The sequence below is a fragment of the Oxyura jamaicensis genome, chromosome 3 (genome assembly GCF_011077185.1).
Source record: "Oxyura jamaicensis isolate SHBP4307 breed ruddy duck chromosome 3, BPBGC_Ojam_1.0, whole genome shotgun sequence".
In the NCBI taxonomy this organism is placed as follows: domain Eukaryota; kingdom Metazoa; phylum Chordata; class Aves; order Anseriformes; family Anatidae; genus Oxyura; species Oxyura jamaicensis.
The window spans coordinates 24,924,397-25,068,575 of record NC_048895.1 but is presented as its reverse complement, the minus strand read 5'-3'; the positions used below and the strand labels follow the sequence as shown (position 1 = coordinate 25,068,575).

The window sequence follows — 144,179 nt, the reverse complement described above, 5'->3', positions numbered from 1 at the left end:
TTACACAAACATTTTAATAGGTGGCATCTTGGATCTGTCACTGAGAGGGGTTGAATTCAGATAAAAGACAGAGAAAGAAGGATTTAAGCTGCAGTAAGGAAGGAGGACTTGGAAGAGTATGCATACAGATAGGAGATGCAAGACATGGAATGCAGACGCTGATGGGATAAGTGGTTAGGGATGAAAAGCGGAAAAATTTTGAGTACAAGCTCTGAGTTACAGTCCCTGCATATGATTTGGAATATGGAAGGAGTAGCCTTTGAGATTCTTACTCCCTTTTCTTGATTCTGGGCATTGTATTGTTGAGATGGAGTGTGTGCATTCCCCTGGGTATCATTATCGTTCTCATGTATAACTGGGATGTCAACTGTATATTGCACATCAGGAATGTGGATGGTGTAATTTTCGTAGTAAATACTTTATGGTATTCAAAGCAAGGAGTGTCAGAAAAAGTTTGGTGCAAGTATTGGAAGTGTAATGGTGGAAAGAATGGTCAGAGCTGTGCGGTGAGGGAGTTTGGCAGTTGCAAGGCTGATCAACGTTCATGCTGCTTGTATTTGTCACTGCTGGTCTGCACGCTTGATCTTTTTATAGTTCTTGGCAGTTCCTTTACTTTCTTGTAAGAAAGTTAGCTGAAATTGGAGGACTAGGATGTTTTGGGTTGGCAGAGAAAGAAGAAGTGAAGATCTGGTATGCAACCTGTGCATTTACACGGTAATAGTAACTGCTGTTTGGGAGCCAGAATAGGAAAGGAAGAAAACACAGGACAGTGCATAGGTAGGATTTACTAGCAGTGGCACTCCAAATGCAAATGCTCTTAAAACCTGGATTTCTCAAACTTAGCCAAAAAATGCAAAGTTCAAACATGTATCACCTTAAGGGCTGTCTTTGGGTGATCTGTATGGTGGTCATATATATCCTGAACTTTCTAAATGTAAACAATTTTCTTCTCTTGCCCAGACTTTTCTTCTAAGATTTTATCATCGCTTTTCCATCTGCAGTTCCTGGAGATGGTTGTAATGTATGTGCCCAGCTTGCTGACAGTCTTGATGGCAAGCAGTTGCCTTTCAAGGCAATCGCTTCTCCAGGCAGCCCTCCAAATTCAGCGTTGAACTGGGCATGTTTCAGCCTTCAACTCAAACCTTCAGTGTTCAACTTCAGCCTTCAGCATTTGTATGAGACGTGTGCACCTTGTATATGTTGTATTTCAGCCAGACTGTCCCAGGATAATACTACACAATACAAAATGATTGCTTTTAAAAAGTCATTAGGGTGTGTTCTGATAAATGATGGGATTCAGATTAACAGAGAGATATAAAAATCAGTTTGACGTCACCTTAGAACAAGGATATACTCACAATGGATTCTAGTGCACATTTGTACCAAGTCAATTTTGTTATGCAAATTTGTGAGGGAATTCTGCTTTCTTGTTGGATTGTACAGTTCTTTCAGTCTCTTAGGATTGAGCTGAATCTGCTGCCTCTTCTCAGGGTGGACAGCCTGGGTGCAGACAACGTAGTGCACCTGCAGCTTGTTGCTGCTGTGAAAGCAATATGCAGCGCATGACTGGTTTGGCAGAACTGAAGCTGGTTCATTGTTTCCTGTTAAGCAGAATATAAATCATGTTGGTTTTAAAAAAATAATAATCAAGGCTCTCTGTCTTCAGCCAATCTCACCTTCTTCTTCTGGAACTCCGCTTAAATTGATCATTCCTGGAATTTAGTGACAAATTCTAAAAGGCGAAGCATACCTAATTAAGCATAACTTAACAGTAATGACGTTTTCTGTATTGGGTATATCTCCAAATGAAGATCCACACAGAGGCAGTTAGCTCAGGCGTTCTCTGCCGTAGTTTTTTCCAGGGCAACTTAACTCTGGTTTAGCTCTACCGACAGTAATGAACATAGAAATTCTGTTGTAGAAGCTGTTTTTACCACCACTGACATTTTTAGTATTAGGCTGTGCGTATCAGCTGAAAGCAGCATGAGACGAGGAAAAATGTTGAAAACATCACTGCTAGGAAAATCTTTGTTTACACTTGTTTTATACCTTGCTTCATGTTGTCATTAGAGCTGGAAAGGGCCAGAAATCCAGACGCTTTTATTAAGAAATTCCTGGCACTGTTTTTATGCGATGTTTGTTTAGCTGCTTCTGCTCTAACAAAGAATGGAGCACAGCAGCAAATCTGGGACTTCTTGAACTTCTGTTTTTCCACCTTCCAAAATGGTAGCTTATTAAAGGTATTTTTGAGTTGAATTTTTCCCTTTTAGATAATATAAATATAAAGCTTGTTGTTGGCAGCTGGAATGAGAAATTAAATGCACTCAGTACCTTCCCCTTTCTATAGTAACTATAGGCAACTGAGATATTTGGAAAAAATGTTCTTCTAGGCTTTTTATTTTTGGTTGATCCATGCACCCCAAGTCTCATGTGTTAAGCAAAGGGGAGTCACTTGCCTTACTGTAGCCGAAATTACAATTCCCTGATTGATGGGCTTGCACTCTTTCTTCAATTTACAGAGACGTTCACCGAGTCTCCGCTCTGAGTCTTCACTGGAACAGAGTTTGCGGATTACTGTTGGTAATGACCGGTATTGCATTGGCACACCAGAGCGAAGGAGGCTGCCTGATAGACTGGGCTCACCAATTGATAACCTGAGTGACAGGTATGGTCCTCCGCAGGTGGGGATTCAAGTGTATGATCCAGTAAGAGCGTGGGGATGGCTGTACTGGGTGAGACCAAATGCCTAATTAGCCCAGTGTATAGTAGGGACTGACAGTGAATGTGTAGGGAACATGGATAATAGGGTAAACATGTAATGAAGCTTCCTTGCAGTACTTCCCAAGCCTCCAGCAAATTGTGGTACAGGGAATTCCCAAACAGAAGTCACTGCCTGCGTTCCTAGTAACTCTAGACAGATATTTCTGCTCTGATTTTTGTCAACTGCTTCTTGAACCTGTATAAACTAAGTTGCCCAGAGTATCTTCCAGGAAGGAACTTCATTCATTTGACATTTCACAGCATCAGCTGCCTCCTGTTTCTTACAAACCTACCTAGTTTGGCTTAAAGGAAGGTTGTTTACAGATAGCACAAAGCTTCAACTTCCTAATTTAATTGGGGGGTGGCGGGGAATAACGTACTTCCCTGGCATTTGAGAATAGTCCAAAAGAGAGCCCTAGTGTAGCGTGAAGAAAGGTATTATTTTGTCTTCAAAAACCTTGCAGAGGGGAAGTGAATGAAGTCAGGCAATCACATAAATAGTAAAATAAATTTGAATTTTTAGGGTCCCTTGATTTGCCTTCAGTAGAAGAACAGGTATAATCTGGCTGCAGATTATATAAGAAAAATGAGAAGACTTTGTGCAAATAAAATGGTGTCCTTTTATCTTGAATCACAAAGTTAAAGATGGGGGTAGTTTGTGCTCTGGAGCAGCCAAATGGTAATTTCCAGTCGGGTATAAGCATCCAGAACAAAAAAAGGCTCTAACGTCCATTTTTGATGCAAATATCCCCAGCTGGTCAAAAAGTAAAAAAATAAAGAAAAAGAGGGAAGTGAGCAAAATAAGTGAATTTCCTGTCTTTCTGAAATGTAAGGGTAAGTTTCAGCAGGTGCGGAAAACCAAGAGTTTAGTTTTCAGTACTGTCACTTTTACGCCTTTACCTCAATTCTTCTGAGGTTAGTGTTCAACTTGTAAGTCCCCTGTGCAGCCTGCAGTCTTCTGAACAAGATGAGTGCATATGCCTGGGGAGAGTACAGTGGTTGGAATGAGCAGGAATGGTATGTAGGAGAACTGTCACTGTGCTGCTCTGGCAGATGAAGAACACGGTGGTGGTCGTGGGGTTGTCCCGTTGCTTCCTTTTCTCCAGTGAGGTTTTGTATATAACCTGTTTTGTGGTTATGCTTCATGGTTAGAAGTAACAGCACGTACAGCAGAGTTTATTTTAACATTAGCATGAGACGGACTGCTGCGAGGATCTTTACCTCTTTGATAAGTAAAGAACTTTTACTCTTTCACTGTTACTGGACAAAAATGGTAACAGGTAAAAAAGGCCAAAAAAAAGTTGGAATAGATCGCAGAGAAGATTGAAATGACAAATGAATTGGGATGAGAATAAGGGAAAGGGAGACAATGTAGACCTCAGTTTTTAAGTGACTTTCCATATACCTGCAAGTATGCAAGAACTCCGTGTGGTTAAGTGTACTTTTTGTTTCTTTTTGATTTTTTTTTTCTTTGTCCAATATATTTGTGTTACCTGCACCTGTCTGAGCGGTACCTGAGAAGTCTGAAGTGTCATCCCTTAGGTTTTCCTAAAACCTGTAGGTACTGCTTCTGACTTGCAAATTTCTTTACTGTTTACCATTTTGGTTGTTTTAAAAGACAGTCTATAGTTGGTTTAGTTGGTTAAGGGTATTGTTTATCATGTATTTTTTCCTTCTGAGAGGCTGCCCTGTTGCTGGAACACTTATTCTGTATCTGTCATGGGACTTTAAAGTGGTCTTTACTGTTAATCATCACTGAGGTTAATACTGGCCATGTCACATTCTTATTGGGCACATGGTACATTCTCTTTATCATTTTTTTTAAAAGGGTGCTTTTTGAAGAATCTTCAGATCTTGAAGTAATCGGAACAGACAAATCTGAATTTAGTTATTCTCAACTGTTTTTGGTAACTACTCAGAGACTTGAAGCAATCACTTTTACAAATTATTCTCTGTAATTTTCAGGATGTTGAGATGGCAGAAAGATTCATTAGCGTAGAAAGGAAATAAAACTCCAAAGGTTAGACATCAGGGTAAATTTCCCAAGGCGCGAGTCCATGTGCATGTCCATCCTGAAACATCTGTAAGAATTTGCCCCAAGTTTTTAAGGCAGCTGGCCTCCTGCACGTCTTAAGTAAGCTTGCTTAATGAAGCTGGTCTGTGACTTTGAGGTCACTTGAGCAGTTTCTGTCTTTAACAGAATAACCTTTTTTTGTCTCCAAGAGTCTCACTGTATCAAAGTGAAGAATGTATCTTATCTCCCCTCATCTTCCATCTCTATCTGTGTTTTTAAGATATTCTACTGCTATATGAGCTGGCATAAGCTATACAGAGCATCCCACCAATTCTTTCATCTGGGGTTAATGCTAAAGATTAGACCTTATCACTGCTGAGACTTAGTCTGTGTTAAGCTGTGCTCTGAAATAGCAGATTTTGGCTTAATATCAAGAGTGACAGCTGGCTTGAGTATGAACAGCTCGTCTGACTTCCTATTCAAAGACTTTTAAGGTGGAGTCTTGTTGGTGGCTGACAGCAGAATACCACTGTTTATTTCTCTTTCTGTGTATATAAATACATAAATATGCCAGAAAGCAAGTTTACCTTACACCGATTTTGCTTCTTGAAGGCATCATCTCTACATAGTCTGTGGTCTGTTTTCCTTCCCTGATTGTACAGATTCCAGTAATTCTAGATCCTGTGGTGGGGAAGGAACTGAGATGGTCAGAGTGGTACCACCTTGTATTTCTTCCACAGTTGCAATATACTTAGTGGACAATGCTGACTAAAAAGCACCCAAGCCAGATTAAAGGGACATACCTCTCTTGGACTGTATTTACAGAAAACATATTTCAAAGAGCCACAGTTTTAGTAAGGCAAGCAATTCTTTTTCTCACACCTGTATTTAATCTTTAGGTTTTAAATCTGTCTTCACTATTCATAGTGTGTTTGGAACATCCTTCTATTTGTAAGTGCAGTAGGTTTGCTGTTCCTTTCTTTCCAAAGTAGAATTTAATATTCTTTCTGCTTTGTTGCTGAAGTCAGAGTGTTTGGCAAGCATGCATGTGAACTATTTTCACAAAAATCAGCTAAAGGTGTATGGTGAATTACATCTGTGACTTGACCAGCTGTGTTCACGCAGGCTCTCATGTAAGGTGATGTGGCACTGAAGACAGACATTTGCTATTAGAACCAGACAAATACTTTCATTTTGGCTGTGAACAGCAACATTTATGTGTAAAACTTAATTACAGTTCCCTTGAAAATGTTTTGGTACTTTTGGAAAGGGTGGAGGTGTGTAGTTTGTTGGACACGAAAGAGTCTAATACCATCTAATACCACAGATACTGGTGTATGCCATGTTTGCTAACATCAGTGTTAGACCAGTACAGCAGCTAACGATATATGAAATACTTTGCAGTGATGTAGGTAAGAGAAGAAGTGAAGTTTTGTGTTAATTTTGTTCTTAAATATGCATGTGTAAACTATGACAATACTGAAGAAAAAGACCTTATCTGGTCATGTCAGTTATTTCTTACTCTAGTGACTTTAAAAACTTGGGCTATAACTTACTTGTAGTTTTTTTTTTTTTTTAAGATGTCATCTGGCTTAATTTTATTGGTCTCGTTATATCTATTAAGGGACTTTCCTTAGTAGGAGGAGATGATTTTTGAGGATTCAGGCAATCATACATAGTTCATCTCAAGTTGATGTCTTGCTCACAAAGAAATTTTTCTAGAGTTTCTGTCTCATTGATTTCACTTAACAAGCACATTTGCTACCCATTCTTGGAGGATCTTGATAGATTTTTGAATTATCTGAGAATAAAACCAGCAGTTGGTAACAAGTGTGTTTTGTTTCTGCCTGATCTAAATGACAGCACTAGCAAAGTTTTTAAGGGGTGAGGGAAAAGGGCTTGATTAAAACAGTACTCCTAATTGGAAGTGTCTGTAGGAATTGGTCCAAAAGATACACCAAGAGATACAGCTAGCTATTCCAGTGTTGTGCTAGTTGCAAATCTACTGTGTATAATGCGTGGGCTGGAACAAAGGAATGATACTAGTACATTTACTATCCCTGATTCATCGATATCTTATAAAAAACTGTGCTTGTTTGGGGGTAAAGCAGTCTATGTGATTGTGACAGTCCTGCCTACAGATCTCTAGCAACAGCAAATGTTGCCAGAATTTGTGGTCCTTTTCCACAGCTGAAGATAAAAAGAGTATCTGGTTCCATGTGCCAGTGTGAAACTGAATTACACTTTGAATAATTCATATGAAATGTGACCATGGCATCTTGCTGGGAGAGGTGAGGAAAGGGATTGTGGTCTGAAATATGATAGCAATGTTTTTTTTAGATGTGTAGTTTTTCTCCTTCACAGAAATAAATCCATCCTATCAATTTTCCAAGGCTCTCTTTCTGCAGTGTGAATTGAATTGTTTGTGTCACTGTGTTTGCAGGTGACTTCATAGGAAGGAAGCATAGTGCCATTAAAAACATCAACCGTCCCTCACCCCTGCCCCTTAAGTACATAAAATGTTGCTTCTGTTTAGTGATGGAGATGCTATTCTGAAACCGATTTGGAAATTTCTTGCTCCTGAGTAAGAGTAAGACATAGTTGATTCTGACTCAAGCCCTTACGTTTATTCTATGCTTCTCTTATACAGGGATGACATGGCTGATGGCCCTATATTCACTAGGGGTCTGTCATGCTCTCGAGGCCTTGAGAGATATCCATCGCATGAAGACCAGCCTTCAAGTCCCTTCATCATGAGACATGATGAAGACTACCGCAACCGCGATGTTTTTGTCCATCGTTCAGATTATAGTCCGCATTATGGTCGTCGAGAAGAGCTACCTCGTGGATCTGACAGAGATGGTGACAAACTCAGGAAATCCTCCTATCCGTCAAGGCCAGAAGAGAGAGGACGAGAAATAAAGCGTCCACGGTACGAAAAAGATGAGAAGATGCATGGTGTGAGTGGAGAGCATCAAGGTTCCTCATCAGGAACACGAAACTATCGCAGACGAAGCCGCAGCCGCAGTAGAAGCCCAAGCCCATCATACCTGAATGAAGAATTCCGAGAGCTTGACCGTGCCAGGAGGAAAAGAGAAGAAGAAGAACGTAGCAGAAACTTGAATCATGATGTTTCAGGCAGTGGTTATGTGATCCCAGGCTTGACTAATGCACTACAGACTTCTGAGCCTCGGCATACATACAGGCCTGAGGAAATACCATCCATGCCCAAAAAATCCATCTTGAAGAAACGAGTGGAGATGGAAGTAGAGTCTCCTGTTCAGGTTTGATCATTGTCTATCTGTCTCTACACTTCTACTTTCCAAAACAGTCACTTCCTGATAGAGAGTATTAGTTTTATTTCCAAAATAGAAAAGTCAAATTGTTATGTTTTCCTGTCTTTGAGAGGACAGGCATCTTTTTGCAGGCCTGAATGATTTAGAATTGCATTGGAAACCTTAAATGGTGAAGGCAGTTAATCAGGGATCATTTATCTATGAAATCTAAGGCAGAATGAAATGTCCTTGTTGAAATGCAGCCTGGCATGCTAAGATCTGGGCCAGCTTTATAGAAAAGCTGAGTTGTTTTGTACACAGGCAGTCAGGACATTGATCGAAGCTCTCTGCCTGTCACAGTGCCTCTTTCTGTTTCTTTATAAACCTAGAGAACCGCCTGATGGATCCTCAGTATCTCTGCCTGAAAACACCTTTGAGTTTCCTTATTTTTTCTCTTTAGGCTGTAGGCTGGTATTAACCCTATTTAATTTCTACCCAAGCTGTACCAATTGAGTCTCAAAATCAGAGCAAGAGAAAGACATGCAGTTGGGACCAAGGAGATAAATCAACCATTTTCTTTTCTCATGTTTTAGCACATCACTTTTGATCTGCTTGTTACACTGATCTGTTTCAGTTTGATGGTGACATACTTATATCAGGAGGTCCTCCAATACTGAGGATCCCATTCTATACCTGTTAATGGAAATCCTATTTAATTTGGTATTAATTACACATATCTGAAGAAGTGGTTAGGAACAAGCCCAGTACAATTACTCTTACCTGTCTTAAGGTGTTATATACTATTTGTGACAAAACTCAGAGAATAGCTGAATTTATGTCATGGTATTTCAACTTAAAAGTTTTGGTTCTGAAGCTTGCCAAAGAGTTATTAAGATGTAATTGTGATTTTTTGTGTTCTCTGAGATAAGCTTTCATTGCTGGACATGACATTCCAGAACCACTAGACAATTTGTTCTGTAATCTCTATTCTCTTTCAACTGTGTATTGTCTTTTCTAACCCTTCTCTTTAGCAGTGAACTTGAGGAGAAATTGTCATGTTCCTTTGTTCTGCAAGGTGAATAGTCCCCTCAGAGGGTGCTGTAGTAAATAATAACTTCTCTGTCTTTCAGCCTGAGGGCTTTTCTAGCAGCCCTGCTCCCAGCAAGGATCTTCCTCTTCTTTCTAGTCATTCGTCTTTGCCTCAGAGCAACAGCACAGCTCCTTTTGCCTCTGAAGTGGAGAACTTTCTCAAACGGTTTAACAAAGACTCTGTTGTGGAGTCTGCAAACAAGGAATTGCATGACGGTTTATATGAGTGGAGCCCGCTTTCTGGAGCTCCCAAAGACGCTTTCACATTTGAAGAGAAGTTTGGAAGCTTCTTAAGTCACAAGGAGAAAATAGAAGCCAAATCAGAACCTGCTGATCGCCACACAGACTTCTTGCTGCCTCATGAGAGGGCCAGTCAGGATGGCAGTGGTTTCTCCCGAATTTTGGGCATGATGGCTGATTCTGTCAGTGCTCAGGAGAAGAGGAGGCGTAGTTTTCCTGACATTGAAGATGAAGAGAAATTTCTTTATGGTGATGAGGATGAAGACACCAAAACTGAATCTCTCCCTGTTCAGAAGCCCCCAGTGAGTTGTGGCAATGAGATAATAAGCCAGAAAATGAGCCCACCTCCTACTCCTGCTCCAGCTGTCAAGCTGGATCCTTTAGAGGAGCCTAATGCTGAGTATGCAAAGATCCACGACTTACTCAAAACCATTGGACTTGATATCGGCGTTGCTGAAATCGGAAAACTGGCTGTTCGTACTCAGGAACGCCTTCATGGCAAAAAGTTGGCATCTCGTTCTCCTGATCGTCGCTCTGCAGACCTTCGCAGACTGGACCACTGGGACTTTCGTCGCAGCCGAAGTGACACTCGATCTCCAGAGTCAGGCCAGCAGCGCTCAGCATCACCTGCCATCTCTTTCCAGCAGTCTAAGGATGCATCCTCTCTTCAGAAATCAGAATATGCTAAGAACAAGCCAGTGGGACAGGACATACCTCCATGTGCACCAGAACAGCCTCTTCCTCCCGTTTCTCTCATTCCCTCAGTTCCACCAGCTCCCACTAGTTTGCCACCTACACCTACTTCTGTTTCCCAGTACCAAATTCCCAACTATTCCCAGTTCACTGCCACTCAGATGCCCCAGAACTATCCACCTCCCACAATGGCTCCTCCGGGGTATGATGCATACGGGCATTATATGGCTTATGCAGCCCCAGGGTGGACCATGTACCCCACTACCCAACAGCCTAATCCTACGCTGCCAGAGGCTCACGGGCTTCTTACTATGGCCATGTCAGCAAACCCCACGCGTCCCAACCTCCGGGTGATTGAGACAGTCTCTATGGGAAAGAACGTCCCTGATTTGAAAAGAGATAGTTCTGTGCTTGTACATGTCCCTACCACTCCTGCTCATTCCAAAGTGCCCCTTCGTCTGTCTTCACACCCTCTGAAAAGTACTACAGAAAAGATGTCAGATGAAAAAAATCGGGCAGCTCAGAAGCAGAAGGTATGTTATCCTAATATATTAAAACACGTCAGGCTGCTTGCTTACTGGGGTGAAAGCTTTTCCCCTTTAGATGCGTTTTTTTTCCTCCTGAGTACTTCCAGCTTAAAAGCAGTTGAACTAAATTTGCTTTTGTTAAAGATTTCCAGGCATTTGTCTGTTTACTCTGTAACAATTTTCAAAATAAATGCAAAATCCCCATAGTAGCACACCTATGGGTTACAGCTCTGATACACACTGGTAGCTCACCTCTGTGTCTTGGCAGAACTCCTAGGGCTCTGTCTGTGATAACAGAGTTCTTTGGCTTGGGCTTAGTCCAGTTTTTTGCTGGGGTGGCTTGGAGTATAAAAACTTGCATGCTCCTATGCTGGCAAAAGACCCCAAATGACAGAACGACCGTTTGCTGATTAAAAATAATTGTCGTCGTCATCTTGTGGCATTCAGAAGTGGCCTAACTGTGTTGGTAGAACATCTTCCCCTGGTATATACAGTGGTTACTGCAGGCACGATCTAAGGATCCTGCCAACATTTACATTGCCATAATAGTAGTGATCCTCTAGTGAAGACAAGGCCTTGGATCATTTCTCGCTTGTTCAAGAGAGGAGTCAGTTGTAAGCTTTAGGAGCATTGTGAAGGTAAAAAAAGTTGGGATTTGTCTCTTGAAAAATGATGTTGGGAAGGCAACTGAAGGAACTTTTCAGGTTTTCTTTTAGCATATTGCCTGGTTTCCTTTGGTAAGAATGGATGCAAACTGGTGAAAATGATATGTGTGAGCTCCTCCTGCTAGTCTTCACCTTACTGAGCAAGAAACAAACTTCATCCGAGTGTTTAATTTCAGACAGTTATGCCTGCAAAATACATTTGGTGTTAGAGTTAAGATCAGGTTGAAGCAGAAGCCTGAACGATAGCTAAAATTGAACAGAGTCAAAGCAGAAGGCAAGGTGAAGGGCTGTGAAGTCTTGTCAGTGATGGAATAAACGATCTGTAGAGATGCTGCATGAGTTTTGAACAGCGGTTTAACACTGGTCTTGCTGAGCCCTGTAAGAAGGTACTCAGCTGAGTGCCGTTGGAAAAACAAAAGAGCGTTGGAGAAATATGCAGGCCAAATTACCACATTTAGAAAGGAGGTGGCATAGCCTGTTAATACATTAGAATGAGAAATATTTTCTGACTTGTCAGTGGCTGAATTATGAAACTCAACTACAATTTCTGCAGTGGTTCTTGCTAGTGGCAGCAACAGTGCTATTAAGCTGGTCTGTGTGAATCAGGGCAAAAAAAAAAAACACCTTCATACACAGTTGAAGCAAGGACGTAGATATAGTTACCTACAGATGCCAATAAAGAGAACTATTTGTTGTATTAAAAACACAGGAACATTTTGAGAATAGTGAGCAGTGTTCTGTGACTGGCACACTGAGGTCTTGCTGTCATTTTTGCAAGACTGATTGACTTGTGTTGGGAAGAGAAGAAAATCCAGTCCTCTTGCAATCTGTTTAGGTGATAGAAGAGAGAGAAAAACTGAAGAATGAACGAGAAGCACGGCAAAAGAAGCTCTATTATCTCAAAACTGAATTGGACAGGCTTCGTAAACAGCAAGGTACGGCATGTCTACCCCCCAGGTTTTTCTACCAGCAGTACCTGCTGGAAGAAGCGAAGACCAAAATATATAGGCTATATTTGTAACTAATATTTTCATACTCTTGGCAGTGCAGAATTCTTGAGAAAGCACTGACCTAATTAATATGTTAAAATTAATGATGTCAAAATTTGACTGTTACACTGAAGCATGCAGTTGCTCTTGCATCTTCTTCACCAGCTTCATAGGTTAAAAGACTTGAAGTTTGTGTGTTTTAGCACTTTTTTAGAAAAAGTGAGAAGTAGCAACTGAAGACGTGTCAGCTTGTCTTTCAATTTTTTATGAATCTTATTTGGAGAAGGAAAAGTCCTCTCTGTACAGAGCTAACTTACTGATATTATTTTGAAAGGTTTGATTCCATAAATAATAATTTTCACCTCTGGAAAATGATATTTTCAAGTTATAACGTACAATTGACTTAAAAAACATGTTTGCCTTTTTGATCAAACAGGGAAATAATAATTCAATTGATTCTCTCTATTGAGGATTACGGTGCCTATGTTAGGGATGTATATAAAGACAACCCTTACAGAGCTGGATTTTGCTCATTTAGTGACACTGTACCTAAGAGTCAGTTCCACCTGCACAAAGGTCAAAATTTAACTGTAGTATTTTGTATTGGTATTTTACTTGTTGCTGAAATAGTCATACAGATCTTGAGACACTTTTCTTGTTACATTGCCAACTATTCTACTTCCTTGATCGGTTCAGGGGAGATGTTGAGGAAGAAACGTCGTGAGAAAGATGGACACAAAGACCCCTTGTTGGTTGAGGTGAACAGACTGCAAGAGAATATTATGAAGGAGATTTCAGAGCTCCATAAAGAATCTGATGCAGCTGAGAAGAAGCAGTCTGAGCTTGACAAAGTAGCACAGATCCTGGGGATTAACATATTTGAAAAACCCCGGAAACCATCTGTGGAAACCAAAGATTCATCAGAAAAGAACAGCAAGTCAGAAAATGCAAAAGGTGCGGAGAAGACATCTTCTTCCAATAAGGTAAAATCTTCTGGCTTGTATGCTAATGATTTTCCCATTAAGGGAAGAGGGCAGTGGTGAAACAGCTGCTCCCAAACATTTAATAGAAGGTTCATTTGGTATCTTTTGTTACCACATCTCATATTCTGATTTTGATTGTGTATGCAGGTGAGAGTAAATGTATCACTGTTTATAATTTCTCTCAAGAGTTTGTGCAATTCGGTACCACATACTGTTTTTGCTCTCAGTTTTGTTGAGTTGGATTGAACAGTAGTGTAAGTGTTTGCAGCTGTTAGGTCTCAACTCCATACCAGGAGGACAGGGTTGTTCTCTGCACCATTTCTGGCATGGTCTGCCAGGAAGGATTGTTTGTCCAAGCTCTCTGCAAGTTTGGAGCGTGTTAGTCTTCTCACCAGATATTAACAAATCAGGGCAAGACTTAAATATGATTGTCATCTTAACATGATTATTACATATGTGCTATAAGTTTTTCTTAAGAAATGTCAGTATGTATCATTATGGTCTCCCTGACATGGTCTCTGAGAGGTTAACAGACAAGAAAAAACTTAACATGTTCCAGAAAGTTTTTACTCTGGAAGTAGGGTATGATGTTAGTAGCATCTGAAAGGCTATGTGTGCATTCAGGAGACTAATTATGTCACTTTTCTATATATACTTAATTATGTAACTGGTATGGATGATGGGAGATGACAGATGTTTTTTGCGTAGGCCTGACCTTACTGTGTATTTTTTGTGGAGGTGAAAGTGTTGGTAGGGTAAGAGGTGACTCCTACAAGGCAACTCAGATCAGTGAACCCTGGAAACTTTTCCTTATGCTTCATCATGCTATGATTCAGGAAACTCATTAGATGCCTTTTATCTTAAGGCTTCTTTTTTGTTTTGTTTTGTTTTGTTTCTTGAAACATCACCAATGTCCAGCATCCACTTATCTTTACAAATCATTTGCATCAGATGCCGCATGGTAAAACTAAAGTAGACAAGAACACCTGTTAAATTCTACATTGTGTTAAGTTATATTGTTTTCTTTTCTTGAGATATGGCATGTGTGAATGTATCTTCCATTATTTTAACTTCCATTGTTTGTGTTGTCTGAACCCATAATGACTTGATCCTCTTTCGTAGTTCCTTATTTTATCATGGAAAATTCTCAGTTGTGATCAAGAACAAAATAATTTCAGATATCTGCAGGCACATAGGACACTGCCCTTAGTCTCTAAGATTCATCTTGTCATTCTGATTGTTAACTTTTATTTTAGTCAAAAGAAAGAAGGTGCAGGCCTTTGGACGCTGAGGTCAGTTTACTTGGCCCACCTAAGGGCAAAAACATTTATGCCTTTCTGCATCTTTGCAAGCTACCTTTTGGTCCCTTGCTGCCCAGCTTGTGTTTGTCTATTGTAGTTACAAAGTGCAAAGGTAAAACTAGCCTAGTTGTACCAAAACTACATCTCTGAGCCTTATCTCAAGTTTCTGTTGATGTGGAGGTGAGATCCGGTGAGAACCTGAAAGCTGTTTTTTTTTTGCTGAATGTGGAAGCACAAACAGGTTAGAGCTGGCTGTCACTCATCTATTTGAGAAGCACTGTTTTTAAAGTTCTGATTGAGATTTTTTCTGATAGTATTTTATAGGGTATACTGGGTGGGTGTATGTACATAAATAACAGAAAAGAAACACTTCTCAAACATCATGAACATCCTTCCATGCATTTCCTGCAGATCATAAGTTAATCTTCTCATTGTTTTAAGAAAATGTAAGCTTTACTATGTTCCTGCAGACACAATATTTGCATTGGGTCACAATATTCATTCATTTTAAGAAAATGTAAGCTTTGCTATGTTCCTGCAGACACAATATTCATTGGGTCACTTCCTACTCTGCTACCAAGAGCTAGATTGTACTGGGACGTGGATATCTCTGGGGCACATAGTGGCATGGATGTGTCTTCATTGTTTGATTTATGGTGTATGTTGCATGAAATATTATTAAAAGCAGAAAATCGAGTAAGGCAAATGTTATTTAACGATTATGAATCTGCTTAAGTAAATTTGTTTGACACTGATACTGAATAACCTGGGAATTATACAACTAATTTGGGCCTGCTAAGTTCTGGAAAAATGCTGTTCTTTCCAGACTGCTACGCAGATTAGAAATAATAACATGATGAGCTTTCAGACATTGAGAATGTCAATCAAAACTCAAAATACACCGATTACTTTCCAGTGGTATTGTAATATAAATTAGCAGGCCTCATTCATTATCTATTTCAGGGATTATTTGTTTTGCTACTCTGCAATATTATTGTACGTTGATGATTTGTTTTGCTGCTCTGCAATGTTACTGGACAGGGATTATTTGTTTTGCTATCCTGCAATGTTAGCATACATCCAGATTCTGAGCAAAATGTATTGATTTTGGCTAGAGTCCTGAAATGTTTGTGTATCACTTTATGGCGTTTTTCTGTACAAATCAATATAAGTATCATACACTTAAATCACAAGATGCTTAAATCACAAGGTAATTAACAAAACACCATCTTTTTATTATTGTTAAACAGTGAGTCTTCTGGAGAACTCAGGCGCTCTCCAATAGCCTGATAAAGCTGATTGCGTTAAATACTTTTAGTCAACTAACCCTTACTTCCTTTTGCATTCTCCTTTCATCCAAACTACTTCTACAGTAACTTCTGAGCATTTATAGGGGAATTTCTAAGTGTCTTTAGTTGTTCTGGGCACTGTTTGGCTAGTATGGTATATTGGAACTATTGAAAATTTTATGTGAAAGGCATGAAGTGGGAAGGGTGCATGCCATAGGGGATTTGTTCATTTGGTTCCTTGATTGCCTACAACCATCCAGCCATTACATCTGGGAGCCTTACTGGAAGCTCTTCACTGTGGCCTCGCAGCGTCTTAGTCGGCAATACCAGCTCTCTGACACAATGGAATAGGCCTGGGCGCTGAAAAGCAGGTGATATATACTTTTTTTTTGTGCGTGTGGCTTCTGCTGGAGGCAGGTTCTGAGTTCCAGAGCATTCTGTCTGTCCTGCCTTGTCTTAGAGAAGTGTTTCCTTTTGTTCAATTTAGGAATCAAAACCAACTAATGAAAAGTCCAGAGGTAGAAGCCCGAAGCCAGCAGAATCCTCTTCACAATCCTCCAAACATCCTTTCCAGTTGGCCAGTATTTATGAATATTATGATGCAGGGAACCACTGGTGCAAAGACTGCAATACCATCTGCGGAACCATGTTTGACTTTTTCACACACATGCATAATAAGAAACACAGACAGGTATGTGGCAGGCTTCCTTCACTAAGTGCATTTCATATTGCTATAAATATTAACACTAAAACATACATCACAGAGCTACGTTTTACAAGAGAATCTGAATTAACGAACCCAAGAAGCTGCTTATTAAATTATTTTACCCTAATGTTGGACTCGAGCAGTTTGTACAGTTACCGGTGTGTTCCGACTAATGTAAACGGGGCTTGTGTTCAGTTCACATGGAACCTAGTGTTTGATTTTTGTGCTTTGTGTTTGCCTGTCCTTTGATATCATTTACATTTTGCCCTTTTCACAGGTTATTTTCTCATAATAAATTGCAGAATGGGAGGGGAAAGAGGAAAACATAGTTCCTATAAATAGTTGCACGATGATTTTTATGTTCGGTATTCTGAAAGGATGTTAAAAAGGAAAAAGACAAGTTTAGTTGCCTTGCTAGTGTAATATATGAGCCTGTATACCTCTGTCACTGTGCAAATAGACCCTGGATCCTTACAACAGACCTTGGGCTTCGAAGACCCAGAGTGAGACCAAACAAGACTCCATAAAACGCATCGATAAGATTACTGTTCCTGCCAAAGGTATGTTATTTTTTTTTTTAAACTTGGGTTTCTTCTCCCTTAGCCCTCCAGCAGGTTCCAGTGACTCAGTGAAAGGAATTTCAAAATGTTATTTCAAAACTTTACCTAGTTACAGGAGCACATATAGGTACTGTGTTATTGGTCAACGGCAGATCATTTGATTTCCCAATTCTTCTTGTGAAAAAAGTAATGGAGCAAGAGTATAGGAAAACATAGAAGAGGTTCCTTCTTTTCTCTTTAGGATTTAGTTTTCATTTTGAATACTGGATGACTTTTTTCCAGTGTAGTTCTGAAGTGATTTTTGCTAACATTAGAATTTGTCTCAGAATGTGACTACAAAAGCTTGCTGTGTTTGGGCAGATCTTGTGGAATACTCCACACAGTCTTGTAACAGACTCTTTGATTCATTACATTGTGTGTAAAGGTGTCCCTGAAGAATTACTTTGGTGCAGTGTGAGTACAGACAATGTGAAAAAGCAGTACAGAAGGGGCTTTAAGTCATTTGTAAATTCACATAAGATTTTAAATCTGACTGAATGCAAATCAATGATCTAAACAGGCCTTCCAGTGATCAATCTCAGTTTTTTTGTTACCTTGTTTTAGTAGTGTCTGCCCAAGAGAGGATCTGCAGTGTGTTAGATAACTGCAGCAGGTTCTGTAGGCCCAGGGGTGCAGTCTTGCTGAACTTCAATTAAAATGCTTATGTTCTTGTTATAAGCCAGGTGTTCAGAATTTGAGCAGACTACACCACAAAGATGGTAAATAGATAAATACTATAGGAAGTATTAACTTATTTGAATAGAGGACAGCTTTGAAGAGCTATGAAGAACTATAGCTATAGAGGATAGCTATATGAAGAGCACTAAAATAATTTTTTGAATCAATCAAGCTTCTTCACTTTACATGATTGCTCCTGGCGGTGGTATTTACCATACTGTAAGTGTAAGGAGAGCACCATTATCTGCTTCAAAAGTGTGAACAGGAACATTGCTGGAGGTTTTGCTGTTATTCTTTGATATGTTTATTTGGCTCTGTTAAGAACTTGGCATCTTTGACATTTTGTTTCTCTGATTGTTTTCTTCGGCCTTTCCAGGCTCTGAGTTTCTGATTCCCGTCACTGGATATTATTGCCAGCTCTGTCATGAATTTTTTGGAGATCAAATCTCAGCAGAGCAGCATGTGAAAAGTCATCCCCACAATGAGAAATACAAGGTTCGTAACTGGTGTACCAGGAGCGAGTCACACCTTTTGTTAGCTTCTATTTGCTCTGTCTTCTTTTCCTGAAGAATTACCTTTGATATGATGTATATGTATTTGGTTATCTTCACTATATTGCACTGAACAAACTAAGTGGAACTTCCCACTACATAGAGACTAGTCTTTCATCCACATGAGGTTAAATTGTGTTCAAGTCCCAGTTTTGATTTTCAGTCTTAAGTAGAGTGTAGAGTGACAGCTCTGCTGCAAGCCGCCACTCAATTTGCATTAAACTACAGAACATGGAGTTTGTAGTATCTCGGTTTCTTGGTAGGAAGAAATTCTCTGCTCTCTCAGTGTTGAGGTGGCACTTATTTAACAAGGAAAAACTGTAACAGAGCTGAACTGATTTATTTTTTCTGGTACCAGTTGCTAAAATTGTGCCATTTATTTTCACAGAAATACATAGACGAAAACCCACTCTATGAAGAGAGGAGAAATCTAGACCGTCAGGCAGGATTGGCTGTAGTTCTGGAAACAGAGCGCAGGCGGCAGAGTGAGCTAAAGCGGAAACTAGTCGAGAAACAGAAAGAAGAGAAGGATGAGAAGAAACCAAAAATAATAAAGAAAGAGGAAACAAAGAACATCCCGGAGCTTGGAGAAGGGGCAAATGAAACTCAAAGCAAAATAGATTCTTCTGGACAAAAAATGGGTATCAAGCTTAAGCTGAAGAAGGAAGAGAAGGAGGAGAAAAAAGAAGAAAAGAAGGAGGAACCTAAAAAGGAATCAACAAGTCAGATGTCCTTTGGGAAATTCAGCTGGAAAAAGACTGAGAGGGAGGATAAAGGCCTAGGAGGAGCTATTCCGAAGGAGGAGGGCATGGAAGGAATCAAAGAGGAGAATAAATGTCAGTCTGGGAAACTCCATGCCAAGCCCATAGAAATCAAGCTGTCTGGGAAAACTGTTATCCCACACACTAGCCCATGGACACCAGTTGTTTCCACACCAACGCAAGCAAAAATTCTACCCAATCTACCAGTCCCCACCATGATTTTCAGGAAATCTACTACTGCAACGGTTAGTAAACCACCACCTTTGAACACCTTTTTATCCATAAAATCCTCTGGAGCTACCACCAAGCCACTGCCTGTGGTAAAAGAAACCAATACAGATCCTCTGCTGCCTCCCGATATCATCTCAAAAGCTTTTGGAGGAGAAGAGGTAATTCTAAAGGGGTCAGAGGAGGATTTAAAAGCAGCAGAGAAAAATGAGTCTTCTCAGACTTCTGATATACCACCCCCCCCTCCTCTTCTATCTGCAGTCCAGCAGGCAACTGTCATCCCTGCAGATGAAGTAGCTCCAGGTGTGTCTGAAAGTGAACAGAGAATGCTGGCAGTGCTCGTGAGGCCCCCTCCACCGCCACCACCTTCAACTGCTTTTAGTGAACAGGCTAAAAAGGTAGAGAAACGTAACTCTTGCCTCGCCACAGCCAATGCTAAAGATCTCTATGATATTTTCTACAGTAGTGGTGGAAAAAGTTCAGCTGACAGCAAGCTTGCAAGTTCTACACTTCCAAATGGAGAAAACTCTAACCTTGCAAAACCGGCAGATTTACCTGCAAACCCTAGAACAAGTAGTAGCTCATCCTCCTTTAAAGAGGATCAGAATGTGGCTGCTGAAGTTAGCCAGGTCCTCTCAGCTAAGAGAGGCTCAGAAACGGAGAACACTGTTACTCAGCAAACTTCAATACCTCATTCTGAAATGAGCACCGACATTGAAAATGGCATTCAGAAGGACCTAGGTAAAAAAATCCAGACTCTTTCAACAGATGTTCAGACTAAATTGAAAGAAGGGGATTCTTCACAGTGTAGTACTCAAGTAGCAGGCAGTTGGGTTCTTGGTGAGAATCCAGCTGAAATGAACAAGAAGACACTTCAGCCTCTGCTGTTGGAAAGGTCAGTCACAGAATTGCCAGAAACAAAAACTGTTTCTGGTGTCCAGATGCCTGCAGAAATGGGACTTGTGGATGTAGGAAGCAGAGAGCAAGCAGGCAGGCAGGAATTCTGTGATCTGCAGAAAACAGAAGTCCAAGGAAAAGTTGGACAGGATGACACAAATAAAACTGCAGTTACTAAGACAAATGTTCCTGGCACTCTAGAGAAAGATGAAGAGATGAAAGAAGTAAATGCAGTAAAGCCTGAGCTTAGCTTAGAACACCCAAAGACTTTATTACCTGCAACACGAAATGAAATTCAAACTTTGGGAAATTCCCATTTGGTAGAGGAAAAACTAAGTGATAGCGGTAGAACTGCTTCAAAAACTGATAGTCCACAGTTGCTCTGTGGTTCTCAAAACACTTCAAAAGAAAATGTTTTAGTAGCAGTAATGACAGAGCAGAATTCTACTGATACCCCCTTAAAAGATGCAAAACTGAACAGTGTAGCATTGGAAGTATCTCAGCCAGAAGTCCGTGGTGAAACTCCTCGGATTTCAGAAACCCAAAATAAGATTTCAGAATTGACAAGAAGTCCTGGTGAATGTGACACTTCCAGAACCAGTAATGGAGAAGAACAGGTCATGACAACCAGTTCTTGTTCTGAAAGTGGTTGGGAACTATCCAATACACCAAATACAGAAATGAGAAGTGATTCTAATAAAATTTGTGCTTCAGAATTGACAGAGATACATCCAGAGACATGTCTCACCAACACAGAAACTAGAAATAGCACATCAGAAGCACAAGAAAAGATAAGACCTGAACCTTCAGGCCATGCAGTGTTACATAACCAAACCCAAAGGCAGGGAGTTGCATGGTTAGTCAACGCCTGCTCAGCAAACATTGTTGAACTTAGATCCAGTGTAGAATTAGTAGTTGAAGTTGAAAAAAAATCTTTAGGACACACTGGATCTGATGTAATATTAGATGATATTTTTGCTAAGAGAGATGCAAAAGAGGTAGGGACTGCAGGATTTTCTAGGACTTGCTCTGATCTTGTCCAAGAGTCAGCAGTTGCTTTATCAGCAGATGTGCATGTGGGGCATCTTTCAGAAGAAGCTGTCCACTCCCTAGAAACAAAGCGTGAGGTTGTAAGAACCTCAGCAGCCAACAGCGACTTCCACCTGAATACTGCTCATTCAGGATTTAAAACTGAGCAATCTGAAAGTCTCTCTCCAGATGTTAGCGTGGATAACAAGAAAGATTCCTTGAGATCAGAAAATGTGAAACTCAGTGAGACTCCGTCTGAGAAGGCAGAGCTCGAGGTCAAAAGCACTGATACCGGCTTGGGAAATACTAAGGGAAAATATGAACACCTCAGTATCCTTTCAGCAGGACTTTTAAATAAGAATGTGGAAGAAGTCTCAAAACTAGAAGCTATTGCATCCATTAGGCTGGAGACCAGCAAACTTAGCAAGGTGGACATTGAAAAACCAGTGGATGAAACAGAGATTACTGATGTTGCTGCTTTGACTTCAGGTACGCGGGAAGATAAACTTTGCACCCAAGTTTCTCAAACAGCTGTGTCGCAGCATGGATTGCAATCCTCAAACAGCGACAGTATGGAAGTGGTCATGCCAGTTCTAGAAATGCAGGGCATTTCTCCTGTGTCTGAGATCCCTCAGCAAGTGAAGAAGGAGAGCAAAGGTGGTGCTGTTGAAATGCCGTCGCTGAGCTGTGATGGAGGCAGCACAGAAGGTCGGGCATCTGGGTGTGTGGAAACTTTCCTTCCTGGGCTCAGAGAAACACACGGAAAGAACGGTGGCTCAGGAGGCAAAACGGTCTGCACTATCCAGAGCACGAAGACTGAGCAAACAGAAACTGCTGACAGTAGTTTGGAAGCTACAACAAATTCAGGAATTGCTGAAAGCGTAGCAGAAAGCCCAGTGGGTTGAAGTGAACCCAGCCAGCCCCAATATTTGTGGAGCCAGAGCTGGGATTATGTATATGGTTTTTTTGTTTGTTTGTTTTGTTCCAGTTGAGGGTTTTGGGTGCATTTTGCATCCTGTGGTAGGACTTGACTAAAGTGAAACTTCAGTCACCGGAAACCAGACACATACTTTTCTGTACATAATTAATTCTGTAAAATGTTTTTTCATGTGAATTTTTTGCCAATTTCTTTTCTACACTCTGCTATTAAAATGGAATATCTCGTTTATAATGTGTGCGTCTTTGTTGTTTATTTTGGGGGCTTTTATTCTTTGATCATTCTTGGATGATTTCTAGCTCACCCTTTTTCTGTCAGTAGCATTGCGAGTAGCCCAACCTCTGGGACAAGCTCAAGAACAGCAATTTAGAACTTGAGGAAATGGAGACTTGCAGAAGAGCTAAAACTGAATATTTCTTTAAACTGTAATGCATGGTTTTGTTTACTTTTTTTTGTTTGAAATGCAAGAAATGTGATTCGAGTTAATTTTTTTGTTTGTTTATCTGTCCTTGTGATTTGTAATTACTGTTATATTACATCTGTACTTAAGCTGTTTCATTGTATTGTATAAGCACGTGTTTGGATGCCACATCAGTAAGCAAGGGGAGAAAATCTGTCCGACTGGCTTTTGGAGAAGAAAACTAATCGGTAAGGCTCTGTGGCCTGACACCTGGACCAGACATATTGAGGTCACTTACATGATTTGAAATGGGCTTTCTTTCATTGTATTGTGATCCAGTAACTATTTGTGTTAAATCATTTAGCAGCAGCTGACCAGCTCTGAAGAAGCAGAAGATCAGAACCCTGGTGTCAGGAATTGGACTCGCTTCATGTGATAGAGACACATGCATGCCTACCCTGAATGGTCCTAGTGCTATCAAAAGCTCTAGAGTGATGGTTCTCATTTGTATAGCTTGTTAAAGACTAAAGTATTAAATGTGTTTGCTTGGATAAATATAACATTTTTATCTGTAAATTGTTTAAAAAATAAACATATGGTGGTCAACAAGACTTTTTTCTTGATTTTCGTTCTTTTTTTAACTCTAGGAAAGAGTTTTATTTCAAGTAGTTTCTACCTCCTGTAGTAGCTGGTAAAATTGAGAAACTGTAGACAATGAAGATATTCAGCACTCTTGGCCGGCTCAGTAAAAGGCTGATTTATTCCCAGCTGAAATCAATGGAAGAGCTTCTGTCAACATAATCAGTGGAAGTTTGTCTGAAGTCCTGAGCCTTTTGTAAAATTGGGGGGAGGAGGGAAAACAAGCAGAGTTCATGTTTCTGTAATCACTACCAGCATGCGGACCTCCAGAGGGGGACAAATGACCTTTTCTCTTCTGTTTCCGTGACTGCGTGTAAAGATGGCTCAAAATGTTTTTCAGAGTCATTATGGTGCTTTTCGTACTAGAAATGTAAGAAGATGTAAGAATGTAAGCTGAATTTGTAAATCTAGTATAAGTGGTCAAATCACCAGAAAAGGTAACTAAGAAGGGAAGAAGGTTTTAAGAGAGGCTCTTTGACCTCTTTTTGTGATTTGAAGCAGTTACTGCATATAAAAATAAACTGAATATAAGAAGTGTTTGTTAGTATTATTGCCCTACTTTCTTCAAATAACTATTTGCTGTCAAAACCAAAGAAAACAAGGTTTGACATGCTTTTGATGCTTTTTAAAGTGGAAGCTGGGTAATGAGTAGGTTGCTTAAATCCTATTTTTATTTTTAAATGAACGCCTTTGTAGTTGTTTCTTGGTTTTCTTCTATAAATGTCTTTCTGATTATATATCTAAGCTTATTTGTTCACAGTTGACGGCTAATTTTTTTATTTTTTTATTTTTTTATCCTTGTGTTCTAATTTTTTCAGTGAAGTGCTTGGTACCTTGTAAATCTAAAGTGGAAGAGGGAAGCTGTGTTTCTTGCCTGCTTGGTATTGAAGGATAGCAGTGCAGGGAAGGCAGATGCTGAGAGAAGGCTGCTTTTTTCCACAGTTCTGCATTTAGCTGGTGCTGTTCTGGAATGCAGACCGCCTGGCTAGTTTCATTGCTCAGATTCATTTTCACGAAGGTCTCAGTGTATGCAACGATAGACAGAAACTCATTTGGACAATCATCTTCTTCAGACATCCTCACTGAATGCTGAATTACCTGTGTGGCATGTACTCTCGATTATCTGGGTGGAAAGGACACCAACACCCATCCAATATCCTTTTGATCTGCTCTCCTACAGTTGTTTCTACAAGTGGTGGTGGTCAGTGCAGAACCCAGCTGGCCATGAATGAAGAACAGCTAGCACCAAAGGAAAGCAAGAGCTTTGCAAATGACAAACTAGAAGTTGTTACCCTGTATTTGTCTCCAGCTTTCCAGAAGCTGAACCTTCTTCATGTGATACAAGTTAAATAGCACTTTTTTTCACGCCCTTTTGTCAGTTGTTCTTCTGTGCCTGAGTGGAGCAGGGTGCTCTGTTCCACCCTGGAAAAAAGATTCACGTGGTCTCTTGAGGTAGGAGTAAAAGGTACTCCTGGAACTGCTGGAACGGGCAGAAACAAAAGGGATGGTGTAGACTATGATGGGACGTGCAGGCAGATTGGTGGACAGAGGTTGTTTTGCAATTTTGTGAAATGGCATGTGTATTTTTTTATTTACGTATTCTTCCCCCCTCCCCTTTTTTTTTCCTTTTGCTATGGTTTCCAGAGGCATGCAGTAAATGATTTACCTACTGTACTGATCCCCTGTGCTGGCAGAGCTGTAGCATAGTGCACTGACTGGGAAGCCTTAAGTTCTAGGCTGGCCTTGGATTCTTGGCTCCAGATCCTCAGGAGGAGGGGTGAGTTAATGGAGGGGGATTTACTTGTGTGTTTGAATGGTGCAATACGGCATTACCTCTCCTTCCTGACTTAGTTCTCTGAAGTCTGCCTTTCTCCTGATTTTTAGAAACCTGTTGATAGGGAGTAAGTAAGCCTATTTGAATATTTCTTTCTTTACACTTCTTCAAACCAGGCAGAAATACCTGGTAAATTCAAAGGATGATGAATTAACTCTAGGCATTCATTTGATGTTGCAACCTTTAGTTTGCCATGTTGGAAGGCTGGCAGAAAGGCTTTTCTCCTGGGTGAAGTCTATGGCAGAGCAGAGCTTTATTAACAGGAAGTGGAAGAAGAGCCATGGAAAAGCTGCTGGCATTTTGTCAGTATTTATTATAAATCCTGGTGTTTATAAATATTTCTTCAGGTTTCTTTGAACACCCGTGGCTCTGTTTGGAAAGGAGAAGCAGCCTTCAAGTATTTAAAAATTGCAGAAAACTTTAAAAGTGAAAGTCATGGTTTAGACAAAATACAGTATTTTTTATTGTGGTAGAGATTTAGCTAAGCAGCAGATAGGCTTTTGGGAGGGTTGTGTGTTTGCTTTAGACCTTTTAATGGCCATGTGAGCAGGGGGGAAATGTATCAACCAGCATTCTGTTACTATTTTTTTCTTCCAAATGTATGTATTTTACTGGTAGAAATTACAAGTAGCAGATTAAGATATAAGGTCTCTGCCACTCCTTAATTCTTGCCAAGAGTGGAAATAAATGCCTAATCCTTAACTAAGGGAAGCTGCGTGAAGCTCTTAATTTTTGCCCGTAGAAATAGATAATTTGTCTTTGCCCACTTTCTTCATATTTTTTTAGGCTGGTAAACCCCAAATGTTCTCTCAGAAGTAGCAAGTGTAGTAAGTAATGATAGAAGGTCTCTTTTAAAAAAGCAACCACAAAATAAGCTACAACCGTCCACCAAACCAGTGTGTTCCAAAGCATACTAAAATTATATTTCTTCAGCGCAGTGACAGGTTTAGAGTTGATAACTCATTTCCACTGAGACAGGAACTACAGCAGTAAGAATGACTGCTTAATGTGTTGCAGAACACAGACTTCTTTTTCCCTGAGGAAGGGCAGGAGATACCACATGAGATAGGTTTTCCTATGGCACTTGATATAATATGGTGTTGGTTTATTACTCTCTCACAATGTTACAGAAGGGCAAGGGGTGCAAAATTGTCCTCTGGAATAAGATTCAGTCATCTTTTGCCCCCCTGCACAGAGTAAATTAAAGCAGCCTATATGCATTGCTGTGGGAGTACAGAGCAGCCAAGGGTTTTACTCAACTCCTCGGCCTGTATCCAGTATGAGGAGAAAGAGATGCAGGTCATGGTTGCTAGGCCATGCCTTCTGTTAACTGTTTTTAGCTAGTATGGCTATATTCTTGGCTGTAAATAACTTGAGCAAAATAAAGCAGCTCTAGACTGTCACTTTCTGTCTTAGAGCAGAAAACTGAGGCTCCAATATTTAGTGTTAATATCTTGGTTTTGTTTTGTGATCCACCTGCACCTTTTGGTGGGTTGTCCTGTTGTTTGCAGTGAGAAGACTGAGAGTATTGTAAGTTGTCAGTTGTAGGCTCTGGTAAAGCTAGTCAAGCTTCTGTAATTATTCCCAGGATGCTCCTACAGCAGCTGGAGATGCAGAGAGCAGAGCCATCAAAATTCCAAGGGAAGGTGGTGGCGAATGGTTGAGTAGCTGCAGCAAATAAGCTGCTTCATGAGACGCAGTGTTCTCTTTTACCAGTGGGCTGACTGGACAATCTGCAGTTTACAGAGAGCAAAGCATATATGTAAGGTAATGTTCTCAAGTCTTAATAAAACACATTTTTTTTTAAGGAGCTTCTTTGTGGGAGAGCTTTAGACAGAATCTAAGCTGAAGTAGTACCAATTGGTTGGGATAGCACTCTGTTCAGTTTGGCTGATGAATATAGAACTAAACATGATTGTTGAAGCAAAATAACGCTTCGGGAGCAGAGGTAGCTGTAAGGACTATGACAAGGCTAGTAACAGCAATCCAGTAAAGAAATGGTAGGGATCATCCTCACATCAGCACTTGCGTTAGGCCGTGTTCATCTCCTGTCAGATTTGAAAAAACAGAAATAAAAGGAAAATGCCAGATAATTAGATGAGAGAAGGACTCAGTAGCTATGTACCTGAGAGATAGTATCTATAAATGCTAGGTTAGCAGAACAAGAGAACAAAGTCCATTAGCAAAGGCGTATCAATCACTGCTTTTTCTCATAAGAACCAAAGGCTTAATGCAATTAAAGCCATTTAATATGTCAATTTTCAGGTCCTTTTTACAGTTCATGTCCTCTGACAGTTAGTTTCACGGATTATATTACTTTACCAAGTGTACGGGAGAGGTTCAAAACCAATATATCTTGATTGTGCCTTTAGCCATACCATCCAAGAGAGGAGTACAAAAATATCTCATGCTTGTATTTTATGCATTCAGTAGAATGGATTCAATTTGGCTGGTGGAAAAAAATAATCTCATACATATTTTGCTGCAGTACTTCATAATTCACATTTGATTATACATAGCATTTGGTAGAAGACACAGGTGTGGGCAGCCTGCTTCAAGCTGGCTACAGGGTCTACAGAGGAGTGATCATCCAAGATGCTGACTTGTATTATTCCTCTGAGGTTTAAATTTGTGTTTCATAACCCAATAAAAATCTAAGATTGTAAGATGAAACCATCTGCTTTATAAAGTTAGCATCCTATACCAAAGCATCAAATATCTAACTTCTTACAAATCTTCATGTACTCCCTGCATTCGCTGCATGTCCAATAACAGCTATTTTCATGCTGTTTTATGCTTCCTAGATTTCTTTCAGTCTGTATCAAGTGCTTTTCGTGTTGAAAACATTTGATGCAGAGGAGAAAGAATCAAAAGGTCCTCAGACTTGGGATTATAAGAGTCAAACTCAACAGATGGTCAGCAGGCGGGATTTGAGCATTCAGTTTGCTGTAACAAGCCCATTCCCTTTCCTGGCTTTTGGTTAATTTCCACAGGAGCTATGAACGTGTTACCTGGAGCTGCTGGACTTCTGGAATCCTATTCTGAAAAGGTGGGTGCACATTTGCATGCCTGGAATGGTATCTCTTTCTCTTCACTTCGGTAATTCTTTTCGTTATTATTAAAATGGTTATTCAGTGAGGATTTTCTATATTCTTAATGGTTATACATGTTTTTCATGGATATATTTGTAATGTGACTTCTGCTGGCATCCAAGAAGACTCTGTATGTGTGGATGCTTCTTTTCTCTTGATTAAACAGTATTATTTTAAAAACAAACATTAAACATTTATGAAATAATTCTGGACCCTGAGTGCTGTTTGTTTAAAAACTGTTCTCTAAAGAGGATTAAAAAGTGCAAGCTACTTCAAGATCTAATAGCAAGAGAGGGAGCTAGTTTCTGAAGCTTCTTGATTCATAGGGCCTTCATGGCCCTACAGTAACAGCTTCTTTATCTCTTGGAAGTGCTGCTCAAAGTGCTTTTTAAAACTCCTGCCTCGGGATTAACCTAGATTCTTGCAGTTCTTTTGCATCTCGGCAACCGTGTTGAACTATTATTGCAAACTTTTTTCCTCATGAGATTGCAAGAAGTCCCTTGTTAATTCTTTGCACAACTACTTCACCTAAGGGAAAATACTGCCCTGTTCCACCACCAAAAATGTCCTGACAACAGCTATGAAGCTGAAAAGAATAAAGAAAACATACAATCTGCCTTTTGCATAGATTTATTATAGCAGTTGATTGTTCTAGAAAATAATGTGTGATAAAATGTTTTACAGTATGCAGATAGGCTTCTCCTGCTTTATATATGTGATAAGAAAACACAAACTACACAAACTAGCTTGCTGCTGCTGCTCAGGAAAAGAGAGCACTTCAGAAATACTTGTATTCCCCACAGGAGCTCCATACGATGATAATGTGATTCCTAGCAACGGTGTCCTTCCTTAATCTGCTGCTGCAGAAGCTCTTTAGTAAACTAATTACCAAAGCTCTGAAATCCTCTAATAGAAGAGTAATCTGAGGATGGATTCAAACGCCCTGTCTAGAAGAGCCTGCCAGTGCTTTTATCTATTCCTTTAGTAACCAAAGCTGCAGAGTAAAAGAGATCCAGCAGCTCTAGAAAATAAGCATATATTTTTTGCTGATAAGGTAATCAGGAATGTATTGAAGTGAAGAAATATACTGCCATGCAATGGCTGCATTTTAACCTGGTTCTTTAGCAGAAGGAGAGAAGTGTTGGATGGAGTTGCTCGATCTGGTAGCCTGGCAGAGGTGAAGCTACCTGCTGCTCCATCTCACTGGGTCCTGCCACTAGCAAGGATGGGAAAACAGAGCTTGTGCAAATGGAAACATCACCACCACCGTCATCCTCTTCACCTCCCTGGCTGATGGGGATGAAGGTCCTTAGTGGAAAATACAGACATACAGTAGGGATCCCTCCAGTAATGCGCCTTAGATTAACCAATTTATCCAGGAGCTGTGCAAGGAGGCTGAGCACAACCAGGGCAAGTACCCAGGGCTCCTCTGCTGGAGCATCAGCTCACAGCCGCAGAGGGACCGGGACTATTTTTGGCTCCAGTGCGTTTGCGTTTGGCTTTCCCTGACACCGCCCGGCCTTTCCATCGCACGCTTCCTTTTTGGTGCTGTGGGGCCGCTGTGTGCACCAGCCCTTCCCACTCCCGCACCCCAGAATTAAAGCCACGCTGCTGGAGCGTAACCTCGGGGCGTTTCACCACCGGTGGGGCATCAGGCACACCCCCGCGGCCAGCCCCGCTGCTGCGCCCCCAAAATGCCCGATACCAGCCCCCAGCTTCACCCACCGGTCCCACAGACCCGCCCAGAGAGAAACGACACCCGCAGGAACAGCAATATTTTATTTTATTTTTAATATTTTATTTTATTCACGCCACAACCGCGGGACCCCTCAGCTCCCTTGGGGCTCCCTCAGGGCCCGCTCCCCTCAGCCCCCCCCGGCCTGGCAGGCGGCCTCCCTCCGCAGCCGGAAGCTGCCTACTGCAGCGGCGAAGGGGATGCTGGGAGTTGTAGTCCCCGTGGCACTCCCGCACGGGGTCCTTGCAGGCAGGACGCGCGCGCTCACGGAGGCGTTTTGGCCCTTGTGCGCCGCCGTCTCCCTCGCCCCGTGCTGCGCGGCTCGCCCCGGCGCATTCCAGCATGGGCTCCACCGCGGGGAGGGGGCCTTCCCCGGGTCTGTCCTGCGCAGCGCCTGAACAGAAACACCGCCTCCCCTCCCCTCGTCCCGCGCTCCCACCCCACAGAAGCACCGGCCCCTCGCTACCACCGTTTCCCTCCCCTTCACCAGCACAGCCTGGCTCGGCGCTTAGTCAGAAAACCCCGCAGAAAAAAATCGGGGCCGATCAGGCTCCGCGGCGGGCAGCCGGGGGACCTGCTCCTTCCCTGTCCCCCCTCCCTCCCCCTGACATGCCAACCCGGCAGCCGGCGGCGCAGCAGCAGCAGCAGCGCGTGAGACGCGGGCGGGGGGGGTTGGGGCGCGTGCCGGGGGCTCCTCACGCGGCGCGGCCGTTGGGGCCCTGAGGGGACGGGACGGGGCGGGGGGCGGCGGGTAACGGCTGTAACCGTGACGGGTAACGGCTGTAACGGCTGTAACGGCGGCGCTGAGCCAGTCCCGCTGTGTCCCGCAGGTGTCCGCCTCCGCTCCCCGCCGCACGATGGAGTTCGAGCTGCTGGAGAGCGACGTGCTGGAGTCGCTGGAGGACCTGGGGTAAGCGCCCGGGGGGGCCGGGGGTTGGGGCCGTGCATCGCTCTGTGGGGGTGTGGTGGCTCCCGAGCCGCGAAGCTGTGGTTTCCAGGGTGAGCTGCTGGTGGTCGCTCCAAAGGATGACGAGCAGGAGCCTGTTTTGGCAGGCGTTGCTGGACTAAAAGAGGGAAAAGGGCCCTGCCCTGATACGCGTACGGTATCCAGCCGCTTTTTTTTTTTTTTTTTTTTTTTTTTTTTTTTCCTGCCACGTGTTGTAAAGGATGTCAAGGACTCGAAGGAGTTGTCATTTCTCCTCCTGATCTGTGTTACTGCTGATCTGCAGTTCTCATAAAGTGAACAATGAAACCAGATTAAACAATTGGTGACATCAGCAAGGATTGGCAGCTCGGATGGAAATGGAAAAATTAGAGGGCTGAAGTCATGGGATTTCTAGTAACGAACTGAAACAGTATCAAACTGAAAAATTGCATGCAGCTCGACTTCCACCAGTTCCCCTGGGTCTGTAACAACTGGAGTGTTTAAGGCCTCAGGCTTTGATGGTAACTCTGTTATCCTTCGCACTTCAACCTATTCGTTGTAACCGAACTCTGCAGACATTTGTAACACGTCATTTTTTTTTTTTTTGTAATAGCATTGCACATCAAAGAGTTCTTTGCTCCTTTTCTGACTTGCGCTTGAGGCGCTTAAATAGCAGCCTCTTCTATTTAAGTCAGTTTGTTGAACTAGTGAAAAAGCAAACAGGCCTGGCAAAGTCACGCTCCTGACAGCGGAGCGTGGCTGTAGAGTGCCGGCAGCTGGGGTGGGGGCACGGCTGGAAGGAAAAGGCTGCTTGCAGTCATGAGTCCACAGGTTGGGTTACGGGCCAAAGGGCTGTGTGCCTGAAATCGTAGTTACCAGAGATAGTTCAGTTATGCTGTCTTATCTGTCAAAGAAGAATCCTAGAAATGTGACAAATGACTTAAATGCAGATCCTACCACAGCAAAAGAACTGCTTCAGTTCTACATGGATCTGTAACTTGATGTTTCTGTTGAGTCATATATGTTCCTGTACATGTGTGGGGCAGGGCTTAAACTTGCTCCAGTTAGCATGTTGGAATTGTCTGCCCCACTGTGGTAAGATGCTAGAGGTGTAATATATTGGATCACAACTTCTCTCAACTGCTAGTAAATGCACTCTGTGTCATTAATCCTGCCGATCTGTGAGGCGAAAGTTTTGAGTGTGGCTTCTTCATTTTGGTTGGCTGAGGTAACAAGCTGTTACAGGGAAGACAAACCCTTTGTGTGTGTTGATAAGCACAAGAACGAAGTGTGAAAATTGACTCTTTAATGTACTCTTTGAGAGATGGTTTTCTTCTGAGATTTGCCAGGAGTTGATTGAATTTACTGGGTTTCTGTGACTTTACCCTGGAAGTTCAAAAAAGCGATTTCTGTTGATTATTCTGACTCTTGGATGTTTCTGTTTTGGGTGCAGTACATCAAAAAGATTGTGCATTTTCTACTTATGTCATGGCGAGCTCTGGCTTTGTGCTTCTGCCTGGTTAATAAGGCTACCTTCTTACCCTCCTCTCTCCCCCCAGCAGGGCGTCACTCACAGATGTACTGAAAACTGCTTCTCTTCTGAAACCAGCTCTGCAGAATCGAGCTTTCTTAGGCTAGGCCTGGTTCTGTTTTCTTTTCCTTATGCAAAGAACTAGCTTCTACTTACTTTTCTTGTATCCGTTTAACGGGCAACATTTCCAAAAAAGGATATTGTTTAGCATAACTTGGACAATATTTTTATCACTGTTTGTTTTGCATGGCAACCCTTTAACACTTCATAGGAAACGACACAAAAAGATGCACCATTCTAGCAGCAATTATTCATTGTGCTGTAAAACTGTGTTCAGAAACGATACTTTGGAACTGCAGTTGCCCTGTAGAGGTATATTGTAACATCTTCAAGAGCTAAAGGCAAAGAAATTGCAGCTGTATGTGGTAAACTTCTCCAGGATGAAACATATGATGATGATATTTTGTGACAGTCTCCGTGGCATTAAGCTAATGTGCATGGATACGCTTGGCTTACTCAGATGTTTACAGCTCAGTCCAGGAATTTATCTTACCAGTTTAGGTGTTCAGCATTTCGTATGTGGTGAGGGTGTAGCTCTCAATATGCATACAGCATAAAATAAATGTGCAGCAGGACATCAGTCACTGCAACCTTTAATAAACTGTGCTTTTGTTTTACTTGTCAGTTACAAAGGTCCATTGTTAGATGACGGAGCGCTGGCTCAGGCAGTCTCTCGTGGAGCCAGTTCCCCTGAGTTCACCAAACTCTGTGCTTGGTTGGTATCTGAGTTACGGCTGTTCTGTAAACTAGAGGAAAATGTGCAGGCAACTAACAGTAAGTAGCCATAACTCTAGCACAAACGTGCACTTTATGTGTGTTCTTGAATGCCATAAAGACTTGGGCTGATAATTGCTAAATCTATTGTGCCAGTGAGTACTGTCTGCACGCTGTCAGATTGCTGGTTATTTTCCACCTCAGTCTTCAGACTTAACCTAATGAACAGCCAGTAATGGTTGAAATAATAGTGAGGATCAGTCTTCTGATACTAGCCTTTTGTTAAATTGTTCAGTCACAAACGTTTCTTAAAGTTTGTGGATGGATTTGCGGAAACGTTAGTTTTTTTTTTTTATTAGATCATGAAAAGACTTCTATGTCAAACCTTTTGTTTGTAATTTTGATGTAAGAAATACTTACTGTTCAAAGAAACATCCTTACAACTACCATGACCATATTTTCTTTTTTATTGTTGGTTACCATAACTCTGTCTTAACCATGTATTTTTCCCTCTTTATGAAATACTCTGCAGAAAAGAGCTTGAAAATGTTAGTCTGTTTTTTGGTGGAAAAAGCAAACGCTAATTTTCCAAATAATTGTGACATTGTGCAGATTAAGTTGTTAAATTAGTGTGATAACCTCTACTTCTAAATATTTAGCTTATTGACTCCAAATGTGAGTTTAATTTTCAATCTACTCAGTGCCCAAAGATTGCCGCCTTTTACCTCAACACACCTTGTTTTCCTTTTTCTTGCTGTTTTTGACATGTGCATCCTTTCTTCCGTGAGTGTATTTGACTCCCTGTCTCTAACAACATAGCTTCTTACCTTCTGTAGTCGTATGAGTCCTACTATATGTTTTGTTTATAAAAAATCATACAATGTGGCAGTATTTCAAATATTTCAAATTCTCTAAATACATGGATAGAAACATTTTATGTGTAGCATCATCGAGACCTTCCTTCATTTTGTGTGACTTGGGTTTTATAAATAACAGACAGTTTTGGGTTACAGTCCCTTTTCAAAAGAAGACTGTTACTTTATAGCTATTTTTGCATATCTTGACTTAAAGTCAGATTAGGTTCACTAGTAGCACTTCAATTGATACTTCTGTCAGAAACTAAGCTCTGGCTTAAATGACTTAATTATTTTTAATGAAATTAAGTAAGATCAATTGACAAACGAGTCAACGTGGACAGGAAGTAAAAAATATAAGCACTCATAAACTGTGTTATTCGTAATTTTAGCAGGATTATCTAACATGTTTGTAGCACAAACAGTTAGTTGATACTTAAAATACCCCTGTAAAATTTGTGTTGTGTTTAATGCCACTTATCACTGTAGAATTTGCCGGTGGCTGTCTGTTGTAGCTGCAAACAACTTTCAGTGAGAAGTAATTTGACAGTAATGAAGGGCATCGTGCCTGCAAATAGGTTATGCTGTGTCTGAGAAACCCAAAGAAGGCATTTGGCTTCCATTAAAAGCAAGATTTTCATTTTAAATAGTAACTGGAGGAAAACATTTTTTATAAGAGTAAAATTGCTTTAATCATATAATCGTAGCCAGTGGGAGAGGTACTAGCTGTAAACAAATCATTCTTTTTCTTCTAAGGTCCAAACGAAGCAGAAGAATTTCAACTCGAAATGAGTGGGTTGCTGGCTGAAATGAACTGTCCATATGCATCATTAACATCAGGAGATGTGACAAAGCGCCTTCTTAATCAAAAGAACTGTCTCTTGCTGCTTAGTAAGTAAAAAGGGTGCTTGTAAGCAATTTTGGTTTTGTGCAAAGAATTGTATTCTTATGCTTAGTGAGATACTATTGGGAGCTGTTTCCCCACAGTGTATAAAAACAGCTACCTAAAATTACTAATTATTTTTCCCTGTAACTTATAATGTCAGAAAATTATACTTTTGGGTCTCATAAATTTACCAGTCACTCTGCAGCCAGTGCATGATGGAAAATACTCTGAACGTTAACCTTTCTCACTTTAAGTTACAAAAAGCCTGTCCTACTAATTCTCAAAGGTACTCTTAAGAGGGAATCATTTGAAGATTTCTACCAGGTTTTAGTCACTGAACTTTGTTCAGAAGGATCATAAAAATGACCTCTAACATCGAACGCATCATCATTTAGGAGCCCCCATCAGGATGACTTGCAAGTTGCAATACGACTTGCATTTTCCTACGCTCCAAAAATAACTTAAACTTTTGTGAAAAAGAGAATGTTTTATTCCAGCTCCGGTTCTTTTGATCATCTCTCTTAGTAAATAGCTTCAATGTTGCTTTCTGCTGCTTCAAAAGTAATGAACAGTAGCAAGGGTGATGTCTTCTATTTACTTTTCCATCCAGCAGGTTTATTCCTGCCTGGGAAGTATAGGTGCAAAAGAAGTAGTACTTAAATTTGGAAAAAGTGTGTGATGTTGATTCATATTTAACATTTAAAAAAAATGCAAGTCAGAATTAAGAATTTTAGTGCTAATTTTAATCTGATCTTAAATTCAACACGTTTTTGTTGTTGCTTCCTCAGTTGCTGCTGATTCTTTAACTTTTCAAAACAAAAATATTCTGCCTTCAGCTGAGATGTAAGAAATGAATTAGAGAGTAGGTTCCGAAACTGGACAAAAATTAGTAGTAAGGCTTGATCTGAACTTGATTTGAAAGTATGTTCAAAAATAATCAGATGAAATGAGGTAATTATAGTATTTAAAATATTTTGTAGTTCAAGCACATCTGCCATTTAGCCTGTTTCCTGTGGGCCAAGCCATTCAATAACCATGGCTTGTCTGTGACATGGTTTATCCCAGAGGTCTGTGGTCATGTACGTTTTGGTAATATAAGGCTGTGATCAGGAGCTGGACTCTGATGTACCATCTGGCAGGAGTATTTTGTTTATTGTCAAATATGGACTTGAAATTGGCGCCAAACTCTGCGTGCGTAACGTGATAGTAATAAATGAAAACTTCTGCATAGCTTTAATTACCTATATCAATATACCTTATTAGGAATTTTTTTATATGTGAACCTTAACCATTTTTTAAAAGAAAAAAGTTGCCCTTTTTAAGTGAATGTCAATTGGAAGATTTAGCAATATTCTTACCAAAAGCAACAAATAAACGTAAGTAGGTAGGGTTGTATTGGTGAGCAGCATTGCTAGAATACAATACAAAGTGCTGGCATCTGCAAAAAGAAATTCCAGTTTTATAGGTAATAAGTTGCTATTGAATAATTATCGGTTTACATGGTCACAAGTCTTTTTTTTATTGCTATAGTTTCTTATTTTTCAATTTTTATTCTAAGAACTAATTATGTAAATTGCTGTTAAGGTCTCCTGCTATGATTCAAGGTAAAAATAAACACATTTAGCAATACTTCTAATTCAAACCTTCAAGTTGTGAAAACTGCAACTAAAGGTTGTGGGTTAAGTTTTTATCACCATAACCTACATCAAAATGCTGTAGTTACAGATGCAGACCATGTTCAGAAATTCTGTGACTTTCAATTTTTTTGTTTGATAAAGGATTTCTAACGTGATGGTGGACTCTCACAGTTGTGATGTTGAGGAGCCTTGCAGGTGTTATAGCTTCAGTTTCATCAATTACTACCTATCAATTTAAATTACTACCTTCCTGTAAACCTGAATACTCAATAGTACTTCAAAAAGTGAGGTTATTTTTCCCCTCTGCATCTTGACTGCAGAAATAGAGGAGATTCATCTAATGTATTTCTATTTAGTCATGTCCTTACTTCATTTCCCAGAACTTCAAGGAGTACTTGCTTGTCTAGCTTAAAGTGCATGTCCCAGTCCCTCATCCTGCTTATTTTCATGTTCCTAGTCTCCTGTCTTTGCTGGGCAAAGCCTGAAGGAAAAGAGCTGTGCTCTGTTGAACTCTGTGATAATACCTGTTAGAATTGCAAGGATTTTTTCCAGGCTTTAATTGGTTGCACTAAACCTTTTCCCTGTTTGTTGCGTTTCTAGCATTGGGCTCATCAATTGTTCAAAATATGAATGTTCTATGGATACCAAAATTATAGCCCTCTCTTTCTAAACTGCTCTGTTTGCACATTTGTTGGTCATAAACACTTGAATTCTCATTGGTTCTAAAATATTTAACTCAACTATATTTGATGCTGAAATCTAATTTTTCTTACCCCAGCATACCTCATCTCAGAACTGGAAGCTGCCCGAATGCTGTGTGTGAATGCCCCTCCTAAAAAAGCACAGGAAGGAGGCGGCAGCGAAGTCTTTCAGGAGCTAAAAGGCATATGTATTGCTTTAGGCATGTCCAAGCCTCCAGCCAACATAACGATGTTCCAGTTCTTCAGTGGAATTGAAAAAAAAGTAAGATCCAAAGGAACAAAGCTAGCATACTTACGATGTTACTATTTTAATGGAATGTAGTCCTGCTACCAGGAAGAGACTTGCCTCTTGTGAAATTCCAGTGTTTGAATTGTGATGGTTTACTGGGTATGCCAAAAGTCAGAATTTTGAAAATGAATGTAAAGGCTTTTTCCACGCCAAGGCATGAGGTCAGGACTGCTGCTATCATTGCCTTGAAGGGTGAGGTGTTTCTTACTCTACTGTAGGTGTTAATGTCATCACTTGTTGCAGACATGGAAAATGCTGAGCTTAGGCCTCAGAAAGAACACTAAGAAGGAAAGTATTTCAAGATATGTAACTAAGAAGAAACTTTTACAGAAACTTATTGTTTTAAAAATATTTAGATGAAAAGGTATTATAACTAAAGTCAAGTTTACACCTTTTCCCGAAGGCTTTTTATCAGTTCTTGTTTGTCCATTTATTTTTGTTTCTTTACGTGTATGTGTTCTCCAGGTTGCCATTTTTTAAAGAAGTTTTCATATGAGTGACTTTAATAAAGCAAAAACCAAAGTGGAATAGACTGTCCAATGCACAGACCAAAGGTGGGAAGTGGAGGTTTTTAAGCTACGCTGTGTATAAGTTTTTGGAGGGGAGAGCAGAGCAGCACCGAAGAGCCTTTGTGAATTTTAAAGAATGAATGTGTTTATGTAGCTCCTGAAAATAATCCTAGACAAGTTTTTTGATTAACCTTTTAGTTGTGTTATATTTTACCAAATCTAAGCAACTGAAACCAGTGCTTCATTTCTGTGAGAATAAAAAAAAAAAAACAAAACAGTTTGGTTTGACCTGTTAAAGAACGGGCTGATGCTTTTCCAGCAGAAGTCCAAAGTGTGGAATGGAAGCAGTTTGTTTTAACTTACAAAATCCAAATGAAATTTCAAGTTCTGATGTGGAAGACTTTCTCCTTTTGATTGTGAAGAGGGGTCCATCTTTAGGTCTTCTTTCATGTAGTCTTAATACAACCTTTTTATCGTAAGGGTTTTTTTCTGAATTAAACAGATGATGTATAGAATACTCTCTATATGTAAGGGGAGCTTTAGCTCATGGAAACTTTGTTTTAGTTTTAGATCTCTCTATAGACCCTTGTCTTAATTTTTAGAAAACTATAGTTGTAACTACCAGAAGTACTAAAATATAGTTGCTTTCCAAAAGAAGTGTGGTCGGTTCTCTATCCCAAAGAAAACAACTTGATGTTGGAAGCTGCTGTGTCATGCCTATGACCATTCAAGAGTCCCCTCCTGCAAATTGAATCTTGAAAAGCTAATCTTCTGGGAATACTTATATTTTTGTGTGTCTCCTAACAGCTGAAGGAAACCCTAGCAAAGGTTCCACCTAATCATGTTGGAAAACCTCTGTTGAAGAAACAGCTGGGACCAGCTCACTGGGTAAGTAGTTGCAGGTGCTAGTGCCTGTTTCCCTTGTCCAGGTATATAGAGTGGGAATCTAGATTCTGTGTGTGATGTTGCAAAATGGCTTTTTTCTCATCCCTTTCCGAATATGAGATGACAATTTCTTGCAGTGTTTTAAAACGTATGTTGATACAGTGAATGTTCAGCAGTTGCTGAAGGTCTGTTTTGGTCTCATGAATCTGTATGACCAGATGCACACAAAAGTTTTCCAAAATAAAGGAGAGAACTATTATTTACAATGGTGGGGCTCTGCTTACCTGTGTGCTTGTGCAGTAGTTTAAGCCTTCTTCTCCTGCCCCTTTTCAGTGCTGAATGATGCAGCTTTGCTGAGATGTGTAACATCCTTTCCCATAGCTTTTTTCCAGTTAACTTGTGGTTCCTCCCATCATTTTTTCCCCTCTCTGTGCTGCTAGAGTAGTTGTCTTCCTTAATAGCCTATTCTCCAAGAAGCAGGGTTTGCAGGTAGAAGCTGAGAGGGGCTGTATACCCAGGTGGCAGACAGGATCATCTCCAACTGGGATTTGGCTTTGTCACCTGCTGTTATAGAAGTGTTGCCTTGGTTAGATACTGCTGCTGAACCAGCACAAAGCTGTTTGCTACTGCAGGACTCTGAGAGTCTCTTGAGCCTCTTGCTTAAGGTTGAATATTTTCTATTCCCAACAGTCTGTTTCTTTGAATACTTGTGTTGTCTGGGCTGAATTGGGTCTCCACCACCCCCCTCCAGCCAGGCTTCAGTCAGTACATAAATATTTTCCTTAACAGTGCATAAGTCTTCTGTTGCTCTGACTAGTCCATTGTTTGCTATGGTGTGTGTTTCTAGTGATGGCTTTTACCCTTAGGGCACTCTGTTGTCTTGTCTGTATGCAGGCTGTGCTTTAATCAAGATCCTGTTACAGTTCTTTACATACTTTTAGTGCTCTATCTTTGTACTTAAGCATGCTTCTTTTTAAGAAGGCAAGGACACCCTGGTCCCTAGGATTTAAGTTATATGCTTGTATCTCCTTCAGCCTGTTTTATTTAATGTTTTCTCGTTTTTGCTTCTGTTTTCTGGTGGGTGTTGAGAAATGACTTAACAGTGTGCACAGCTTTTAAGTCCCTTATAAGCAACAGAGAGCTGTGCCTGTTAGAAAAAGTATAAGGTTGAAAGTGGAGATAACAGAGCCTTTGGGGAAAATAGTGTCAGCATTCATATCTTGCCGTGGGCTCATTTGTCAAGGTAGATGATTGCAGGCTTAAGCCCTGGTTAGTGTCCATGCATCTGATGCTCTTCCATACACATAGTTTAGTGTCTTAAATAGAAATATTCTATCTATAATACATAAGTTATATTTGCAAATTTTCATTTCAGGAAAAAATTGAAGCAATTAATCAAGCCATAGTCAACGAATATGAAGTCCGAAGAAAACTGTTAGTCAAACGTTTGGATGTTACTGTGCAGTCCTTTGGCTGGTCAGATAGAGCTAAGGTACAAATAACTTGCTTTGAAGTTTATGTTAATCCTTTCTAATAACTATCCCTGGAAAACTGCTTCATTGTTTTGCCCTTTTTGAGTAAGAAATAACCAAAAGTTGTCTGTTTTTGTTTTGAGTTTCTGAAGAAGTTTATGACAATTTAAGATGACTATGAATTTTTCTTTAAAGCTGATTTATTGTTAAAAGCACCATGTGAAATGAGAAGATATACCGTGTACAACAAACACCAAAGCCAGAACAGATAATTAGTAGGCCACTAGATAAAAACAGTAAGAGAAGATTATTGATCCAACCATTTGCAGTGAGAGTACCTCAATGTGAATCTTTAAGTGCTCTATCTGTGTGATGCTAGAAAAGCAGCTTCCTGTTGACCACTCTTTAATTTTGTGCTGTCCATAGTGATCAGATTTCCTTAGCTCAAAGGGTGTCTGCAAGCACAACTTGACAGATGCACGTGAGGGAATTCTGCTTTTAAAAATGTTGAAAAAAATTAAAAATGTTTTCCCCATTTCCTATAGTGAAAAATGAAAGAACATTTAAATTATGACAGTATTTTAAAAATTGTATGCAAAATTTATTTTCTAGGGCTAAACCAAATTGGCAGACATGAAGTTAATTATGGTGCTGCTAGCAGTGTTTGAGACTGAGGGAGGAGTTGTTAGTCATAAATTGTGGCACATGAAGTGCCACGTGTTTTTCATTCAAAAAGCAACTGTGTTTTAGTCATAATGTGGCCTCTCCCCTTTTATTCATCACCTAAACAGGACTTCTGCTGATGTCTTTCTCTTAAACCTAACATTCTTGGATTTTTTTTTAGTAGATCAGGGGGTTATCCAGTTGGTTGACTATTTTAATAGTGACTGAAAATAGGCAAAAGTATGGGCTAGGCTAAAAAACAGGTTCCTTTTGGTTGTTATAGCTTTAGTATCCAATTCCAAGATTTTGTTTTTTCTTCCCCTTGGAGAATTCTAAGATGTCTTTAAGTGTGACTAGCCATATGAAATCCTTTCAGAGAAACCACAAAGTGCATATGTGTTTATATTCGTTGAAATTCACATCTAAAGTTGTTACAACCACAACACTATGAAATTAGGCAATGTGGCTACAGTGTTCCAGACATGCAATACAGTTAGTTTTAATAGTAATTTCTAGCAATGCTTTAATATATGGTGGTCATTTTACATATTTTAAAATTAAGAAAGTATCAGAATACGGCAGTATTAACTAAATAATTATTTTTCCAGATGGTGGAAAACATCAGTAAAATTTTTATAGTCATTATTAGGGTTTTTTATTTAGGCAAAATTTGAAATTTTGAATTAAGAGAATAATATCACAAGAGCTCAATCAAACTTACTAGAAAAACAAAACAAAACATACTACTGGTAGATACTGTTGCTTCTTCTGGCTTTAGCCAATGCCAGGTAATGAAGTGCATGTTTTCCTTCATTTTGAATAAACCTTCTTAAGCTTGTAATGTAGAAGTACGAACTCTTGGTTCTAAAAACTTAACCTTGGAGTCACTTGGAAATACATACTCTAACCTCTTCTCATCTCTAGTTTTCTGTCTTTAGATGGAAAATAAGATTTTAGGATTTTAAAAGTCGCTATTAAATTCTTGCCCTATCAAGAGATTAGTTGGAAAACCAACCTTGCCCATTCCCACTGCTGTCATCTGGGGTCCGGCTGCCCCTGCAGCCTTTTTGTCTGTGTGCAGATTGCAATCTGTTTTATCTTAACTGCATCCTCCGTTGTATTCTAACTAAAGGCAGATGTAACTCGTGTATTAACTCGTGCATTAACTCTTGCACAATCTTGTTACATCTGTCAATTGGATAATTGCTATTATAGTTTTAAGGTGTTTGAAACAGCAAGTACGATTAATGCCAAAAAGTATTAGAGGAAGAGAGATTGCTTACAAGGCAAAGTTGAACTCTAAGATCTGATTTCTAGCTTGGGGTCTACAGTACACAAGACAAAGGACTGGTTTGGAACAAATTCTTGAGAGATTTAGTTCTGCCCATACCTCTTGATGGTTTGCCTTTGAAGAACCTGTCTGGAGTGAAGACTGAATGAATTAATGCAGCCTTTTTCTGCTGGTGCAGGGTTGGTGATTTGGTGATGCAAATGTAACTGGAATTGATGCAGAGCTGGGATTGGTGCAGGCACAGGAGAAGGGCTTGCGACAGGTTCCAAATGTGCTTCTCTTTTGGTACCACATTAGTGGTACTTCACAGAACTCTATGGCACACTCTTGTTCTGTGTTTGCCTGAGAAATTAGTCTGCACATATTTTCTTAATGTTAAAATTGTCAGGAAATCAGTGTCTTGTCAGTTCAGTCAGAATAGTGTTTCATGCATTACTTCAGAAATTAATTTGACAAATGCAGGATTTGTTGTGGTACTTTTTAGTTAAGTGATTCTTCATGTTTTTATATTCATTTTTGTTCTATTTGCAGTGGCATCTCGTTCTTCAGTGTTGATTCTTCTGGTGACATGTCCCATCCCTTTCCTATTTTCCCTATTACTTTAGCTGACTGGGTTTTGGTTTTCTTTTCTTCAACAGAGTCAGACAGAAAAACTGGCTAAAGTCTACCAGCCAAAACGTGCCCTCTTATCTACTAAGTGCACTATTTCCATTGCAAATCTCTTGGCAGCTCGACAGGATCTGTCAAAGATTATGAGAACAAGCAGTGGATCCATCCGAGAGAAGACTGCGTGTGCCATTAATAAGGTACTGTTGGTGACAAGTAGCTAATGTCACTTGTCCTATTAATGAGTATTCAAGTAATTTGAATGCGGTAATAAATCTTACCTTTTTTAGGATTGTAAGTGGAAGTTGGAAATAAGGGATAAGAAATATGGTGTTTCTGTACTGCATAATGTACTGATGTATAATCTAGGGAACTTCAGTTTTACCTGTTCAGGTTCAGAGTGCCCCCTTCTTATGGGAAGTAAAAAAAAAAAAAAAAAGGCACGGAAACATCTTGGATTATTTTCCATCTTGGACAGTGGGAGTTGGCCTGCTCTATCTTAACAGAATTACCGATGATATTGCACTGCTGCTACTTAATTCTGTCATGATATTTAAAGTTCATGATATTTAAACTAACACCTCTGTAGAAACTTTGTCCTATGTAAATAGAATCTGTTAAGGTCTTAAAGCGAATGTATCGCATGTTAGATTCCTCTGTATGCAAATAAGAGATCCTAGTCAAGTGTGTAGTTCTAGCAATGTCACGGAAGGAAGATAATTTAGACTAAACAATTTCCCTTGTTTCAAGAATTAAGTTTTCACAGGAGTGATGGGCTCACAAGAGCATGTGCACTGAACTTGAAGCTCAGTAACTACGTACAGAAGTATACTTGGTACTTTAAAATTTGTAGTTGTACATACACACTTTTCTCCATTTTGGGGTACCAATTGTAGTTCAGATAATATTCTAATTCCACTAGGATGGAATAGTGGTGTGCTGATTTGACCTCCCGAATAATTTTTGCACCTTTTTAGTGTACTTTGAGTGAAGAATATAAAATAGAGTGGGCGTGAAGACACGTGACACATACAGTATCATCAGACTGTATATACATTTTATTAGGAATGCAGTACTGCCCAGCTGCTGATCCATACTCTGTTAACTGCTATTCATTATCAATATTAAATGTCTTCCAAGACAGTAACGGAAATTAACAAAATAACCTGCTTCCATTGAAGCTTTTTCCAGTTGCATTGTTTCACATTTTAAAAATGATACAAGTGTCCCGTCCCATTTGTAGTCTTGCTATATTCTTAATGTCACAGCATCATTGGACAGCTGAAGACTTCTGGAGTCTTGCTCCCCTCTGGTTGGAGCTGTCTGAAACCTGTCAGTGTGTGAATTTCAGAAGTTTTGTCTATGTTCTTACTGAGAAATAAAAATCTTTGCATGTGGTTTACCAAAGATAGCATCATAGCTGGTGACTTCTACAGCAAATCAGAGCGCCAGTGAGGAGAAAACTCTGAGTATGGTGCCCTGTAGTCTGAGATGAACAGTCTGCAGTAGTAAATGGTTTAGCGAAAGAGCATATGGATGCTGCCTTTGTGAGCTTGCTGTTTGAACAAGGGACCCAAGTCTCCAGGCTTGTATTGTTAGCAGTGCTTGGTGTACTAGGTAATTCCTGTGATTCTTCTGTGAGGTGTTACAACTCCTAAAGTTCTCCCTTTCCCTTTGCAGGTGCTCATGGGCAGAGTACCTGACAGAGGAGGAAGGCCCAATGAAATTGAACCACCACCTCCTGAGATGCCGCCCTGGCAGAAAAGACCAGAGGGTGGTCCACAGCAAGGTGGAGGCAGAGGAGGAAGAGGTGGCTATGAATCCTCGTATGGAGGGCGAGGAGGCTATGACCATGGGGGTCATGACCGAGGAGGAAGGGGAGGCTATGACTCATCGTATGGAGGACGAGGAGGTCACGAACAAGGAAGTCATGATCGAGGTGGGCGAGGAGGACGTGGTGGTTACGATCATGGTGGCAGAGGAGGTGGAAGAGGAAACAAGCTCCAAGGAGGCTGGACAGATGGTGGAAGTGGTGGCTACCAGGATGGTGGCTACAGGGAGAACAACTACAGAGATGCAGGTTTTCAAACAGGTGGCTACCACGGTGGTGGTGGCGGCTACCAAGGAGGAGGCTATGGTGGTTACCAGTCATCTTCATACGCAGGAAGTGGCTACCAAGGGGGTGGTGGTTACCAGCAAGACAACAGATACCAGGATGGTGGGTCCCACAGTGACCGAGGGGCTGGGCGTGGAGGCGGGAGGGGTGGCCGCGGTGGCCGTGGTGGCCGTGGAGGTCAAGGAGGAGGCTGGGGAGGCAGAGGAGGACAGAATTTTAATCAAGGCGGGCAATTTGAGCAGCACTTCCAGCATGGAGGCTATCAATATAACCAATCTGGTTTTGGACAAGGAAGACACTATACGAGTTGAAGCTGCTAAAAGCTTTTGCTTCAGCAGAGCTCAAATAATAGAAACCTGGTTTTGTGGCCTGGCTTGATCTCTTCTAGAATTAGTACAGGTTTGTACACGTCAGGCAGAATCTCGTTGGGTGGGATGTTTTGTACTGAGCAAAGTTCAGTTTTCGGTAGCCTTCCCCTCCCACCCCAACCTGTCTGAATTAAATGCATCATAACTACTCACTGCACTTCACCTAAATATGAATAGCCATGCTTTTTAGATGTTGGACTGATGTCTTCTGCTCAAAACACATCTGTCTTGAGCAGCTACTTGCTTATGTTTGCCTTCTACTTTGGCTAGACAAATATCGAGACTTGTCTGGTCAAAATTGTATGTTGTAATACACAACAGATCTTCTGCATCTCCCCCACCCCCCAATCATCGTTCAGTTATATGATCTAAAACCAGACTATTGCTTTTGGCTTGCTGGCCTGTTGTGTGGGTAACTTTGACTAAAATATGAGAACCCACACAGCAGATTCTATCTAACAACCAGGTTTGTTGTCTGTTATATGAGCTCTACTGTAGATGCCATGTTTAGTAGCCTTATCTTCCCCTAAACAAAGTTTTTTCCCACCTGCTCAACTCTGAAGACTGACTGCCGCCAAAATCTGCAAAGACCATTTAAAACTAAGCCTAATTGTGAACTGATAGTGTGTGTAGGCCTGTAGTTAGGTGTAGCAATTCAAACTGACCTGCATCCATCCAAAACAAGTTGCTCCTCCTCCAAACCTAATTTTTACTTGAAATCAGCTACAAAAAATGACAAACTGATTTTTTTTTTTTTTTTTTTTTTTTGCAAGTTAATACCACTGGCTCAGCAAATCTAGGGCAATTTGTTTTGGGGGTTGTCTTTTTAAAGTAATGCACTACGGCCTGGGAAGATTAGTTCCTGCCTGGAGGAAGCCCTTTTATTATTGCTGCAGAAAACAAAGCCTGGCTGAGTTTGATGTTCTAACATTTTTTTTTCTTTACTGAAAGCCACATAATGCTTCTTGCTGGGTTTTTTGTGTACATAAACATTGTCAAGCTGTGAAAGAAAATGGCTGAAGGTGTGCTGTTGTATAAAAGGTGAGCAATAAAAGTATCTGTATGTTCCCTTTTGCTTTAGTTTCTTTTTCCTTCTTGGTAATGAATAAAGCGGTTGCTGCAGTACCTGGGAACTCCAGGGTTTTCTGGCTGCTTCATCTATTTTGTTTCAGTCTCTTTTATATGTTCTGATTGTCCCAGAAGTACTGTGCATTCTGCCTCCTTAAAAGCTGTCAGAACTGGAGCAGATGGGAGGAATGGGTCTTCACTGCGTTGTTTGTTCCGTTCCTCCCCTCTGATTTTGTGTAGCAGCACAGTCTCTGGGGTCTTTGTGTAAAGTTACTCTAAAGCTGCGTCAGCATCAGTCTTCCAGGTTATGCTCCTTTATGTCATGTGAATGTGATATATTTTTGGGAACTCTTCCTGATGCTGTCCCAGCCTGTGGGAAACTTAGGTTCTTGCTTTCACAGCTGTAGCAGGGACTGTACTGATGGCAGTGTCTGGGCTACATGAAGTACCTCAGGGGCTGAATTCATATTGATGCAGGTAGAAGTTCCTTGGATTACAGAAATAACATTACATTTGAGAGAATCTGTGTAACACTGGTTTTGTTGTAATTCAGACTAATCATGTAAATAAGCTGATAAAACATTTAGACTATCTCCCTGTATTTCATTATGTGATCAATCTGAAGATCTTCTGCTTAATTTATACGGGCCACTAGGTGCTGCTAGTGTTTCACAAGCTAGAAGTGAAGTGCCTTTCCATGAAAGACACTTGAGAATCTGAGATAATGACTGTTACAGTTTTCTTTTAAATGCTTCAAACAGATTTGACAAGCCTGACAAGGAAAAAGTTTTCCATGTTGAATCCGGGTCTCTGGGAGTCACCCAATTAGAGCTATCTCAGCATAATACAGTTCAAATCACAAAGCATTCATCTGGAGATGGATGTTACTGCGTCGCAAAAGTATCGATGTATTCCTGTATCAGGGTGCTCCAGGAAAGGACCTACCTTGTGAGAGGGCAACTCCTTACCTGCTTGGGTCAGTGAGTTTTAGTGGCTTTTTTTTTTAATTAAGATACTTTCAGCTGGGACAGCCCTGGACTGATAAAGGTGGATTGGCAGAGGTAAAGAGCCTTTGTCTGGGAATGTAATAGTGTCAAGCTGACAGCTTCTGCTTTTCCTCACACTGCTCCTCATGGTAAAGAGGCTGGTGTTTTCTGTCAATGCATTTTGCAGCACATTGTCAGTGCTGCAAACCCAGCCCTAATGAGAGAGAACCTAGGAGGCTGTTTAGAGAGCCTCTGGTTGAGTTGCAACAGCACCTTCGGAGATTTTTCTATGCTAGAGCTGCCAGTTTCTCTGTGAGGCTTTGACTTCTGCTGCAGTGGTTATTCTCAACTTTGCATGCTGAGGTGGCATGGTAAAATGCTAATGGTGGGGCTGGGGGGTAACAGATTCCCCTTGTTTTAGCTAGCTTCTCCTCAAAATATGCAGCTTCTCCTCCCTCTTCCAGTACTTAGGGTATACTGACCCCCATTTTATTGCTGTTTGAGGGTGGCCTTTTTAAAGGAGAAAAGAAGTCAAAACAGGAGGCTTTACAGGAAAGAAAACACTTTGCTTCTGCCAGCTGTTGTTGTTTTCCTTACTCTGTTTCCTCCTAGTGTGCTGTGACTTCTTTGTTTTTGAGAGAAAACAAGCTTTGTATACGTGTAGAGAGCAGCCTTTATTAAAATAAAGCAAACAGCCACTGCTTTGTTATTGTCTGTATGATGCCCTGATACTTTGATACTGTTTTGCAAACAGGATTCCTGCTGGGCTGAAAGGAATCTCGTAACTGGATACTGGGAGAGCAGAGATGGGTTGTGGAGATTATTAGGCTTGTGGTGGATTGAATGTATGTGCTGGATTTCGTTTTACAGCATGATGGAAAGCAGAACTCCAGGAGATCAAGGAGGCAACTAAGTAAACAGACATTTATACAGTGAAGCAGTGTTCTTCATTTAAACCCTGGTCGTTCTTGCCGCTCTCTCTTCTACGAGCTTTGGGCATCTTGTTCTGGTTTTCCCTTTGCTTCTTTCTCTCCAGCAACTTTTGTCTCCTGTAGCTTCATTTGCATTGCTTTTCTATGCTGTCTCTTAGGATAAATCTCTCAAGTGTTGTCCCTGTGCAGGAAAATGTGTCTTGTTCCTCATAGTCTTGAACACACGTTTGCTTCCCACATCAGGCATGTTGGTACATGACCTAAAATACTGTGTTCTGTCTGCACTGTAGTCACAGTCGGTTCTAAGGAACAGATAAACATTTACTCCTTGTTTCTTACTGTGTGCAAACCAGTAATGCAGCAAGGGAAAAGGGCATCAGGCTGAGCTTTCACCATGCATCGCTCACTTGCCTTAGGAAGCCTTTTTGCTTGTAGCTGTTCCCTGGCTGGTTTATCTGTAGGACTGGTGTTGGCTGGTAATCCTTAGCTCACTTTTCTAGTCAAACCCCTGAAGTGTGCAGCTGCACAGTGGCGCGCCATTACAGGTGGTGGCACCCAGAAGGGCTCCTCTATCCACAGGTCGAATTTCTTAGCTACAGCATGCAGGTAACCTGTTGTAATGGGGTGAGTGCTTCAATGTCTCCTTTAAAATGCTGTTTGTATCTGAGTGTGGCATGTGCCCCAAACATTGGGCTGTGTGTCAACCAACGTCTGGCCTAATAAGAAACCAGACACTCTTGTTTTATTAGCCTCCTACTGTACCCTTATGTTAAAATCACATCAGCGCTGCAGAGAGCAGTATGTGATGTGAATATGAACTTGTGTTTCTCCTGTGTAGGCTCTCAGAATACTAATGAATTTGTTTGTTTCAGGTTGTTTTTCGAAGGGGACACAAACTGAAAAAGCAAGCACTATTACCAGCTGTAAGCATTGCTTTCTTCCCTCTTTGGCTGAAAATAAGTAGCACATCTAGTGACTAAACAAACAAGGTTAGAAGGGAAAAAATATTTTTTCTCCTATGTTTACTCTATGGTTTTTACAGCTCTGAGTGCTGTCAATGACATTGTTTCCCCTTTATTGTCCAGTAATTTCCCCTCTTGTCCACGTGGGTCTTTCCCACAACAGAGGAGAGAAAAACAAGTACAAAAAGTAGGAAAACACTATTGTAAAACCAGAGAAAGAGAGAGTCTGCCTGTGCTGTGGGCAGGTGGAAGGTCATAACTCGTTTTCACACATGAAACAGAGATTAAGGTGATAAAGGACTCTTTAAACTTTCCGGCATTGGCTTAACTCATGGAAAAAGCAGACTCTTTGGCTAAATTTCATAGTGCCCCAGCAGTAGCCTTTTGCTGATGGTTTTCCAGTCTCTTAGGATTGGATTGTCAGCGGCTGTAAACAGCAACTGGGAGTTCAGCACAGATTTTCCAATGAACTTAGCCTGAGAGAGACATGTTGGCTACACTGCTTATTTTGAGAATCTAGTTCAGTGTGCTGATAACTCAAAAACTTGTTCCAAAGTTACATCTATTTCTCCAGTGTCCCCCTGTGGGCCAACTCTATTAAGACTCTCTTGAGAAGTATTTGGAGCTGTTTTTCTTGCTGTACAGATGCCCATCAGTTAGGCTGATGCTGAGTGAAGCAAACCTTTTTTTTTTTTTTTTTTCTTCTGTGATCATCACAGAACAACAAGCCCTTGTTTCTCCTCATCCTTGTCTCCTTGAAGTCTGCATTCAGATCTTCCTTCCTTCCTTCCCTTTCTGCCGGGTCTCTGTTGGGGTCCCTTCTACTCCTGGAGTCACGTAGAGAGGGAGAGCTCTCTTAGCATGCCTCTTCCCACACTTAGTCCCCATCTGTCTGTTCTTTGTTTACTGTGGTGTTTTTCTTCCCTGTGTCCAGGATCCTTCACATGAAGCTATTTCCTACAGAGAGGCTCAAAACTTCTGGAACTTGGGTCCCAAGCTGCAAGGATCCTTGTCTGGGTGCTCAGGCTGCCTCAAGCAGAGGTGTCCAAGCTCCCTGTGGGAAAGCCTGGGGGCTACATCAGGCTCTGGTTTTGCTTTAGCTTCCACAGAGGAATCTCTGAGCAACAGACCACAGGGGTGACTGCAGCCAACCCACTCCAATTCAGAAAATACAAAATTTTAGGTAGCAGCTGCTGCTAACCTTGCTCTGCAGCCTAGCTTTTTATCTTCTTCTCTACTGAGAGGAGAAAGGCCCACCTTTCCCACTCAGGTTAAACTCATACTTTGGACTAGCTCTGATCAGAAGGCATGGCACTGTTTCCTGCTTTCCCACTCTGTTCCTCCTTCCCTGTTTTTCCCCCCAAAAAAAACCTTCTGACTTGCCCTGGCTGAGGAAATCTCACTTCAGAAGATACCTTGGCTAGGAGAATGTCTCTTTATAGAGCTGGGATACAGCTCTCTTGGTTTACAGCTCGCTCAGACAGGTGTCCGCTTGACTCCTTGTATGGTGCTCAGAGGTGCTTGGTAGATCTGATGGCAAAGCGGCAGCTCGCTCATTTGTAACACAAGGCTTTGTGTAGGATTTGCAGAAGCACAGAAAGTGCTGGTGGGTTTGGCTTGAGCAGCCATACCATCTCTTACAGGGTCTACCCAAGCGCTTGCATTTTTCACCTACTGTCATTGCTTCTATTCTTTGGCATTCACAGATAAGGATGTAAATAAGACTTGGCATGTAAATAAGGTTTGGCATAATCTTCCTTCTTCCCACTCTTTCAAAGCAAAAAAAATGGCCGTTTTTCGTACTCAGATTCCTAAAGATCCAGAGGAAGAAAGAATGGATGTGGTAGAAGTACCCAGCATCATCTGGGATTGTTTCTCACTGAGCTACCTCATTAATGCAATACACATGCCTCTCTTGCACCTTTTGCAGCACTCTCTTGGAACTGCTTTACAAGCAGGCATGATTTCACCGAGGACAGCAGAGCTCAGCTGGGATCTGTGATGGCTGGTAGGTTTTGCCTTCTGTGAAGTCAGAAGAGCCAAACAAGAAATTTTGTTGCTTTGCTCAGACTGGGGTACTGAGCTTGTTTCTGTGAGCTGAGGAAAAGTCTTGTCCCTGTTCAGAAAAAGGCATTAACTGTGAAGTAAGGAGAGAAGTGATTTTTTTTATTTTATGTGTTCAGGCTTCCTCCAAAGTAAGGAGCTCATCTTACATCATCTTACACTGACTTCTTGAAGTGATTGCTCCTGCCCTGCCACCTCTCTCCACTCTGTCGCTTGCTGTCAAACGAAGATCAGTGTTCTGCTGCAAACAGCCTGCTAATGCATTTTTAAAAATTGAATTGTTACATCATCTATGACGAACCTGTTCCTTTTTGGTGGGTGGCTGCACTTCATCCCAGAATCTTTTTCTCAGATTTTCCAGTGGCAGTGAACATTTAACACCTGCAATGTTCTCATCACTCCCCTTCTTAGGTTGCCAAAAGCAAAGGGTTTCCGGCAGGAGCAGCTCCTTTAAACTCTCACCTAGTGTGGGTCCTTCTTGGATGCAGTGATACTTTGCTTTGAAGGATCAGCTGGGTGTGCATGCGGTCTATGCTTGATCTACACCTTAATTCTAGCTATTGCTGAGGTAAGCATGTAGCTGCCCAAAGCTGCCAGGCTTTCAGGAGATGCATTGATGAGATTTCTGCAGTGGGTTGAAGCTAAAGCAGTTTACTTGCTGGCAGAAAAGGTCCCTCAGAAAGCAGCAGCTGCTTCTGTAGAAGACATCACTTTTCTCTTAAATGTGGTTCCATCCCTTGATGATGGTGTATGGGGAAAACACAACATACGTTCAAAGAAAAGAACATGGCACCTAGCTTTTTAAATAACTTAGACAAAAATCTGTAAATATCCTGGGGAACAGGTAAGGGTTGTGTGCTAGAAACATTCTTCTCCAACAAAGAAATGCAGATAGGCACGGTTTGTGGGCCTTACAGAAATAGGAGAGCAGGCAACTTTCAGAGCAAGAGCTGCAACTGATTTTCAAAAGCCTGTGAGAAACAGCCTGAGCTGTACAGACCCAGCACTGGTTAAACCTCTGCATGATGTTAAGAATGAAGTCACACACGAACACTTCATTTATAAAGTGTTAAAAGGCTTATCTCAACAGATCCATCAACAGCCTGGATCATAACCAAATTTTTCTATTCAAATTCTCTACCACATCATTTTCATTGTGTGCGAGCCGTGCGCTGTAACGGTAGCTGTGCAGTCAGCGTGTGGCAGCCCGTCACCTGGCCCCCACAGGAAATACAGGCTGTATTTCTCCATTTCTGCTCGTGTCTGCTCTTTGCCCACAGCAGTGCGAGTGAAGGATGCTTCTGGCCCTCATCCTAGCTCGGAAATCAATGCTCAGTGCAGTTCTTATTTCTTCTTTCTTTTCTTTTAAGAGTACCTTTTATTTCTGTTCTCAGATTGTTACCATCATTACCATTAGGAATAACGGAAACCTGCAACTCTAAGCAGGCTTCATGTAGTCACAGCACAGCTTATGGTCAGATTTCCACAGAGGAGTCGGTCAGTTTTGGTTAGGGAAGTCTATGGAAGTGCTCTTTGATCTTCAGGGTTTCACCTGATGAAGAGAACAATGACTTGATGAATTTTGTAGGAGATCTTTTATTTGGGCTTGCTTTAACTCGGCGTGTGCTCCCCCACAGCCACTATTTCTGTGGGAAGGTGGAGGGGGGAGACAACGACATGTTTGCTGGTGTGGACCATGCTGTTCAGGTTTGAGCTTTGCCCTGGGTTTTGCTTTTCTCTCTTATTCCAGGTGAGGGTTGTGCGCCTTACTTAACTTAATGTTTCTGAGACATCCCTCTTTGAGTCTGCTACTCCAGAATTGAGGCGTTAGATCCTACATTAACAAACTTAATCTGAGAGTTTACTCAGCAGTACGCTTAGTGTCACATTAACATGTATGGATTGCTACCCTGAGAAAAACGTGAAACGTTACATACACATACAGACACACGCTTAAACTAAGATGTTTATTACATACTAATTCTACCATAATCAGTGCTGGCAGAGAGGACTCCTCTCCCTTGCAGTATCACCAGATGTCTGCATAGTGTCTTGGAACTCCTTTGCTCCCAGCCACAGGCTGTGCGCTTGAAGGATCCTCGGTCTGGGAACTGCTGTCACGGTGCTGAACATCACTGAGCTCACTGTAGCAAGGTAAACGTGCCCCAGATTCAAACCACCAGGTGTTCAAATGATTTCAGTGTAGAGGACTTTTTGGAAAGACGTGTGTTTTGAGATTCAATCACCATACACACTTATTTCCTTAAAAATCATTACAAGCCTCGGAAAAAGGAGTGTTATCAAACGAATGTGGATGCTTGGCCTCTGTCCTCACCCTTGTTGTTGCTGGCAGACAGACTGCAGTGATGCAGTATATTCAGAAAGAGGCCAAATATATCCTCGCTGGCATGTAGAGGAAGTTTCCACAGTCATACAAGAGAAAAAACACTGAGCGCAGAGATCTGTTCTGCTGTGTCCGTGTAATGTTCATCCAAATGGCTTAATCATGCAAGAAATAAATAGTGCTTTGTAACACCTACCAGCTTGGAAAATGGCTACAGCTGAATTTAAAAGTATGAGGTACAGGAAAACTTCCCATGGCCAAACGTGGTCTACGACAGCCTGTCAATTTGCTGTGCTACAGTTGTCATCCGGTTTTCTGTGTTTCAGGGTGAGCAATCAGCTATCCTGTAACCGAAAGAAAATAGGTACATTTTACCAAAAGCAGTCAGTAAAAAGCACGAGGCTTTGGGATTGTAAACTTCATGGGTAAGAGCAACAGAAACCATGCCAATACCATGCCCTAGCCTGGACTCACATGTTTATCAAAACACTTGTTCTTGTGAATCTAATACAGAGCCATGTGGTGTGAAGGCACAACAACATTTAACCAGGTATTTTAATGATTCTCAAAAAGAAAAACACCCAGCTCCTAAAAGCACTCACTGCCACCAAGAACCAACCCCCTGTTTACAGTGTTGCAGTAAATACACCCTGCGGTGTAGAAAATTATCTAGGGATGATTTGACGTTTTTCTGAAAGTGACTCTCACGAAAGAAGTAACAGGAAATGTGAATGAAAAAGTGTCTTGAAATTCACGAAATAACCTTATGAGACTGCAGACTAGCAGATTTTAATTTGTGGCTGCTTCAACTCACCTCCGATTCCTGTCTTTCGGGGAGCGTTTCTATGCCGTTGTGATCCAGGATGTGCTGGGGGGCCTCGGCCTCTATGGCCTGCATCGATGGCTCTCCATCGGCCTGCAGGCTGGGCTTTTCATTCTCCCACTTTGCAAACCCTTTGTTCTTCCCAGCTTTGCCGTGGAACTTGGACTTCATTTTGGGGAAAGTATGGGATCCTGAATCACTCCAGCCCGGCTCGTGCCACAGCGGTTCTGTCTGCGTTGCTTGGCTGGTGGTCGCCCGCTGCAGCCGCACTGAAATTTTCCGCGAGGAGCCAGTGACGAGGGTGATAGCTCTGCTATCGAGGTCCTGGTGTTCTGTAGCCACGCTGGGAAATTCAAATACCTCATCCTGGACTGAAAGAAAAAAGTGGAATTATTTATTTTAAATATTCTTCTTCAAGATCTTTGCAAAAAGATGTCTTAAGCCTGGGTCAAGGGGAGAGAAGGAAGGGATTTAAAGGTTCAGGAAAAAAATGTTGGCTATTCTAGGAGATTTGTGCAAGTCTTTTAGTAGTTAAATCTATTTCAGGACTAGGTCTCAACATGCCATTATATATAACTGCATGAGGGCTTGCAGGGGTGCTTTGTGCAGGCAGCACGAGGATGCACAGAGGAGAAGGCAGCAGCACCACTTTGCAGAGGAAAGCTCTGAAGGAGCCTGCTCCCTGTTCCAGATAGCAGGGGTGTGATTAGCAATATCCATATGCTGCTCAGAAGCTGATTCTGGCCTTGTGTGCACAATTTCCTCCTTCCTCCATCTGCATGCTCGGGGGGGGGGGGGGGGGGTGCAAGGTAGAGCCAGAATTGTGCCTCTGTGTCTCCCAGTCCCTGCCACTAAGTGTCCTACAAGGGAAAGTGCAATTTCACTAATTCTCATTTTATTTTTTATATTTTCAACTGGAACAGGAGGACAGGGAGGTTCAGGCAGGAGACTAAGGCCACCACAGCTCTCTGCAGAAACAGCTCTTGTAATTAGAGCATTGAACACAAGCCAGTGCATTGGAAAGTACACGGGCTGTGCTGCGTGTTGGTACAAAGGAAAAATCAGAAGAGGCAGTAGGGACACAGGCCACACAGGCCATTAAAGAGGATGCCAGAAATGGTTTAAAATAGAAACAAAAGAATGCTCTCACCTGGCGGCAGAGAGGGGCTGCTAGGCAGGGAGCCGTGGTTGCTGCCCACGGAGGTTCCTCTGGAAAATTTTCTGCAGGCGAGCACAAGCAGGTCTCGGCATTGCTTATGGCAGTTGGCACCGCAGTCTGCAAGGGAGGGAATTGTCAAGTCCCCAAAAGCAAAGTCACGGCTACCTGGTGGTCCCTCAGGGCTGTTAGCAGGCAGCTGAGAGGAGGGGGCTTTACCGAACAGATACTTTGACAGAGGGTGTGAAGGGTGTTACAAAAATGGGTCATTTGGTGTGATGGGAGTTCAAAACAAAACAAAGCCTCCTTCACCACCCTGCCTAGCTTCATCTCCTGAGCCACCGTGCTGGGGTCAGCAGCGGACCCAAACAGATGAAACCCGCCCTCCTTGCTCGCGCAGCACCAGAGGTGCCAGCTAGAAGATGACGTCTCCATGCCCAGAGGCAGAAATCACCCAAATGGGTGCAGCAGCTGGTACCCACAGAGGGCAGGCACTCCTTGACCACGTGGAGATCTGAGCGAGAAGCTCGGCCCTCTTACTCTCCCTCCAGTGCCTGTGATTTTGATGCTACAGAGCCACTTTCGTTCTCTCCCCACTGGGCCACGGTTACAGGCAATGATGCAGGACAGAGCTCAGCTTTCAGGTCTCGAGTTTACAGGGCTGCTGTGACAAAACTCTACCTTCATGCCCTTGGCCTACCAGAAAAAGTGCAGACCACAACTGGCCCTGCTGTAGCTGCTCAGATGACAGTGGTCAGGAACAGCTGAGCTGCATGCAGTGGCTTAGTCATGGGCATTTTCCTTACCCCCTCAGAGGAAGAGATGTTTGTGGGTGGGAGAGGAAGACAGGAATAAGGGGATATCCTAAAAAAAATAGGGGGTATCCTAAAAAATGACCCTGCCAATTCTTCACCTGTCTCCTGGGTGCCAGGGTAAGACTGAGGGAAAATTAGATTGCATATAAATATGACTGTGAAGCTCCCATATGAACATTCCTCTGTGAATAACTGGGATGCAACTACAGCTGTGAAAAGCCCTTCAGCTTCTGCTTGAGAAATAAATTGGTCCAGGACTTTAGAGCTGATGAGGACCAACACAATGTCATTCTTGGTCTGACCTGCTTGACATGGTGCAAGTACTGCATAAGCAATTAAACGTTTAGTGAAAGCAACTGAGAGGGCTATAAGAACTCCAGGATTTTTTTTTAAGCTGAACTGCTGCAGAAGTCTTGCAATGAGACCTGCTGGGCAGTCCAGGAATTAAATACTTGTCTATTTCTAGCTCAGCCACTGCTGCATTACAAGGCCAGCTAGCCTTCAGTACTGGCGTGCAGATGTACACGATAAAGACAGCACTGCCAGCAGACCTTTTCCTGACCCCAGGTCTCAGGAGTTATATTTCAGGATGTCTCCCTGCTGGTATGAGGACACTTGGTCGTCCGAGATGCATTTTTTTTTGCTGGTACAAAGTGACACCTCGTGGAGCCAGTGGCTGCTTTGGACCTTTGGCTCCCAGAACAGCCACGTCCCCTGCTGCAGCAGGCTCTGTGCTCTGCCGGTCACAGCCAGTACCAAGTCCTTAAGCAAAATTGGGATGAACAGCTGCCATTCTAGTAAAAACTACTGTTGATTTCTGTTAAAACCCAGCACCCATATTGTGAAAAATCCATGCAAAATATTTATTTACCTTTGCATTTGTAGCCTTGTTTGATTATACCCCAGAGCTGCAAAGAAAGACAAAAGAACGTCAAGGAATCAGAAAAGAAAGCCGGAAGGAAAACAAGGTCACAATGAGGAAGTACCAATGGCTACAAAAGCACAAACAGGATACAACTGCTCTTAACACCCTTCCTGTTAGGCAGACCTCCCCCTTTAGTTGTGATAAGGCTTGTGTGGCTTCCCCCTTATTTCTACTGCCTACAGTGGGATGAGCAGAGAAGAGGAGACAGCTGAGATGTACTTCCAGGGATGGGTTGGAAATTGCTGTCATACCAAGCTTACTGAAACCAGCAGAGCGTGTTCTGCTCCTAGCTCACTTTGTGCCATCTCGGGGGTAACTTCCATTTTCTGTCCATTCTTCAGACACACAAATGGCCTGTGCCATTCAGGAATAGCAGGTGAAAGCACCACTGGGGACAAAGACGAGGCTCTTGGCTCCTGAACTGGTCTCCAGCGCACCCAGCCATAGCAAGCTGATTCATTCCCCTGACTTTTTCTATTACGAGATGGTTGAAGCCTGAAACAGGCAGAGAAGCCGATAAATTCCCTCTTTGCCTCCTCCCAGAGGCTGTCCTCGCTGACGTACAAAAGAAACAAATGTGGGTCCTCCAGAAGGCCACATGTGCAGTCCCACTTTTGGGAAGTTTAGCCTGTGATCTGAGAAGGATTGCTTGGAAGTAGAAAAAAATCCCTACTAAATCATTATCGCTACACTCAAAAGAGAGATAACTCTAACCATAGCATTACGAAAACAAACATTTTCACTCCAAGAGGCAGAGAGAGGAGAGTCTAGCCCAGTATTAAAGGAAAAAAGGTCAAGGACTGCAGTGTTTACTTATCCTGAACTCATTCAAAACCTTAGCAGGGAGGGTGAGCACATCCAGGCAGTCCAAACTGCACGTGCTGCCTCGCTGTGCTTTTACAAAGGCATGCACAGTGTGCAGGGGGTGAATGTGCTGAGTAAAGAGATGTCCAAAAGGAAGAGCTGCAGAACATTCAGAGAACACAGGAAAGAGTAAAATAAGACAAAATAGGAAGATGATGGGGAAAAGAAAATCACATATATGCTGCAAAAAAGAATTTGTGAGGAAAAACAGGGGCTTGGAAAGAGAGAAAAACAGATTAGGCAGGGTGGAAGAAAGGTGAATAAAATAACAGAAGGGTCAACAGTGGAAACAAAGTCCCTAGAAAGCCTGCTGCTTGCCCTTCTGCAAATGCTGTGGACGTGCACAGTGCCTGTGGGTGCTGTGGTCGCACAGTGGTGGTGGAGCCCCCTTGTCCCTCCTGAAAGAGCAGCCGCAGAGCTGCCACTGCCCTACTTGCCATGATTTCCTCATCTCTCTCCACCAGAATCACCTGAAGGTGGATGACTTATTTCTTTCTGTTCCCACGGAACAGCCTTTTCACCTCCCTAGCTCTGTGCCTTCCTCTTACTCAGGTTTGGCCCTGCTATCATGGCTACACACAGTTGGCACAGCTTCCCCGCAGCACCGTGTCGTGATCCTGACCTAAAGCTTTGCATCCATCTGACACGGCTTTGCAGCAAAGCTGGCGCGAGCCAGCTCCAGGATAAGAGGATCTGTGCAAATTCGGACAACAAAGATGGAAGGGGTGGATGGTCAGCCACCCCGACACAAGGTACAACTCAAGCTGTGTGTCGGAACTGAGACCGGCAGCGGTGGTATCAATTTCACACTGTGAATGGCATTAGATTTTAGCTTGACCTTTAAAGTTCATATAGTTTTAATAATAGATATTTTACCGGGTACAGAGGACATTGAGCTGTCATCCTACTGCACAGTCAGTGCACATTTTTCTGAGGTGAATCACTGCATCCGTGCAAAATTAAGTTTCCACCCACAGATGGATGGCGCTGAAATGCACAGCAAGCACGCAGCAGATTTTGTCGTTGGTTCCTGTCCTATCTGCCCAACTCATCCACAGGACAATGCCAATGAATTCAGTGAGCTGACAGGAAAAATGACCTTATTTCCATTTCCCATACAACCCCTTACTCATTTTTATTCCTGAACTGGATGTATTCGGGGAGACGTGAAAAATTCAACAATGGCCAGCCACCAAACTGAAACAGGAGAAAAATATTTGGTGGAGAACACATTGCAGGACATTCCTGAGCCCCACTTGGACATGGAAGCCTTCCAAGCATGGAACAAGTGTCACGAACGCAATGACATCTTCCTGAGGCTGGGGGCAGCCCGAAACAATAGGCTAATACCAGTCACCTCCAGCGCCCTGATGGTCTGCTGGAGCTGTTAGTTGGAGATCCTGCCGACAGGCTCCTGAATCAGCATTAACTCTGTCACCTCTTGGGTTTCTGCAGTTCCAGCGGAAATAGGTGGAATTCCTTCTTCCCCTGGCCTCCATCAGTGGGAAAAGGGACAGGAGCAGGAACGGCAGCCCTGGCCTGAGAGCAGGCACGTCTTTGCACTCTGATGCTGTAGTTGTTGCTTTCAGCCATGAAGAAATATTACGTGGAGGGAAAGGTCACAGAGTGGAAGCTGACGATTTTGCCATTGATACCAGCAGCAGATAAGCATGGCACAGCAGGGACAATGCTCTGGCTTTACACCCTGAGCGTGGGCCATGTGCAGGCAGAGAGCAGGATCCTCTGCCCTGATGGAAACTCCTAGCCCTGCGTACTCCTGCAGCTGGCCATGTGTGGGCCTTTGACTTCAGCGAGGTGTGTATGTTAAAGTGACATCTAAATCAGAATAATTAATTTTTCCCTACTTGGTTTGAAGTGGGAAAAGCTGGAAGAGGTTTGCAAGCAACACAAACGTTCACAAACACAATGGTTTGCCAGCTCTGTGTAGAGCACTCTAATAAATGGCTTCTTGTAAGTTATGACTGAGAGAAAAAGCAACTTAAAAAAAATAATTAAATGCTAAACTTTTTCATGTTACAGAAATGTTGGAAGCACTTCTGATTTCTTGACCAAATTAGAAGATCTATTAATTCAATAGAGAAAGGATTAAGGCTGTTATGGCCGTTCAGAGAATTATGAGCAGAGCTATGTTGCCATGTGCAATTTCCTGAGAAAGAACGTTTTTTGCTTCATCTACATCCTCTGTTCCAGACACCCGTTTTCCCCTGAGCTTGTTTACATGGGAAATCAAGCCAAATTAAAGAACTTAAGATAAACCAAGTAAGGCCATTCATACAGTCTCTAATGTCCTTTAGCTAACATTTTTTTTTCCCTGTAACAGTAATTTTTACAAATACCAGTATTCAAGAACCACCAAAACAAAACCGGGTACCACAGCTACAACATGAGGAAATGCTCTGTGCTTCTAAGTGCAATGAGGCATTTGGCCAAGCTGAAGAAACTTTAACGGCACATGGAACCAGTTTGACCCCATCTGTGTTAAAGAATACAAAATTTATGCTGTTACTAAAAACATACTTACAAATCCTGCACAGTGCTCACAGAAAGTTGGTTTAAGATAGGTCATCTCCTGGAAGTTGTGAATAAACCCTGGTCCCATTTTACACTGGAACTGCGATTTAGCTCTCAGAAAGTAAGCCATCATTTCTTCTTTGCTTATAAGACCATCTCTGTTAGGAAAAAAAACAACGGTAGAGTAGGGCTGTCACTGCTCATGGCACTGAACACATCAGGATTTTCTCACTGCAAAAAGCATGCAGCACACAAAGTGCGTTCTTTGAAAGATCTACAACAATCTTGGCAGAAGAAGCAAACTTTTCTTTAGTATCTTTGTGGTTCTTACTCTTCATTAAACAGCAGGCACTGAACTCATAGCATGGGCCTTGGTTTCTCACCTGTTTGTGGTATCAGAGCATTTGGTGGCACAGAGCAGGCCATCATGTGAAGGAAACTCCTTAGGCCCATGGCCACTGCTGGCCTGGCCAGTCATGGAGACATGGAAGGGGGTCAGGGCCCGCTCTGGGCACCCACCACCATGCTCCATGAACCACACACCATGTCCCAGTGAACCATCATAAAGCAAGCTAAAGACGTGTTCAAACACCTTCTCTCCTGGACTTGGGTCTTGAAAAGCTCTTGAAAGGGATGTTAGAGAAAAAGCCATGCTCTGCTGGCTGCAATCTCCTACACACCGAGGTCTGGAGGAGAGCTTAAAGACCTACCAAACAGTGCATGGCTGGGATTAGATTCAGCAATGTATCTAGAAAGGCCCTACATGGTAAATATTAGGTCTGACTAGGTCATCACAGACACAGGGAAAGACGATGAGAAACACGTCCCCAAGTAGTCCAAGGTTTTACTGCACCCAGATAAGCAAAAAAAAAACACCACCACCACCACCACCACCACCACCACCAACAACAACAACAAAAAAAAACTTCGCATATTACTTAAACAGAGCTTTTAGCAGTTTCCAAGCTGTGAAGATTGCTAGTTCAGTTAAGTTGAAAGCCTCAGCTGGATGCTTTGGTGCCAGACTGGGGTTTGCTGCAAGGGAACTATGAGCTGGACAGTCTGGGGAATTAGAAATGGATGGACTACCCAAAACACATCCTGCTGCTGCTTGATGTCCTTTACAGCATATCCTTACATCCCAAGTGACTACACCCCGTCTTTCCCTTGGCAGATGGGGACTGTGTCTCTTTGAACTGATGAAAAGCAAAGCACTTGCTGCAAAAAGCTCTAAACCAGACAGTTCTTTAAAGCACAATGTTTTCACCATGTCTCAGAAAGTCCAAGGCAAACCAGGAGTAGGGATTGGGAACATCCTGCAGTTACTGAACAGTAACATTTGGTGATAATTTTAGCAGGGTGTGAAATCAACCACTTCACGTTGAAAGACAGAGAAGAGCCATCTTCAGAACAAACACCAGCTACAAGCCAAGATGACCATACAGGTAGTGTACTCAGCTGAACTGCCATTTTTGTGTATTTTCATCTGAAAACATACAGGGTGCAACTGAGAAGTCAAATCATTGCAAAATACTATTTGTAGATTTCTCACTGGTAGGGATGGAGATGCTTTCATTGAAATGGAATTCGAGACCACTCAATTGTTAACCAGAAGGAGCACAATTCATGTGCTCAAATGTTTTGCTAGATTCACCAATATCTGAGTCCACAGGGAAGACTGCATACGTACAGAGGGCCTAAATTACCATGTAAAAGTTCTTATCACAATAAACTGCCACTACAGAACTTATATGTCCACTTTCTACTCACACAGTCTCAATGCTTATGCCCCTAGCTGACCACCAGCGCCTCCTAGAATATTTATTAACATCTCTCAGCTACATATGCTCATTTTTCTTGTCCCATACACAACTTTTCTATCAGTCTGATAGCTGGTCTGGGTAAGCATCTCCAGTGTAATTTGACAGTACTCTAAGGGTTTCAGCTCAGTTCCAGAAGGGATTCCTCATTAAGCTATTAAATAGATGGTTTAAAAAGTAACAGGTAAAGCCAGACTGCCACCTGGGTGGCACTGCAGCGTAAGAAGTTAAATGAGAATAGAATTCAACCATCAATGATCTTCATTGCCTAGAGTGAGAAGCCAAATGCAAGAGGCTTGGAGAACTGGGAGACATTGTCTCTTCAACATTTTGTTTTAATGAGTTTTTCAATTAAGGAAACAAAACAAAACAAACTTATCAACCAACCAACCAACCAACCACAACAAGAAACCCCCAAACTTACTGGTCTTTGTCCAGCACACAGAAAGAGTCCAAAAAGGGGAAGTTGGCAGCTATACTTTCAAAGTCTTCCTGAGAAATATAGCCATCATGATCATGATCATAGTTCCTAAAGACAGACTGGAAAAAAAACAAAAGGAAATGTTTGTCATAACATCCAGCCTGTCCTGAATCTGTACCAGCTCTTCAGCCTTATAATTGCATTTAAATGAACATTCAAGATTACTAATCACATGCTCTGCTCCATTGTTTTATTCCTATAAATACTACTTGGCACTTCAATATCCATATTTATTTGATTGTAGGGGAAAATGGTAATTTTTTTTTTTTAAGATAACTTGACCTCAGTATTTAGCTAGTGAAGCTTCTCAAGCTCCTCCACACCTCTTCAGACATAGTTATTCTTGGCTTTATTTCTTCTTTTTTTGGAAATGTCACTAAAATCATGCCCCATGTGACATACTCCCTTTGTTTCACTAAGTATATTTTTTAATCAAAAAAAGAAAAACAGAAATAAATAAAAACAGCCCAACAGCAGCTTTCCCATGAGTAGTTTGGATATTTTTGGCTTCACTTAGCTTTTAGCTGGTCTCCACTGTTCTGCCACAATGCTGTTTCAATCCAATTTGCTTACTAATATTTGACAACCAGATCACACACACTTTGTATCTAACAAACACTCCCTCCCATCAACCCAATCCAGTTTACCGCTGAGTAAAAAGAGACATGGGATCAAATTTAAAAGGTTGCACAAAGTGATGAAACCTCTCCTTAGCTGCTAAGGAGTTAGTATATTCTATTTTATACTAATCGTGGAGATCCGTAAGGGGCATGTTTTATCAGTCTGATTGCAAAGATGTGTCAAAGTCAACATGAGTATCTGAAAGATAATTTTGAAACACAAACTCTCTCATTAGGTTAATATTTTGCTGACAAAGACAAGAACTTGATATACTGAGACCTCTGAAAGGTGCTTCTGGAATCCTTATTTTAATGAGAATTGGAAGAAGCCAGTTTCAAAGCAACCATCGAGTGACCTGTAACTGATGACTGGCAGACCTCAAAAATATGTCGAGAAGGAATCAGTTTGCACACCCAAGCAGTATCCAGCACTTCTGGTATTAAAAACAACACATTAAAGCCCAACTCAAAGCAGCTGGTAAATGACAAAGATTGGCAAAACAAAGGCAGTTGCACAGGGCGGTGTGGTGGGCCTTTTGGTGAGCTGTATCTGTAACAGCCCCAAACTACGTTCTAATTCTGTGAGACTCAAGATCACATGTCCTGACCAGGCCAAAATTGTAGAACAGAGGCCTGTGTTTCCTTTGCCCACCACATTCTGGAAAGATTAAGGAGTTGCAACAGATTTGCAATTTAAACAAGCTATATCAAAAACAGTTTGGGATATGGAGTGAATTTATCAACATATGGCACTGACAAAAGCAATACTGAAAAAACACATGCACTTCTGGCATCCCACAGTAAGAGGAAAAGCAAGCAAACAAACAAAAAAGCACATATAAAGAGGAATCTGCAAAACGTATCTGTAGTCTGAGTGAGAGGCTGAAGACTTTGTTAGCTTAACTACATAACCCCAATTAATGACCTATTATGCAGACAAGATCAGAATTTAATACTTCCTCCCAGAGTTAGATATTAATTTGTAAAAAGCAGAAGGATATCTTGCTTCATTATCTATAACACCTTCCTGGTTCCTCACTAAAAGTCCCCCAGACAGTGACACAACAGGGCTCAGTCTCTCCGGAGGGCCCTCATGGTGTCTGGTTATATTTGCATCCCCCAACACGTTACCTTTCAAACTGAAGCTGCAGATCCCAGCTGGAATTCTCCATGACCTCATGCCCAGATTTTCAAAGTGATAACAAGACAGTACTATCTTTACCATGCATAATATGCTCTGGACAGTCAAATGACAGCAAGCTGAAAGCCAGAAACAGGCAGAGAGACTGCACTGGTGTAAAAGTAAGTCAAGGGAAAAAAATCCAGGTCATCCCAATTCAGCTCCACTGCAAAATTTGATCTCCAAAGTCCAATGGAAGTCAGTCAGGAGTAATAACATACTCCCTAAGCACCCACTGAAGTCATTGAGCACATTGTGAGCTTCATGAGGAGGCTCTAAACACAACAGCAAAACTGGCGGGTTTTTGCCCAGCCAGAAGCTACCCACAGGGCAGACACAGCACCTCCACCAGAGGAGGGCTTCCAAGGAGTCATCACCCTTGGGAAAGCACTGGCCAACAGTGAATTTGCCAGTCAGCATTTGCTGTCTCTCAGGTGGCTCCTTAGAGAACAAGGATGCCATTTTAACCTTGGCATGTTGAATAATCAGTTTCTATTGTAAATAAATAAAGTCTGTTTCTGGTATATGGTCTGAGAAGTAGATTTGATCTGTGCACTGTGGGCAGCTTGGCCACCAGGCACTAACATACAGGCACCAAGAAACTTGTCTTTTGCTAGCAGATCAGCATAGTGCAATGCTTGGTACCAGGGAGGATTTCTGGAGACCTTCTCTGAACTTAGCAATGTGTGAGTCCTTGCTTCTGAGTGTTTTTGTTTCCAGCTGTCTGTCATCAGATATTAGCTGAGTGGCTAGAGCTGCAACAACTCAGCTTTGCCCTTTCAATTTCTGATTGCTAATCAAACCCATTGCACAGCAGCCAGGTTTGGATGCTCCTGAAAGTTTGCATCTGGAAACGTGCTTACTAATGCTGCCTCTGATTCCAGGACTAAAATAGAAATAATTCTGAAGGTATCAGCAAAAGTTCAAATCTGCTATCAGGTATCTCAAATTAGTCTCAACTGCAAATTCCTTGAAAAACCTCACATTAAATTGATTGCAATGATGACAGTATCAAAGCTATTGTTCCCTTTGGCCAATAAATTCTTCCAAATACTTACGTCCACTAACTTTCTTATGTGCTTGTTAATGACTGTCGGGTCAGGCTTGGGTACCACTCCAGATGCCCACTCCAGAGGCACCACTGGCTTGCTTGGGGTCGTCGGGGAGGTAGGCTGCTGGGAGACAAGCCAAACACAAAGATGTTCAAAGCTGAATTACGAAATCCAATTTCCTGTTACCAGCAGCACCATATGCAGTGCTGCAACCAGCTTCAACAGCAACAAGGCTCGGAGGAAGCGTGCAGGAAGGACGGTCTCTGGACACAATGGGAATCAGAAATAGCACTGAAACCTGCTTTTCTCCATCCTGACAGAGCCCCCAAGGAGCTTGACATCATGAGCTGACCTGGACAAAGGGAGAGACTGAATGTCAATGCTGATCTCTGGGTGCTCGGTTCACAGAAACCCCACTGATTTACAGTCAAGGCACTGCACCGCTGTGGAACAAGAGCTAAATGTTTCCAGGAAGGGACGTGAGTGAATTTACTACAGGCCAGGAGGCATGGCTTGATTCACCTGGCCATGATAAGACCAGCCAGGCTATTTTACTTCAAAAACTTCTTTGTCCTAATGAGAGGGTAGCTGGCAGCTAGCTGATCACCATAGCATGTAGCCTGACTCACTCCATGTGGCCACGGTGCTTTGGGAACAGCTCTGGCACGCAGCAAGAGGAAGATAGAGGACAAACCTGAACTCAGTTTCAGGTAAGGCTTCAAAAATCGCCAGTCAGCACAAAAAATGCTGCAAGGCAGCCTGGCATTGTCTTGCATCTGCTGCTGGGTATCTGGCCAAGGAAGCAGCATCAGGTAGGAAAATCTCAGCATGGTCTGGATCAGAGCGGGAGGTGGCCCACAGTCTCCCTGTGTTAGCTGATGAGCCATAAACCTGGGTCCTACCTGTCCTCCTGTTAATTAGTGTGAGTTGAGAGGGAGGTAATTAAGCTATCTAAAAATGTTATAGTTATTATTGGGTATAATAAGGATATTGTAGACTTTCACATTGAGATGAAAAATGGTCACAAGGTCACACACTACTGCGTTTGGTAGGAAAAAAAAAGTGCTAATGCGTTGCTTTACTCATTTGACTTTTCCTTTTTCAGTGGTCAGAACAGCTTTTACTAGTTCCTCAATGGCTCTTGACTCACTGTACAGATCTGCTCAGGTAAGCTTAGGAAAAAAACGATCCCTATATCCACAGAGTTCAATTCCAGTAACAACAACAACAACAACAACAACAAAACAGTGAACCTGAACATCCAGCTTGGTATCCCAATAGCACTTACAGAACTTTTTAATCCTAAAATGAATGACACCTCACCACGATGGATCAACTTGCTGGCAAGTGTTTTGCTCTAAAAATGTATGGAAATGCAGGAATCTATTAAAGACAGCATGGTACACGGTAACTTGCCAATATTTTGACATTCTTGCAGATACGGTCAGAGAAGAAATTTGATGTGTTCCTTCTCTTAAAAAATTCCTAGACTAATGGGGCTAAATTCATCGGCAACAAAGTGTGAGAGCGGTGCTAGACTACCACATCCTCACAGAGAGCCATTAAGTACTGCTGCTCCCTGTGTACAGTGGCAGAAAGAGAGAGAATCCACCAGAGCATTCCTGCCTTTCTCTTTCTTATGAGCTATTTAATCTGAGCTTTCATTCAGTATTTTTCATTATTTATTTATTATTTATTTATGGTGCCAATGCCAATATTTCGGCATTGAAATCAATCTAATTCAGAAGCAAAAAACCTATGCTAGTGTGTCCTCAGTGGCATAACTTTGCTGGGCAGAGCTGCCTGCTAGCAAACAGCTGTACTATTTCAAAACCCCAACAAGAAAATAACACAGGGAAAAGCAGGGCTGTGTGACAGAGGGAGATGCTGTGCTACAGCCGGCAGTCGGTCCCCAGTCATTAATTTCTTTAGGCTGCCACACTGACTGAAGAGTCTCTTTCCAGTTTTAGCACAACAAAAGTTTTGCTCAGGCTCCTGCTGACATCAGGCACACATGCTAATGGATAGCATACACTTTGCCTGGAAAATGACTGCAGCAACCTGCACGGGGACTGTACCCATACAGCAATAGACTGTGGAGTGCTTGTAATGATACAACTACACTGTCCTGATTCCTTCAACATTTTTTTCCACATACAAAAGGTCTACAACTTTAAAATGTTTTGTGTGCGTTGGGACCTGAAGCGCAGACACATATGGCTCCTGTCAGTGCAGCCACAGCTTTTCACCCATTGTGGTGCTGTAGCAGCTGAATGTCCCTGGTTATTCATCACGGAAGTCTCCACCAACTGCTGGGAACTGTTGAAGTCCACAGCACTGGTGGTGTTGCTTTTGCCCTTCTTTAAGATGAGGCTTAAGATCAAGGCAGCAACTTGGTAATTTTCTTCGCTGGAGGTAGTGGCCCATTAGTCCTTCCACAGCATGGAGCTGTAGCTGTGCAACCTTGCTGGCAGTGATGGAAGGCAGTGAGGGAGCCAGAATGGCTGTGATAAATGGGAGCAGTTGTGGTCAAATCACATCCAACAAGGACTGGAGACTCAGTAATGATATTCCAGGTGTTTGTACTGAATTCGTGCTGACTATGGAACTGTTCAGTGTTGCTTGTCATCCCCTGCTGAGAGCACACACATAGTCCTTGAGCTGCTCAGGAGTGATGAAACATTCTTAAAGCCAGAGAAGTCTTATACTTGAAATCTAAGGGGTTTTGCTTCCTTTCTTGTTTCTACAAAAGCTTCAAAAAATTAAAAAACACTGAAGAGAAAGACCTCACAGTACTGGACACTGCTCTCACACGCTCCTAAGCATTTCCTATCGCTCTCGGTTTCTGCTGGTGTCAGAATGGGAGGGCTCAGCCTGAGAGGATCATGTGCTGGATGTGGTAAGGGTGTTAGTGCACCAAAAGAAATGCTCACAGGGCAGAGTAAGGCCCAAACATTGACAACAAGAGAGATGAGAGACGGTAATATTTTAAATGAAAATTCAGCTACTAAGAGATTTACCTCAGACTTGAAAGGCATAATACAAAACACATCATTGAAGCATTATCTTTAGTTGCACATACAAAAAAATTAAAAGATACCTATTCTGAGGTGTTCAGACATTGCTTGAGAGCCCAAGATACAGGCAATTCTGCAAAAGCAAACAGTTTTTAAAACACTGCAGCTAGTGCAACGGCTTACCTAAGACATGTCTTTGGACTCAGTGTTGTTTTATGTTACTGCACCAGCATCCAGAAAATGAAGTAATGGTCACACAATAAGTAATTGATATAAGATTACAAAGGATGTCTTCACATAAAGCAGACCTATGTTTTCCAGAGACTTCACGGCAAAATAATTAGTAATGAAGTCTGGCATGTTTCACTATTGTTTCACTATTTACTTTTAATGTGTATTAAAACCTGTAGTGACTGTTCTTACTGTACAAGTGTACACAATAAAAGGCTTTAAATGAAGGTGAATAATGAAATGTACTAATGGACATTCAAAAATACAGGCAACTACATGCAGACAAAATAAGTAATATGACAAAATGCAGTATAAGATGACCTACAGATTTGGAGTTCCTTGGTTCCAGCACCAATGAGAGCTTGTAGATGTCATCCTCTGTGTGATAGAGGTCCAGGGACAGCTATGTATAAAAAACAAAAACAAAAACAAAAAACAGGAGAAAAAAAGCAGTATTTATTAGACTGGGTTGAACACAATAGGGCTGTTAGCAGACAGATACCTCCCACTGATGCTAAACAAAGTTTTTGCTGCTTGTAGCTCAGGATACATAGAGAAGCTGCTTGCAGCTTCACAGAGCTGACACAACCCGTGCTGGTTAGCACAGAATCACAGGATGGTGGAGGTTGGCAGGGACCTCTGGAGGCACCTGGTCCAGGCCCCGCTCAAGCAGGAACACCCAGAGCAAGCTACCTAATAGCATGTCCAGGCAGATTTTGAAGGTCTCCAGGGATGGGGACCCCACAGCCTCTCTGGGCAGCCTGTGCCAGGTCTCCATCACCCACACAGCACAGAAGGGCTGCCTGGTGCTCACAGAGGTCCTTCCGTGCTCCAGTTTGTGCCCATTGCCCCTTGTCCTGGCACTGGGTACTGCTGAAATGAACCTGGCTTTCTCCTCGTACTCGAGGGCTGTCACAGCCTGCAGCACAAGCTTCTGAGTGAGAGGGCCTGTGCGTTGGCCTTGCCAAAAGAGAACTGGCACCGAGGATCATGCTCACACAAAGAGCTTTCTTTGAGCAGTTCAGTGGGCATGAGAGAGCACAGAGAAGTAATTTGGTGAATATAAAAACTGCAGGGAACAGGTTGTAAAAGGGCAAGGCTGGAGGTACTGCAGATCTGCAGATGGTGTCATGCTGAAATCTGACTCCTGAAGACGTGTGGGACTAGTGCGGCCCTTACAGAAAAGCCTCTCTGGGGAGCCCTGAGCAGCAGCCAGCCACTTTCAGCTTCTTCCTTTTTTTTTTTTTTGTTTTTTTTTTTTTTTTTTTAATTATTATTATTATTATTTTTAGATAAACTAAAGATCTTTCTTCCATGTACTCATCTTTTTCCTAGAGGATTTGCAGAGAGAAGAGAAGGGGCATACAGTGGAAGTAAAATGAATGTGTTGGCTTTCGCTTTGGCAGCTGTGGTCTTGTGCAGATGCAGGTCTGCAGTGAATTCCTCCCTGCTGGAGTGATGAAGGAGAAAGGTAATCACCACTGTGGTGTAAAAAAAGTAATCACCATTATGCAGTGAGAGGAAGCGAGCATCACGTGTTTCCTGTGATCATCTCCCTGCAATAATTGGCTTTGGAGTAATTGACATGATCTGAAGTTACCAACAACCTTGAAAATTTCCAATTAAGCTGAGTTAAAAGGATGTTTTACAGAAGACAGAATTACTACTGACTAAACAACTGTAACAGAAGGTTATTTTTAGGAAACCTGAATTATTGAGTTAGTAAGGACCAGGACCAGTCCCAGGAACCACCTTCCCTTTGGCAAAATTTTGTTCAATGAACAGGACAGGGCTGTGCCTTTTTCCCAAGATAGGCTTGCATTCAAGAGTGAAAACATCACTTTAGGGATGTCTGGATTTTGCATTACTCTTTCTGTCTAGCAATAACACTATGCCGAATTTTGTGCTTTGTAATTGGTTGTGGACAGCAGTGAAAGCCCAAGCCTCCAGCAGATCCACCCAGCCAGATGGCATGCTGCTGTCGCAGGGTAACATGAGGACCTGTCCTAAACATAATGCAGATCAAGCAACAAACACTGCTCAGGTATTATTTATTCAGTGGCTGCTTTCTTATGCTCCTTAGCAGTGTAAGTAATCACAACTCAGTTGGAGCAAATGACACTGTCAGATCAGACAGGGAGTGACAGCAGAAAGGGTTGTTAGGAGGCCTTGCACCCTGCTACCAAAGAGCACAGTTTTATCAGCAGGCTGGGAGCCTTTGGGGATAGAAATACATTTATATCTACTGAATGAATTTTAATGTCCCTTCCCTGAATTATCTCACCTTGTAATAAGCAGCAGCTGTCACTTCATTAAGCACAATGTGTAAGCACCAAGTATTGCGTAGTTTCAAATTAGTAGCAAAGTTTCAAATACTAGCACAAAATATTCAGGCATAGTGACTATGGGGTAGTTAAATAAGTTGTCCTTTTATATTTCAGTTACAGTTTTGTGCTGACAGATGAAGTGTACTAAGAGTTTTCCTAGGACAATCTTTACAGCAGGTGGTGGTTTCCATTCTAATCCGACTTTCATTGCTGCCCTTTTTTCCTCAGCAATTTGGGGTGCAGGGTGAGGAGGGTGCAGGGGGATCAGAAAGGCACGGCTTATTTTTGTAAGTGGAACTTACTGAAGAAAAATTAGGGAGGGTGACTTTCAATTTGATTGTTTAGATATTTCTCATTCTCTTCACTAGACTGTACAAACGAATGGGACTTTCCAGCCATTTGCATACAGTCTCAGAACAGGTTAGTTAAATAGCTGTGGAGACCTAAAAATAGCAGGGAAAAAAATGGTGGCACCAAATAAGTTGTAACTCAGTATAAATGTACTGTAGACTAGTTAAGAGATTGAGACATATTCCCAATCCACAGAAAGTGATTAAATATTTACCCACAGGCTTTTATTCACATTGTGAAACTTTAAAAAGTGGAAATACTGCACATCAGGTAAGAAAATCCCTTAAGCTTTGTGTCCAAACATAAGTTTTTTAATTGTGAAAATGTCGCTAGAGCCAATATTTCTCTTGGGTGCACTGCTGAGCCTGTGCTTATTTCTGCTTTTACCACTTCTGCTTCGTGGCTCCAGATTTCAGATACCAGGATATGGGCCAGGGCCAGGTGCAGTCAGTGGGGATGGAACAAGTGTGGGTGATAACTCAGGACAGAAGGAAGAAAAGCATGGGCTAAGAGCAGGCATGCACAAAGGAGCTGGTCCATCTTTGTGTAACACACTCTGGTCCCTGGCAGTTGAGTCACGCCACATTCAGGTCTCTTGCCCATGTAACTTGGTGTCATTTACACATGACCAAGTGAGGACTCACATCACTAAAACTCTCTCTCAGTCTCTGCAGCCTCCTGTGCCAGTAAAATTGGCGTTTGTCTCACTGCCCTCCATACAACAAACCTTTGCCTTATTTGTGGCATCTTACCTTCCATGCAAAATATTGGCTTCCTTTACGTGTGTGATCAAAGTTATTTTTTTTTTTTTTTTTTTGAGCTAGAAGCTGATGTTTTATGCTGACTTTGAGAGGGGGAAAAGGAGGGAGCAGACTTCTAAGTTTCCATGCAGACATCTAAAATAAGAGAGCTCCAACCTTTCTAAATTCTGACCTTGCAGCAGCTACTCCTGAAGTCAGAGATTTAAGTTCTCTTTTCCCCCATTCACCCTTTTGGTCAATGTGCACAATAGCGCCTGGGAAATGCCTGTAAAACCCTTGACCAAGTGGCTTGAGCTTTACTACCTAGCCCTATGACCCAGCTTTTAAGCCAGCCATCACCTCATAGCTCTTAACACAGCTTCCTCAAACATCATTTCCAAAACACTTCAAAGGGATCAGCTTGCCCGGAGCAGACAAGGCTCCCTCACTGTGGAAAAGAAAGATCAGAGCAAATTCCCACCTCTCCCCTTAGTCCGTGAAATGCCTATTTTATCTTATAGTGCAAGTTGTTGGACTAGGAAACCAGCACCCAGCTACGTACTTGTGGAGCCATCACAGGCCAGGCTGCTGGCACTTGCTAAGTGCAGCGTAAAATGCAGCACAGCAAGGCAGGCACGATGAGAGATTTACACATTGCTTATCAGAACAAAACACCTACTAAAAGCTTGTGGGGATAGAAGTGGCTTAGTGGGAAAACAGAAGAAGTGAACAAATAGTTGAACCAGCTGATTGACGCACAAATGACGCAGAGCACTGCACACATTTATACACATTTACTGGTTTTGAAAGGGAGATCCTCTAAGTAACTTAAAGATGACACAATTCTTACAGAGTTTATATTAGAGTGGGGGGATATAGCAATAAATTTAATCATTATTTCTTTGTGCTCTGAAAACTGGGGATGACTTTGGCAGCAAGGGAGGCTAAATCTGCTAAAAGACCATTTGCACATAGCAAGGTCGACTATTTTTATCCTGCAGTTCTTGTCAGCTTTGCACTGCGACCCTAGCATTTCTTCTCCTCTTCTTCTGACCCCAGCATATAATTTCAAATTTTGCTACTATAAAAAAAAAAAAAGTACTGAAATGTATTCATGTGGTATAAATGAAGACAAAACTTACATGCTGAAAAAAAGTGAGAATATTCATAACAACATGCTGGAAAAAAAGTGAGAATATTCATAATATTGTGAGATGTACCAAAATTAAGGGCCAGGAGGTCTCTTGTAGAAATTTGTTTTTATCCTTCCAGGAGTTGCTGTCTTAAGTCAAAACTCCCACATGATTAAACAAACAAACAAACAAACAAGCAAACAAAAAAAAACAAAAAACAGAATTTCCCTGGAAAGGTTTTGACCTATAACTATCTCCATCATTGCTGAAAAAGTACCACCATGGAATCATGACAATTCATGCTAGCTGACAAAAGAAACAGAATCACTGGAAAAGTTCTCAAATCTGCCCCAGTTACACACATCTGTCCCAGTTGCTTGCTTCTAAGTTTACTTAGAAAAGAATTCTACTGACTTAATGACAGCAAACAGCTTCTCTTTCAGTCTGGATTTGGGATCTGAAAGACAAATTGAAATAACAAGAACAGAAGCAGCATAAAATGATCACATATCAAGAGAGACCTTTACCTAACAAGTTTTAGACTGCTCTCAGATGGGTAGGTGGCTTGCTTTTATCTGTGTGCAACATGAACAGTTTTATAACAAACATTCCTTTTCTCCAAGTTCCTGCAGTTCTATCTTTAATTCCGACATACTTTTTTTTTTTTTTTTTTTTTTTTTTTTTTTTTTTTTTCCCTAAACTGAACAAACCACGTTGCTAGGTCAAATGCTTCTACAGTTAAGATCAGTGCTAAATGGAATAAATTTCAACAGCAGCAGGATCTGTCTGTAGGATCAATAATTGATGCAATCCTATTCTGTTTCTACACCCAGCCATCACTTACTGCGTCAGTGAAACTCTCTCTGATTTTATTCACATCTCATATGAATTACTTTCCATTTTGTGTTGTCTCTTTTTTTAAAACAAAAATGAGATAACAACATGTACTTTCCTTGTACTGACATTCAACATCTGAATAACAGAAGTCAATTGGAACTTGTGGAACAGAAGTCAATTGGAACTTGCACAATACTTACTGTTAGCAGATTAATTAAATCCATGTTAGGCTCTAAATGATGAGAGGCAGTTTGCAGGGAAACCAGTTCACTCAAGGTGATGGAAAGCTGCTGCATTTTCACTATGTTTACTTTATTTTCATCTACCCAGTCAGGAAAAATGACATGGACAGCAATCAAGTCTTTCAAATGAACTCCTAAAATAGGAATTTTGAAGCCAACACAGTCAGCAAAAGCCTTGCGGTAGTTGCAGTAGTTTCCATTGGAAGAGACCAGCTCTGTCATTTCGTTCCAGTCCTACAAACAGCCAGAGAAGCAAGTCCCTGTGAAAGCATTCATGGCATTTCCTTAATCTGTTTTAAATGAGCACAACTCATGGCAGGGTGTCGACAGTGTTAATTTCTTCCCCGGCACAGGCAATCAAGCAGAGGATCTCTGCGAGCTGATCCTTCTCCACCGAGTGAAACCCAACCAAAGTGCCTTTTAGGATGCCCTGCCATGATCCAAACATTATGCTGGCGAGACCTGGACTGCAGAACCCATCAAACCTCCAAGAGGGGATGTTCTGCTCAATATATCTGTATTCTGGAGTCCACCATACCTTTGTGACCTCTGAAGACAGATGAGAATGAGTCTCTTTCAGGCGAGAAATAGAGCTGTGGCTGAGACCTCCCACAACTGCCATCAGCGTGTTGAAGTTCTGGAGATGAAGGAGCTTCTGCAGGAGAGATTGATCATGAAAAATTAAAAATAAAGGAAATACATTTGGCAGGTATCCCATATCACACAAGACAAGCTAAAGGAGACATCCCACCACTGCTAAATCAGAAAAGACTAAACCAAGGGATGTAAGGGAATGGTTCAGCATTTTTTTAATTGGATTAGCTCCACAAGAAACTCACAATAGTGACAGTTGGCAACTAGACTATGACAAAGAAAGAATGCATTTTATAGCTTTGTCTGCTAATTTAAAAATGCAGTCATACCACACCTGAATAAAAAAAACAACAACTAGCAATTATGTTGAACAGGCTGTTCACTGGGGAAATAGCACAAAGAACAGCCAGTTCAGCTTTCTGCAATCTCTATCTTTATTATTGCTTTATATTGGAGGAAGAAGACCCATTTACAAGACTCACCTGTGCAACATTGATAAACTTTGTGATTACTTCTGCCCTTTGCTGTGGTGTTGGCTTGCTGAGAACCATGAGCTGGACCCATTTGGAGATACCATTAAATAAAGCAATAGACCTTTCCAAAGTAGGATTGTTCTCCAAGCAGCCATGGATCACATAGCTTTGGTAATCTGTGAACTAACAGAGGAAAAGCAATTTCAGTAAAATTATGGACAACTTAAGAATCAAATTGAAACTCTAATATTTTTTTTTTTCCCTCTAAAGCTCCACTTGTTTAGAAAGCAACTGAGACTCAGGATTAGTAGACCCTGCTGCACAACAGTACTTTCTTAAAAGTTTTTTTTTTTTCTTATTTTTATTACTTAATGTATAACTTCTGCTCTATCTATTCTGCTATAGTTACCACTCTCCTTTCTCTCTTTCCACGTCTGTCCATTTATTTATTTTTTAATAGGTAAGCCCACAGACAAGATTCAGACTAATCATTGTCTACAATTACATAGCTTTTGGAAAACACTTTAGTCTACCCTGCAAAAATAAGTGGCACTCTTACATTTCTAAACAGATTCCAAATCACCTGGACTCATTGACACCTCCACATAAATGCTAGTTGTTTCTCTGTAGCAGCTCTCAATTGCTCTGCAAATTGGGTCAAAGATATTGGGCTTGTTTTTCAAACTTTTTTAGTCTGATGTCTACCCTTACTTTTACTTTTTTTTTATAATATTTATTTATTTATTTATTTATTTCTGGAAATGCACCATTTTTACAACATTTTTGTTACCTGTCTCAAGTAAATAGGCAACATTACTTCAAACTCCTTCTTCTCATGACAGGGTAGTATAAGATTAGTTAACTCTAACTGGTTGCAGAGAAACATCTGAGCTAGCAAAAATCAAGCAGAAAATTGAACACACAAATAATTAAAAAATAATAATCTTGCAGGTCTGAATCATCTTTCTGGAATTCCCACTGGAATTAAAATATATCTTAAAAGTTATTTAGAAATACAATCCTTTTCTTCTTGTCCCTTCATCTTTGTGGTTATCTTTTCACAGACCGCTATAGGGTGTTTTCCTATAATTTGAAGTCTTGAGTAATAAACCTTTGAACATTATTAGAGGATGTCAAAAGAGACATTCTATTTAGACTGGTCTTAGCTCCTCCTTGATCTCTTTTTCCTTCCTCTCTTGAAACTAACAAACAAATAAAAAACATATTTTTCTTAGTTTTGGATCTTGATTTCTTTCATGAAAACAATTTTAAAAAATCTCATATTTTTGCTGAAGACAACTCATCATCCTGAGAGCTAATGGCTTCCATTTGTCACCAGATACAGTAGCATCATGTGCCCTTTTCAGATAGATATTTTCAAGCAGAAATCAGCATTTCTGTTGTCATTTGGGTTACTCATTTGTTTGGCTTTAGCCACTACTTTCATTTTTATCCATTTTTGCCTCTTGTTTATGTACAATCCTGTGTGGAAAAGCAGCATTTGTATCTGATTTTTCCTCAGTACTATCTTCTCCAAAACTGGAGCCATAGAGGTCTTCTAGATTTGTTCCAGTTGCAAACAACCATTTTTATCAAGCCACGCAAGACAGAGATCATCTAGAAAATGAAAGGCCACAGAAAAGAGCCCAAGGTAGAGGCATGCACAGATGTGTTAAATGTATCTGAATGATGTCTACATTATTTATACTGAGGTAATACACATATTTAGCAATTCCATGCTCTCTATTCTGTAAAAACACACGTTATCAGGTGTGTGATCAGGCAGTCTTTGAATGTCAGGAGCATCAGGCTGATGCAACAGAAGCGCTGGAAATATATTGACAAGGAAATAGAGAGTGTGGGAGGGCAGGGGATCACCTGAGCCCTAGGAGCAAGAGGAAAGGGAAGATGTACATTCTTTCAAGACCCAACTCAATAAGGCCCTGAAGAACATTGGCTGAACTCGGAGCTGACCCTGCTTTCGGTATGAGATTGGGTTAGAGGCCTCTTGAGATCCTTTCCAACTTGAATTATCCTCTGATGCTAAACTGAAAAATGAAAGGAGAGTTTCTGAAGTTGTCAGGAGTGAATGGAGTCTAGATACATGCTATATACATATTTCAGTCTCTTCAAAAATTATTCAGTGCAAAGATTTTGGTTTTTCCTGGAAAGGAATTAACTGTTTTCTGCAGAGGAAAAAAAAAAGACACCTGAAGATTTTGAGCAATAACATTAGCTTAATCAACTACTGTGACACATGGCCGCAGTAGTTTTTAGCAGAAATTTTTGCCCAGAATTTCTCCACAAAATTAAATTCTATCACTAAAATAATCAGTCATGAAAAAGATTAACGAAGTGCTGCTGCAGCCATGGCTATGTACATCATATGAAGATTAATGACACTGAAACATAAAAAGTTGTGCTAAATCATATGAACACTCTCTTTAAGGACATGCTCCTAATTGCAAGTGACAAAGCTGTGGGCTTCTTACAGAAATTCTCCTAAAAGATTTATGCTCCAGAAAAGTGAGATGTTCAGCCAACTCAATGGGCTCCAGATGATCAAACAGCAGGCAGGCTTTTCCTTTCTTGGAAATCTTCTTCCTCTGTGTAACTCTTCTCATCCAGTCATAGGAAGGACTGCAACAGAAAAATAAGCACAATTCTCATTTCTCTTTGGGTCCAAGTGAGTGTAGTCTACAGTTTGCACAAAATTATCAAGAGACAGATTGTGACTTTTCTGAGCTGTGACATCCAGCACATAAAACACTCAGAGCAAGATACGTTCAGGCGTGCAATGTGGGGTATGGGTTTCAGAGGTGCTTCTGCACATGGTAAATGACAGAAGATTTCTATAGGAACAAAAGGACAATGTACTCTCCTTTACGAAACAGGAAGCTATAATTCAAAGTTGCCTTGGGAACAGAAGAAAAACAAGTCACACAAAACTCTGAATAAGAAAAAGAAGACTTGAATAATATCAAGGATTAATTTTTACTCGGTAAGACCACAAGTCCATGAAACAATGGAACAGCAGAAACACCATCAGTCAAACAGCTACCAAAACCGTATGGAGTTCGTGCATCAAAAGGCTAATCATTTACTTGCAAAATGGAATAATCCCTATCCAAATACAGTAAAGGCACTTCACAGAGTGGGAAGTCGTTGCTAACTTAATATTTTAAAATGAAGATCTAGTAGCCTGCATTTATGTGATTTCACTAGCATTGTTCTTGCAGAAAATCTTGCAGCCCTTGCTGAAATTAGTTGTCCTTCCAGATTACTATGACTTTTTTAAAATAAAAACAAAAAACAAAAACAAACAAACAAAAAAAAACAAAAGCATTCCGAATATGTCACATTTTAGAAGAAAATCTACAATATCACTTGAGATACGGAAGCCTGCCTGGCTATGTTTAAAAGGTAACTTTTGGGAAGTCATGGAAATAGTAGTGTAATCACTTTGATTCAAGAAAATCACGTCATTGCTAAAGATTATGCAGTTAAATCATAGAAAAAAGAACACAGAAAGGCATTGGCAAAATTAAACAGGTTTCAGATGCAAGAACAAAAATACTTCCATAGGAAAATACAAAATTTACATGATATGCCAGTCACTGCATTGCTTATCATTCTGTATGAAAACTTACAAGAAAAAAAGTAATTTAATTAGTATTAGCTTTTTCAACAGTCAGGAAAATGATTTCTTTATAATTTATATTAAATACTTATGTATAAATAACTCTTCTCTTTACTGTGACACTACAATTAGAATTTCAATTTTTAATTGCTTCAAATTTAGAAGATGAGAGTTTTTTTGTAAATGATTGTTTACTCTCTCAAGAGCAGGATGGCCCTTAATATTTTTATGTTTTGCACAAAATTAACATTCTGCTGTTACAGAGAATAGAGAGAAAGATGCTGAAGCTCATGACATCCTTACATGCTGGAGATATCAATGAGATGGATGTGATCCTCATAGCCAAGCTGGCTGGCTAACTCTCGAAACTCTTCAGTCAAGCGAATCAGTCCAAGATCCAAGTTAAATTCTGCAGGAAATTCCAAAATCCAGTATCTGAAATCAACAGAAGGTGGTTCAGAGACACTGAGGGATTCAGTGGCTGTGCTGGTACTCACATTTTAATCAATAGAACTTATGTGGAAAATGTGAATTTAAGTGGCAGGTCTACCATGATAACCATGCAAACAAGATCACTCCTCCGGCTGTTTAAGAGAGCAGGGAAAAAGGCTTCATCAGTCCTGCTTTCAGTAGTACTCTTCTCCCCTTCCTTGGCAGTGATATAATTTAATCCAGAGGAAGGAAGAAAGAGTTTTTTTTTTTTTTTTTTTTTTTTTTTTTGTCAAAAAGAAAAAGGAAAGAGAAAAAGAAAAGAAAGAAAAAAGAAAAAGGAAGAAAAAGCATATTTCCGTGGTTTAGTTTTAAACTTTAGAAAAATAAATTACAATAATATTATCTGCAGCAGCATAAAAACAGAGGCATGCCTACCTCATGAAATAGCAGATTTTTAATCTGAATTCATTGCAGTTCTCCCCACTGGCATCTCTATATGTAGACTAGTTAAAGAAACCTTTGTGTGCCTTGATTCAGTAGCATTGTTTTTATCTACAGCAGTCTGTGGCTCTACACTAGCTTAATAAGAAACAGTATTAACCTTTCCTTCTAGAGGCAACTACAGTATACTCTGATATTTCATTCATTTTCACATCTTAGGACACAAGACATTTCTTGGCTGCCATTTTAGTTTTGCCCTAGCAAAAATGCCTCTATTACACTATTCTGAGTTCTCTGCTGAACAGTTTTGAAGACATGTGGGCACTTAGTTACCACTATAAATTCATAGTAGTCCAATGCCAGCCTGCCAGTATACACTTGAAAAGTTATCTTGGCAACATTTTTCCATTTATTCAAAGAAAGCATGCCTCAGCATGTACTTATGGACAAAGTCTACAACCAATAGCAGAAGGAAGCTCCCAGTTTCCACCTCCTAGTGTGAAAAACAAACAAAATAAACCACCTCTGTTTGTCAGTAATTAACTGACATTTTTTATATGCAGTCACAGAAGCACTCTGCTTTCAACATTGTAATGCTGCCTTGCAAGACTTCCTGAAAGGATATGTGGACAGAAGCTTGCCAGCGAGCTCTGTGGAAGGCAGGTACCAGCGGTGCATTAGAAGAAAGGTTCTTGGCAAATGGCTGGAGCACTGATTTCCTTTGTCATCTGCAAAAGAGCAACAGATGAATTAACTAGCACGAACAGAGAGAAGCTTGTATTCTTCAAGATGAGATAGAGATAGAAAGAGAGATGGAGATAGAAAGTATAAAATGTGAAAATGTTAGGAGATTATCTACCAAATAGGTAGGAAAAAAAAGCAAAGCACACAAATGCTCCTTTAGGGATAAATACTGCTAGACTGTAGTGCTGGGTATTTAAAAGGAAAAGAAAATCTGAGTAGGTAGCAGACCATAGTTAAAAAAATGGGGCATGGACAGCACTAAACAAAATGTCATACAAGAAGGCTCACAGTAATCCAAGAACAAATTCAAAGTTAGTCCACTGAAAGGGCAGGGAGATGACCTATCCAAAACAACTTATAGTATTTGTTTTATTGCAGCTTTAAACTGTCCAATTAACTGTTGGACTATTTTTTTTTTTTTTAAAAAAAGGGGATCTCCCTCAAGTAATTCAATTTCAAAGCAACACCTCAGGTCTGGAGGTGCTGGATCCTATCTCCAGCTGCCGTACAGACCCTTGCATCTCTGCAACATAGCCACTGAGACTACAGGAAGTTACTTCCAGGCAGGCTGGCTGACCATCAGTGCTCCTCATCCACAATCTTAAACTATGTTCTGTCACTTTCAATAGACAATAGTCAATGTGTGTGTATGAAAACAGGAACCACACATGGATTTACAGTTGTCAAGAAAGTGTGCATACCAGGGAGAGAGGCTGGACTTCCAACAGACATCAAGTGTATGGGCTCTGCTACTTGTTAGTTACCTTGGACAATAGTTATGATGGTGGCCTACAAAAATTGATATACAGGGATGCGCTACATTCAGTAGCAAGATATGACCCTTCATTATTTAATCTCTCTCACCTTCACATGCTTGTTTCTCTCCACAAGGGAAAAAAAAAAAAACAACAGCAACAAAAAAACTCATTCAAATCAAAAGCTGTCCTGCATTCCAAGAGACTTGAAATGTAGCTTTGTGAATTAAGGCCCCATTTCAAATCATTTAAGCACATCCATGAACTCATCTGGCTGCAGCGTGACATATGTCATGATTAATGGTGCTGTGGATCAAAGTCCATTTCATCACTTCTTTCCCTCAGACCTGGTATGTCACATTTTAATAAGAGTAAAAAGATTACATGAGTCTTAAGTCATATTATTTCCAGTTATTGCATGATGATTTGGAAAACCTTTCAGAATAACAACTGGTCAGAAAAGCAGCTGTGTAACCACTCAAGACAATGCCAGAAATAACTCTGTGAACAATTCAACTAAATGCTTGTGCTGATCAAGGTCAGCACTTTTAAAACCACTATACCCAATGCTGTGCTTTATCTATATTAAGAAAATGCAACACAGTATGAATATGCTTAAAATTCTGGCCTGTATGAATCTAGGACAAAATGAAACACAGAAAATTTTACAGAATAGAAATGTTGTTTGCCAAGGGAAAGACTATCTAAATCAGAGAACTGCAGGGGTTATGCTATAAGATGAATTTCAAGAACAACAGCAAAGCAAAACATTGAAACTCCTACCAAACATTTCAATACAAGTGTTCAAAAGTTCATCCAATGTTGCAGCCTTCCCAAGTGTGTTTGACCCCATTGTTCTTTAATCGTTGTCAAAAAATAAAAGACATTTTCACCAAGTGGAAGAATGCTTCTTCAGCTGCACAGCTTATTCACTTTATTGTTGGTTGCATTCTTAGCTTTCTTTCTTCAAGGAAAATCTGGAGAAAGAAAGTAAAGGAAATCAAAACTATATGACTATATGAAAGAATTATCTGGATGCAATGTTTACAGTTCAACTCATCTTCTCTGTAAAGCGTTTTTTTTCTGCACACAACGCAGACCACATGAAAGACTGCTGTAAGCTTTCCTTTAGAAAGCTTGTGTTTTTAAGTGTTTTCCAATTGTTCAATTGTTTGTCCACTAGCACAAAATAAATCCATGGCAGGGGTCATAAAACAGAAACCAGATGGTAAATGAGGGCATGCATGCACGATGACGCACACTTTGTTCGGGTCGTTTTATGTACACTTGATAAGTCACTTCTGGTTAATAAACCTGCTTTCATGTTCAAAGCATAACAATTTGTTTTTCCTAAGGTTAGTGGTTCATGGTAGATATATTTTTATGCTAATGTTCTTAATTGGCACAGACCACATAAAATATTTAATGAAATTCATAGCAAGCACTAAACTCAGAGACAATTTTTTCAAAGAACCTGAAGATTGATTACTACAGCTTTTTAAAATATATATTTCTATATATATATAGAACACACACAGAAGGCTGAATGCATACAAAAAGTTCAAAACTGTACCATACATCTAGTATGTATTTAATTAGCAGATACCCATTTACCTGAATGATGCACAAGGTACTCTGTTCCAAGGTTTCAGAAATAATTTACAGGTTTTATTTAAAGAACTGATAGGACAAGGGGGAATTGTCTTAATCTAAAAGAGGATAGATTTAGAGTAGACATTAGGAGGTAATTCTTCACTGTAAGGATAGTGAAGTACTGGAACAGGTTGCCAAGAGTAGCTGTGGATGCCCTACCTCTGGAGGTGTTCAAGGCCAGGCTGGATGGGGCCTTGGCCAACCTGATCTAGTGGGTGGCATCCCTGCCTATGGAAAGGGGATTTGGTGTTAGATATCTTTAAGGTCCTTTCCAACCAGAGCCATTCTATGATTCTATGAATTGAAGAAAACAGTAGTTGATGTCTACTTGTCACTAAGCCCAGCTGCCTCCTGACCCCTAACAAGTGTTTGAAAAATACCAATAGTAACAAAGTACATGCAGCAACTTTACCATAAAAAAAAAGAAAAAAAAAAGCCAAGAGTAGAACTGAATCATTTCTTGATGCAAGACAATACAGGTTTTCCAGAAGTTTCTTTTGTGTGGGAATTTGTTGCACACAGCATAACTTTTTAATGTTGGTCAGGCAAAACACTGAAGCACCAAATACCCACTTTAATTCTCCCATAAATACCAAGTTTTGCAAACATGCCATACCACTGACCTCGTAACTGCAAACACATTCCTGGTCCAACTGGCATCCTTCACCCTCTTTACCAACCCACCCTGCCCCTCTCCCAGATGCCACTGGGCAGTGACAGCTTCGCTAGCCCTACTGGTGTCATCTCAGCTGGTCAGCTTGCACCTATGGTGCCAAAGGTAGGGACAACAAAGCCTTCCAAAGACCCAATTTCTTAGAAAGAGAAGAAAATGCTTTTTTTTTTTTTTTTTTTTTTTTTTTCTCAATTTAGACCCATACTTCTGAACTGATCATGACCAGACCAGCTCCCAGGTGTCAAGGCCAACTAGCAGAGGTTGTCCCATACCTACTCCAGTGAAGTCTCAGCCTCCCAGAGAGCTGGCACAAGCAGACTGCTCATTGCTGGCCTATACTAAGTCCCACCTGGACTGAGATCTACTTAGGAGACCACTGGCTGGTCAGGGACCCTCTAGCAGCACAGATTATAGCATCCCAGCACCTGGACAAGTGTCCCACATTCGTTAATCCTCCACAGACACAGCTTCAGAGGCCTGCAGAGCTCAGGCTACTCTAAGCATGAAGTTGGATTTTGCTGAGAAGACCTTCAAAATCTACCTCCAAGCTGGAAGAAAGCACTTTCTTCTGTTGAAGTTCAGTGGTGGCAAACTCCCACTTGAAGAAACACACATCTGTTTTTCCAGGAGTCAAGCAGGACTCCTATTTGCAACAAACAGGAGGAAAACTAATCCTTTCACACAGCAGTACAGAGATCAGTGCAGTCACCTAAGAAAAATGGGAGTGTGGGCTCAGAGTGATGCTTGGCTCTGAGGCTTGGCATTGTAGTAGTTGTCCTAACAGCTAGCACTGGGGCTAAGCCAGGCAGCCTCAACGCTTCCTGCTAGAGCTGTGCCATCATACAAGCAACAGCGTTGTCTGATGTGGGCTGGAGAGAGAAGACAGGTTGTTAAGTGGCTCTCTATCCTGCTGGTCAGGCCACACATGAGCCATGGTTACCCTAGGTTCAGTTTTTGTTCCCAGGACTGTTTAGGTAATAACAGTGAAAAAAAGAAAGTAGAACATTTGCTTCTTTCACATGCTTTGAGGGTTAGCCAGCAGGTAAGTAGTACTTTTCAAAATCATAACTTTGCACTTTGGCATCTAAATCTTGCTAGAATCCCACTTTGGGCATATCTGTCCTTTTTGACCATACTAGCATCCTTCTCTAAGTGCTTAAGTTAATGGCTTGATTTTTCACCAAGCCAGCTGCCTGTCCCTTTCCCAACAGCATCTGACACCTTTTTTTCAAGAGAAGAAAAATAAAATAAATTTTAATATTTTATTTTATCATTTTATTTAATATTTGACTAATATTTTAGTCAGCTCTTTATAAATAGGATTGAGAAAAGCTATTGCACTTTCTGCCTATCCTTTGAAAATGAGCATGAAATGTAGGAAGGGAAGAGATTTGATTTTTTTTTTTTTTTTTTTCCATTTTTGCTAGTATTACCATCTCCTACAATATATAGCATAGGATAGTATCATTCCTATCTTTTGTTGGCAACAGTGTTAAAGCAGCCAAATAGTAATCAACAAGTAATGCTCCGTATAAAACTGCTGTGCTGTTTTTTATTTAATTATGACAGGTACTTAACTAGTTGATACGTAGATCCTAATGCTACAGTACCACCCCCCGCAAACAGCCTGTCTGAACAGTAATGGGTTTTATGCTTCTAAAAGAAGGATGTAACATTTCCACTGGAGGAAGAACTGGCTGACTGGGGCTAAGCCACATATCCACAGCTGAGCCAAAATGTTATATCAAATCTCTTGATTGCAGCCTCCAACAACTACAACCACCACATCATTATTTGTGGGATTAAGCACTGCTGTTCTATTGGAACGAGGAAAGTTTCATCTATATTGTGCCATAACAGTATCCAGCCACCCCACCAGATCTAGAGATGTATGAACTAGAATTTCACCTACTTAAATTAAATAAATTATATTCTGATAGTCAATAGTTCAATGCAAGAGAAGTGGGGGAAAAAACAAAACAAAACAAAACAAAACAACAAAAACAGACCAGAAAATCATAGCAGAGCTTTTCTATGTGTTGTATTTGGTTTACACCAAAAGGTTTTGTACTGTCAGGCTGTGGGGGTGGCCTCTGTGATCAGAGCCCAGCAGCTGCCTCATGTCAGATCAGAGACAGCTCTAGATGGCTCCAGAATGGACCTGCCGCTGGCCAGAGCCAAGCCAGGGAGCGATGCTGGTTGGACCTCTGGGAGAGCAGGTTGAAGAAAGGGAAAAGTGTTGTGCAAGACCAGCTGGCAGAGTGATAAATGTAATAGAACCAGCCCTGCAGCCCCCAGGTCAGTGCAGCAGGAGGGCAGGAGGTGCTCCAGGCACACAGCAGCAGTTCCCCTGCGGCCTGTGGAGAGGCCCCTGGTGGAGCAGGCTGTCCCCCTGCAGCCCATGGGTCCCACATGGAGCAGATCTCCACGCTGCAGCCCATGGAGGAGCCCCCGGGAAGGATGGCATCCCGTGGGAGGAACCCCACGTGGAGCAGGGACAGAGAGTGACCGTGAAGGAGCGGCGGAGATGAAGCATCATGGACTGACCGCAGTCCCATCCCCTGTTCCTCTATGCTGGTCAGGAGGAGGACATAGAAGAAGATCACTGGAGAGGGAAGAGGTGTTTTTAGTTTTAGTTCTCACTGTTCTAGTCTGTTATTAGTAGACAATAAATTACATTAATCTTCCTTATGCTGAGTCTGTTTTGCCCTTGACAGTAACTGGTGAGTGATCACCCTGTCTTCATCTCAACCCATGAGCCTTTTTTCATCATATTTTCTCCCCTTTTCTTTTGAGGAGGGGGAGTGAGAGATCAGTTGTGATAGATTTTCGCTGCCCATCAGGGTGAAACCACCACATGTGAACAAACCACCAATTTTTGAACAATCAAAAATGTTCAGGACACACACAAATAGTTATTTTGAACAGATGTCTTTCCTTAGCACTCTCAGGCAGTTTAATTGCATTTTGTGTTCAACATTTTGGAAGTCTTAAGATGGCCTTTTGGATTGTCCTGAGAGATATATTTAAAATGAGCATGCTGGTTGTGAGCTCTTGAGACTGGTGCAGTCAGATGTAATGCATTATCTTTTAAAAGAAATAGGTACACTGCCAGCAAACTCGTGGTCTCATGTAAAAGCATCAAATGGTGAGAACACAGTGGGCAGCATGCAGTCAAGTTTTAACTGGTGGCTACTGTTATTTGTATAACCAGAAGACATCACTTCTACTGCTGGAGGCTCCTAAGGGGAGGTCCACACCTAGAAGCTGCAGGAGTTTAACTTCATATTAAAATTTCAAGCCAGCACTAATCCCTCTGTGGGCACTTTCACATGGGTTTCGCACAAGTTGTATTGGTTACAGGTGCGAGCAAAACCAGTAAGTTAGGTTTAAATAGGCTTACGTTTGACATACAGGGGAATATTTATTTAGCTAAGTGGAATTAAAACAGCTTTTTAGCCAAGCCAAAGTAAATGTAGATGTAGCATTTTCCCCCATAATTAAAAGCGGGCTATTTTTCTTCTACGTAGGGTCAATAAATAAAGCCACATGTGAACAGTTCAACTTTGACACAGAGGCACCTCTATGGGTCTCAGTTCATCCATAAATTTTCCAGAGACCTGCATGCAGGAGACTCATACTCTTTACAAGATTAGGACATTCTTGAGGGTTTAAGTACACCAGACCTCTCCTCCTCTCCCCCTTCTCCAAGCCTACACAAGCCATCAATGAATGCTTGCATTAAATGGTTTCTACCATGTGGCTGCTGGACAAGAACTGCTAAATGTGAGCAGCTGAACAGGGAAATTGAATCAGTAGCAGTACACAGGAAAAGAAGCTGAGAAAAAAATTGAGAGTCTCATGAGAACGTTTATGGGTAAGTTCCCTTATTATACTTTTTTTTCTTTATCCTGTGTTGTTCATGTCCATGACAAGCTCTTCAGGACAGACCTCATCTGCTATCCCACAGATGCAGAAGAAGATCTCACCATGAGGTGCTTTCTTGTGCTTAGTCTCCACACATATTAGTGTAATTACCATAATAAGAATCCCAGATGGGACACTTAATGGCTGCAGCTTTGTGTACATGGGTGCAATCCAGACATCTGTTTGGGCTCAAGTTAATAGGGTCCTAGGTTGCCTAATGCATGGTTCCTGAAGTTTACCCACCCCACAAGCTGTTAAAATTTTCTTGTAGGTTATCAGTACCAGTTTATTACAGTACTCACAACTCCATCCCTAGAAAACTCGAGCAAGTGATTTGCTTGGTCAAGTTTCTCCAGCTGACACATGCTGAAGATGTGCTAGGCAGGAAAGAGCAGTGACGATGGGCTGTTAGGCAGCCTAATGGCACCGCTTCTGTCTCAGTCCATGACCTCAGGCATCATATGCAGCTGGCAGCAGGATGGCACATCTGGCCTACCAATGACGCTTTGTCATTTGGCATGGGAACACAGAACAAGGGGAAGATTGTTGCACTGCTCCATGCATGCAGGATATGAGGCTTGGCTGGGGGCAGGGGAGGAATACAATTTAAATATGAGTCCCGGGCACTTCCAGTGTGACTCACCAGCATTCACTAACCTTTGGTACACACCTTCAGACAGCAGTTATCCAATAAACTGGGAGATCCACCTTAACTGTCTGCACGCTTTTACTTTAATTCACCCTTTTCCTGGATCAAAGTGGAACTTCAAAAGGCACTAAACAGAGTGGGATGTCAATGTCTCCATCGGGGAGCAGACAGGGGGATGGCTAAGTGTATACTTCTGATGAGTGGTTAAAGCCAAACCTCGTATTAACGACAGACACTGTACAGGGGTGTTAGTGGCTCAACACCTCTAGATGCTCAATGGGATAAAGTATCACCTACTCAGTTTCGTTCATCTACCCCAAACCAGTATAACCTCCAAGGTGGGTTGTCGCTAGCAGCCAAGCACCCACACAGCCATTCAGCCACCCCTCATCCCCTGCTGTGCAATGTGGGGTGAAGATAGGAGGAACAGGAGTGAGCAAGCTCATGGATTGAAATAAGGAAAAGGAAAACACTCACCAATTATTGTCACAGGCAAACAGACTCAATTTGGGGAATTTAACATAATTTATCCCCAGTTAACACAAATATTTAATTACTGACGTGGGTATTAGGAAACAGAAGACACTCATTAAAAATCCTTTCCTCCTACTCTCCCAGACTCAGCTTCATTCCAGATACCTCTCCGTTTCCCTTTTTATTGCTGCAGATTACACACAGTCCCTTCAGTGAGGCAATGAGCATTGTGGGAGGTCAGGGTCAGGAGGAAACAGAGCAGTTTCTTTCTGCTGCTTCTTCCTTCTCATTACTGTCCTGTGCTCCAGCATGGGTCCTCTATGGGCTGCAGTCCCTTCAGAGGAGTACCTGTTCCATCACTGGCTTATCCACGGGCCACAGTCCCTTTTGGAGGTACCTGCTCTGCTACAGAGCAGCTCCTAGTCCCCTGACCCCATTATTCCCTCTGCTCTTCCCTCTGTATTTCCCTCACCCTCCATCCCTCATACTCTCCATGTTCTCTCCCCTTCAGCATTTTCTGCCCTTGCTCAGACATCTTCACAGAGGCACCGCCAGCTTGGCTGAGAGGCCCTGCAAAGACAGAGAGAGCACCTGTGTCTGGCACAGGGCATCCCCTGGCCTCCTCCCACAGAGGCCTCACCCACAGCCCCTCTGCTGCCAAGCCTTGCCATTGCCAACCAGTACAGTCTCTAAGGGATGAGCGTTTGTAGCCCTAACAGAAAAGTATGAAAGTTGCAAATTGTCAGATGTATTTCACTGTGTTCAGCTTTGATAGGAGTCCACTGGGCTAACTACTTTCAAGTCATTGCATATCACCCAATTAACACAGATGGGTATTGTAAACAATTTAGATGCCTAGACATCCACTCTTCTATAGGAACAGGAGTTAAATGAACAGGACCATAGCTAAGAAACCAAGTGGATATATAGCTCTGCTCATATGCACTATCAAACTATTAGTTCACATAATGCCTTGTGGAAGTTCATAAATTGGATTATGAGGTACAATATATGCTGACCCAACACAAAAGAGAAGCTTACAGAAATCATGAGGAATGCTAATGGACAGTCACACGACCAAATACTTTCAGTAATCAGAAAGTCACTTGATTAAGGCTTGAGCTGCTTAAACAGTGTTTTGTTCAGCATTCCTACCTCTTATTGTGAAACATAACCAAGATTACTGAGACAATAAAAACCAAAAAACAATAACAACAAAAACAGGTTTCCTCATATATAAGCCCCACAAAATAATGGATAACTTTAAAAATGCATTTCTAAAAACAAAGCTTTCATTCTCAATTGTAACTGTAGTGTTATGCAATGATATCTAGTATAATCAATTCTAGTTATCTACCTTACTTCAGCTTTTTTTCCCACCCATTTCTATAATTGCTTCCTCAATTTATTGTGTTGGCATCTGTCTCTGTAACTGTAACTCCAGCTAATAACGGCAGTAAAATCTGAACATACACCCCTGAATTATTTAATGTACTGTTATAGTATTTACTTCCACTTTCCATGGGTCAAGGTAATACACTTACCCAGGAATGCATCAAGTTCAAAGAAAGATCCAAAGGAGGACTTCAGTTCATCTTCATTAAGAGGGAAACTTTTAGTCACACTTCTCAGTAGACTTGTCATAAAAAAGTGCTTTGTTATTCCCAGTAAAGCAAAAATAAAATTACAAATATAATACATTTGATTAACATGTATGACATCAGAGGAAGCAGCCCTTCTGAGAATATTTGCCCTTCAGACGTGTTAGAGATCACCACCACAGGACAACCCATCAAGAGAGAACAGCTAACAGCAATAAGATTTCCTTTATCCTAATTCATTTTTTTTTTTTTTTTCAGAAAATGAATCAATACACTAACAATACTTCTTGTGAGTTATGCTACTGCATGCAAGCCTTACGAGAACCTCTTGGCAATTACCTTTATTGTTCACAAACTTCCTTATAGCTCTTTACCGTCTTTCATGAATAAATCTGGTTTGTTAACCTAGTCAAGTCAGGGGAAAAAAAAAAAAAAAAAAAAAAAAAAAACACCTTATCAGGATATATTCTTGACTGGTTATACTGTTGTATGCCTTTCATGAGACCGGTTTCACTTTTCCCAAGAGAAAACATTTTTTAAAGCTATTTTAAAACACATATGGGGAAATAATTAACTCCTCCGTTCTGAAAGACAAAGAGTCAGTATATTTATTTCTGTATATCTATATCAAAGTATTTTACTATTTTATTATCATTTACTATTGCCAGCTGTATTCTCTTAAAGACAAGCTAGAAAAATCAGAAATTTATTAATTGTATTACTAAGGAATCCTAGGCCCTGTTTGCCTAGGCCTTCTGATAGTGTGGAGATATCCTTTTTCCTTCACAAGCTATTTTTCTTCTTATTTTTAACTAAGCCAAAATTCTTTTATAGTAGTATAGTCCCAGAGCAGTGTCTTTTGTGAAGCTGTTAAATCTCTCAAGACTTATGATAGTTTTAAGAGTAAACACTACTTCCAGTTTCACACTAGTTTTCAATCAATTTTAAGGCAAAGGGAATTATAAGAGCCTCTAACTTCTAATATATGTCAGTAATTTTCTTATCAAAGCTTTTGTTTGACAAACCCTTGGCTTCCAAATAATTTTTCCCTTGGAAGAAGCCTTTTTCCTTCATATAATTCTGTAACTTGCAGTTATTTCCTGCTGCAGACAATGTGCTCCTGGCACAATACATCCTAGGCCCACATTGACAGCTTTGCAGACTGTATATATATATATGATGCCCATGCATTATTACGATGCCACAAGAATTACAGCCATGTATGGAATTTCTCAAGGACTTAAAACTCCTCAGAGTTGTGCTGGTCATGCAAAATGTAGACATTATTGCTAAGTGTCCCAGAAAGTGAGATGTTAAAACATATCACCCCTTCCCTCCTCCACCTCTGCAGCTATGTTGTATCAAGAAAAGATACCCATAGTCACAGATACCAACAGAGAGACACTTCAGCACCTGCCACCTATCTGCTATCATTTCCAGCATCAACGACTGTATCTAATTTCTCACACTTACTGGTTTCTGGCATTTCCTCAGCTGAAGAACAACCGGTTACTTTACATCCAATAAAAGCAAGGGCAATGCCTTGTGAAGGGGGGTGGTTAAGTGCATGTTTGTCTTCCTCTTCAGCCCCATCATCCCATACCTTACATCTCTCCCCATGAATTCACAACCTGTACCCATGCCAGTGTGAGGAGATCAATCAAAACATGGGGCAACTTCAGAAATATCTCAACCCCATGTTTATGGCCTGGGAAGTACTTATCAGTGCAGTAAATAGACGGCAATGGGCAAACTGTCAAAACAATAAAGGCAGGAAGAGGCTTTCAGAGACTTAGGTAATGGGAAGCTGGATGTCTGGGATGGAGCAAGACAGCTAAAAGGACAGAGGGGCAGGAGAGGACTTTGGCTACTTTTCCTCATTTGGCTGTTATGGTGCATTTCTACTGGAATGATCTTATGTTTTCCCTTTGATGAATGTAGAGAATGTTTCACATGTAACTGCTATTTCTCCACAGATGTGCTAATAGGTCCCAGACAAGGCAAGAAGACTGGACCAGTTGCTAATGGTCAGTAACCCTTCTCACTCCCTGGTGGCAGCATCCCATTTAAGTGAGAGCAATTGCTCTTTAAAGAGAGAATGCAAATTAAAATGGTACACTAGAAAACGGCAACAGACGGCAGCAGACGGAGTTGCTGCACCATCCTAGGAACTTGTGAAAATTGCCAAGTACTGCACACTCACATGAATCAGGGATGCTAGCCTTGCACTGTGCTGTGGTTTTGCATCTGCAGAAGTTGCCGATGACTCAGAGCTCACAGGCAAGCAGGCATGCAAAAAGCTCGCAGAATAAAAACACAACCTGGAGGTCAGGAGAGATCCAGCATCTTTCTTTGCCAAATTCCATGAGCAGAAATACACGAGCAGTTCCTTACATCTCGGTATTTTCAATGAGTTTCCCCTGAGAAGCAGTGTAAACAATGGCAGGCTTCTGATTTCTCAGTGATGCAGAGAGAATATTTTAAACACAGACATACAGTGTTTCTTAAATCAGTTCACAGTTTTTAAAATTGTAACCTTCCCATGGAGAAAAGCAGAGGAGAGACTATTTGCACTTTCTAGTCTGTCTGATCAGACTTTGAACCTATTTTCAGAGGTAACAAAGCAACTGTCAGTTGGCTGACTAAACCTTGTCTCCTTACTAAGCTGTTGACTAAGAAACACACATTGGTTAGCACGATCCTAGATCCTATGAAGACAAGCAGCAAACTTCTCAAACTGTTTATGTTAACACAAGTCTACAGGGCACAGGATATGAGAAGAGCGTCAGCACAGTTAATGGCTATATCCAAGCTTTTGGAACAGAGGGAGTTTTATTAATAACCATGTACCTTCCTAACAATAAGACAGTTTGCAGCCAACAAGTTAAATGACTTTTTTCAAAAAAATAATAATGGCAACACAGAAATTTCTCATCAAAAGGTCTGAAACTCCAACACAAGCTCATCTGAAGAAGGAGCTATGTATAAAAGTACACAGAACACCAAGGAAATTAGAAAAAGGGGAAGGAGCAGTGTAAAAGAATGTCTGTTTCAAAGAAAAAAAGAGGAAATCGTCTTACAGATCCTGTTTTAATAAGTAATACATTAAATAAGTAACCTTGATCTTTAGTTTGCTAAGAATATTTTGGTAGTTAACTATTTCTTGTACAAAGAAATATTTAACACAGGATTGCAGTTACACAACTATCTCCACTCCGCAGCCTACTACAACAGACTTCAGAGAAGAAATTCCAAAAGGAGCAGATTTTGAAATGCAGGCATCAAGCAAATTGCAAAAGAGCCTTTCCTGATTAGATGTTAATCTGAAAACTTTCTCTCTTATTTTGGTTCCAAACCCTGAGCTGGGAACTATATCTAAAAAAAATGATTAAGTGCCCAAATCCTGTCTATCCTCTCACTTCCAGGGCCTGACTTCAGGGCTGCAATTCTTAGCCCGGTCTCTTCCTTCTCACCTCCTCACCCCAGAATGTAACAGACTGACGTGTGAAGCACCTCAAACTTGTAGCCTCTTTCTGCATTTTCAATGTTAAAGATCCCAAATGCTCAACTGTGGGCTTCCAGAAGCCTATAAGAGTCATCAACACCAAGCAGCTCCCCACTTAGGTCAGTCCTAAATCTTGGAATCTGTACACCAGACACTCCTCTGCCTTGCCTGTACTATGCATCCTTTGGTCATACCTAGCTTGCCACTCCCATACTAAAAGGTGCAACAGTGATGCCCAGGCTGTTTATCCAACGCTTCTGAACACTCCTTAAAGCTGTGAGAAATACAGGATCGATAATTTCATTTAGCTGAAAGAACTGAAGATCCACCACCGTCTTGGCTGAGATTACAGAGTATATTTCCCAGCCCCAGAAAATCAACAAAATTCCATATTAAATGAAATAATGAAGTTTATTTGGGCTGCAGAGACAAAGCAGGTAAGAGCATGACTGTATAATTTAAGGAGAAGAGTACTCACTTAAAAAAAAAAAAAAAAAGTGAATTCTACTTCCTGCCCCAATGCCTACTTAAGATAAAAATATACAGACCGTCATTAGGGCAGGGCCTGGAAACCAAGAGTTTTAGGAAGGGTGGCAGCTGTTCCAGGAAGTATGTGTTCATGAGTTTGGTAAAGTAGAGCATGAGTAAGCAAGCTAAAGTAGGCAAGACGTCTTTAACAGAGGAGATTATTATTAGTCTTTTTAGGAAGCTATTTCATGAACAGTATGATAAAGTTGGAATGTCATGGCTATTCTTTTTTGGACAACAAAAATCTGTATACAGCCAGATGGTAAATTGACTCAAGCCCCAGTACAGCAAAGATTTTCTGATGTAAACTACCCCACTGGCGTACAATTACATCATACTGTTATATGCATAATCTTTTTTTTCCTCCTTCCCACTAGCAAAACCAGAAATTTCCAGGTGAACTCTGGGTTTAAACACTGGGTTGCTGCAGAGCAAACAGAACTCCCTGATGCATGTTATATGAACCAGCAACAAGATTATGGATGGGGTGGACTTAAGTGAATGGTGGGTTATGAACAGAAGCCCATCTACGATAATAGTATTTCATAGAATCATCAATGTTGGAAAAGATGACAGATGTCAGTTAAGGAGATTTGATTTGGTGAGACCAGACTTTATGCTGGAGAAATGTTATGCCTTTTTAAAGAATATAAAAAAAATATAGGATCATGACAGAGGAAATATGCAACCTGGGGCAATTTATTAAAGACAACTTCACCAATATGTTTAGTAAGCATGCAAATGCACCCACTATAAATTACATTCAATCTGATCGACCATTCATCTGTCATTTACTTAAATAATTGTCTCTAAGACTGATTTCCACATTAAAAAACATCAACCTTCTTCAGGCACAGTGAGAAAAATGTACTTTAAAAGTATAGGGAAAAATTATTATTCACTGAGCAGATCTTGTTCCTGCACACATTTCCCACACTCCAGATTCTCTTGCACAAGGACACCACTATTCTGTGTGAAATGTCTGTTTCCACAGAAAGGGTTGAAAGAAGAAGCAGTTTTAAGAGTAGCAGAACGAGTTGCCTATGGGAATTCAGTGATATTTTACATAACAGGTCATATCAGTATGTATCAGCTACCGGTATACTAAGCTTGGTATGACTTACGTGGTAGACTAAAGCAGACATACTGCTGAATCACACATATTAAATCTGTTTATTTAAGATGATACAGTTCTTTTCTGTTTACAGGAAATAAGTATATCAAGTATCTGAACAAAAATAGCTCAAGTGCCAGTAATTTTGCAAAATTTATTGTGTCTGGTGTTACTCTTCAGGTGTTGAAGCCTTCTGCCCAAGCCTGAGAAATTCCAGATCATTAGTAAAGAGAATATGCATAAATCACAGGTGTGAGAGTACAATGTAGAGAGAGTCAAACTATTTCACCCATTTGAATGTGGTCAGAGGATACAGCATCAAGGGGAGCGGCTACTCAGAGAAGTGAGACGGCAGATGGCCACCAAAACAACCAGAGTAATTCTCAGGGGAGATCGTATTTTCTGCTGAGCTGTAAACATCAGTCGTGTGGGTATTTCCACACACCCACTCTTTGATCCTCACCCCCACACACTTAGGTGTAAGCCGAACTTTCTGATGGGAACGCTCATGAGTTCAGCTCAGCAAATACCTATGTTTTTGTGGGATTGATCTTTGTAGCTGAACTGGACTCGCCAAGTCGGTCTGTTGATATTGCTAGTGCTTGTAGCTGACATTCTTTTACCTTCAACATAAGAGAAGTGTTCTCCCCTGCCCCAGTGCCTCTAATCTGATAACCAGGTGGCTTTTAGGCACGTTACACCAATAAGCAAATGTAACAACAAAAAAGCACTACTACAGTGGCTGTTCACATTGAATAGAAAACCCACAGAGAAGAGCACTGATTAGCAGAAATCTGAAGACCTGAGAATTTTTATCAACTTTTTTGTTCAGGCACTTGGGTATTAGACATTGTCATTCTTGAATTAAAACAGGGAGCCAACATGAAAACATCAATCAAACTTAGCAATGAAAAGTGATTGTAACACATATATGTTAACAGAAAACATTCTGTGGAAGATGTTTAGAGCACCTATACAAATGTTATGTAGCCAAGCCCAGACAGCTGAGCAAAAAAGAAAACCACACAAGTACCCCTTCAGTATTTTTATAAGTAGTTTCCTCTCTTTATTCAGAACATCCTGGGAGTGGCTCCTGTGTATAATGGCATTTTCAACTACAGAAAGGAGCTGGCAAAACTGTGGTTACTCTTCAGATATATGTTTTCTTGTAGAGCAGAAATATGCCCATTCAGAGAACTGTAAGACTGCCCTAATTATTTCCTTGGAGTATAGGGAAAGAGTTTAACAGGAACTTTACAAGATTCTTAGTGATGTGAACCTCTGCAGAGGGACAGCAATATTCAGGCTGTTACTGCATCTCCTCTACTGTGTACATAAGAAATTCCAGGGTGAATGATTTCTGTTAGGTATTGGACTTTCTGGATATGCATCTATGTCAATGAGAGGTGCAAAGGCCAAGCATGTCCCAGGGCAAAGATGCCTAAATTCAATTAATGTATTTCATTGTGCCTATGCAGAACTGCCTTGACTTACAGAAATATAATTGGAGGGGCAGGAAGGTGTTGTATTCAAAAAGCACATGTGTTTCCATGAAATCAGGATATTAAATTACAAAAGAGTGATGGTACAGAGATTGTATCTTCTGCTCAACTGTAAAATCAATGTGTGCCCCAATGGCGTCCTAAGACTGGTACTCCAATAATGGAGATTACAGTTGGAATTATCAGAAAAGCCATACAGAGAGGAGAGCTTGAAGACTACGATATTCTCATTTCTCAAAGCACCCTGTCTAACAGTAACCATCCCTAAAAAAGTGGGCTGATGATAAGGATTTAAACAACCCTGGCCTTGAGAATATTGTAATGTCACTCATGTTTTCTTTATTTTGTCTACAGAGGATTTAAAAGTCTAGTCAGTAGCCTTGAATTTTATTCAAAATAAGATACAGTAATGACAGCTGGAGGTTGTAAATACAACTGTGTTGTTTATCTTAAAGTTTGCAGATCCAAGCAATGAGTTTTTCTCCTTTATTGTAACTGACCTTAAAACCCAACAGTATAGAGGCACAAAACTGAGCTTTCCTCACCACATTTCCATGAGACAAGTCAGTGACAGCTTTGACAGCATGTTTCAATACATATATTACCTGAAGACAAGTTCAGCACTACAGTTATGTAATTTTTAGTATCCAATCATCACAAGTTCCCTTTTATACTACTCTCACCTCCCAGGGATGCCTGAGAACACATCAGTTGCACGAGGTACATATATAGCAGGTTAGTAATCCAGCTGATGCAGGACCATATGGCTTTACATCAGGCTTTGGCACCAAACCTGGCACAGTGGTTGTGCCAGAGCTAGGAAAGAAGGAAAGAGCAAGAACAGTCTGAGCTATTAGCCATTTTCTGGTGGATTTGGGGTTTAACTTAGGTTCAAAGCATGATCCTTCAACAGACCTTTTCATCTGACTGGGCAGCTTGCTCAACAGGGAATGTCCATCACAGACATAAAATACAACATCTGGAAATGAGCACACTGTGAAATAGTGTTACCTCAAATTAAGAACTCCTACAAACCTGCAGAAGGAAGGAATTATTCTGGGGTCCAAAGAAAAAAGGGAGAGTGAACCTGCCCCATGTGGGATGGAGACTCGGACAGGCCCATGAGGCCCCATCAGAGCCGATGTTCCCAGGGGACTACAGGCTCCTGAGCGCAAAGCCAGGAGGCATCCTGGGGCCCCGTAGGGCTGCTGCATTCATGGCTTTGCAGGCCATTTGTGTGGAGAGACTGCAAGGTAACCACAGCCAAACAGTGCTTGAGTTTGTGGTTCAAAGGCAGTCTACCCTCAGAGACTAGAACAGGCAGGAAACCAGGCAGACTTCTGGTTTTGTGAACAATTGAAACTGATTGACATTTTCCTATAAAATTTAGGGCAGAGCCATAAATTATGGTTTAAAAGATAAATAAAAGTCTTCAGGGAGAAATAAATGAAGTTTCTCTTTTATGTGAGAAGTCTGAATCAGGGTTATTCTGCCCATCTTTAAAGAAGGGACCACGATTCACTAAACTAAACCTGCCAGTGTTTATTCTTGATCCCATTCTGAAATTTAGGTCTTTTAACTTGAGATGTACCTTCCTCAACAGGATCCCACTGCTGTCCACCTCTGCTGCTCTCAACCTTTCCTAAAGCACCTAGCATCCCTCAGTCTCATCACATACCGGACTCTACTACCCATTGATTTGTTCCAATTCCTTCTAAATCTTCCTCCAGAAAGTAAAACACAATAATTTATCTCTACATAAATAATTGATCAAAAGTTTCTTTATGTATATCTTATATTCTAATTCCTGTGTTTTTAAGCAAAACTTCAGACTGGAACAGTCAAGAATTATCAGATGGGGAAATCAATCATTCATGAAGCATCAACATCAAAAATGCAAGCATCTAAAAATACATTGAATTCAAAACCTGGAGATATTTAGGATACTAACTCCCTGTTTTTAGGAAGGATTTTTTTTTTTTAAATCTTTACAAGCTAATTATGCATTATTATCCAGAATTAATCAATTATATCTTAATCAGTGCATCTTCACTCTTCTCCTGTATGTCTTTGTTTCTATCTTCTTCTTTCCAAAAAATCTCTTCTTTCAACCCTAAAAACTGGTCAGTCACATGCAACTTTCTTCAGATTGATCACATTATCAACGGGGTATCTTTGTCAATTCCTTACCTGAGCATTTTAAGCCAAATGCTGAAAGTGCTGTATTCTCAACTTGCATCATTACCTATTAACTCGCTCTACCGAGAAAGGAAAATACATTTGCCATAAACAATCTCTTCACACCATCATCTGAGTGAACAAACATCATTTTCCCTCCCCGGCTTGCATGAGGACAAAACACAGCACCTGTTTTGTTCCTGCACAGTAAAAACAATGCTATTGTTAACCACAGGTCAGAAAAATATAGACATTCAGAGCATGAATGACTGTCTATCAATGAGGTGACAAAAATACGCCTCACTCTTAAGTGTTTTTACAAAAGGTCTCGGAAGAAAATAGGAAAGCAATGGTAGTTTAGAAAAAAAATAAAAACAGGGAAAATCACTTACTGTACTTGGTTCTGCAGAGGTATTCAACACAAACATCACCCTTCCTTGTCCAGCTGCCAAGTGCTAAAGCACGAAATGAGCAGCTGTTTCCTTCAAGCTGGGGCTGTGTGTCTTAACTAGTCACATGCCCCTCCTGATAAATCTCACTGCTGTGCCAGGAGGTCAGAATCTGAAGATCATTATTCCCCTTATTAGAAAATCCTTTTCATAACAGCAGCCTTTGCTAAAGCATTTGACTGGAACGTGGTGCTATGTGTTCCATAACTTTTTTTTTTTTTTTTTTTTTTTTCCTTTTCTTTCTAAATGACTAACACCAAACAGTAGATAAGCCTTAATCAACAGTAGGGGCAGTACAAATGGAAAGTTAAACACATCCCTGTTGATTGTTCAGACATAATTTGCTGTATTTAAATCTAGTCTTAATGTTGGGAACAGGACAATTTAAAGCACAGTGGCATTCATAGTGTCTTTAAGACCTGGCCACTCCACAGATCATGCAAAATATGTGAACAATCCCACTTTTGGGGATTAGGTGTGCTTAAGAGGCAATATTGTTACCTCTTGTGTTTGCATAGTAGAGTGATGAGTGCCTTAATATACTGCAGTTAATTTCTATTTTGGTGTCTAGCATTTTTGCAGCATAGAGATGGCTCCCTATTCTGCCAGACATTGCTTAGTCACACAGGGATAGCTCTTTGGAGGTGGGGACTACCAGCCTAAACAGAGGCAATAAAATGGAAAACAAAAGCATCCTTATCCCCATGTTCCCAGATGTAGGTCAAATGAAGGAGAAACACTGAAGTCAAGAAATTAACAGATTCTGATGGAATTTTCCATGGAGACGTGTAGCCATACATTACTGAAATTTATCTGAGACTCTGTAGTCTAATTCCCCGCAGCTTGACCACATATTTAAAGATATTTAGGTATTTGAGGACAAGAGCATGCTGTCAATGGCATTTTGAGGGTAAGGCGCAAAACCCAATTTTCTGAAATGCTTCAGTTCCATCCCACATATGGGAAATACTGTGCTGAAACTCTTGTGGTAGTTTAAATTGAAAAAAAAATAAAAATAAAAATGACAGTACACAGGCAATTGCTGTACCCTAGTATAGGATGTGGTTGCCATCATTAGATGGATGGTACTTTACTGTTTTGCAAGCAGACCAGATCTTGCAAGACTGCACAGTCTCATTGGATTATAAAGTACATTATAGGGCATTTTTTCTGAAATGCAACCTCCACTAATAGTATGGCATCTGAGATTTGAACAAACTCAAGGAATTGCTCAGAGCCACAAAGCTGTCTGTTTTTTAAAATTATTAAATTATAATAGCATATCTAACTGGCATGTTTGTCAGAAATTGACGAATGCCTGCAAATCACAGAAGATGAGGACTGCGAGAAAAAAAAGGGCAATTCAGGTTGCTTCCTTTGACCTTACCCAGCTCTACATATTATATAAACTTGCACATAGTTATGAAACCATGCAACCCTCACCGCTGCCAGCACAGCCTGAAGTAAGGAAGAAGCCCTCTTGCTAATTATCCATGCCTTTGTGGGTCTCTCATTTTCTTGGTATTACAGAGAAACCACTGGGTTTCCTTTAAAAGTTTTCATGAAAAAAACCTCCCAGACCTCACTGATTCTTATCACCCAGCCAAATGAGGGGGAAACCAGCCTGTCAGAGGACCTTTTATTTGCAGTTTCAGTGCTGAAGGATCCCCGAGTCCCTCGGCCACAGCCCTGGCTAGTGGCCTCCTCACACCTCCGCCACCAGCACCCCTGAAACCTCAGCCTTTTCCTGGAGATATGCCAGGGTTTGGTGCCTTGTTTGTCCTCTTTCATCTCTGCATCTGCACCCTGAACACAACTGATATACGAGAAGGAAGAATTAGCTCAAAGTCTCTTCAGTTTATGGCCAGGGAGACTCCTCAGTTATTCACCCAGGGTGAAGCTCTGAGTGGCACCCTCCCTGCCCTTACCACTGGGGCACACCCCACTGGCTGTTAGTCCCATTAGGGCCCTCACAGAAGACACGGAAATACTCGTCTAAGACTTCACCCTTTTGGCCAGCCATCTCAAAGGGCAGAAGCACACCAGACCTGAAAGGTGACAGACCTGCCCATGGTGGGGCAAAAGTTAGATGGTGGGGTTGAAGTTAGATGATCTTTAAGGTCCATTCCAGTGCAAAGGATTCTGTGATTCTATATGACTGGAGCCCCTGGGTGTCCCCAGGGCGTATTGCAGCTGTGGGGAGTGGAAGGTGCCAAGGGGTGGCCCCACAGCAGCACCCAGTGGCTTGAGGCCCCCAGTGCACCCTGGCCCACCTCAGTGGCCGTTTCCCTGCCGCCACCTGTGCTCCCCATAGCAATGCCCCTGGAGTGCCCTAGGTAGCTGCTGGGCACGGGTGGCCCATCTCATGTGGGTGCCAGGGTGAAGCTAGTGGTGGTCTTCCAAATGTCCAGTGTCCAAAGGGTGTGCACCACTGGAGCAATTCCCACAACAGGGATGTGGGTTCATACACAAAATACTTGAATGCAAGATGGTGCCAGGCCTCAGTTTTGCCTTTGTAAACAGAGTAGGTAAGTGAGTCACAAGGAGGAGTGCTTCTGGCATGGCAGGTTAATGTCTAGGTAAAGGGTAAATGCTTGCTGCAGATGTGCAGCACTGCTTTATCCAGTGCACAACTGCGCTTGGCAACCTGTCAACAAATTCCTCCTCATGGTAGGCCTGGAAGGCTGTGTCGTTGTGGCCTCCTCAGACCTCCCTGGAAACTTTAATCTGGCCTCTAACAAGAGTGTCCCCATGTATGAGGCCTTCAGAGCTCCTGAGGATGTTTTAAAAGAGGGGCAGAGGAGATCGCAAAAACTACGAGTTTAAAAATGAGAAAGAAGTCCACAAGGAATGAATTCACTTAAGTTTAGGACACTGGCAGGAGAATAATTTCAAAGAGGGAATCAGAACTGCCCTTGCAGAACTGAACTGGAGGCTCCTGCATGCTTTGTCCCAGGGATGGCTGCTGACAGAGCCAAGTGTAAAATACCAGGCCTGCCTGAGACAAAGGTGAAATTACGTGCTGTGCTTTAGGGTATGGCCCACTGAGCAAATGAGTTATCGTTGATAAATGCCATTTCATTTCTCTGAAGCAATGTTTTCATTTGAGATCAAGGATAACAGAACTTTATGTGCAACTTTAAAAATAAAAGATCATAGATTTCCTTACAAAATTAGTAACAAAATGACTGCTAACATTTAAGAAAATATGATTGAAATGTGTTCCACAATAGTCTACCAATCCACACATACCATTTTAGGATTACTTTTTTCATTTCTTTGATTATGCAATATCCCTAGAACTCTTTTACATTTATCAAGACCCTTTGATATTTATCATTGATTAAATGCTGGTAGTACATGGACCATTAAAAATAGGACACAGAAAAGTCAGTGTCATCACTGGACTGAATAGCTACCTATTTTTATTTGGTAATTATATTTCACTTAGGGACATAATTTGATAATAGTGCGTGAATGGCGATTTTCTACAGACAACTTGGGATACACTCCCTAAGAAGAAAAGGAGTCTTTGTACTTTCTAAAATGAGTAGACAAATAAATGATTTTATGTGGTTCAGTAAAACGTACTGTAAACTCATTGCGGTTTATGTGGGAAAAAGTTTGTCAGTTCCACATGCTGAATGGTCAGATTTAAATCATCATGAAACAGAATAGAAAAATAGCATGGGTATAATTGCTGAAAATAAAACTCTCAAAAAAATTTGTAAGGGTTTCTTTTTTTATTATTTTATGAAGAAATGCCAACATAGAAAGAGACAAGGTAGCTAGCGTAGACAGTGATTCAATTAATATAGTGTTTTGTTCTTATATCTATCAGGTGGCATCTTCTGTATGACAAAAACTTTGCTATTTGTTACACAACAGTGTATTTGTATTAGCTTCTCCACCTGTCAAGAAAACAGCTCAAGACTTGATTGGAAAAGGTATCTTTTTCTTTGTGGAAACTCAAAAACTAAGAAATGAACATAGATTTATCAGTCACGGCATGAGAAATCTTGAACAGTAATAACAACAGAAAAAGAGTACAGTTAGCACAGAATTGTGATAGTATGAAAATACAGATAGTGTGGATAGCTTTTAGAAAAGTCACAAAGAACTAAAAAAAATGGAACAGTTGTCCATTTTGATTCAGTCTGAGATCAGGAAGTTGTTTGCTCTTATTGGTGCTGGATAAGTGGATCCAGAGCCTCTCCCTAGTGTAGGAGTGGCTATTTTATGGATGGCTTTCAACTATTGTTAGACATACTTGGCTATGTCTTGTTTATGTGTCATTTCATTAATTGTAGGTGAATTCATTTAAAAATTGAGCACCAATAAACAGCGTATCTCAGCATCAGTGCTTTGACACTGTGCTAAAATGTGGAATATATAAATATTTTCTGAATATGGCAATTTTGGAGGGATGGTTTTTTGGGTTGCCTGAAAATGTCTTTTTCTGTTAGCAATGTTTTTCCGAAGTCTGTGTAACAGGAGGTGAGATTCTCAGTGGACATAAATGAACCCTTGGAGAAATTGAATCAGGTTATGCTAACTGCAGGTCTGCATTATTACATTTTTTTTCTTAAATGGTTAACATATTATTTGTCTGTGGTCTTCTAGGATATGTGGAATCCATAGCTAATAAGCAGTGCCTGGTTTGAGGGCCTGCCTCAGATATTATATAGCCTTCACTATCAGCAGAAGTGAATGAAAGCAGACCATGGAAGCCTTCACTAGACAGGATGTTTTATAAATACCTAAGTGTGATTAAAAAATCTGCTATAAATAGTCCAGCAGCTCTCACAATAAGCTGCCAGCTAAAGGGCACCTGAAGGACATAATGGAAAAGAAATTCTGCTGAAAATATTTTACGTTTCTCAGCATTACACTACATTCCATCAGTTTTAAACATCTATAGGCAATGTTATATTCTCAGTGCTCTAGGGGGCACAGCAGTACTGCAGATGCCATGTGTACATCCCCTTCCATACCCAAGGGTACACCCACTAGTCATGTTGTGGCTGAGAAATCAGGAGCTGAGAAGATAACATTAGGTCATCTGCAACTCCAGCCCTTGAAACAAGTCCCTTCTTTATAACAGCAATTACATGCCATAGGTGGAGCCTATAGCAATGCCTAGAGTTAAGTTGCTGGTTGCTTTTCACTGGAAAGAAATGCTTTTTTTGCTTTTAAGTATATGAGAATATAGTAATTTAAGCAGAAATTCTATATGCTGTATATCTGTCTGAATACTCATATGTATATTAATCATGCTCTTATGTATATACCAAATTCTTGATGTCCAGCTTTAACTTGTGGTTCAGTTTTCGGAAATATCATATACTCACAACTGTAGGTTAATGGTAATTGTGTCTTAGTTCATATAATATTTTCTCTGAAGGAGATACAAGACTTTAGGGGTTACAAATTTGGCATGACAAAAGAGGGGATAGTCTTAATTTTTCTGTACCTTTGGTCCTCAGATGTAGAAAAGGGATGAGGATAAATAATACTGTGAATGAAGTGATTTATTTTATTTTCTTTCTTTCTTTTTTTCTTTTTTTTTTTTTTTTTAATACATGCAGCATTAAAAAAAAAAGAAAAAGAAAAAGAAAAACAAAAAAACACATACTCTAACAAAAAAAACTAAATTACGAACCTACAAAAACTCTCTCCAGTATTACCTCTGAAAGCCCACAGTATTCACAGAAAAAATGGAAATTTCTGGTTCCCCCCTTATATCAATATAGGTAAGAATCCTTAATTAGTAAAATCATCATTATTATTGTTACTGTAAGACTACATTGTTTGTTTGTTTGTTTGTTTATAGTTCATTTTACAAGGTTCTGTTTCACAGTGGTTGTAATTCTTGGTTTTGTATTTGTCTTGTCTCAGAACACATTTGTAAGTGAAAACACCTTGTTCTAAGCCCACAGTATAAATTGTGCACTAGCAGGCTGTTGCACTGAAGAGGCTGTGTCAGAAAGTGAGTGGTTTTAAAGTCATACATAAGGCCATCAGTAAGACGAGATGAGCCATGACTGTGAGGAAAGTCAAGACATTTGGAAGAACTCAACAGTAGTTCACCCCCTCCCTTGCCTCTTCCCATTTCTGAAATTACAAAATCTACTTTGTAGTTCAGTTGAACTTGTATGTTATTTCATTTTTCCTTTTCCCTTTATTAATGTCAGCTGATCTTTGAAGGTTTATCTTTGTCTGTAGCTTCCCAAATCCAGAATAGCCGTGACACATTTTATGATACTATGTTGGAAAAATAAAGCATGTTAGGATATAAAGGATGCTAAGGATGCTGAGCTACCTAAACAGAGATGTCGGTACATGTTAACTTTTGTTCTCTCTAGCTACAGTGACCTACAGCTTTATCATTTAAAATCTATTGTGAATTAACTAGTGGGACAATGCCAGACCTGTTAGCTTGACAGAACATTACATTTACCACAAGATCAGTTATTGTGCATGTGACTGAATCATACTGACAGAGCAGACTACTCGCAGTGCTTTGTATCACACCTGGCTGTTTACTTGCTTTCATTTCACCTCTGCTATCCTGACCAAGTGACATCACTTCTTTGCAATACTGGCAGTGGACTGGTGTGCTTGCCATTTTCTCCTGCTGTCAAGAGCTGGGACAGGTTTCTTCTCCCCACAGGTACCACTGTGGTTCCCAGGAAGGACTTCTAATTAACAGTGAGATTGCCAACCCTCAAAGTCAATAGAAATAGGAAGAAGATAAAGACAAGAATACTTTTCAAAGCCAGCATATCTTTTTTTTTTTTTTTTTTTTTTTCTTTTGCGCTAACCCAAGACATGGAGGATACCTACATGGTTACGGAATTTGCAAGCTATTTGGAGTAGTCTTTAGCCAGTGTATCTTGTGGTATTTCACATTAAATTTTGCTATGAACAAGCATTGGTAATACTATGTCATATAGTAGAGTTCTGCTTTGTTCTAGGTGTTCTATGAATACTATCATTTGGGATGTATAAAAACTTTAGCTTCTTTATGCTCTTAGTTGCATAAAGTGCAGGCTGTCCCATTTTCCCTAGCTCTATTTTCAAAACAGCCCTGGAGGCTGTACATTCCAGCTTCTCTGTTCTGCTGCAGTGTTGGAGATCCTCTGTGGCCAAAGGAACTTTGAATCCTGGGAACAGAATATTAATTGTGGGCAAGGTGGCAGTTATATGCACAGCAGTCTATCTTGTTCCCCCTCACATTGCTTTTTGTTGTGAGTGTATGTTGTGTCCTTCCGCAACTTTGCTACGCTGCTTTGTGTTTATGGATTATAAATCCACTCTTGATGATCCTTGTAAGGGAAGTCCCAGGTCAAGTTTCCTTCTTTTGCTTGTCTTTGGTTCAAATAATAAGTCTTTTTAAACTCTGTATGTGTGCTTAAGTTTCTGATAATAAGAGATTTGATAATTTCATTTTTGCTGTGTGTCTCCATTTGGTTACTGCTGCTGTATCTCTTCTGCTTTTGAACAGTGACTCCTTTATCTTGTAGCACTATTTGCACATGGCTGTGTGGTAAATGGGAGAACATAAGACAAAAAGATAGCTGCATGAAGATTGACTTGTAAAACAGCTTTTTCATTCATCCTGTTGCTTACGCAACAGTACTTTTCTAGTCCACTAAAAGAGTAGGAAAGCAAGCAAAATGAAGTTAATAGCTTTTTCTGATGGGCACAGAATATATCCCTTCAGGGAGAAACTGTCTTCCATACGCATATTGACCTTCACCCTTGTGCAGTAACCTGGTACAAAGGCTGTGCACCCTTTAACTCTCATTTGAGCTAAGGGATTTGCATCAACTTGAACAATTCTCACTGTAGTGAGTCTCCATTTGCACGTAGAACATCACAATCTGCTCCTTAAACTTTTACCTTGAGCATACTATATCCATATGTTCTGTTGTAAGCAGGCAAGTTTTTAGGTTTGGCACAAGAGGAATGGTAAAATTAGTGTGCTGTGTTTGAAGTCAGACTGGATGATCTAATGACTCTGCCTGGCTTTAAATTTTATCATCCTGTTGAAATAGCTTTGCTTGGAATCAATGGGTCTACTCATATGCTTAAATTTAAGCACCTGTATAAACATTTGCACGAGTCAGGATGTTATTCAGCACATAGTCATAAACTGTTTTTCTAGGGATTATCAATGAAATTATTTTTGAGCAGTGACATTTCTGTTGCACAGCTGCTTCTCTTTGTAGAACTATCTTGATGCTGTCCAGTATTTAATTTTGATTTCTTGACGTGTCTTAACACATGTAATGAGTTTCTTTTTGTGTTCCCTCTCCCCCATTTCTCCTTGTTGAGTGAGACTGTACTGTAGACTGTACACACATCTTCAAAAAATCTTGCTTCCTCTGCCCCCAGACAGACACATCAGTACTTCTACATCTGCTGTTTTTTCCCTGTAATGTTAGTGGACTTGACTGTGACTTGGAGCACAGAGTTCCCTTGTAAACCCATCTGGTGTAGTGGAATAGGGGCTTAGGAAGAAATTAGGATACTTACACTGGAACAACTGCATGAGGCATAACAAATCCTACTAAACCCAAATGATGTATGTCATGGTTTATCTGCTACTCAAAGTGCATTATTTTTTAAGTCTCGTGATTTTTCTTTAAGTCAATCTGAACTTTCCTGGAAAGCTGAGAAATATGGGGTGCCCACAGAGTAATCACAGTTGACTGGTATAAAAGTGGTTTCACAGCTTAATCTTGTGGTTTTTATTTTAATTAAAGCCCCTTAAAATTCAGATTATATATATATTTTTTTTAGTTTCTGCTTTGTCTTTTTGCAGGCAATCTCTAATGGAAGCTGAAATCAAGGAACATTACCTGAATGAGAGCATGCCATGCTAGTAGCTCAAATTGTAGCCTAAAGAGCTTTCTCTTGTAAATATCTGCACAGGCTCCTACTTTTACTCCCATTACAGATGTTTCATTCTTCTCAAGACCAGGCTTATAACCTCTTGGAAATAAGAATTACTGTAAATAACTGAGTACTTTGAAGTCAGACAAAGAAAAGCCCGATCCTTTCTATGAGCATTATCTAACATCTGTTTCACTGGAATTGCTGCTTGGCACCTCCCTGGATCCAATTTTCAGCTGACTGCTGTTGTTTACAATTGCCCTATCGCAGCTTTTCACCTACATGGATGACATCCTGCCTTGCTATCTTCACCATAACAGACTCTAAACATAATAGCATCCTACGGGGATACAGTAGAATAACAACACACCACGCTTCCTTTTACTCACCAGCAGCTTTTTACAATGAGCTACTAATCCTAAGCAATGTCTGCATAACAAATGAATAATCTGAATAGCATATGTATAGGGGTAATGTGTTAGCACAGGTGAGACTAAGGTGAAGGTTATTCCCATAACTAGTTCAAAGAAGATGAAAATCACTTCATGAAGTCCCCAATCTAGTGTTCTGCAGCATCTATCCTCCTGCTTTCAACTCATAACTTTTCCTTTGTTAGAAGAGCAGAGGACTCATTTGAAATTGAAGAAAACAAACAATCTTAAAATAACTTTTCCTCTTGCCCTACTAAAAGACTGACCAGCTGATGCTAATTCAATTATGATTCACTGGTATGCTCTGTAGTCTTAATATTGATTTTTTAAATATATGAGGTCATAATAGTGTATCTCTGTGTATAGTATCTGAAAATAAGCAGATTAAAAATTCCACCCCCATTTTGCTGTCAGTTTAAATTAGAACTCAGAGTTGTAACTACATGGTACTGAAAAACAAAACCACAATGAATAATAGATACTTATGTGTGTATATAGCGTATTTTATGCATTCACACTCATAATTACCTGCCATAATAAAATCTAAGACTATGGAAACTTTCAGGTGCTTTAATTTTGGCAAAGTTCCTATCTTCAGGTATACCTCAAGGGTATGAGATTAAATTTTCACAACATTTTAATTATAAATTGTATTAATTTCATATGCGTATATAATCTAAATTAGCACATCTTGTGTAAATATACATTACATATACTTCTCCCTCCCTCTCTCTGTCTCTATATTTGTATATTAAACCTAATGCAGAGTTGACTTCATTTCTTTTCTTTGGGGCATACAATTTCCACCAACATTTCTCTAGTACTTCATTTGCAGTTTATGAGATGAGGAAGACACATGAAAACAAAATTATCTTGTGAATATATGGCAAAGGTCTCTTTTGCTTAAGGAAAGTTCTGAGGAATCTGTAATCGAGTACTTTATCTAAAAGTTAGACATCCTGCCAAACCTTTATCTAAAAATCAAACCCATTTCCTTTGCCCAGACTCACTCTGTTTTCATTTACTTGTCTGGCCACATCTGAAAAGACACAGAGAATGTGGCGAGCAGAAATGCCAACAGGAGACATTTACTTACCTTAGGGTGACAGGTGTCTAGCCTTCAGCACACTCCTTTTTCAAGCAGCTCTTCTTTTGCTACAGGGTTGGGATGCTGAGATTGTTCGTCCCTTGCACCACGCTGACAGCCCTGGCAGGGCCCTGGCGAGGAGCAGGGCTGTGCTCTGTTCACTCCCAGCAGCTTCACTGAGGCTGGGGCTCTTTTGAGCTCAATTAGTTCTAGATTGTTTGGCTAAATGGCAGCCACACTTCCTTCTATTCTTTCCCAACTTAGTTTTCCTGCCTCCAGTAGTGCTTTTTCCTTTCTTTAGACTATAAATAGGCCTGCCACAACACAGTCTATAGCAGTAAGGAAGGCAGGAAATGCACTTAAACAAAGATCTTTTTTTTTTTCTTTTTTTTTTTTTTTTTTCTTTCACCTTCCCCCCCCAGTATAAGAAGAAGAATTTGATAAAGATTGCTCTGCAGGCACAGTTCTCTTAGGTGAAGAAAACACTTGTTCCAAAACATGCTGGGATGTCCTCCCCTTTTGCACCCTACAAAAAATGCGGACACGCAGTAACACTAGGCCTTTTGACCCTATTTTCTTGACTAATTATTTCCCTTAAGCATTTAAATTTGATTAAATCTTTGAAACTGTGTGAGACTGTAGTGTTAGAACAAAGATTTTCCTTGACTTAGGAAAGATGGCTGATGTGTTTTAGGATGGCAGGATGTGGTACAATAGGAGGTGCAGATTTTGCATGCTTAAGACTGGTGTTTAAAGTCTGCGAACCCAAGTAATTCTCATCTGAGTAATTTCTTCCTCAGAGAAATTTACCCAGCAGCCTCAAGCCAGAGGCTAGGAGGTGGGGAGTGGTTGAGCAAACTGAGGGTGTTTATGGGCTGGGAAGCAGTGCGTATATTCAGTGTGGAAGGCTATGCAACTACAGCTCTCGTAGTAACTGTGTTAGAATCCTCAGATGCACTTTATGAATTAATTTGAGATAAAGAATGATGTTTAAGGGCTTTGGATCAGTTCTCTGATCAGCAGCTTTTCCATGTTAATTATTTTCAGTTTAACAAATTTAAAAAAACATACTGTTTCCAAGGCTCTGTTGAGCTTAAAAAATAAAAATAAAAAAATACCATTTTCACATTATGCTCAACTGAGATGATTATACAGAACTACACTTACCTGGCTCTTTATCTGTTTCCCCTGTTGCCAGTTTTTCTGCTGCCTGAGGTACATGCTTTCCCTTCAATTTATACAAACTAGGGAAATTGCTGTAACAAAACCTTTCTGCTGGTCTTTACAGCGGCGGTTTCATGGTAGCACAGCAGCGTGCTTACTGAAGATAGTTAAGGTTATGCTGCATGGTTTGGAATTGGTGATTACTCTAACATAAAGGTAGAGACTTGAAAAAGAGATGTTGCTCTGTGTACAAGTTTTTTTTGTTTTTGTTTTTCTGTTTAAGGTTTGTGTGGGAAATATATGCACACAAGTCTTGCTGAAAGTGATGGGATTTAAAAACCTGTGGGCATTTGAGGAACCTGGGAAATATTAAGCCTTTTTTTCATACATATTACAGAGGCAACGATCATTACTGCTTGCTGGTATGGTGCTTTATGAATGAATTTGCAAATCTGCGGGTAGTTTTAGGTAAACAGAATGACACCAACACAGTTTAGATAAAAATCAAGAGCATCTTCAGAAAAGTGCCTGCCGTGGTGAGAACTTCCTAGAGATCCTGTTTCTCATTACAAGGATGCCATTATTTATATAAAAAAGAAGAAATAAGTAAGGGATGAATAAACATTTTTGTTGATTCCTTGCAAATTAACGGTGAATCAAGTCAATGTTTTCCTTGAAAGTACTTTTTTTTTTTATTATTATTTTTCTTAAATAAAATTAAATGAAAATAGAATTCTGTAAGTAAGACTACGTCCTCCTCTCAAAACCAGTAATTTCATTTATAGAAGGGTCTGAAAGCTACAACATTTATGATATTTTTTTACTCGTGTTAATGTAAGTTATTAGCATACAGGATTAAACCCTTAGGAAGATGTCCTTCTTTGCAGATCTTGTGCTACAAATCTGACAGAGATGAATATAATTCTTCAAAGTGCACAGGGAACAAATATGGACTTTAACATAAGCACAGAAGTAGTTTTATCAGAGAAGGGTCTGTCGTGGAGCTGACGGCAGGCAAGCTGCAGTCTTTCTGCCTCTTTCAGACCTCAGACCAAGGCTGAAGAACTGGCAATGTGCAAAACTGGCCGAGTTTATTACGTAACTGCTGTGCAAGAGGCCTAACTAACCCTGTTTCTGAAACGTTGATCTCCCCAGTATGACAGCACTGAAACGCAAAGCTGCTTAGCAGTATTTCACTCATGCATACCTTTATTCAAATGTACTTTAAATCTTAAATCTGCTCAGTGAGTTGCTAGTGGTTACAGACGTGAATTTGCATCACATGTCCTCTGTGCACCGCGGTGCCGCCCGCGCCAAGCACCGCCGGAGCCCTGGAGAAGCTCCGTCTCGAACAGCTGCCTCCTCCGTGTCAGCCCAGCGCCCAGCTGCCGGAGCCCGCTTACCCCCGTTTGGGGGGGGGGGAGCCTTTCTTTCAAGCACACGGACCTTTTCTCTACGCCAGTTGAAACATCTCGAAAGCGTTAAAAACAGAATGCAAGGTGGGAGCAGGATTTCTCTCCTCTGTCAGTGTGACTTTGCACACTGGAAGAAATTCCTACCCAGTGGCCCAATTTTTCACTCCCACTTAACCCTTGCAGTTTTGAGGTGAGAGCCTGCCTTGAGAGGTCTTCAGAGTTTCCGCTCTAGAGTTTCCTTTGGGTGTCAGGTAATTGATGGAGTGACAAGAAACTAAAACCTGGGTGAGAAAGAGTTGCAGAAGGCAAATGCCTGGAAGGTCCAATTAAACTGTTCTATGCTAAAGCAAAAAAAGCATATGTTCTCTGAAAGATGTATTTTTACTAGTCTTTTCTAAAGACTGGTAGGACACCAGACTGGAGGACAGCATTGTCTGCAAGAGCAGATGTGGAATAACACTGTGGTGTCCATACACTGCAGGGATGTTTTTGGTCCCCTGGACTCAAAGCATCTCATCTTCACAGCTCGTTTACACTCTGATCCCTGAAAATACATGCATTTTTTTTTTTTTTTTTTTTTTTTTTTTTTCCAGGACACTTCGAAGGGGCTTTTTACAGATAATTTTTATTTCTGCCAGTGAGTCACAAAACATTGCTCCAGATGCTTTGAAACAGTTTCCCACCTAGTGCTGATTACTGTTAGTTTAGCTCCCCACCTGTTTTTTCACTACCAGAATGGTAACAATAGCATCCAAATTCCCATGAAATTGGCGTATAGAAGCTTTTCAGAACAGCTTCCAAAACAAAAAGCTGAAATATCTGAACCTCCTCCTCTGCTTTTCTGCTGCCCCTCCCTCGTGCTGCTGAGCAGCATTGTGCTACACCACTCTTTCCACTGACATCAGTGGGAATAGGTTTGACATAAAGCCCAGCCCAGTGAGAGCATGGGAGCACAATCTAGTTTGTCATGTCTGTAATTCATAAAATAGCTTGAATTCTTTACAGTATTGTTTCTGTCCCTCTTCTGTCCTCAGTTGTCACCTTCTTGTCTGCACGTTTCATCACCTAATGGAATAAATTGCAAGAAATTACTTAACTTTCCCTGGTCAGGCTATAGCGAGAAAGAAACAATAAACAGGTTTTGTCTTTTACAGCTCATGTTTAGTCTACCTGATTTAACACCACGGAGATATCTTGTCTCAGAAGTATTGAGTAAATTATAAGGCCACAGACCTTTCTTTTGATTTCTGATCCTGTTAAACACAGATGGTCTTTCTGGACTGCAGCGCAGGCTCTGGGCCAGATCCCTGGCTTCTACGAACTGGTGTGGCTTCATCAACTTCAGCGGAGCGACGCAGGTTTGAACTGTCTGGGGAATCTGGCCAATTGGTTTTCATGGATCTGTGACAGTTCACAGCAGCTGAGGATCTGTGCATTTAAAGGCCTTTCTATTTATAGCTTGTGTTCAGTCTATAGAAAGTGTATTGTTTTCCTCCCCTCCACCATTCAAGCAAGCCATCAAAATGTAAAAATATCCCGACAGTCCTGCTGCTTCCAGCTGTGGGGCAAGCTGAAGAACAGTTCATTGTGATCTTAAAAAAGAAGTCGGGGAAAGCTGCAGGTCAGACTCAAGCTGTGAGTCGACTTACATGTAGAAGATAAGGTGCTCGTCGTCTGTCCTGTGTTTGTGGCCTCATGAGGTCAGCACAGCTGCTGTCTGTAATCCGTCTTGCTATAAGCTATATGTGTGTGTTTTAGAAAGGTTGTGTGGTTATGAGGGGAGAACACGAATAGAAAACTAATTTATTTTTTACCTTCTTGCTTACCAAAACATGTACTTTTTTTTTTTTTTTTTTTCTCCTGTTTTGCACAAAAAGCATGATGGCAGCATAATAGCAAAGATTAAAGTTAAAGCTTTAGTTAAGAAATATTAAAATTATAAAGACCTAAATCTTATGTACATCCCATCTCTTCCCTGTGAGAGGTTTCTGTTCAAATAGCCAGGACTTTAAAGCTTTCAGGGAGATGGTGACAGCAGGAAACATTATCTCCACGTTATTGATGAGGACATAGAGGAACTTGCCAAAGGCCTCACAGGAAATAATACGTTTATCTGGAAAGCTTATTCTGTTGGTTGTTCCTGCTTTTCATCTATTTTTTTCTTGTATTTTTTCTTGTCTCCTGTTCCCTTTTCAGTCACATCTTTGTATTCAAGGCATTCTACCTCTGTCCTGCTTAGTGTGTGCTTAATTTACTCTAGCAGAGTTGATCTTTCTTTGCTTCCAGTCTGCTCACAATTTCATTATACGTTCCCACTTGTAAAATTTTCCTGCAAGCTCCTTTGTGCCTTCTCCCTCACTTGCGTAAAGCTACTCCAAACAGCTGCAGCACTGCCATCCTATTGTGCAAAACTCCTTTGTCCCACCGCCCTCTGGAAATGTCAGCAGTGCTGCTGCAGGGCAGCAGGTGGTGGTTTGTTCCAGGGAGGTAAAAGGGGCTACAAAAAAAGTTCATCGGGTTCCTGCACTGTCAGAAATTACCTCCAACAAATTCTTCTGTAAGCCTGTGCTGCGTATCTCTGCAGGTGGGTGCTCAGGATGCCGTGTCAGAAGCCCCCCTTCCTGACTGCATCCCTTGTTGCTACAGGGTGGGCAGCTGCCCTTGGTGTTACTGGTGTTATCTCATCACTTGCTTGTATAATTCTCCCATCCGTATCCATCTTACTCTCTCATTTTATACATCAGCTGACAGAAAGCCTTTTTTTACAGCACCTGGCACAACAGGGTGCTCAATTCTGACTCCTGTGTGCTGTGACTCAGAGGCATTAAGGATGGATAGAAGACCTCAAGCATTATAGTCCTGGACTTCAGCCTGTTGGATCTCAAAAGCCCACTTTTCTACCCCTGTATTTATTTGAATGTGTGCAATTTAAAATTGAAATTTCTATGGAAAAAGTGAGAAAACATGTAGCAGTGACAAATTGCTTCCACCTTTGTGTATAACGTACTAATAAAATAGCAAGAACGCGTTTTGCAGGTGATGGAGCTGTAGCAAAAAGACTTCCCTACAGCATTCTCTTACCTTTTCCTGGCAGCCAGCAGCTGGGTCACACCATTGTGTTTCCCCCTTGTGGTGTAGATTGAGAAAGAAAAGTATTGTTCAATGGCCAAGGATTACCTGCTTTGCTTGTAGGCTGACAGAGTTAGCTTTTCCTGTGCACTAGTTTCCCCTTGCTGTAGTTCACTGACCAAGATGAGTTCCTTGCTGTTTATGCCAGTGTCAGTTTATTTCCCTCTTTCTTCCTTTGCCACTATTCAAAGGGCTTCCATTTGCTGACCAAACTTACCTAGATTTCAAGGTGTTTACCTTCCTACAGGTGCCAGGACAGAGGAAATAAGTAGGTTCAGCTGTGCTGAACACCATTGTGCCAGCCTATGAAAGACGTCGCAGCACAACCACATTTGCTGCCATTTGAGGTAGGGCGGTGTGTCCGAAATGGCTTTTTGAGGCATAGCTACAGCAAAACATCTCTGTTGGAGTCTGGACCATACTGGCAAACGTGCTCGTCTGCTGGAGCTGTAAGCCAAATGCCATAAATCACACTGGGACAAGGACTTCTTCCTGGCAGAGGCTCTTAGAGGGGGTTTGTCAAGCCCCAAGGTGACATCGCTTCAATGCCAAATCTCTGTTGCCTGCACCTGTCTTGAGAGCAGCTGACTGGTGTGGTCCCCATCATCTGGTCGTGCTAAAAGGAAGAAGAAAAGCGGTTCCTTCGTGGTTCCTGTCAGGTGTTGTGGTGGTGTGTCACCTCCTGGCTGGCAGCAGTGGGACCCTTGGGAGGCCCCAGGCACAGGAATAGCAGCAGCAGCGTGCACAGTCACACTCCCTGCCCGTGAGGTATCTCCAGTGACTTCAAAGGGGCCAGGATTTCATGGTGGATATCTGCTGTGTTGTGTTGGGCAGATCAGTGTCTGCCTTTTTTTTTTTTTTTTTTTTTTTTTTTTTTTTTTTTTTTTTTTTTTTCCCCTCTGCATTCCTAGGAATTGTTCCAGTGCAGTTAATGCTTTCTCTATCAGCTTGACCTGCCTGTACGAGCTAGCTTTACATGAGCTAGACCAGCTGCTGACAGGCTGGGGTAGGAATTTTGTTGTGCAGGGAGATTAAATAGTTTATTTCTCATCCATCAGGAGGAGTCCTCAGACTGCCAGTCAGCTGGGCTTCTTAGGTGACAGCTTTTACCTTAGGCTAATGGATGGTTTAAAAATAGCCGTAGTTAGACACTAATTGCTCTGCTGGAACCTTTAAACTTCTCACATGCTTTTATTCTGGTTTTGAGTCCAGGCTCTTCAGTTGCTGCCATCAGCTGTGTTCTGTGTCTGAGGCTTCACGTTCGCAGCTGGCTCTGAATTCCCAGCGCGGACACACAGACGGTGTCTTCCTGGAGCTCCTTCTTGTGACACAGTTTCCCTCTCAGCGCTGCAGATTTTATCATCATTCCTCAAACGTGAGCAATGTGGCACTTCAGATGCTGTGCTGACCTCTAGTGACAAAGGCAGAAGTACCTTTGCTCTTAAAACCTGTGAAAACCTGGAGCCTGTGATTTCTCTGCTCTCTGAAAACCTGTGAAAGCCAAAGCTTCCTTGTAGCTTGCCTCTTTTCTGCAGTTTTCAGCCCAAATGAACCATAAGGGTTTAATCTCTCCTCATGTATCTCCAGGTTCTTATGATAGTTGCCCATATTTCTGTCCAGTTGTTGAACAGCCGGTGCTGTATTCAGATCTTTTGCTAGTTTTGCAGTAGGAGAATTATATGAACATTTATTAATATCTATTTTATAACCTATAAAATTAATCATTTTTACAAGCTGCTGACACTTCATGCCATTTATGGTGCTACAATAAAGTGCTTTATGTAAGGATAAATTAAACACCAAAACTCAGAGTTTAAAAATTTTGGTTTGACTCTTATTATTTATCCTTTAATTACAGGTGTCTTAATTCATGTTTCATATCGCCAACCAAGGAATTGGAAGGTTTCAGTGAGATAATACTTGTTTTGAAACACAGAAGAAATTTATTTCAGCAAATTGTTCCAATGCTGCTAGATCTCTTTCAAAAGGTTTTAAACAATTTACTCCTCACAGATTTGAATTGATTTAGTTTTTGAAATTTTGAAGTGTTAGAAAAATGTGTGTTTTTCTTTTTATATTGTGAGCACAGTTACTCCCTATGTGAGTCCCCTGAAGTCAGTGGAGCTGCACCAAAATTAGATGGGAAAATGTTAATATAGTTAGAGTAACAGATAGTGTCAATTACAGTTATATAGAAGAGTAAAGAGAAGGGATGGCAGAGGAAGTGACAAAGAACTGAAATGGAGAAATTAAAAGTAGAAGGGATTAGTGAGAGAGAGCTGCTGCAGCCTTTTAGTTTGGTCTGCTCTGGAGGCTGGTGAGCCCCTGTGCAAGGAGCCCTTGCTCAAGGTCCTCATGCTTGAGCCCTGTATACCACCAAGTATCTTGGAGCAGTTTTGGGTTAGGTATTTAGACAGGGAAAATACATACAGTGTTAGATTTTAACCTATCTTCCTTGTGGTGCATGTTTGCAAGTGTTTTGTTTCAGTCTAGCATGTGGTAGATGTAATGTTTTTAGCTCACACTCAAATATAAACCAAGTTTTACGGGATGAAGTAAGGGCCAGCTTGGCTGAAAATAGTTATTGCTGCCTTCTGGTGGAATAACCCAATACCAGAACTATTACCAGATGTTAAATTAATATATATGTCTGGATGTACTATGTATTGTTTCCTTCGATAGTGAAACCCTCAAAAGCTCCCCATCAATCTGCTTTGTTTTATATTCAGTGTACTGACATAAGCTAGACTGCAATGAGTAATATAGTTAATGTAGTTCATTTTTTTTCTTTTCAGCTTAAGGGAATTTCAAAATAATGTTTCTCTATTTTTATCTACACGTCTCTAGTGTTTGGAAAAATGACATCTAAGCATGAGTGAACGTGAATGAAAATTCCATGCTCATTCAGCTCAGTGTTGTGCAAATCAAAGGATTTCCCTTTCCTTTCTTGTTTTATTTTTGAAACTTCCTTATTCCATGTTCGCTGTTCAGCTCAGTTTGTTGATGCTGAAGGGCAAAGAAGAATACATGCATTGCTAAAAGCATGCCTGAAGTTTCTTGGTCATGGTAAAAGAAGGAAGACATACGTGTTGCATCCCTCTGGGTAGTTTTGGGATGAATACAAAGTTGACTTGGTGGTGGTGTCTTAGGTTTCTGTGAGGTGAGAGGATGCTGTGAGACCATGCGATACTTGTGACGGATGTGATGGGTTTACTTTGGTGGAAGGTTTTTCTAAGTACCGGATAGCAGCTATCAGTTTCACCACATGCCACATTGGTATTTAGAGACTGAAAGCAACTTTGCGGAGGCCAAGACCAATGTGCAGGGAGGAATCAGTGCATGGGAGGCTGAGGTCATGAGACATAGAATGCCAGAGAATGAGACAGAGAATGCCAGAGGGGAAAAAAGCAGAAGCAGGACCAGAGAGGACTGACCCGGAAAGGGATAGCAAATGGGACAGAAAAAGGGTAAAATCTCCATGGGTGGAGCTGAGCTGAATGGCTGCCAGCAGCAGGGGGGGCAAGTGTGGATCTGGAGAATGGTGCCCACTTGCAAAGTGGCAGGGACCGAAGTTGAACTAATTTGTAGGTGGAAACAGGCTACCTTCTGCTGGGGACCTTGGAACAGGTCCCACTCACCCTTCGGGGCAGTTACCTCCTGGATGAGCAGTGGCAGAAATGAATCTTTTAACGTGAAGGAAATAAAAAACCTGCTTAGCTGTACTCAAAACTTTCCTGCCAGAGACATTCCTCATCAAACACACGGTGGGATTTTTCAAAAGAGTTTGGCACAGACTTTGCTCTGCTGCCACTGGAATCCATGGAGGTGCCACAGGTTTCGGTGGGAGGAAAACTAAATCAGTATGGAGTGCTTTGGAAAATCCAGCCCAGAATGGATCCTGGCAGCATGACTAGATAGGGATTGGAGGTGATGCTGAAATTGTCACGTAGAAATTTTCCATGCTGGCTAGCAGTATCCTCTCCATCCCCCTTGGTTTAGAGCTAATGGAAAGCAGCGTGTGGAGAAGCATGACCTGAGAGGAAGGGAAAGTCAGCACGGAAAGAAATAAAAATCTCCTTATTTCCTCCCTTCTCTGTGTCTTTTGTCAGGACAAAAACGCCTCTGCAGAACTTTTCTTCTACCTGAGGTTGGTGCTTAACTCCTCAGGAACATGCTGGTTGAAGGCAAGAAGACTCGTGTTTGTTTTCTCCAAAGCAAAAGGCACACTCCTGGCCCTTGTCAAGTATGGAAGAGGAAGGGGAGGGCAGTCACGTCCCCTCTGTCAAGTTCCCTGCCTCACATAAGGACAGGGTGCAGAAGCTGTTGCCTCAGGTCACAGCCTCTTGTCATGAGAAACTGAAGCTTGGAAGGGACCCCTGCAGGCCCCTCCTGCAGTCTCCTGCTTCAGGCAGGGCAGACTTTAAACTCCGGTGAGGTTGCACAGCTGCTGAGGTGCAGAGGTGTCTTCCCAGCCCTGCAGCTCAAATGGGAGAAGAGCAGAGCAATCACAGGCTCCAGACACTTACCTGGGACAGAGCATGCAGCCTGAAGACCGCCATCAGGAGTCTCTGAGCCAAAACACTCGTCTGGTGTGATTCAGAGGTCTGGAAGGAAATGTCAGGTAGCTGACACTGCATTTTGCTGGTTTATGTCATTTTCTTCCCATCAGATAGTGAAACAAATTCTGAATGCAGGTCCCTACAGGATAATCTTGTGTCACCAGATGTTCACTTTGTGGTGCCTGGGCTCTAACATGGTCAGGGGTGGAGGGGAAGGGGTGAGGAAGAGGTCAAAGATCTCTCGCAGCTTGGCAAGCAAGCACAGCCTTTGCCAGCATGGACGTGGTGGCCCAGGAGGCTCCAGGTTTTGTGTGTGCTGCGGGGCCCTCCCTGCAGGCCAACGCAGTGGCTGTAGCTCAGCCCTTGGCATTTCCCAGAAGACCGCTGTTGCTCTCTCACAAGCTGATATCATCCTTCAATGGGAATTCTCTCCAGCAAAGAGCTGGTTTTCCTCATGTGCTCACTTTTACATTTTGTGCTTCTCTTTTGGACGCGTCACAGCTTTCCTAGGTAAACTTCAGATCTTCCAATAGAAAAAGCTACATAAATACTCAAATAATGAGTTCAGATGTGAGCAGTCGCCTCTGCGACATGCAGCAAATCACCTCTTTTTTTTTTCGCTTGAATGGCTCCTTAATAACTCCCTTGGCCTGCTTGGTGTTAGAGTCCCCAGCAAGAACAAACCGCTTGCTCTTCAAAGTGGGTGGCGTTATTAAAGAACAATGCTGCAGTCTCTTCTAGAGGCAGCAGCAGGGTTTTTAAGTTCAGTGTGTACTTTGAAGGAATGCTCTGTGGTTCAGCTGCTGGCCAGGTCTGGCCCATGGCATGCTGTAATGGGGCCTGTCACCTTTCCTTCTGAGAGGCTAGCACCGAGTGCCAGAGCCAGGAGGCCCTCTGCTGCCATGTGGACATCACTCGGGGGCAGCGAGGAACTCAAAGTTGGATTGCTGTGAACTAATAGTTCATGACAACCGCGTTGGAGCCCTTAGTGTTTTAGGATTTGTCTTAGGCAGGAATTTATTTATGTCAGTTGCTGCTGACCAGCTGAATATTTTCATGACTGCCAATTTTGTCTCTTAGATTCAAATGGTCTGTCCTGCTGTGACAGTGTTTTTCCCAAGGAATGTTAGTGCTCACTTTGAATGCTGTTTTAATGTTGGCTAATTTTTCACTGAATAGCATCCTGACATGAAAGTATCTATTGATATCAAATGTCTTTCTAACCCAAACCCACGTCACTTCGGTGCTGGGGTAGCTTTGTTCTCCTTAGCACATTCCCATTATAATGGAACCAGCAGGATTCATTTCTACCACGTCAGCAATCCTGTAACACCACTTTTGTGGCAAGGGTATGGCTGGCTGAAAAAAGACTAATATATATATATATATTTTAAAGGGTCCATATGGATGTAAAAAGTATTGGTGCCATTTGGTATAAATTGTAATCGGTTCCAGACTCTGCTGCACTCAGAAACTTGAATCATGGGATTGTATTTGGTGGTTTCTGTATTTTTAGGGTTCTCACCTAAACCACAGCTCTTGTAACAAGTAAATGGCTATATCCATGGTGTCCAATCCCTCATCTTAATGATGTTAAGAAAATGTTTGTTTAACTATGAATTGAAATTGTATTCTGAGCCCTGCAGCTTTTCAGGTGATGTGACACAACCAGCCTTGCTACACTGGGGCAAAGTAGGTGGGCTACAGGGCCTGAGTTCAGATGGGCTGAATTTCACTTAATTCCCTCAATTGTGTTTCTTTTAAGGCATTTCTGAAGGCCTGGAGCCAGTCAACATGAAATACTGAGCTCTGGGATCTAAATGGAATTTAGGCTGCTTTTGGCTCCTTCTTTATATGTGCTTTAAGGCATGTCAAAGGTAAGAAGAGGCAAAAGGGAGACAGAAGCATGCACAAAGTATGTTGTTTGCTTACAAAGTGGCTAATAGACCAGTGTGGCTGTGATGAGGACATGGCTGCTGAACCAGTGGTTTTCCAGCTTCAGGCTGGGCTTGGATCAGCTGTTGCCCCTTGATTTGGGCAGGGGAGATGGAAGGTGGCAGGGTCACACCAGAACATCTGCGTATTGCTGGTGACAGAAACTGGGAGGCCTGGAGGCCATTTAGGCTTGGGTTGGCTGCTCTGTTTGTTTGTTTGGACCCAGAGCCAGTGTGTGCATCTGCCTGAACCTGCCGGTGGCTTTTAACCCCATGACTGGTTTCATCCACATGTGCCTGCTGAGTGGGAGAGGCGCAGGGAGCTGGGTCTGGAGGTGGTCTGCTCAGGAGAGAGCTATGGGGAAAGGTTGCAGGAAAACAGGCTTTGTTTTAGTGTTGTTGCTCACAGAACAGCTTGAGTTTGTCCTTTTTTTTTTTTTTTTTTTTTTTTTTTTTAAATTGTCTGAAATAACTAAAAGTGAGTTGGAGTGTTCATTGTTTGAGAATGGCAAACTCCCAGGGTATTCTAAACTTGTTGTTTTAAAAAGATGTAATAAATCAGCAAGGAGCCAGTCTTGTGGCTCAGAATTACACGTTCAGCACAGCGTTTGTCCCCCAGCGAAGTCTTCTAAGGGTACTGCAGTTTGACTGTCATTTCCTCAGCTGTCATACTGCTATACGCCCAGGAGAAGTGGGGACTCACTACCATCCCAGTTTGCTGTCTGGGGGAGGACTGGAGCAGTCCTAAGATGTGGAAAGCTGTGGAGTGGTAGCTTTAGGGTGTAAGCCACGGCAGCTGAGCCCAGCCCATTGCTGAAGCGGGAAGAGGCTGTCCAGAGGAGGGAGAAGCGGGGAGTGCTGGCTCGTCCATGACTTTTCATGACAGCTGAACGCAGAACAGAGTTTCCCTTTAATCCAGATTTCAGGATACGAACACCTTTCAGGAAGAACTCCTTTTACCAAGGATTTCCAACTATGAAAATATAACCCAGTGTAAAAGTACTCAGCTCTTTGCAGCACCACTCCAGAACATAGTGATGATGGGAAGCTTATAAAAGTTTGAGGTAAAGCTACAGATCTTCAGAAGCACGTAGCTTCTCCCCTGATGAAGGAGGTACTCTGTTCTCATAAGTACAACTTTCTGTTGTCACTGTGCATTCAGGGCTTTCAGTTTCTGTAAATTCTCCTTCTGATTCAGGCATTTCTCACCTTCCTGAGGAAATGTGGATTTTCACCAAAAAAAAAAAAAAAAAAGAAAAAAAACCCAACAACACACCTTTTAACCCAAGGAAGGTATGGTGACCTTGGAGGCAGATCTGCTTAGTCTTCAGAACTGCCATACTGGAAGGAAGAGAACGTCCAAAGTTGGTGTGGCAGGAGATGTAACCGCAGAATCCAAGTTCAGTGAGAATGATGATTATGCTCCCTTCCCTGTGGCTTTACCAGTGAAAGGTGGCAACTGTGACTTTATTTTTTATTGGAACCATAGGAGAATTATCCTTAAACAGCACAACTAAGAGTGTTGTGGTTATGGAACTCCCTAGTAAGACCAGACCTTCCATCTTTTTCCTTAATCACAGCAGGTAAGCAAGAAGTTTTTCAGAAGAAGTAAGTTTTTTAGAAGAAGTAAGCAAGACGTTTTTTACAAGCTGTCATGTTTGTAGTCTACCTCTTTTGACTGAGAAGAGAGACTGGCCCTCCATCCCTCTCCTAATTAATTCCAGAAAAGTCAAGCATGTAGAGTACTTTGCAAAAAGTCTCTTCCTTGAAGATCTCTCCCCACACAGTTGTATACAGGAAATCTTTTTACATTTTAACATACGATCGTACTTTAAATGTACAGTATCTTCATTAGTCCTTGTGTCAAATTTCAGCATGTACAGAGGGGCCCTGAGAAGGACACATGCTGCCATGGTTAACAGGCACACGGGCCTTAATGAGATCTACCAAGTGCTCGGTACTTCAAGGAATACAGCTTACAGGATTTGGGGATTTTTGGTTCTGACTGACCTAAATATTGGAAAATAGTCAGAAACAAAACAGGTATTCCTTTTTGTGTGTGTGTGTGCGTGTGTGAACTTAGAAATATTTTTTTTCAGACAATTGGACCCAATGTGACCTATTTTTTCAAGTCTCATTTTATGCTTTTCCTCTTAATGCAGGGCAGGTCTCAAAGACACAACAAAAATGTTTCATTTGGAAAATATCAAAAGGACCTGTTTCAGGATTTCCAAAGTAAACTCTTTCATTCTGGAGGAGGTCGAAGTGAAACATCTGTCAGTCTCGTAATCTTTCTCTCCTTCCACTGAGAAATGGAGTTTATGGGAAGGTACAGTTCATTAAGAAAAGGAAATTCGCCCCCCTTTTCTTTACTATTTCTGAAAACCAGGCCATCATACTGAAGAGCATGATTTGCAGATTTAGTGGGAAACATGCCTAAAACAGGCAAGAAGAAAAATTCCATGGAAATCAACTTCTAAGTCAAACAGTTTCTGTTTGTCTGTGTTTGAAATCTTCCCCCTGGAAGCCTAAGTTGAGGCATCAACTAATTCAGTTTCTGGTCTTATTAAAACAGCAGGAGAAGGAAAAACCAGCCAGACAACTCTGTATAACTGTTGTAATGTAAATTCATTCTAGTACTGTAAACACCCTAGGGTTACATTCTTGTAACATAAATATCAATAAAGGAAAAAAAAAAGCCTACAATTAGTAAATAGCTTTTTCTAAAAAAAGGTGATTTTATTGAGTTTTAATATACAGCTTTAATATGTTAGGGTAATCATACAAGATCTCTCTTGTGTTCAATTTACACATTAAAATACAGACGTGAGCTAAAATCTTTTGTTTTAATGTACAAAAGGAATCCAATGTTGTCCACTAGCAGCTTTGAACTTGGCAAGAAAGGTTCTAGAGACTTTAAGTGCAGTAACAACCATACAGAATACAAAATGAATACAAAGACTTTTCGCCAAGGTATATAAACATTTGAAAACAAATGGTGCCTGCTCCACAGGGCAGACAACTAGCAAATTAAAAACATCACTGACCAATGTTCCAGAGTAGGAGGAGCATTACCCTGTGTAACAGTTCTTATAAAATATCCTAAGAATATCTGTATCAAATAATTTGTATTGATCAGAAAAAGGTCTGAAAAGAAACAGTAGGCAAGGAACTGAACAATCAAAAAATGACATAGTAATATAAAATATTTCCATCACTATTTAAATGCCAAATTAATCAAGCAATAGTAAAACAAAACAAAACAAAAAACAAAACAAACAAACAAACAAAACAGAAAACCAAAGCTCTTCTGTTTAAAATAACAGCACTGTTTTTGCTTATTTTCAATGATTTTTTTTCTTATGAACACACTATATACTTGATTGTTTCTTTCATAGAGTAATGTGTCCATTTGGTCTGTCACTTCAGTGAAGCTGACATACAATCAGCCCATCATGTCTCACCTTTGACACATTTGAATGTGTTTTTCCCCTTATGTTCACTACTCTGGTGCCTTCTCTTCTCAAGTTAAATACTTTTCTTCCTTTTCTTTATACAGTGCAGAGTATATGGGCTTAGGATATGGAGATTTTCCTCTACTCCAGTTCACTGTCTAGTTCTGAGTTCAGTGGTGTGCAGTAGTTTGGCTTGTCTGAAGGTACGTACCCGGGGAGACACAAACACTTGTACGAACCTTCTGTGTTAATGCATTTGGCATTCTTGCAGAGAGACATCCTGTTGTTCAGCTCGTTGCACTCATTCACATCTGCAGAAAGGAAACATCAAAACACATATAGGTAAAACTCATTTATTTCCAGCATTGTCAGGAGTAGAACATACTGTAGGAGTACCCTGAGAACTGTATATTCAGTTCAGATCAGGTGGAACTAGAGTAGTTCAAAAGCTGTGACAGATAAATATTTTATCAGGAAGAAGACAAAGTTATTGTGGCAAATCAATAGTGTCTTAAAAGGCTGTTAGATGACCAAGTCCAAACTCTTACGCTGCAAAACAAAGATTTAATGACCACTTACAGGTTTTTACTTGATGGCTTAGAAGTGGCTTACAAGAGAGGTGCTGCCAGTTCTTAGTATAATATCTTTATGCAGAAAAATCAAGTATTTTAGGCTTTCTTGGTGTTGCCAACTAAACATTTATGAACAGTAAACTACCTGTACTCAATACAGCGCAGCTCTGGCCTGAAATACACCAGAGCTAGGGAGACCAGCTTGTTGTAGAGCCCTGAAGATTACAAGGCATGCAGGTAGATTTTCATGATACATCTGGGAGACTGCAGCTGTGGGTTATGAAGTGTAGTGTTGGGCAAGGTTAGTACAGACACCTTAAACTGAAATACGCACATACAGTCTACACTAGGCTCTGCACTGAGGGATGTTGGTTGTTTTGCTTCGTCTTTGCCCTGCCACTTGCCTTCCCTGTATTTCATTATTTTAATTGCTGATATAGTCGCTAGATGTTCTGGTTACCTGTTGTGCAGACGTATTGGTTTGAGGGTGAGAGGATAGTCTGGCTTCTTGACTACTGAAATCAGTAAGAATTAGGGAGCCAACCCCCACCAAGTGGATATCTGAATATTTAGGTGGCCCAGCTGCTCTAAAAATCTGCTCCTAAAATTACTCTTCCACTTTGGATCCAGATCCATCCTCTCAGTTCACTAAGCCCTTTGAAAAACCTTTGCCCATGTGACATTACTGATACAAGATTAAGCTTCATTACATAATGGTGTGTCTGTTCATTTCTAGGTTCTCAACTGAACAGAGGAACATCACCATAGTTATTTCTGTAACAAGATTTACTCGCCTTTGCAGTAAAGCAGATATAAATTTGGCATCTGTAATAGAACTCAGGTCATCATCTGTAACCTTTTATTTTTTTAGCCCCTCCTTAAGTCAAGTGGCTAAACTGACAGGTTAGCAGAAGAGTAAGAAGTAAACATGCTGTCCTCACCAACACAAGTCATTTTGGCCATGTCCAGGTGATAACCATCAAAGCAGTCACAGGTGTAGCCTTCCTGGACTCTTACACATCGGCCGTTTTCACATCCATTCAGAATACCACATTCCTCTGCTTGTAGCTCCTCAAAGCTGTTCAGAAAACCTGAGTGAAGAAAGAATTACAAACAAATAAGTTACAGGGCTGCTGAATATGTACACCCAAATGTATAGCGAGACTCTGAAATTCTCTCAGAGGTTTACTGGAATGTGACTTTGCAGAACATAGATCAGATTTAGCAGATCTGCACCATCTGGAGTTCTAAATGCACTACAAAAGCACTGAGATGTGTTTCAAGATGAAAACTGTCTGTGAACTCTACATTTTTGTGTTAAAAATCTGATTTTTTTTTTGTAAATGACACTGTGCACTTTGCATTTTTTTAAAGGATAAATCAGTGTTTTCTACACAGCACATTTTATTTTAAGCATATCAACCTTTATGTAAAAAAAGGTAAACAGCAGTAGTGCTGTTTGGGGCAAAGTACTTTAAAATGGTATTCTAGAAAAGTGAGATATCTGTGTATGGGGGAAAGGATACACTTTAATTTACAAGAAGTACATCTTAAAAAATTCAGTCTCAACTGCTTTATGGAAAATAAGAAGAAATTAGATACTGCTTTACTATTGTGGGCTTGGTTAATAACCCTTTGGCTGGTACTTCAGCGATTAGCGCCAGTACAAACACTTATCTACTGATTGTTCCATGTCATAATTCTCAAGAGTGATTACTCAAAGGCTTCCCATTTTATTATTTATTTGACAGTTCTGAATTTGTGTATGAAGAGGGATATGTATTTAAAAATTATTTGACATTTTTACACATTCAGAGAATCTCTGTAGGACTGAACTGCTCCTCTTAGTTCTTCATAATTTTTTCAGCTAGCTTCCCAGTCACTGAGCAGTGATGTAACAGGACTGCAGATGGCAGCCCATCACATCCAAAAGACTTTTGAGGAAAAAGTGCAGAGCCCTTGGGAGTCTGTTGGTTTACCAGCATAACAAATACGTAGCATAGAAGTGGAGGGGAAATTGGAGCTGGAGTGGAATTGAGCGGGATACATCTCCCCATCTGCCCCATAACATAACTAATGCAGTAATTCCACAAACAAATAATTGGCTTATCTAAAATGTGTTTACCTATTTATTTTTTTTTTTTTTTTTTTTTTTTTTCAAATCTACCTAGGAATATAATTTTTTCCCTTTCCCTTTGCTTGCTCTCCTGTCTTTTTATATTTACTCTACCCTGTCACCCTGTCTTTGTTCTTTAGTCCCTCTTTTCTCTTGCTTTGCTGTTCCTACCTTGCCCTTTCTGTATCATCCTCCATTTAACTTCCATACAGTTGTATCACTCCCCCACCTTCTTTGGCTACATAACCTGTCAGCCAGCCTAGACTTGCTCTACCGTGGTGGGGCTTCTTCATAAGAATCATGCTGGTCAGTGATGCACTTAATAAATTCTGGAGACACTGAACAGATGATGTGACGTAAGAAGTACTTGCTGACTTAAGCCACATCTCAAGAACGTGTACAAAACATAGCATGTATAAAAGTGTACACTAATTGGGAAACATTACAATCTTTTCCACGAACCCTGTAAATCACATTTCAGTGCAGTAGTACTGAGAGTGTTGACCAGATTGTCAGGATGAATGGTTATAGCATAGTAAGAAATTTGTCCATTTTTCATTATGTTTTCCGTCCTCTAGCAGAGCTTGCAGAGGGCTCGTGAGAGCCCCTTAAAGCAAAGGGGCTTTTATTCAAAAAAGCTGGATGAGGTACATGCTGCAATTCTAACAATGCGTATTTGGTTCTGTAGAAACTGATAGCACACAGCTGACAAATACATTGATGTGCACGGCCCTTCCATGGGCTGGGCAAGTATTGTCATATTCCTTGTACAGACTGCAGCAGGACTGTGGCCACGAAGTCTTTGATGATAAATACATGACCGAATTGTATCTGTTTGGTAATATGCCTCTGATCAGGACAATCACACAGCTATGTGTTTGGGGGTTTCTTATGCATTTGCTTGCCACTGTATCTGGTTCAGTGATAGGATGGGAGCAAGAGACATGAACTCTTATCTCCCTAGTAGAGAAGACTCAACTGTGGATTCAAAACTGTCTACAATTTTACTGTATCTATTCACTACTGCTTATAACTTACTTGTAAAGAACTTGTTTACCACTCAGTGTATTATCTATCACATTGGTTTCCCAGTCATCTATCTGGGCTTTTCATTATGCTTGGTAATTTTCATCCGTGTGACGTTTTAATTAGATGTCAACACTCAGTACTGTTTAATTAAAATCATCTGGATATAAAGCAATGAGACATTTTACAGTTCTGTGTAGAGCTGAAAGGTCATTTAGATGCTGAATAGAAACGAGCTCATTATGGTGATTTGTATAACTTTGTATAAAGGTGCAATGTGCACAAGAAATGCCTATCACCTTTCCAGTAGTGTGCCGTAATCCTCCTCCTCTGTTTTGATCTGTTACCTTTACTTTGTAAGTATCTCCTTGTACAGGAGACGCACTTTGGGAAAGATTGTAGTGGCAATTTGTCGGGCATTTGGGTAAAGCACTGGAAGATACCAGTTCCTTCTGATACCCCCACTTTTCTTCTCTGAAGCTGTGATGGAATAAGCCAGATGTGCACAGCATGGCTGATTTTGAGGAGGATACTGAGATTTGCAAGGATTCCTCTCCCTCAAGCCTTAACAGTGAGCTGGGCCAGATCCATCAAGAACCCTGATATTCCTGAAGTACACCTGAGATGCTGTACACGACTCCCACACCCTCCCTGGCAGACCCTTCTAGTCTGATGACTATATGCATGCATACTCTCCAATCATACTTTGTTCTGTTGTTTCTCTGCTGAGCGAGAACAACTTGCATACTCTCTATTTCTCCCATATAAATTCTGCTGGAAAATCACGGAAAACTGGCATGGAGACGGAGGGAGGTTGTTTTTTCTTTTTTTTTTTTTTTTCTTCCCCTTTTTGTTTTTGTCTGTTCAACTAAATGTACTCCAAAGAAATCTGTCCCAGGCTCCAACGGAAAATTAATTTGTGAGAAGGAAAACTGGCAATCCTTTTGACCTTCAGCTGTAAATCTGTTGGTAAATATAAATTTAGTACACTTGGCACAAACTATTCCACTGTATTAAAAATTAACATCGTACTCTGAGCCCAACTGGACTCTTATACAACACTGGCTCTTGAACCAGAACACCTGACTGAAAGCTAATGTCATAGGAATAACTAAAGCATAAATAGGCCACATTACTCAGAAGCAAACAGAAGAATGAAGCCAGCTACAGGGAAATAATCCAAGTTACAACCCTCATTTCAAGTATTTTACATAACAGAGAAACTTGCTTACGGTCTTCAACAAAGTATGGATTAGTTTCTGGAGTGTAGTGCTCCTCGAAGTCAACCAAAGCATCTTGTCCATATGGACGTCGAGATCCTGGAACAGGAATGTTGCACAGCTGGGCATAATCCTCTGAGGGGAGAAAGAAAATAGGATATAAAACTAATCACACTTGTAACACAGGCTGCATTGCATTAGTCCCAGTGTGTTGTGGCTCATATTAGCTGGAAATAAACTTATCTTCCTAGAAACACCATAAATCTGCAATTTCCACAAAGCAGTCTCTCTTCAAGAAGGATGTCATTAAAATGTAACGAGCCAAATACAGACTATTAAGTCATAATAGGGATAACACCAGGGATAGATATGAGTCAATAACCGTACCAAAAGTTATGGGTCATGTTCTTCTGGTCTGCTCTTGCCTTGCGCAGAGGGATGCCGTGTATCCCACCGCCAATGCACCCCTGCCCAGGGCTAGCTGTGGTTACAGCCCTCATTGGTATAATAAAGGCTCCCCCAGACCATCGTGGGTGCTGGCAGAAGCCACCCCAAGGGAAGTGAACTGGAGCAGGTGGGGCCATATTTCTGGCACAGCCAGCCAACCTGAAGAAATCACAGAATAAAAACCCTTCCAAAAGAGCACACGCTTCTCTGCAAACTGTTCCTTCAAACTGCAGGCTTAAGTGTTAATGCTGTTCAAAGTCTCCTTGGCTGCAAACCCGTCAGGGCAACGGGAAAAGCACAGGAGAAATAGTTACACTCTGAACTTCTGCCTCTCCCCAATAGCTAGACTATACAAGTTAAAACATACCAAACTCTTCACTTGAGGTGTCAGAGTCCCTGTCTGAAATGCTGGTGTACAGAGCTTAATTTTTATTTTGATTTATTGTATTACCTTGGTTTGCATTGCCATTTACTATAGAATATACAAGGCAATTTATTTGAAAATAGAAACTTTGTGAAATACAGCAATCCAGGTGCTTCTTTACACTTGCTACAGACTACTTAGCATCTGATTCTGTGAAGATTGCCTGGTGTTCTGAGAATCAGGCAGAGTAAGGACGGGAAAGAAAACCACCAAAAGAGAGAGAGAGGAAAAAAAGCCCTAAGCAGATACAAAATCCAAGAATTGCAGATGGTTACAGAGCCAGAAACCTCACGCTGTGTTGAACTGTCCCAGACAGCAAATAGTCGGATAAATCCAGACTGCCTCTAGACAGTCCAGAGGACAGCCCCGCTTGCTGCCCAGCATTGTCTTTTTGTTTTCAAAGGTCGTATCTCCTTCACCTGGGATGGTTTCATTTTGTACCAAAAAGAACAAGGTGCTCAAAAAGTCTGTTTGAATTCTGTGGCCAACAACTTGGCTCTTTTGAGAGTAAAACACTGCTCTAAGGGCAAAGCTTGTCGGCATTTTGCAAAACTGTCACTGGTGCCTGCCCAAGTCTGCAGACTGAACCTGCCACAGAACTTAGAAAATCTTGTACATCTCACCACCTTCTGCCTCAAGTACAAGGTGATCTCCTCTGTCTTGCCCCTCCACAATATATTTATACACAATCTAGACAACACTCCTGTCTCCCAGGTGAAAAAGTACACTGCAAACAGAGACACTCAAACAAAACAAAGCCATCATCAGAAAATAACCTGCAATTACCTACCTCCCTTAATGCACAGCTTCCCACTGAGTTACTATGATCACAAACAGTTCTAGCAGCTGTCCAATAGCACCAGAAACACTGGTATTTTTACATCCTCTCATCTGATCCCAAATCACATCCGTGTAAGGGGACAGCTAGGTTATCATCTCAGACTGACTCTTCCATGTTTTGTGTTGAGCTACCTGTTGTGCTCAGGAATTTTGACATGTACACAGTCAAAAGCTGTGCAGAAGTGTGAAAGTATGTTCTCAGAGATGCACTACTACAAAATACTAATTCATCTGGCCTGTGTGAAAGAAACAACCAAACGAAACTAGTCAGCGAACAGCAAGAGGACAGGGCAAACGGGTCTAAGGGATCACTACTTCTTCCAGGTAAATGTGACCTTATGGAAAGGATTGCACAGAACCTGCAAACTGGCTTTTCAGATTACTCTCTGACACATTTGCTCTTAGTAAAAAAGAATAGTAGAAACAATGTTTTCCTTCTGAAGGAAGCACTCAGAGAACATCTGAAAATCTATAGCACTGGAGATCTCATGTACATGACAGTAGGATAATTTGAAGATTGTGCAAGACTGTTTTATCTTGCATGTTTGCCCATGGAATGTTGTTTATTATCTAAAGAAGAATAAAGAAATGTTGACAAAAGAAGCTTGTTTCCTGCCACACCAGTCCTTTGCCAGTCACATTCTGAACATCTGCATTTTTAGGTCTCATTATAAGTAAATTAGTGGCTACAAAATGTTGAAGAGCTGTTTTAGTGCATACTGTAAACTTTGTATTTGTTGCACGGAGTTTTAACTGTATCAAGGTCTTCTAGAAGACCATACTTAAAACTGTAATAGTCTGTTAACCTCTTGGAGCCTGTTATACTTAACTATTTGTTAATGCAATCTGATCCTTTAATAAATTATACATTATCTGTACACGTAGGTTTCATACAGAAGCTCACACAGCATTTAATTAGTCTGAAGTCACTTTACAATGTATACGCCTATACTACGTATATATAATTTATATGCTTGTTTTGATACATGCTGTGATCATTTTTAAATTACCATAGTCTTTGAATGCTCTATCTTCTTTTTAGTTGTTCATGTAGTGTGAAGTTCATCTCCTGTCTTTTATAATGCATTGATTCAGCTCCTAGGTGCTCAGGAGATAATCCCATGGATAGCAACAGCAGAAATCATGAGCAGAAATTCAGGACCAGTAACACCGTGCCACCTTGTTGCACTTGTCTTTTTTTTTTTTTTTTTTTTTTTTTTTTTTTCTCCAGCCAACAAAAAAGGGTGGGCAGAGAGGAGAGTACAAAGACTGAAAGGCATTAGCAGGGACTCATCCTGGAAAAATCATGAGAACCAGTGTTTTGAACTAAGGTCAGCTAGAGACTCGGATGCCGATAAAAACAAACCTGTGAGATTCCCCCCTCTGGATGATAGAACAAGTTATGGCAAAACAGATGTGTACTTATAATTTTTGTTGTTTTAAACTTTTACCCTTGCTGTGCTATGTTCCTACAGTTCAAATTAAAAATAGTACATTTTGGGTCACTGTGCTACGCTGGTTACAGTTTTCCAGGGAAGAGAATTAAATGAACAGAGTGCTGTTGGATTCGTGGGTAAAAGCCGGAAAGTTGCAGCAAGTATACAAATGACAGAACAGCCCGATGTTGCCCTAGGGAGATGACAGGAGGAGACTTACATCAAGAAGGCACTAAGGGGGCAGCAAGCAAGGAAAAATCTGTAACTACTCCTGAATGACAAAAACATTTGAGCTGCCACAGAAATGAATGCTGACTTTCAAAATAGCCTTTCATGTAAAATAATAGTCTTCTGTAATGACAGTCAATGGTATAACTTTTTCTAACAGAGATTCATTTTCTCTGCTAGCTCATCTCCACGCTGTGATCAGTAATAATACAACTGCAGTTATAGAGGAAAAAAGGCTGTTTTTAATTTGGTTTAGTCTATGTTACCCCATGTGTTTCGGTGTTTTTCTCATAACTTGCAAATGAAGCACTGAGACAGCTTATTGTATAAGTTAGGACAGTTATTATAAAAGGAAGCTGATGTAGGCTTCCAAAAATGTAAAGGACATTTTCTAAGGCAGATGTGTACGCATAAAACAAGTGTGTTATGGGATTACAGCTAGATGCACATGCGTACTGGCACAGATGTTAGCCATAATTGGTGGTGAAAGCTAGGCTGATGAGACAACAAAACAGAAATTGGACGGATTGACCACTTTTAGGTGCTTTATAGCACAAGTGCAGCAATGCAAATGTGCATCTAACTTGCATACAGTTGTAACTGCACAGGCCTGTGTGGCCCTTATTCTCACCTGGAGGCCAAAAAATTGTAAACTCTCTAGTCAGAAAAAATATTCTGCATTTCATGCATCTACAATGAAATATTACATTAAAAAAGCTTTTCCTGACAAAACCATGAAATGAATGCACCACAGCCAATCCTCCCTCCTGCCTATAACGGAAGCTTTATTTCTGTTCCAGCTCCTCAGAACTGTGACCATCAAACATACAAGAGAGGAGTCAAGGCTATCAACACCATGGCAGTTCCTTCACATTATTTAAAAATGCAACAGTTTTGCTATATAAGAAATCGCTGGAGAGAAGGACAAAGCCAAGAAAGCGTTTATTACATGTAATGTATGTCCCTTCCCAATCAGAGGTTCTGGACATGAGTCTGAATAGGCTGAGTTTCTGCTCTCTCAGGAGATTGCATCATCTGTTAACCACAGCTGAAATGTTTCTGCTCTACACTTAGATTGTGCTGTTTGACAATTTAGGTAATTTCATCAACATCCTTCATAAAACACGCTGAAGTTTGTGGTGGACAGCATTCATACATATACTGGTAAGGGTACCACTCTTACAGGACTTTTTCATGAGATAGGATGGATGCTCATGCCCTTGCATGGAGAAACTAAATTGCTGAGGAAAGCTCACAACGGATATAAAACTCTTGTTAAAAGTGAGGGAAGCACCAACCTGGTTATTTCAAAACCTTTTGGAAGCCACCTTATGTTCTTAAACTGAGGCTGCTCAAATTTCCAAAGACAAGTTTTTCTCCTATTGTTTGTGGGAGATGGTTAAAAGCTGTAGTAAGAGTTAAGCTGTCTTCTATGGCTTTGCAAATGGCTTTCCAACTCCTTGCTGACTCAAATGTGTGCTTAGAATGTGAGGTTCCATGAGATAAACACTTCCAAAGCTATTCCGTGTATCCCTGCTAGACCTCAGAAAAAAACATCAAAAATCACCAACGGAAACGAAAGCAGCCAAAAATCTGCACAACTGAGTATAAGACTTTACATATTCAAGACCCGATCACTGTTATTTCTGTGCCCAAAAGGTAATTCATTTGTCCAGGATCCTTACCAGAAAGGAAGCAGGCACAATGCCATCCTAAATGGAAAGATGAACAATGGTCTTCAGAAATCAGTAGTGCCTCCCTGCTGATCTTTACCATCTTGAAAGAGTGCAGATGGAAACTCATCATTTACCCACATCGGTTTTCCCTGTACTTCAAGATCTTCATGAGTGACATTAGCCAGAACTCGGAGAGAACAACATGTTCTCATAATACGGAAGCTCAGCCCAGAACAAACTCACAGCGTTTACAAAGGATACAAAGTTCTATGCAACAAAAATGCAACCCAAACAATCTGTTCCACCAGAAGGGGTAAAGTTCAACCACCACATGTAGGCACCTCCAAGGGTCTGCACCTGAGTTCATCATCCAGTGCCCCTTCTTAGCCCATTGAAAGACACAACTATGTCTAGACTCCATTTCACCCTGAAGTAGATGTCTACAATAAGTCAGAGGAATCTAACCCTCAGGTTGCCTATTTATCTTCTCTGATGGAAGAGGAAACTGGTACGGCCAACACATGCAGGTTTCTGTATAAAGAAAATGTGAAATTGGCCAAGAGAAATCCTACATTATGTAACAACCCAGAGAATTCACATTACCCACTACCCTCAGTAGTACTCCTGGTCTGGGCTCTGCAAATGCTAGGGTGGAGATAAAGAGAAACTTTCAAGTGCAGTACAAGTAGGCAGCAGTTCATTATGTGATTCCTGGTCACAGAAAACACAGAACCAGAGAATAGTTTGAGTTGGAAGGGACCTTAAAGATAATCTATTTCCAATCATTCTGCCATGGGCATGGGTACTTTCAACCAGGAAGGTATCATCTCCTGTAACATCTACTCACTGGAGTTCTACTGCTGTCATTTCTGCAGATTCTCTAAACATAAAATGGTTCCAATAAAAACATGCACCCACAAAAGACTAGAACTTAAAACTTAGAGTAAAATGTATGTATAAGGTTAAAAAAGTAAACACACTGAAACTGAACAGTGGTGTCCTCTACAGTTGCCCAAGAATGTCTTTGTGACGTTATCTTCGTAGTCAGACCACAAAGTTCTTGGTTATAGATGTAGGTGTATCCTCGTCCTCACTAAATAGCTATTCAAATGTCTGTAAGAAAAGCAGAACCCCAGTCCTAACACTTTTTTTCCATATCAGAACTTCTCTGGGCAGCTACCGATGGGGAGGGAAGATGACGATATCCCCCTTAACAGACTGGTATATCTTTAGTTCATGGGCAGTAATTCCACCTTCCTTGCATCCTAAGGGATCTACTGAAACAAAGGTGGTACTGCACTGCAAAAACAAACTCCAAGACAGGTTTCTGAAGATCATTTTACAAATATAAAAACAGACAGTCTCCATAAATTAAACACTGGCCCTGGCACACTACCTTACTCAACATTTTCTAACTGTCACTTGTATCTTCCTCCCTGCAAATTTACTGTACCCTGAAGCAATACACCTTGCATAAAATCCATTCCCCTAAGGGTGTCGCAGGAGCTTCAGGAGGCTCAGCAGGTATTTAACGCAGGTGTTACATGTTCGGGTTAATGTGAGATGTGTATGGCCTAATTCTAGATTCCAGATTTTTTCAGTCTTGGCCAGTTGCTCTGTTTTTTGGCATGGATACTTCGACTCAGCTGCTAAACCCATTGGAGCTTGTCCTGCTGCCAGTTACTAGAGCATGGACTCCATATGGAGACTGTTGGGTCTCACAACGCTAACAATAGATTGAGCAAGGATGCAGAACTTCTGAAGGCAGGTTGGCCAACAGTTTTTTTTTTTTTTTTTTTTATGAGGATGATTGCAATGAAGAAAGGATGCTTTGCTTTGGTTATCTAGAACAAAAAACATCCAAGTTTCCATGCTTTTTCAGTCTCTCAGTTATTAAGAGATTGCAAATGGCACTTAAAACCCCAAATGGGTTTTTAAGAAACCCAGAGATTTCTTTGGAGATAATTACTAAAAGTTCTTTGGGCAAGTACAGCCAGCCTAAGAACATAGTAATCTCAGGAAGTGTGCTTCTCAATACCTAACTTTTAGGTATTGGACGCCATCCGTGAAAGCCTTTATCTATAATGTAATGGTATCGTAAGACTGCAATGTTAGAACCAATGTAACTGAAATCTATCTGTCCTCTCTTCCTTCTTCTAATGACAAGAAGGCCTACCCTGCAAAATTGTTAGTACAAGTAAGATGTACTCAATCACATTGCTACAGTTCATGTTTGCACTATTTTGATCAGGATTTTGAACTAGCATTTTGAGTGTTCCTTGATGGTGCCACCAAAACACTTACTGGCCTTACTGTTGGTAAGATGTTGCTATTCAGTTCCAGTACTTAAACTGGTGCTAATTCTTGTCTCAGGCTCTGCATATTTAGTGTTATTTTCAAGGGGATTTGTTTGATTAAGCACCAGAAGGTAGAATTCCCATTAGTAGTTTTCAGAAATGCAAGCAATACATAAATTCAATTTTCATGCTGACGAATGGCTGGATTTCTTTTTCATTTATATGGATCAACTCTTTTATCTTCCCACCTGTTTTATGCTGGATACTATTCAAACAGAACATTGAGATCTTGTAATGAGATACGAAAGCGCATTCAAAAAAAGCTGGGACACAAGTTATTAAAACATTAATTTGTTTTAGAAGGGACTTGAAGGTGCATCTCTCATGGCTGTAGCACTGCATTTCCTTCTAAATGCAACATCTAGATCCTCACACAGAAGATTAAGATATCTTATCTGTATCTTTCTAACTGCAACATCTTAATTATCTTACATGGTCAGAGTATAGACAAGGTAAAAAGAAACCACAGATCAGTGAATGATTTCTTCTATGACCTAACCCATTTCACGGTGTAAGTCTTCCAGTGGTAACACTTTTTGCATCCTCAGGCCTTCTTTAACATGTGTCACAAATCTTCAGAATGCCCCTAACTTTGGGAAGTAAGCAAACACCTTCAGTAGTAAATCTGGCCAACACAATACACAAGTATTTGAAAATGGAGAGATTCCAGGTTCCCCAGCCAGGACTTGAACCTGTGACCTCCTGGCCCAGAGGTGTGAAAGCACTCTCTTGAGCCAATGATATCACTTTAAGTGCTACAAACTGAAGACATGTCAAATGAATCATTTATTCAGTTCAGTCAGCTTCAAATATTTCTTGGTAAATGATCCTGAAAACACAGGAAAGTTCCCAGGTTTCTGTGTGTGCATATGCACATATGTGTGAGGGCACATGAGCATACACCACTTACACTAAGAAATGTAAGATTATACATGCTTTTTTCAGACACATTAAAGATTCAATAAGCTTTTATTCTTTTTAACCCTCTATATTCCAATTTGTAATAATGACTTAAATTATCTGGGATGAAAATATGCCTTATAGTTTCATTTAAAGCAGATATTTTTCAATGTGCATTAAGCTTCACACAAAAATGATCGTCTGGAGGAAGAATAATTTAATGCCCAACATAATGCTCTTCAGCTTTGAGGATCCTCCGAGTGACATTTAGCATGATGTTACCTATCATAATCCTTCAAGTAATTTGTTTAACGAATTGCTCAAGCTCCTTCATAGAGCTAGTTGGGATCTGCACCCCACTGTTGTCACAGAGCTGCTGCTCCAGAATCATGTGGATTCTGGATGGATCAAAACCCATCTAATTTCAAGCCTAAATGTGTTCAGACTACACTTGACTATCCTGGTAGTCCTCTGCTCTTTTTCAGATTTATCCTAATTTACGCTTAACTAGCTAGAAATCTTCAGAACCAAGTCTAGTACCTACTTGAACTCTCTCTACTAGAAACAGCTTCTCAAACTTCTCTGAGGATATTTAACATTTCATTCCATTGCAATTGTTGTTCTATGAGGTGTGGTAATTCCATGTCTGCAAATGTCCTCATGTAAGATTTGTTCTGACAAACACATTTCAGAGATTTCCATATCTTATAAATCCAGCTACTGTCATGCTGTTTTTATTCTTCAGTCTCTTTCAGGGGTGTACGTTAACCAGTTACTCTAGCCAACATCATCAAAATCAGACTTTTTTCAGTTGCTGTACTTCCAAAGCAAACTCAAACAAGCAAAGACATATATGAGCAGGTTCAAGGACCTTGCAAGTAAATTATAAAAACATAAAAGCCAAGTAGACACAAACACAGCCATATTAATACTTTGCTGAGCTTCTCCATGTAGTTTTAACTCCAGAGTTCTCGCTACAAGTGAAACACGTACTGCTATAGCCACAACATGACAGTTACACGTGCCCAAATAAAAATACAGTATGATCAGAATAAAAAGCTTTACTAGTGCAGCATGCTATTCTTACCCAGAAAACTGTATTTCTGAAAGACACCCCTGTAGTATAGCTATATCCAAACTAGGCCTTGAAATAGTTTATATATGGGCAATGAAGATACACTGCTTGCACACAAGTTAGTATAGTACCAGACTCTGTATATCAGGGCTGTTAAAGGAACTGAAGCATCATCTCAGGCACAGTGACATACAGCTGGTCTCTTCTCCTTTATGCAGAGCACAGAAGAGAGTCCAACACAACATTTCTTTCTGTATTCATTAGCTTTTGTAGTCACTGCAAGAAACAGCTTCTACTTGAAGTAACTTGGAACAATGTCTGATTTCTAAACTCCAACACTAAATTTAATGAACTAAAAATATAACTGTTAGCCAGCTTGTGCTCCAAAATATTCCTTAACATCCCTGAAAATTCTTCAGTCCTTACTGGTACTCCATTTCCCTTATCTTAAACTGCTCATCTATACATTTCACAATAATGGAGCATCTAACTATATAACAACTCTTTCTTTGACTTAGTGATTCTAAACCACAGTTCAGCAAATCCTTATCAAGCAAACACATCTATTTGCAGCCATCCTGGCAGAACATCACACTGAAAATGCATTTGTATGTATAATGCCAGCAACAAAAAATGGAAATGTTTATTTAGCTTGTTGAGTATTAGCATGTGTATGCATGCGAACTGTGTCTGTATTTTCAAAGGTAGTTTTTAATTTCTCAGTCACAGTAAGGAATTGTGCTACCCTTAAAATGCCCTCTTATTTTCACCAGGGTCCTAATTGCCAGTCACTGACAGATCCACCTGAAAGAAATGGGTCCTGTAAATGCCAAAAATAAAAGTAGCTACATTTTCAAAATCTGGACTGTAGTGACTTCCCTTAAATAGTGAGAACAATTTCCATTAGTTCTTGAAGGGTTTGGGGTTTTTTGTTCTTTCTTATGTTATTAGCCCAAGTATAGATTAAAGGGACTAAACTGATTAACTATTTCAGAATTCATTCCAAGAATTGAAATGTTTGTTTCCTTACCTGATTCTTTCATAGGACACAATGCACACTGCATGCCCCAGGCTTCACCATACAAGCAACAGCACTCAGTATAGGTAGTCTGCTTTCCAACCAGAGGTCGACTACAAACAAAATCATCACTTAGATGCTGCCAGCAAAGATCCTGGTAGACCTCAGTTTCTTCAGTTTGTTCTGATGGAGAAGACAGCAATACATCATTTTTGCAGCACAGTTATTTAAAAAGATACTGGCTAACACAAAATTTTCTAAATATAGGCTGGAGATTAACCTAGCTTTAACTTCTCATGAATCCAAGACTAGACAAATTTCATTAAATACAAATTTAAGCTTAGAAGTCATGACCATTTCTAAATGCTTCGTGACTCATCGCTTGAGTGTTCAGCGTTGCAGAAACCTTGAAAGGTTCTGATTTTTCAGTGGCATTGTTAGGTCACTTTAAAAGCACATTAGGTTGGATATGCAAAAATTAAAACTTCCTAAGTCTGTAGTCAGTGCTGAACACAAACACTAACTCAGCTCTGCTCTCATGAAAGTTTTGCACAGCTCTACAAAAAGTGTTAGGACAGAGGTAGATATTTGGGGAACTCCATGCAGGGAATAACCCTTTAAAAATTGTTATTTTGCTTTTTGTATATGGCTGGCAATGGCAACAGAAGGCACTGTTACTGCTAGGGCAGAGCTGAAAAATCTTACATGGGCTCAAGAGCAGACTGGACAAATACTTGGAAGAGAGTCCCATTAACTAAACAGACAAACTGCCTCAGACTCAGGAAATCCCCTCAGCTGAAAATAGCTGGAGGCTGGGAGAGTGCTGGGGAGGGTGAGGGGAAGCATTGTTTATCTGCTGTGCTGGTCCCTAATCATCTGCTTATAGCTATTGTTAGAGACAGAATACTGCTGTGAACTACTGTCACATTCTTACAAACATTAACAAAAACATGTATTTTTGTCAAAGCTGGAATATTTCATAGGCATACTAGTTCTGACAAATTTCTCAGTAGGAACAATTCCCAGTCCCAGTACTCTCTGATCACTGCTGATCAGAGAGAGAGGAACTGAAAACTTAATCTTCTACTTGGGAAGTAAACACCGCAGCACAATTGTTTTGTAAAAATGTCTAAAGGGTTCTGATTTTGTTCCAATACACAATGAAAAATAAGTGTTGTCACAAACCAGGAGTCTGTTTTGTCTGTCCAAATGTATTAACTGCATTTTTACATGATGCTACAACAAGATTCAGTGGAGCATGTGTAAATAGAGAATTGAAACCTACAGTGTGTTGTTCTGCAAGTGCAAAGGTTACCAGAATGTAGATAGATATTCTGCTAAGAACTTGCCAGAACATACAGGGAAGAGCAGCAGTGGTTCCCTGCAGCCAACTCCAAATTCTGCTGGCAGCAAAGGAACCAGCCTGCATCCTTTTCTGCAGTAGGGAGGACAGTGGCAGTGGTGATACAAGGCTTGAGTGCTTTGTGCTGGGTGAGAAGATCACTGCTGTATTGGCCCCAGTGTAGCATGATGGAAGACCCATTGGGCCCTTACATTCTCCTTCAAATCCTAGATGAAACCAAAGAACAATCTTGCTCTTGTTTTGTTTAACTCAAGATTGAAAAATAAAAGTGCTGTAATTATTTCACCATTTCAGGCAAGAGGATGACCATATTGCTCCACAAAAATATGTGGAGCAATGTGGAGTGACTAAATGTGGAGTGACTAAAGCAGCATTTGGTCTGTATTGACATTTCTTTTCACAGAAGCAGCTGAGGAAAATGTAAAGAGGGTAGCAGAGGTCTGGATTATGGCTATACAATGCCAATATTTATCAAACACATTATAATGTTTCTTCCAAAGTTAAGCATGGCATAGACTAAGCTGTGCAGACTGTGAAATGCTCTGGATTTCTGAAATGTTTCTAAGATTCTCAGAATATCTTTTTTTTTTTTTCCCCTGAAGTCAATGTCTGCTGAAATAAAAAGAAAATGAAATAACTTTAAATAGTGTTGTTGCAGCTCACAGCTTGAAAATGTGAGCTTGATATACATCAAATATGAATCAATTGCAAGCACAGATATAATTTAAGCTATTTTCTTCTATACCCTGTTATTCCTGATTTTATTCCTTCCCTTGGTAAAAGCATGCACTCACTCTGAATTGAATCTCCCTCAATTGAATTGCCCACAGCCAAACCCCAGCTTTAGGGAGACAGCAAGCAGGCTATGCCTCTTTACCTACAAGGCTGGAAGAGGCAGATGCAGAGCTGGTGAATCAACTGAAGACTCCCTAGCCCAAGCCTAATCTCAATTAATACTTCCAACAATCTCCTGTCTCTATTGGCAAAGTGGAACCCTGTGGAGTCCTACATCGTGATGCCTTCTTGATCAACAGGTGATGGTTTAGGCATTGCCTTCCAAAATCCTCTTGGGAAAAAAAAGAATAGGCTCATCCAAAACAACCCAGTCTAAGCTTACTGGGTTCTGTAGCCATGTGAGCACCACCTCGTAGAGG

General features: G+C 41.0%; 4 protein-coding genes across 13 annotated transcripts in view; 2 read left to right on the top strand and 2 right to left on the bottom strand.

The window, feature by feature from the left end:
• The window catches only part of ZNF318 (zinc finger protein 318), a 28,515-nt gene extending 5,293 nt beyond the window's left edge, over positions 1-23,222 (top strand). The window contains exons 3-11 of the mRNA XM_035320605.1: positions 2,520-2,665; positions 7,425-8,058; positions 9,180-10,604; positions 12,099-12,198; positions 12,949-13,235; positions 16,313-16,516; positions 16,992-17,091; positions 18,185-18,303; positions 18,748-23,222. Coding sequence (XP_035176496.1) covers positions 2,520-2,665; positions 7,425-8,058; positions 9,180-10,604; positions 12,099-12,198; positions 12,949-13,235; positions 16,313-16,516; positions 16,992-17,091; positions 18,185-18,303; positions 18,748-22,179 — 6,447 coding nt within the window. The 3' untranslated portion in view covers positions 22,180-23,222. The remainder of the gene's footprint in view (positions 1-2,519; positions 2,666-7,424; positions 8,059-9,179; positions 10,605-12,098; positions 12,199-12,948; positions 13,236-16,312; positions 16,517-16,991; positions 17,092-18,184; positions 18,304-18,747) is intronic.
• A 6,881-nt stretch (positions 23,223-30,103) lies between these two features.
• FAM98A (family with sequence similarity 98 member A) lies at positions 30,104-46,543 on the top strand. 2 transcript variants are annotated; one of them, XM_035320466.1, is made up of 9 exons: positions 30,292-30,562; positions 30,742-30,821; positions 33,053-33,201; positions 34,752-34,886; positions 37,297-37,481; positions 38,825-38,905; positions 40,278-40,394; positions 42,967-43,134; positions 44,615-46,543. In XM_035320466.1, exons 1-9 carry the CDS (start codon positions 30,521-30,523, stop codon positions 45,359-45,361), a joined length of 1,704 nt encoding a protein of 567 aa, XP_035176357.1. In that variant the 5' UTR covers positions 30,292-30,520; the 3' UTR covers positions 45,362-46,543. The 2 variants fall into 2 exon arrangements, with proteins under 2 accessions (XP_035176358.1, XP_035176357.1); XM_035320467.1 differs by lacking the exon at positions 33,053-33,201 and having other exon boundaries at positions 30,104-30,562.
• Positions 46,544-53,378: 6,835 nt separating this feature from the next.
• On the bottom strand, positions 53,379-110,847 carry RASGRP3 (RAS guanyl releasing protein 3). Of its 3 annotated transcripts, none has more exons than XM_035320464.1 (17): positions 110,681-110,847; positions 82,783-82,976; positions 81,126-81,228; positions 80,495-80,557; positions 79,931-80,062; positions 78,480-78,627; positions 75,997-76,170; positions 75,459-75,575; positions 74,879-75,154; positions 69,616-69,693; positions 66,049-66,165; positions 63,134-63,249; positions 60,900-61,047; positions 57,440-57,476; positions 55,748-55,873; positions 54,589-54,968; positions 53,379-54,118 (listed from the first exon to the last, which is right to left on the bottom strand). In XM_035320464.1, the coding sequence occupies exons 2-17, from the start codon at positions 82,850-82,852 to the stop codon at positions 54,110-54,112; spliced, it is 2,094 nt and encodes a 697-aa protein (XP_035176355.1). In that variant the 5' UTR covers positions 82,853-82,976; positions 110,681-110,847; the 3' UTR covers positions 53,379-54,109. The 3 variants fall into 3 exon arrangements, with proteins under 3 accessions (XP_035176355.1, XP_035176353.1, XP_035176356.1); XM_035320462.1 differs by lacking the exon at positions 110,681-110,847 and adding an exon at positions 100,196-100,312; XM_035320465.1 differs by lacking the exon at positions 110,681-110,847 and adding an exon at positions 100,196-100,312 and having other exon boundaries at positions 66,049-66,162.
• Positions 110,848-125,586: 14,739 nt separating this feature from the next.
• The window catches only part of LTBP1 (latent transforming growth factor beta binding protein 1), a 207,865-nt gene continuing 189,272 nt past the window's right edge, over positions 125,587-144,179 (bottom strand). For all 7 annotated transcript variants that reach the window (XM_035320455.1, XM_035320458.1, XM_035320457.1 and 4 more), the window contains 4 exons: positions 141,675-141,845; positions 131,274-131,396; positions 127,841-127,990; positions 125,587-126,638 (listed from right to left, as the gene is read on the bottom strand). In XM_035320455.1, coding sequence (XP_035176346.1) covers positions 126,469-126,638; positions 127,841-127,990; positions 131,274-131,396; positions 141,675-141,845 — 614 coding nt within the window. In that variant the 3' untranslated portion in view covers positions 125,587-126,468. The remainder of the gene's footprint in view (positions 126,639-127,840; positions 127,991-131,273; positions 131,397-141,674; positions 141,846-144,179) is intronic.

Bases quoted from the DNA above. Each gene is read 5' to 3' on its own strand.
- FAM98A (XM_035320466.1), top strand. From the start codon at position 30,521: ATGCCAACCCGGCAGCCGGCGGCGCAGCAGCAGCAGCAGCGC. The intron at 30,822-33,052 runs GTAAGCGCCCGG...TTTACTTGTCAG, and splicing joins GAGTCGCTGGAGGACCTGGG to TTACAAAGGTCCATTGTTAG. The intron at 38,906-40,277 runs GTAAGTAGTTGC...TTTTCATTTCAG, and splicing joins AGCTGGGACCAGCTCACTGG to GAAAAAATTGAAGCAATTAA.
- RASGRP3 (XM_035320464.1), bottom strand. From the start codon at position 82,852: ATGGGGTCAAACACACTTGGGAAGGCTGCAACATTGGATGAACTTTTG. The intron at 80,558-81,125 runs ATATCCTTTCAG...TAACTAGTCTAC, and splicing joins GCTGGCAAGCTTCTGTCCAC to ATATAGAGATGCCAGTGGGG. The intron at 55,874-57,439 runs GTAAATAAATAT...CCTCCCTTGCAG, and splicing joins ACAAGGCTACAAATGCAAAG to ACTGCGGTGCCAACTGCCAT.